This window comes from Polypterus senegalus, chromosome 1, assembly GCF_016835505.1.
Source record: "Polypterus senegalus isolate Bchr_013 chromosome 1, ASM1683550v1, whole genome shotgun sequence".
NCBI classification, from domain to species: Eukaryota; Metazoa; Chordata; class Cladistia; order Polypteriformes; family Polypteridae; genus Polypterus; species Polypterus senegalus.
The window spans coordinates 149,726,533-149,870,711 of NC_053154.1; the positions used below are offsets into that span (position 1 = coordinate 149,726,533).

The following is a 144,179-nucleotide window of genomic DNA, read 5'->3' on the forward strand; positions in this document are numbered from 1 at the left end:
TCGAGATTTTGTCTGAAAATACCATTTTTGGAATTATTTCTATGTCTGTGTGTGTGTGTATGTAAACACAATAACTTGAATGTGCTTTAACTTACGTCAACCAAATTTTGCATACAAGTATTAGGTACAAAATGTAAATTTATATCAACTTTTGGTCTATTTCCATTAACCAGAAATGGCTGCAGAGTCCGATTTATTCAACTTTAGTTTTAGAATAATTGTTCAATATATTATTAATTTGATTTTTTTTCTTGTTTTAAACAGGGTGAATCTGGAAGTACGGGTAGTCTTCTGTGGTACTGTTTTTTCATTGAACTCCACTGAAGTCTATAGAAAGTCCATCATAGCCTTCCACTTCCAAAATATTGGAATATCATAAATAATAATAATAATAGTAATAATAGTTTATTTTAATCCAATTGGTAAGTACAGTATATTTAATGACCTATTCAGAGTTTAATTAGGAAACATTGTGGATTAAGTGGCATCTCATGGCAATGACAACCTTACCAGTTTCCTGACCTGAATGCAAGAAGTAATCTTCCCTAAAATACCTCACAAAGCTCATTAATATAGGCTTTTTTATTTATGAAAAGTCAACAATTAACTTGAAATTAGCTCTTCAAGTTAACCGTAAAGGACATTTAAAAGAATATTGATATTGTTACTGTGTGTGGAAGAAGGGAGAGTATTTTAAGTGTAAGCCTAACATTTAATGCCCTTTTAAAGGAAACATTGATTTCTTATTGTGTAGCCCACTTAGCTGGTTGATAATTAGAGCTGCTGCCCTCAGTAGAAAAAGGTTGAGAACCCTTGGCTTAGTAGAGGCACTAAAAGAAAAAAAGTCTAGAAATGTGATCTCATCACATACTGTGCTGCAAATAATTACCTTTACCTGAAGAAGAGGGAAACATTATGGTAATCTCCAGTGGAAACAACACAACTATCCAAAAGCAAAAAGCTATTTTTTTTTTTTAGTCTGATGATAAGAATGATGATGTTGGAGTCCAGGCCCCATCTGATGATCACCTACACAAACCTTACAGCATTACAATGCACCCTGTGTTATGGGGAACAGGAACAGAACAATTAAGGGAAGTGGCTCTTCTGCAAGGATCTTCATTTTGTAAAGAAGTTATGTTTCTATTTCCTACTTCTGAATTCAGATTTTTGCACTGTGTTACCCAGCTTTATTACAGATAGCTAAAAGATATTGTGTACATGTGATTTGCCTTATTCAGTTGACTTCCTATATTGTGGACTTGAAGAATTGTATACTGTAGTAATTACAATTATTTTCCATTTAATGTCCACATTTCATGCTGTGCACTTTGTTCAGACCTTAATAAACAGATTTAAATATCAATAACAATCAAACTACCTATGCCTTATTTGGTTGTGTAAACAGTATAAAGTTACTTATTTTTTTAAGACAAAGATAAACATTTGAAAGAAAGTAAACATAAGCTGCGTTTTGCCCATTTTCTAAATGTAGTGTATTTTGGAAAGAAGGGCAAAACTGTGATTTAGAAATAATTAACAATTATGATTGACTGTACATATTCTAATAGCAAAATATGGGCCTTCGTTTGGAATTTAATAAAATACCTTTAAGTCCCAATTGTCTGTCTTATGGAAGTTTGGTTGCCTTTAATACTGTGTATTGAATTATTTTTGGTGTATTTTAAATTGCATTGATTTATCTCTGTGTATATACCAGAGGTGATGCTACCCAAGGACACCTATAAGAGCTTAAATCCGCTCCCAGTTAGTAGGCATTATTAGTTTGACCACAATCAGTACATTTGTCCAAGGGAATAAAATTAGAGAATATAGTTGTAGGTTTGGCTGATTGAAATGTAAGAGAGACTAGAAGAGGGCTGTAAGCGTTATTTGCAGGTAACCGCCGAGAGAGCTTCACGGACACATCGACGGAGAGCGATGCGAAAAGCAGGCGCCACAACGAGTCCTGTCCGCGATCTGCGCAGATCGAGTCTTCAGAATGTGAGAAGGCTGGCGTCGGAGGACCTAAGGAGTCTGTCAGGTTGGTATGATTCCGTTAGTAGTCAACTGTCTTTGACAAATTGGAGTACTGATGTGAACAGTTTTGTACTGGACTATAAATCAGAAGTACAGATTATACGTTTTATCATATCGTGCACTCAGACACTTAAGGGTGATGTGTTCATAACGCTCATTCCGTGCTTGTACTCTGGTAATAGCTTGTAGTCGAAACTGTTGAAATTCTGTGTATTATAACTATCGACTCACTGATAATAAACTGAGTTTGAAGTAGCGAACGTCAAGCTAAGTTACCCTCCCTTCAAGTCACAGTTCAAAACATGTTTGGATGGATACGTAACTAAACTTGGCGTCTTGTCACTAAAGAATTAAGACTCCGTATTATCAAAAAGAAAGCAGTTGATAAAAGCGTCAAGATTTAACTGCATTTCCAACACTTGTCTGCGACTAAAGGTAGTGCGCCGCACTTTTTTCTCTGTCCTCATGCTGCAGAAAATCTCCATTTAAGAGACCAAAAGCTTCAGAGTATATCAGCTGCATGAAAATCAATTCATGCAAGGAACAACAATCTCAAAAAGGTCTTTTTTATGGGGTCTAACTGTAATTTATTGGCCATTAAGTTAATTAGTTCTGCAGCGGAGATGATCACTTGAAAGTTACAAGGAGATGAAAAAAGGTAAAAATGATAAAGTGCGCTCAGTAGAGGTCTAATGATTTTTTTTAGCCTTAAACGTCTTCGTAAAAAATAAGGGGACAGTAAGTACATTGTGTACATTGTATCATTGTGAAGGATTTAACTTAAAAATAATAATTAAGCAATTCCAAATTTTACTTTTGGTTACTTTAGTGACAGTCTCCAGTACCAGGTACTTATTTAAATAATCATATGTGCAACAAACTTTTTTTTCAATCAAATTCCTTTGATATATTTGTAGAAGTAAACTGAATTTAATTCATTGTGTCATTAGACCTTGCACTGCAGTGAAATTTACTTTTTGTTAATCTGGTAAGGAACATTTACTATTGAAATATACAGTAGACACAAACACCTAGGCAAAGAAATGTAAGTAAATAATACCAATAAATATTATAAATATACAACGCTATAAAAGTAAAAGTAAGTATATTAATAAATACTGGATATAAACATGCAACGGGTATCAGACAGAACATTTTGCTAATGTTTACATGAAGAAAGAAAGAAATAAAGAAAAAAAGAAAAAGAAAGACGTACAAATTATTCCTTCTACCGTCGCTAGGAGTCCCCACATACATCTGAAATCGCTCATTTTCAGAATTCTCGTATTAACGTAGACTTCGGCTCTATTTACCTTCTTCTGGCTTTATTTTAACAGGATCGCCTTGCTCAGCTGACAAAGTCAAGCCTAGTTAACCCCTTAATCAGAAATAGTGAATTATATGTAAGTACAGAATCGGAATAGTTTATAAAAAATATGTAAATATTAATAGTTTTCTATTTGTGTGTCTCGCAAGTATGCAGTACATACACTACAATCATACATACATATAACAGAACACTACACCCACACAAACACTCACAGGGATACGGGGAGAAGGTGCACACCTATTCATCTGACAAAGATAGATAGATAGATAGATAGATAGATAGATAGATAGATAGATAGATAGATAGATAGATAGATAGATAGATAGATAGATAGATAGATAGATAGATAGATAGATAGAGTTTCTGTTTCATTTTTCTCTAATACAGTATGTCAAACATGCATTTTGCTCTTTTTGCAGGTGTTGTGCTTTAAGACCTACAAAAGGTTAAAAAAAGGATCCAGTCTCGGTATCTAGTTACTATTTTAAAATTAACTTGCAGGCTATTGATTGGCTGACATAATATAAAAATCTTCAGGAGAAGTGGCCTTTGAGAGTCTACTGCTGGATAAGGGCCATGATAAAGCTATCTAAATACAGTACTGAAAATAAAACTGGTGTCAATATGGGGCTAAAATAAAGAATTTTTTTATGTCCCCAATTTTCAAGATTACAATAAAAAGAGCATCAATTACTGCAGTTTAAAAGAAGATATAAATAAAAGAAACTGATGTGGTGAATGAATTTCTTTCAGAGAAACTATGGCAGACTGCCCAGTTTTTCTGCTTGGAAGTGGGGATCATTAACTGATTTGTGATTGCTTATTTATTTATTAGGCATCACAAACACTATTCGCAAAACATTTATAAAGAGCTTGAGTGCACACATCTGTGAGACTGCGTCAGTGTCACAATGGAGCAATTTTAATTATGGAAATAGAGCAACTTTCATTCCTTCGTATATGGAAATATGATTATAGGGAACTGAAAAGTAAGAGGTAAGTCTTAAACAGGCATTTGAAAAATATAACAGTATAATAAATGAGTGACAGTATCTGGATTAAAATGTGCATGGCTTCTTCTTAAAATATGTCTAATAGAGAAAAAGCCAGAACCTGTAAAGCACCCACTGCAAAATTGCTAGGAATCTGATTACTGTATTACAGAAGACTGACTCCTTTAAACTTTGAAATACTTTATAAAGAAAGCTATGTTAAGGTTTTAGCTGTGAAATTCATTGTATATGGAATAATGATACTTCAATAAAATTATTTATGTAACATAAGATTAATTAAAAAAATGTTTTGTTATAGTGCTCACTATAAATGCAATTTTAATTTAAAATATTAATGGATTCTTTGATTTGTAAAATATTTTGACATAGAGCTCATTAGATTAATTAATTAATTAATTGCTTTGTAATAGGGCTCACTGTTAAAGGAACTATACATATAATTAAACTGTTTTACTTGTTTTGTAAAGTGCTTTGTTGTAGAGATCATCATGAAAGCAGCTGTATAAAATAATAATAGATTCAATGTCTCAACCTGGTCAGCCCAGCTCAGCATGTTGTTACTGCAACCTTCACCAGCAAAAACAGAACAAACATGATGATGAGAAAAATATCATATTATACTGTATTTTATCATTTTCATTCTTTAAACTATAGGAGGGGGATGGAAATGGACTAAACTATTTGTACACTACATAAACTTAGTGGTTACTACCAGGAGTATATTTTAAAAAATGAATGTTTAATTTGTACGATGGTCTTTTTCAATCCATTCAAGGTACATAGAGAACAGATTAATCAAATTCTAAATTCATGTGTGATATTCAATATAAAGGACATCCAAAGATATATTTAATCTACACTTGTTATCACTATATCTCTCTCTACATAAATATTTACAAATTTCTCCGACTCAAAGAGATAACAGGTGGGCAGAAATTAATATCTGGTTACTCTATTAAACTTGTACTCCTATATTTACATATCATGGAAAAGGGGAGACTTAGGACTGTGTGTAGAATACACATATTAAATATCTAATTCTTAAGACTTTTCTCAGACCATTATTAAAAAACAATCAAACTGCATTGCAGTTGAAGATAAAAGTATGTGCACAATATAAACTTCTTACATAAACACCAAAGAACACTTTACATCAAAGAGGTCAAAACATACAGTCTAAAAAGTGTTTATTTAACCCAAAGGTTGGGTAACACAGGGGGCAGCACAATATATGAAACAATAGAAAACTAAAAGAGAGTTCTGTGGATTTTCTGGGTTGGCTTCCACATGCCCCTCTCTATCAGATGCCCCTTGTTCCTGCAATTCCCCGACAGACTACACCACCCTTTATGATATGAACACAATCTGGTGGATGTGCAAAGCTGCCTACACTTGATGAAGGCTAAAAGGATTATTCATTATGCAGCCATTGAGCAACTGAACATTTATCTGCACCTTCCATGTTTTTATTGTGAATCAGGTATATGATTTTTCTCCAATAGATTTTTTTAATGAGGCATATGGAAATTGCTTTTCAAAATGGAACTCTATGTAGCCTGTTTTCTTCATTGTTTCATAGAACTGGAAAAAATAATTATAGCAAAATATTAGCAAGAGGTCATCTGTAGTGGGTAATTATCCCTAACCAATTTCCAGAAAAACTGTATTTCACTTTAATATCTGTCATTAAATTATAGATTACAAAATTGTACATTCGTACAAACACCGTGTGTGCTTATTGTTTGTCCATCAACTGAAAGTTGTTCACACAGAAGATCAAAAATAGACAGTAGCATGCTGAGATGTCCCCTTAAACTTATGTTGCAACACATAACAAAGGACTTACTGTATGTTGACAGTTAACAACACATGACACATTGTTTATGCCAAGAAACCGGAAAATCTGGTGTTCATGTGAAAGGGAGTGCTAACAGATAGGTGCAAATAAAGAGTGCAGCACATCTCACATTCAGAGCGAGAGAGGGAAAGGAGAGTCTTGTCCTGTTCCCACCCTCATCTTGCAATAAACAGAAAATATTGCACAAATATGAAACGTGTGAGTCATTCCACGAGCAGCCGAATATTTACACAAACCATGTTACTTTTGCCTGCCTGCAAAAATAACTTAAAGCAGACATAGTTGCAGTGGGTTTTTCAGGAGTGCAAAATAAAAACCTGTCCTGTGACACTCATCTCTCAGTCTGCTATCTGACACTTAAGTGAAATTTTATCTGTTTGGTGCCATTAGCCACCGCAGTGTCTCACCAGTCATCTTGTTCTCAAAGTATTTTCTAGAGATGAGTGGTGTTTGCAAGTGAGACCTCATAATGCCTTTCACAGGTAATCACTTCTGCTGTTTAAAGCAAATTTTCATGTTTTTGGGAAAATGTCTATTTTTTGTTTTTGAATCATGGCCAAATACTAGGCTTTTGGGGGAGAGACCACCTTTCAAATAATGAATTATGACTTAGTTTTGCCTTAAAAGATGACTAGGACATGAGGCTAAACATTTACATGGTAAGGCCACAGATTAGGCTACAAATGAACTCCAGTATCACATGTAGATTACTCTGACATTTGACTTTACTCACTGACAAGGTAGTCAGCTTTAACTGCTTTATTAAGTGAACTGCCACTTGGGTCATTAAAGGGAAAGGGGTCACTGCTCTTTGATGAACTGCTGAGATAAGCACATTGTCCTCTTCATACAACAAAATGGAATTCAGCATTTAATTTGTGTCCTCATAACTTACTGTTTACACATCTGAAAGCAGACCAATCATGTATTGATATAAATAATCGCATTTTATAGAAACTGTGTAAATAATGAATGCATATAGAGCAAAAATAAAGAAAATAAGGCATGTTTACTTTTGTAAACATGAATTTGTTTATGAACCTGATATAATTATTTGAAACACATTAATTTATACCTCAAAATGAAACCCACGGGATGCTCAAAAATTAGTTTTCTCATTGTGCATGAACTTGGATCCCAATAAAATGAAGTGGAGTGCTTGATATTTTAACTTGTGATACCAAAAATGGATGATGAAATAGGAGAATAAGCAAGTAAAAATTAATCTAGTATGCCAAACAATATTTTATTAACACTATATTTCATTTCAATGGTACCCCATCAAGGTTTGTTTCCCGCTTTGCACCCATTGCTTTCTGGATAGGTTCTGGCCACTGCAACTATGAACTGGAACATTCAGCTTTGATATAGGGTGGATAAATATGTTCTCTTTCAATTCCTGCTTCGCTCGTTTCTTGTTGGCTGAGAGTATTGTAATATTTATATCCCTGACTGCACTTACTTTACAGATTTATTTCTTAGATGAATTAATTCTTCAATTCTTACCTTTTGTCATCTGTAAACTATAGTGATAACCACATAAGACATATTGATTGACTGTCGATGACTTAAGATGATTTATTAATTCATATGATGCTTATTAAATTGTTTTTTTTTAAATAATACAGGTAATATCAATAATTTTGCTGTCAGTAAGAGTTAACAGTGGATCTGGTTATGTAAGGAAATTAGCTGATAAGAAATAAACAAAATAACAACAGCACTTCTTGTATTATTATTATTGTTATTATTATTACATATATGAATTACATTAAAAGAACTTGATACTATGTTTTGCAAATTTTATGTTATTAACAACTCTTATGTTTCCCTGATTCAATAACAGTGTGTGTGTGTGTGAATGTGTAACTCCATCCAGGGTTGCTTCCTGCATTCTTAAAAAAAATAAAATTAAATAAAAAGGTGTCCAAGTAATTCTTCAGAGCCATGCCATAGAGGAACCATTTTATGTTCCCAAAAAATTACCCACATTACGTTTTCAGAAAGAATCTCTTTTAGCCACAAATTGATGACAACAGATTTGTAAAATCCCAAAGGAATCCTGATTTTTAAAAGACTCTTGCAGCATTCAATAACACAAGCACAGTCCATGTTTTCTTGATCTGTTGCATCCTGTTAGGTAGCCTACTATATATTAAAGATTTCTGTCCACAAATTACCAGCCTTTTTAGAGACCTAAGAAACTATTTCATATACAAAAAAACATTCCCAGAAGGAAATGCATCTTTGTCAAGTAATGATTCAACAAGGAACCACATAACCCAGTAAACTGCCATTGCAGAACCTTTTTTTAGGAGTGTATGCTGCAGTGGGAAGATCAACTATGAAACTAATGAATCTTAAGCTTCATGGATCCTAATCCTGGAGGGGACCCAGAAGTGACTTTGTTTCACATTGCTTACAAATTTTGGCTGTCTACTATATGATAATGGGGTTTTAAAACCCCTACATGTAATGGTTAAATTAAAAACAATTCTGGTGATATGTTTCAGAGCAACCCACACTGAAGAAGATAACAGTGGTTACTCAGACCTCGATGCTGTTTGCGATTGGGCCCTCGTAACAGTTCAAGCTTCAGGGCCTCATAAATGTTGGTCAGTCACTGGTGTGTTGTACTCAAATCTGCCAGGAAAGACTTTGACTTCCTGTGACCCTGAACTAGAATAAGCTGGTTTGAAAATAGAGAGATGGATGGCCCTCTTGTATTGTTGGTGACTAAGAATTGCATTGCTCTGAGTTAATGAAGAAGTATGAACGATGGCACTCTATGATGGACTAGTAACCTATCTATAAAGGATTCTTTTTTTGTATTTTTCATGTTAACCTCAATACTATAATGTAACACTTAGGTCTAAAAGAAAAGAATGTCTGTTTACATTTGTAATTGCCCTCCTAGGCTTTAACATTAATGTAGGGTTGGGCTCCAGCATTTACTCACATAACTGGAATAACCTGGCAAAATTAAGATACGAAAATAACTGAAGAAGGGGTAGTTTTTCAATGGTATAGAAATAAACACATAATATCAATAATAAGGAAAAGTGTTGGTGTAGCGTTTAGTGTTGTTGTCTCAAAAATCTGGAAGTCTCAGTTAAATTTGCATATTTTGCTTACAAAAGTGTAAACTTTCCTTGGATCCTTATTTCCTGCCTGGTCCTGCAGGATATGTGCATTACATTGCCGTTGTATGATTGTACACTGCAACAGACAGATGTCATCCAGTTTACCTTTCTTTGGAAAAAAATTAAACTAAATTTTGATTAAATAATATAATAATAACAATAATAATAATAATATCCATCCACTTAAAATATTGAAATATTTATAATAGGTAATTCTGAAAAATATATGTGCATTTTGGATTTATCCGAAAGCAGATTTCCTTGGAATGAATTAGCCTAACTCCAGTCAGAGTTTCCTCAGCTCAAAGCACAGTTTAGATGCATATCTAGTGTTAAAGAAATAGTTTTGCCTCGCGCTGCTTTTTCCTTTTTTTTCTTTTCTTTTCTTTTGGGGCTCAAGGGAGTCGTTTTTATGCTTGCGTGCGCTGGTCATATTAACTTCACGGACATTAAAAGAAAATCTCGATGAGGTATTGCAAAGAGGGTTAATCCTTAAGAAGCTTTTCAGAGGCAGCTTCGCCACCAATAGCAAGCCAATTTAATAGAGTAGGGCGGAGTCCCGTTCCTAGCGACGGACTAAGAAAAAAATATCACTTGGCAACCAAAGGCACCAATAACGTAAAGCAACCGCGTGTGTCGCAAAGTCTAATCCTATACTGTTGAAAAAGTCAGACTCGGATCCATTGTGGTGCTTGAGAGCCGGAGTATGGTATGGTCGGAGAGGGATAAGGAATTGAAGCAACGTATAAATGCTCAGTCTGCAAAGGGAGCCGAACCTAAAATAGTAAAACAGAAACTTTAACGAGAAAGGACATACGATAAATAAATTATCCGGACATAGTCAAGAAAAAGAGGGGCAGTGCGTTGACTGGAAGGACGCGACAACAGCGGCGGTGGGTTTAGCGGAGCGGCGCGGAGAAATGCTCTTGTCAGAAATGATGCCCACATACATGATTCCTGCTTATTTATTGTTTTCATGCAACATTCGAAGATCGGATTCAGTTTTGTGACTCTCTTGTGTTTTCACGTCGTGAGTATACTGGATACAGAACTACGACCACCCCCCCTGCCCCTTGCCCCTCAACCCAGCCCCCAATTCTAAGTTGTACGAAATAAGAGGAGCCAAATCGAAGAACGGACTGTTCGTGCATCAAGTCCGAGGAGGCAACTGGCATGGATAATTCATGTACACAAAAACTAAAGTGAAAAGGGAATTAAAAAAGCCTTCCAGAGACGGTTATGCGAGGGTATCTCCGAGGGGAGAGACCGTTCCAGAAGGCAACTTCATGAGTTGTGAAAGGTATTTCGTGCTTTTTTATGTTTTATTATACCCCCAATATATACCGGGTCCTGCAATGTATTAGAGAAATGATAAAAAATAAGTTATCGTACAAACAGACACAGTAATTAAATGGAAGGTGCAGGCAACCGTTGATATGTGTGAATGACTCTCGCACCCGCTGCACCGCTCAGCTGCACGCTTGCCTGGGGCGAGGGCAATAACCAAGCAAAATTAGGTCGCTGTAAGTAGTGCAGTTTTTGTTCACGGACTTGTCCACTAGTTCCTGTAAAGATTTAGAAAGATGAAAAAAAAGTGAAGGGGAAGTTTATGATCGGTCGCATTTAAAAAGGGTTCCGACCGGCGAGATTTTAACTTTGTTTAACCTCCTTTCACAGAGCATGTAAGGTGATATCCTACATGACTTGTTTTTTTTTTACCTGAATCAAGTATCTTTGTTTCCCACATAGTTAAAGTAATTAGGCATTGACAAAAGAATGGTTTATGTAGCGACTTTTAAAGTTTTATCGCTTGTGTTTATCATTAAAAATCGTACACTTATCCTGCAAAACTACATTTGGTACTAATACAGTACAGATGAAGACGCTGCTGGCTGTGTTTTCACAGGTGACACATTTCCTTTGCTGCTTTTGTTGCGTTTTTATGGATAGTGATCGTATTGTATTTGACTAGTCTTGAACTTAAATGTTAGCTATTTTATCAAGTATTGTGTGGCGACGAGCAGCATGAAAAGATTAACTTTCAGCTGACACTACTATAGTTCGTTTCCTCATTTATCTAACATATCCTCCTTGTTAACGGTTATCCAATATTTCTTACGTCCATCATCCTTTTCCATATCCTTATGTTTGTACTGGTTTGTTCCTGACTCTGTGACACTTAATGCGCATTTTATTTTTTGTCCAACATGCTATCGCTGCATGCACATTCTTTCCGAACTTTGTCAAAGTAGATTCTCTTTAGTCGGCAAAAACCGTGCCGAAGCAGATCGACTGAAAGTAGATACCCGATGGTCTGCATCGTTTAACAGTTGATTGTTTAGTGAGTGCAAAAATCGGAAGGTGCCGCCTTTTGTTAATTGTAAAACGCTGGTTTTAAAGGCGCACACGTTTGAAAGACGACGTGACTTTGTGTTCATTGCACATCCAGTTTTATGGGGGGGATAATTCAACATTAATTTGAAATTATACATCGGCGAAGTTTTCTTTTCGGAGCAGGATGTTTTGGTTTTACTTTGCTGGTCAGTGTGAGGCAGGGAACAAACAGATCAGATCAAAGCCCACATTTGTCATTTAAGCATATAATAGTGATGGGAATTTGATTTAAAATGAAGACATTACTTGATCCCTCTAAACAACAAAGTTTTTACAGTGGAGATCGCGAAGAACAGGGAAGCCATTCATATTCAGTGAGCAGATGAAAGAAAGAAATGTTTTTACTTGGCACTTAACCAGGATAATTAGTCACTTGTAAGCAGCTCTTTACTCGTATGTTCAACAGTGTACTTTTAAATGCATTTTTTTTACTCCTCAGCATTAGAGATATTTTTGGTTGTTTTACAATGTGACATGTGCTGATGTTGCTGTTTTTAATTTAGGCTGTTGACTTTAACAGAATTTAAATACAAAGCACAATTTGGTCAAAATTAAAGGTATGTTGTAAATGGTTTGTTACTAGCCTAAAGTAATTATTATGGTTGACACTGCTCCAGAGCATTGTAGATTGCCTTTTCAACTAATGAGTTATTATTATTATTATTTATTTTATTACTAATTATTAACATTATAACGTGTGCATTTGTTGAAGTTTTGTTGTGTTTCAGCCAGGTTTATCTTGAAGAAGTGGTGCAAATTACAACTGGACAAATTTGTTAATTGATAAACACATGAACTTTTGTCTGATAATAAGTAAATGTTACTGTGAAGTCTCTATTTTTTCAAACTTGTGGAATATAATTTTATTTTGGTAAATTACATGCTCCTTCCTGAGAAGTTTGTTTACATAAATTTAATGAACCATGCTGATAGTTCTGATGTTCAGAGTTTCATATATTGTAGGAAATATTTCTTCATTAGTTGTTTGAGTGTGCAGTACGGATAACGAATAAACTTTGTGTAGTGCATTTTCAACTGAGGTTTGCTAGGAAAGCCAAAGGAAGAAGTAAAGCTCAAGTTTGTGTGACATTCATTATAATGGGCTCTAGTCTCTGTCATGGTTATTTATCAGTATGCTTAAAAATAGAGTTGTAATTTAGTAGTAGAAAATTCCCTTTTAGTAATGAGGACATTTGTCAATATTTGAATGCTACAGAGAAAGGTTTGGCTTTCAGTTTGCATTTTAATATTGAGATGGAAGAGCATCAGAGCCTTGCCGGTACCAGATAGCTACATGGGTGTACCTTTTTAGCTAGCTCATGGCTTTTATAGGTTGCAGAGGTTTTGTTAAACTTTATCCTATTTTGTAAGCTGTAGTTTTTTTCCCCCCCTCACTTCTAAGCCTGTTTTTGACCACATTTATTCCAATAAAAAGGTTAACATTGATTTGTGCACCTTTATAAGAAAAAATGACAGTGCAACCCTTTGCAAGAAAATGTTGAGTAGGCTTTGTTAAATAGTTTCCATGGAGCCTTGTAAAAAAAAGATTTCACATAAACCTGAAACATCATGTGGTCTTTGTGTCACAAACTTGGAACTAGTCTTTCAGAGGAGTAGTTTATAATACACATTTGACATCTTTGACTAGCATTGTGTCAGCATAGCCATGCAGCATTCTCTTAATAGATTTGTTTAAATAAATTTCTTATTTACTCAGAGAACACATTTTTGGGTAATATCTGATAAGCTTTTCTAAACATCTTGGAAGATTCGTAAAAAAAAAAAAAAAGCAAACTCTTGCTGTAAACTGGCTAAGCATAAAGGCTTGAAAGTCATTATTGATTTTTTTTTTCTGTCTCTGTAGTGTGGCGGCAGCTGGTACAGGTTTTTATGGACTGTACTTGCAGAGAAATTGAATGAATTTGACATGGTTTTCTTTGGCAACGCCGTTCTGTCACTCATCAGCAGCAAACTTAATTATAGCAGGTTCATATTATTGGATGTGATTGTATGCTGCTTATCCTGTGAAAGAATTGATCTCTCTTTTATTCTTTTGGTTACAAAGTGAATACATTTGACAGCTGAGACCATGAGCTTAATTTAATATTTAAAAATGGCTGTTTTACTGTTCCAATCTAATTCTAAAAATGTGCCCTTTCTTAGTTGTTTTTGATCAGCTCCAAAATTTGAGCTAAATGCTTTTTAGCCAAGAGGTTGCTGCAGTTGCAGTTCAGTGATAACCTTGGTGAATGGTTTTCCAGTTATGCTTATCTGCTGATACAGCCCTGCACTGTCAGCCAGAGCTCAGCGAATTATTTAAATGTGATAAATGTTGGTGTGCAGCAGTTTTTATGGTAGGCATTTTTGGAAAGCTAGGTGGCGTTCTTTTGTGATCATTGGACAGGTTCTTTAGGATATCGTTTTTAGAACTGAGTGTCTGAATCAAATGATTAGAGAGGCAGTTTACAACTTGTAGTGTATATTTATTTAGGGTTGTAGGATTGCTGACTTGGAGAGCTTCCTCGTTGATATTGCACTAAAACAAATCCATTACTTTGTCAATAACCCTATCTATATTTTATCTTTTTTTTTTTTTTTTTTTCCATGATTGCTAATGTTTTATTTAGTTAGATCTGATCCTTTGCTAGGCTGTATTCTGCACCAAGTGAACATTAAACTGTATTTTAGTTTTACTTTAACAAAAAAAAAACTACATATCAGATCCTAGTGGGTGCAAACATTAGCACAACTGCTAGCGTTTGCCCGAAATAAAATCAGGTGTGGTATTATTTTCATGCTGCTTATTTTAAAATTGCTTTCATATTCTTTTTACATTTGAAAAACTGTTGTAAATAAAAGTTATTTTATACATGCAGGTTGCATGAGTATATGGACATAAATTTGTAACTAATGAAAATACATCTAACATGCAGTCATGTTTTTGAAATCGTCTTTAAAAAATGCTTCCTTATTTTTGGGAAGAAGCATCTCCCCTTCAACAAATGCATACTTGCAGAAACCAAGGCAACTCTTCCTTTGCATTTGTTTTGTTTTTTTTTTAACTAGTTTGACTTTTTAAAAGTGAAACATCATTTAAGACTTGTAGTCTGTTACTGAACAGTGGACACTATGGAACTTTTTTTTTATTAATTACATAAATATATGTATACTAGGCTGACCCGCCTTTTAAGGCGACCGACTTTTAAGTTGACCACTTCTTAAGGCAATTCAATATGTAGATAAATTTGATATTTTATACAAACTCATTAATTTGGTTATATTGCATTTGAGCGGTATTACTTTAATACTCATAGTTTCTGTTATTTTTATGATGAAATTGAAACTTTTTTTCTATATTGAGGTCGCCCTTTTGAATCCCCCTGATATTTACTACGCGATGAGGCATTTGTACTCCATCAACATTAATTATTTCCAGAGACATAATTTTGTGTATTTTTCCAGCGCATTGCGCACAAAAGCAAGGGAACGATGAGAGCACCAGAACTCTGCTCACATCATGTCGCTTCGTGCTGCAAGTAGTAAGTCTGTGATAAGCGGATTACCGCTACGTTTTCCACTCACGGGACGGAAGGACAATCCCGACCGATTTTATTTAGTAAGAAAGAAGATATCGCACAGTCTGTAGTAGAAAATCATCTTTTACCTGGAAAAACGAAACTACAAATCCCATCGTGCATTCCAAAATGGACGGGGCGTGTGTGAAACTCCGCGCCTGCGTAGCACTCACGGGACGGATGGACAATCCCGACCGCTTTTATATAGAAGGATGTATCTTGTGGCGAGTCGCTGGGGCTGAGACCCGGCCGGGACGCCTGGAAGGACTGGAAGGTGGCATATACGTCCTCCGGGCCACGAGGGGGGCAACCGCCCTGGATCAGAGGAGGACCACGGGAGAAGAACAAGGAGGCTTACGCCTATTGGGATCCATGACCACCGCCAGGGGGCGCTTCGAGTCTCAGAGGGCCTGGGACTGATGTACTTCTGCCACACCCGGGAAGATGGAGGTGGATCCCTCCAGGGACGCCCAGAGTGCTTCCGGTGCTCTTCTGCCACACCAGAAAGTGACATCGGAGGGAGCACCTGGAGCACATCTGGGTGAGAATAAAAGGGCCCACCTTCCTACAGTCTGGGAGCTGGAGTCGGGAGTGAGAGCGGGACAAGGCTCCCGTGGAGAGAGGAAAAGGCGGCCCAGGGACAGTGAGAGAAAGGCCCAGGAGAAAGGTGATTGGGGCAGGAAGCACAGTGTGGTGTGCGGGACTGAGTTGTGTGTATTGAGAAGAAAATAAACAAGACTTTTGTAAAGATGCGGTGTTTGTCTGATGGTGTCCAGGCAAGTCTCACAATCTATATTACTAAATGAAGGTTTTATATATGCACAGATGCCAGACGCAAGCCGTGCACTATACAAACGGCGCACAAACGCGAACATGCACAATACAGCCACTGCCCGAACGCGCACGCGCACACCACCGCATATACAACCTTCGTTTCGTGCACAATACAACTGCCACCTGAATGTGAACGCGCATACCACCGCATATACAACCTCCGTTTAGTAATGTAGATCTCCAAGCCAGGATCCACCGCCATGGTCACTTCAGCACACTATTACGCCGCCGTCACCATCAGGGAACTAGGTGGTGCCAAAAGTGCATGCGCACAGCGCCTCAGCGCCCCAGAGTCAAACCCAGCAGCTTCCCAGAGTCAGTAGGTGGCGCCGAAACAAAACAACACAACCTGTAAAGTAAACTTGAGGTAAAGCGTGCACGCCAGCAAGTTGCCACGGTGACATATTTAAACTTGAGGTAGTAGTGACTACTGACAGTGCCAGCAGTCAGCTACTCTACAGTGCCAGCAGTCAGTGTTCACTAATCCACTGTTCCAGCAGTCAGTGTGGCAGCTGTCAGTGTGCCTTATTTGAATCACATTAGGGTAATTCAGTGTTAAAAGTAAGTTCGATTATGATTCCTAACAGCAAACGACTTCTAGCTAACAACACAGTCACAGAAAAACAAAAACGAGACCGCATGGCTAAAAACAATGAACGAAGGCGCCTACGATGTGCTTCTGAAACAACAGAAGCAAAGGAGTCAGCTCCAAAAAGTAAGAGCTCCGGTATTGGATAGGCGTGCAAACGAGACAACAGAACAATGAGAGAGAAGTGTTTGGAAGGCTTGCGCAATTGTTCATCACATAGAATATCAGAGGAAACTCCAAGGACAAACCATGGACAAAGTAGGGATTTACCTATCTGAGCCTGTATTTGGACATGGACAACTTTATGTTGCCTTTTCAAGAGTCCTGAGTTTGTGTGACTTTGAAGTGAAGGTTTTAACTACTCCATACCAGGCAGAGTTGATTCAAGGCCAGGAAACCTTTAACAAAAATGTTGTTTATAAGGAAATTTTTGATTAACTATTTTGAATTTACCATTATATGAATTTTGTTTCCAATTTACTTCATTTAAACCTTTTAACTCTGATATTTTTGTACTTATGAGTGCAGCAACTCAAAGACATTTTGGACTTAAATGATATAACAATTAAATTTCAATTTTAGTTTTAATAAATTGGTTAATTTAAGTAAAAATATATTTATTTAATTAAATGAAAACTTTCCCAGGAAGCTCCCACCCTCCATGATTATTCATCCCTCCAAAGATCGGAGGGAGCAGAAAGTGATTGTCATTCCTGGATTTGCGATTCTTTACAGAATCGGGGGTTTATTGGTTTATATATAATATACATTTTTTTGAACAGTTATATATTTTTTGCTTTGAGGGATAACTTGCCATTGTGAGATTTGAGTCTGAAGGTCAGTCAGTCATTTTACAACCTGCTATATCCTAACACAGGGTCACGGTGGTCTGCTGGAGCCAATCCCAGCCAACATATGTTGCAAGGCAGGAACAAATCCCGGGCAGGGCGCCAGCACACCGCAAGAGTATGAAAGTGGTTTAGAATACATGATTTAAATTTTACAAATTTTTCATTACCGCAATTTTGAGAAAATAGAAGTTTATTGATGTGTAAGATGTGTGCTTGTATTGCATCACTGCTCAAATTATATAGATTTCTAAGTAGACTGAGACTAGGACTTTGATACCTGGTGTTACCAAACTGATTTGAAAATATAATAGTTGTGTTAGCCACAGTTAAATGTGTCAACTAAATAGATATTCCAAATTTAGTAGTTAAGAATATATTTGTTTTATAAAACAAGCAACACTATTTCTTTGTGAAATATATATATTTTCTTATATTCTCCATCCTTTCTATAGTTGCCAACAAGAAAAGCACTGATTACAAAGGTTGTGTTTATAATACAGTGGAACCTCGGGTCACATTTTTTTCATAATTTGTTCCAGAACTCTGGTCGTAACTCGATTTGGTCGTGACCCGAAGTAATTTCCCTCATAGGATTGTCTGTAAATACAATTAATCCATTCCAGACTGTACGAACTGTATGTAAGTATTTTTAAGCACAAAAATAGTTAATTATACCATAGAATGCACAGTGTAATAATAGTAAACTAAATGTAAAAACATTGAATAACACTGAGACAAACACCCAGGCTTCCTGCTCAGCAGCTTGCTCGCTCTCAGCTGCACGCGCTCTCTCTCTCTCTCTGGCGCTCGCTCACTTTCTCTCTCCTGCACCGGCTTTCTCCTGCTACATCCTGCCTTCTCCTGCAACCTCCCGTTCTTTCCTGTTCTCTTCTTTTTCCCTTTAGCCGACTCGCGCTTCTATTTATGAAGAGGCGTGGTAGTCATTGCAATCAGCAGCTCCTGGGAACAATTACGGATGTGGACCGCTTCTCACCTGTGCACTTAGGTGAGAAACGCCCACATCACGAACTCCTCAGGAACCTCTTCAGCCATACACCACCATGCCCCCTCTCTAAGCCGCTGAGTAGGGTGATTATTTATTAAAAGTAGCCGTTTTGACAGGAGCTGTGGACCCACTATAACACAGGAGGAAACTGGGTTGAGAGGAGGTTACAGTTTTGAGGGAGTCAGTCTGTGTGATGCACCGAGAACAATGTACAGTACAGGGAGAGACTGAACACGTGCAGAAATCATCGGCGTGTACGAACCGGAAGGGAAACTGGCTTGTTTGTCAAACGAGTGTGTGGTCATGAACAGATGCAAAAGTTTGGCGAAATTTTTGGTCGTAACACCGGCTGTTACAGACTCCAATCAAATGTATGTTTTTATTCTATAATAGTAACAATAAAAGCAGCTCTGTACTCAATACAGTAATTCTGGGAAGCGGCCAGAATCGAACCCACGACGTCTAGATTATGAGTCAGCAGTTCTTACCGCTGACCACCCAAGTGGTCAAGTCAGCATCGTACCCTAACCCGATTTCTTTTTCTTTGGATAAAAGCGCACCTGTTTTGTTATACGTGTACCTTTTTGTGAAAGTGTTCATTTGATATTTGGACTTCAGTCTTCACAGATTATATGCTTCATGTCATAATTGTGTCGTTAGTACTGTAACATGGAAAAAGTTTCTGTTTTAGTTATGTGTTCAACATTTCTCGCATTTCCTGTCATCCTGCGTTTACATAGATCGTTGTAGACACGAAACACACATGAAATGCTTGTATTCCAAATAATATAAACTGCTCAAAAAAATTAAATGAACATTTTGAAAACACATCAAATCTCAATTGTGAAAAAAATCATGCTGGATATCTATACTGATATGGACTGGGTAATGTGTTAGGAATGAAAGAATGCCACATCGTTTGATGGAAATGAAAGTTACCAGCCTACAGAGGGCTGAATTCAAAGACACCTCAAAAATCAAAGTGAAAAAATGATGCGGCAGGCTTATCCATTTTGCCAAAATTTAATTTCAGCAACTCAGAATTGTATCAGTAGTTTGTATGGCCCCCACATGTTTGTATGCATGTCTGACAACGTCGGGGCATGCTCCTAATGAGACAGATGGTTTCCAGGGGGATCTCCTCCTAGATCTGGACCAGGGCATCACTGAGCTCCTGGACAGTCTGAGGTGCAACCTGGTGGCGTCTAAAATATAATGCACTGGAGGTGTTCTATTGGATTTAGGTCAGGTGAGCCTTTGGGCCAGTCAGTGGTATCAATTCCTTCAACCTCCAGGAACTGCCTACATACCCTCACCACATGAGGCCGGGCTTTGTCGTGCACCAGGAGGAACCCAGGACCCACTGCACCAGCATAGGATCTGACAATGGGTCCAAGGATTTCATCCTGACACCTAATGGCAGTCAAGGTGCCATCCTCTAGCCTGTAGAGGTCTGTGCATCCCTCCATGGATATGCCTCCCCAGACCATCACTGACCCACCACCAAACTGGTCATGCTGAGCGATGTTATTGGCAGCATAACGTTCTCCACGGCTTCTCCAGACCCTTTCACGTCTGTCACGTGCTCAGGGTAAGCCCGCTCTTATCTGTGAAAAGCACAAGGCGCCAGTGGTGGACCTGCCAATTCTGGTATTCTATGGCAAATGCCAATCGAGCTCCATAGTTCCGGGCAGTAAACACAGGGCCCACAGGACATCGGGTCCTCAGGCCACCCTCATGAAGTCTGTTTATAATTGTTTGGTCGGAGACATTCACTCCAATGGCCTGCTGGAGGTAATTTTGTAGGGCTATGGCAGTGCTCATCCTGTTCCTCCTTGCCCAAAGGAGCAGATACTGGTCATGCTGATGGGTTAAGGACCGTCTACTGCCCTGTCCATCTCTCCTAGAGTAACTGCCTGTCTCCTGGAATCTCCTCCATGCCCTTGAGACTGTGCTGGGAGACACGGCAAACCTTCTGGCAATGGCACGTATTGATATGCCATCCTGGAAAGTTGGACTACCTGTGCAACCTCTGTAGGGCCCAGGTATCGCCTCATGCTGCCAGTAATGACACTGACCATAGCCAAATACAAAACTAGTGAAAAAAACAGAAAAGATGAGGAGGGAAAAATGTTAGTGGCCTCCACCTGTTAAGACAACCCCATCCCAAACAGAAATGGTTTATTGTTGCCCCTCTAGTGTACCTGTTGTTAATTTCATTAACACCAAAGCAGTTGAAACTGATTAACAACCTCCTCTGCTACTTAACTGACTAGATCAATGTCCCAGAAGTTCCATTGACTTGATGCTATACTCTGATTAGCAGAGCAGTTTATTATTTACCCTATACAACTCCAGGCACCTCACACCCAAATGAAGATGACTTGATGTGGGAGAATTAACCGGAATTTTTTTTTTTTTTAAAAAAGTGCAAATATGACTGGAGTGCCAATAGAATAGTGACATCACATATGAACAAAACCGATTTGGCCAGTGATGTAAAATGTAAGGCGGAGTACACTTATAGTAGACATCAGTGTTCTCCCCAGAAATTTTTTCCAGCCGGATGGGGAAATTTGGTGGTGGGGAAAATTAAATGTGCACTATTTTTATTTGTTAATTATTATTAATTATTTTCTAATGCTCAATATGACTTCTTTTTTTAAGGTTTGACACTTATGCCAGAATATTTTTATAAAATTTTAGAAGTATCAAACTCGGGATCCGGCAACCCTAACAAAAATTTTAAATCACAATTGTTATGACAAACCAAGAGGTACAAGTATTGTCGCTGTCAGGAAGAAAAGTGAAAACAATGAAAAAAGTATAGAAAATCTAATGAAGAAAAATTTAAAAATATTATTCAAAGCCAACTTGCATATGCAGAAGGTGTCTTCAGTTAAATATTTATTCTTCTTTTCTTCCTAGAATCCCAGTTGTCTGCAGCTTTCCCATAATCAAAGTCTCCAGGATCTGGGCATTTCAAGGAGATCAGCATGAGAATATTTAGCATGCTTTGATTCATGCGATTTCTCAAACATGTCTTGATCCTTTTAAGGGCAGAAAACCCCCTTTCACATTCAGCTGTGCTCACCGGGATCACTAGCCCAATATTAGTTAGTCTGGCTAAATTGTTAAGTCTTTGTATGATTGACTTCTGATCATTTTTGACACAACTGTCCATTCTTGCCTGCTGCTTTCAAATTTTAATATTGGAGGGCTACCACTTTGGAGTAATGATTGAAAAGAATTTCAGCAGCCTTACTTGAATCGTGAGTTTCTGCATTGAAAACTTGTGAAAAGCTGGAAATAATTGGCATGTAAGGGAATCTTGCATCTAGAGGCTTGACAACTGTCTCTAGGTATTTATCATATATTACAGTTTTGAATGACATTACATCACTCTGTGTATAAACAATGCAGAGATTTGACCATTCCTCTGCCAAATAATGATGAAGGCTTTGAAAAGATCTCCCAGGAGTGTCTTTCAACTCCATGATGGACAATTTTGTGGGGAGCAAAATTGGCTCAATTTCGGTAAGATTGACATCTTGCCTTTGCCAAGCCTTAAATAAGTTGGCTAGCAAAGGTAATACGTCTGAAAGCATCATCAGCGAGGAAACAAAATTATATGTTTTAATACATCTGCTTAATCCTTCAGCTGTAATGTCATTTGTTCAGTGGCTTCAGCTATGACACTCCTCATACACTGTTGTGGTGACTGTACTGCAGAGTCATGAGACAGCCATCTAGTGTCACTGGCCATTTTCAGCTCAATCTGGGGAATGTTCAGTGTATTTTAGATTTCTGTTAAACCAGACATACTAGCTGAAGAGTTTTGGAAGAAATAGAACAGCTGCCTTAAGATGTCATTCAGTTTTGTTAAATAAGGTACGGCATCTGCTGCTTGGGCACTTGCAAGGGCCAATCGGTGGTTTACACAGTGGCAGTTGACCAAGAGTCCAGCTGTTTTATCTCTAAGCAGTTTTGCCACACCTTTCTGTTTCCCAATCATAACAGCCGCTCCATCTGACCCTAGTCTAACCAGATTAGCAGTTTTCAAGCCTAGAGTGTCCATAATCTCACTCAGTGTGTTGGTTATAGTCTCCACTTTGCCGTCAATCATATTGCAGGTTGATACAAAACTAACTCTGACCTCTTTAGTGACCTGGCAAACATATTTAATGTAAATAATGAATTGTTTTACATCTGAGATATCTGTTGTTTCATCACACAGAATACTAAAAAACTTTTATTTGTGTATATTTTCAGTATATTAGATTTTATTTCTGATGCTAAGACATCCAGCAGCTCTTGCATTATTCTTTTAGAGGTGTAATGTGCATTTTTACCAACATTGAGATGTTGTTAAAAGGAACAACCTATTTTTTTTACAGTGTTCCAACAGCTTTTCAAACAATGTTGTATGTGACAACTCATTTTTTGCCAAACAATGCATGGATCTTAATGCTCTCACAAAGGCATCTCTCTGTAAGTTATTTAACATAGATACAGATCTTTCAATTTGACCGATTCCAGTTTGATCTAGTACACGCTTTCCTAAAAGGTCAGCAGAAGACTCAATGTGCGTTTTACTTTTTTCATGGTCCAGCAAGCTTTCTTTTTGAATTCTTGTTCGTGGCACATATACCCAAAGTAACCCCTCCTTGAAGGGTGTTTAAGTATTTCATGCACAATGAGCACCACATACCATTTTCTTTAACCATTAGCCAATCAAAATCTTTAAAACATTGTTTGTTTATGCCAGATAAGTGGTGCTTAGATTTATCAATTGGCAGAGTGTGTTCTGAAGAGACTTCCCCAATGGACCAGCCTCTGCAATGTCCTTGTCTGAAATTGCCACATGAGGAGTTTACGCCGCACTTTCATTAGTTTGCGGCGTCTCTTTTCTGAAATAACTGAGCATTGTTGTTTTCTGAACTCTTTTTTTACTCATATTGGTAAAATGTTTGGAAAAAATTAAAAAGTGCCAGTGAATAAGACTTTTGAGTGTGAAAGACAGCCTGTTGGATATTCAATGCACACTTGCACTACGACTGGGCAAGATATAAACAAAAAAAGGAATGGCAGATGGGCCACTTTAACAAAACCCTCAGCAATTCATTGTGACAAAACCTTTGCTCAGGACACAGTGTGTGCTGCAAGGGTTTCTGCACACTTTATGCAATATGGATGCAGGTCCAAATATGGGCAAATATAATAACGGCAGACGGGGTCACTTTAACAAAACCCTCAGTATGAGCAAATATAAAAACGGTTTCTCTGTCCCGCTCTGCACCTGAGGGTGAATGGGGCGGCAGGGGGTAGCATTGTAGTGTGCCACGGATGGCTGCGTGTTGAATGGAGGTGGTGGTGTGGCAGACACTGCAGGCAGCATGCTGTAGTGAAGGTGACTGTGAGGAGGGCTGGGGATGAACCGCCCCTTGCTGCCCCCATTCATTCTCAATAGCAAGCCTGTTTGTACTGTTGCGCACATAGCAGGAAGGTGTCTCTTGTCAGTACAGGGTGGCCCAGATCTAATTATGCAGATCCAGATTGTCTGGATGACTTTGATTTATGCAGGGACGATTCCAGTTCGGCGCGAAGACGATTCTTCATGTCGTCAGTTCGCACACTTCTCGATGGTTCGGGGTTTTTCGGGTGATTTTTCTATGTAATAAACTGAATAAGTTATAGCGTAATGAATATTGCATGATTAGATCTGGACCACCCTATACATCAGACGTGTTGATGTCTGGTGCCTTCCTGCTGTGATAACGTGTACAGTGCTGTGCAGAAGAGCTCATCTTAACCTTTTTTCTTCACCCTTCAAGAATGTCTCTGAAACACAAATCTGATGCAAGTGCTGGTGATACAGTAAAGAAGAGAAAAACCATCACCATTGAAAATAAAGTAGAAATAATAAAGTCAGAAAGAGGTGAAACTCCTTCATTCATTGGCAGAGCACTTGGTTACAGTGGGTCAACAATAGCATTTATTAAAATAATATACCTGTTCTGACTTGCATACAAATTTAACTTAAGTACAAACCTACAGTCCCTATCTCGTACGTAACCCGGGGACTGCTTGTAGTCGCATGCTGACTTCTCCCATAATTTTTAATATAAATAGCCCCTTCTGTTCATTTTTTTGTTAAAAGACAATGGTAAAAGCACATGGGGGTGGGCGGGGAAAGAAGAATTTCAAAAAGGAAGTCGTATGTCAATGTCAATGTGAAAAGGCGAGTGTCTGAGTGTCATACAGAAACATATTAGGGCCACAATGAAGGAAATAAAAAGTTATATATCTAGATTAAAATCAAAATGTCAACTTTAATCTCATTTTATTTTGTCATTAAAGTAGAACGTCATAAACTTCATTTTAAAATCAGTGTTTCTCAAATCCCATTGTACCTGAAGCAGAACGTTAAATGCTTTACATTCTAAGTGTTCCCAAACCGAGTTGTTAATCACTATGTGATTCTTAAACGGGCTTTCTCTTACGCTGACAGGAGCGTGCAGGCAGTGATCACCACACAGAATGCATTACTTTCATGATATTACAGCTCTCTGAATATTTTATAATACTAAGATGCGTACATGATATTTTCATGAAATGCATTAAAGCATGTATTAAACATGTAGGGGTATGGTGACGCAATGGTGCTGATTGACACATTTGCAAAACAAAAGACACTGATGTAGAGGTGCAAAGGAATTTAAAGTGGCCCAGGATTACAACTTTTTTCGTAGGGTTCAGGGATTCTAGTGATAATGGTTTTTCGTAAGAAACACCTCTCATCAGCAATGATAACAAGGTGAATCTGTCTTCAGGCAGTGAAACTGAAACAGTCTGTAAAACCTAAAGTGATTCTGGTGAGTCCGAAAGTGATGCTCGTACCACTCACACATGTGCTGTTCATATTATTATTATTTTTTTTTTGTTTTATTTTGTTGCATTATTATTATTTTTTTAGCCTTATTTATATTTTTTACACCTCTCACTTTGCTCTGATGATGCACTGATATGGGAATTTTGGGCCAATACCGATATCCGATAATGTCTATGTACTTATCTGCCAATGCCGATACCGATGCTGATATACATATTTATAAGATACAGAGAAAAATGAGACTTGATCTATCTGGACAAGAATTACAGACAAAGCAAAATTTGTATAACAGTTTTGCACACCACATTCAATCATTAAAAATAAATATCTGCCACATTTGGCTGGCTACCTGTTGGTTATATGGGAAACAGTTTTGCAGGTTGTTGCTTTAAATAACACTTTTCTCTTTCTTTTTGATGGAACAAATACAACAAATTCAACAATAATCAAAAAAATGAAAACCGAAAAAAATGTACAATGAAGTAACCAATACCACTTAAGAATAACAACTTTTGCAGATTATTTACAATCATTAAAATGGCTTCTGCTCAAACACATTTCACTGGCTATCTGATCCTTTGTTTTACAGTCTGCAGTATTAAATACTACTTAATACTTTTTTCGTTTTGATGGAATAAATCTAACCAATCTATAATTTTAAAAAACAGAAAAGTGTACAATGGTAAAGAAAGAAATAACTTTTTTTCTGGAGGCTTATCATTCTTTTCTTTTTTTTTTAAGCATGATAGGGAGGTTTTTCTTAATGAACAAGAGCATCTTTGCCTTGTTGCAGGAAATTCTGTTTCTCTTCATTGATTACACTAGAAGCCAAACTGAATAATCTCTCACTGTCCACGCTAGTATGTGGGAAATCCCTGCACCTGCCGAGTAGCGTGCATACATATACAGCATTATATTCTGTGTCATCTTTCATATCTAAAAGATAGATCTTCATTTTGGCTTTTACCAGGGCTGTCAGATTCAGATTAGAATCCTTACAATAAAAATAAGTATATGCCATTTGAATTGAATGCATGTCTGTATTGTATTTGCTGTTTTTTTAAACATTTTATTATTATTTTTGCTTTTCACTGTAGATCATGATCTGTTTACAAGTTGCTCATTATTACTTAAGAGCAACGTAAAGAGAAATAAGAAACACACCGCACTGGCACTTTCTAACAACAATGTTCAAAAGAAAAACAAACAAAATTGTCAGTGATTGCTCAAACAAAGTAAATGCAGTCATTTTTTTCTTTTTTTCCTAGCGGCCAGAGGACCTTATATCCCTGTGTCTATTTTATACAGTAAATAAACTGAAGCATTGTGACCCTTTAAGTGTTTTACAAATGAAACAAGTGTATTAAATGTTACTTTGTGGAGGTCTTAAGTATTTTGTGTATTATAATTGATTATTTAGCAGACAGCATTTTTCAAAGTCACAAAAAAATATAAAATGAGTTTAAGTGTTTATTTATGAAACAATTTAGTTAACACACACCGAACAAAAATATGAAGCAAAGAAGCATAGGCTATAGTTGGCTCAGTCGCCTTATGAAAACTAGCGACCTTTAAAATGGGCGTGTTTAACACAGAAGATGTCGACTGTTTAACTAATGACTAATAACAATATGGGTTAACAATTCAGAAACACTTATAGGCTTATCCTAAAAAGTTTCGTGCAAAAACAGATCTGTAAAATCCGACAATAGTGTCCAGCACATCTTAAGTAACATGAAGCCAAAGTTAGTGCGAGGTAAAACCAACAACCGCTCTTTTAAATTCGATTGCCGTTTTTCTTTCTTGCCTTCCAAGATCTTTTTATCCATTCAAATTATGTTAGAATAGTGATATTTGACCTGACAGCACTAGTTATTTACTTAAAACTTTTTAAAACAAAAAACAAAAAACTCACCTCTGGCTGTTTTCCCAAGGCATCAATGTGTTCTCTTCAAGAATTTCGTTGTATATTTTGAAGAGCGTGCATGCCACCTCGTCATTTATCTTGACGTTTTTCTGTTGTGGACAATCTATCTGTGACTCACTCGTTTGCATTTCGTTTGATGCAGGTTCCATCTGAGCTTACAACATTTTGAGTTCCAGTGATTTTTTTTTTTTACATCTGTATCGAAATAGCGGTCTTTGTATCTCGGGTCTGCAGTACTGGCAACACAGTACATGGGTTCTGTGTAAATCTCAATGAAATGATTGTTTACAGATTCCAAGAGAGCGCTTTTACTGGTTTTGACTCCGAAGTCAGTATGAGCGTTTTTAGTCAACAGTCATTTTAAAGCGGTAACTGAGGGAATAACATTAGAAGCCAAGGCTTCAGACTGGCAAATTTCTTTTGTCAGTTGTTCAAATGGAGCATAGAGTGTGATTTATGTTCTCGATCATACCCCACTGATTGGGCATTAGAGTTGCAGGTAACTCAAAATCGGAGGCATAAGCTTCAAGGGCTCTTTTCTGCTCTAGCAGGCTTTGCAGCATATACTGTAGAATGTGCTGTTCCATCTAGTCAAAACGTCTTGTTGAAACATTTTCGGTTTCATACCAAGTTCAGTTTGTATAGTTTTGAGATGTGAGCTGGCTAATTGGGAATGCTTAAAGTGACCGACTATTTTTCTGCCGATCGCTATTGTATTCGAGACGCTGCGCTGGGATAGTACGTCGTCGTTCACGGCAAGCTATAAAGTATGAGACATACATAGCAAACTTGGTACCCCGTATTCCTCCATAGCCTTTGCCACGTTGTGTGCATTGTCTCGTAATACTACATGAATATCCTCTTTGGGTATTTTCCATGTTTCAAACATTCTTTTAAACACCACAGAGAGTGCAGCACCCGTGTGTGATCCAGAGCATTCTTGGGCGTGCAAGATTGCTTTCTGCAATTCAAACTTGCGGTCGATCCACTGAGCAGTTAAACTAAGCATACTAATAGCACTCATATCAGATGTTCATATATCATTGGGAAAGCTTATGGCTGTGATCTTCAGCAAGGAGTTTGTGCACATGACTTTCCACAGTCTTATGTAACTCTGGAATTGCGATGTCAGAAAAATAATGGTGACTGGGTATCTGGTAACGGGGCTCGAGATGCTCAAGCAGCCTTCGAAATCCCGTATCTTCTACAACGGAAAATGGCTGATCATCCACAGCAATAAATTCCATCACCTTTGCAGTAATTGTTTGAGCTGTATGGTTATCTTTATCAAATTTCTTTGATTTTTCAAGTAACTGATCAACACTTTGAACAACTGCAGTTTTTGATTTTGTGCACAGTGGCACAGGATTCTCCTCTTTTGCTCTGAGGAATTCTGTATATTTGTCAGGATGGCACATCTTCAAGTCTGTAATTAAGTTGGTGGTATTGAAATTTTGCACTTTGGTCCCTCCGCGCAAAACATTAGTCGAACAAGTGTTGCAAATGGCATATTTTATGTCACTCTCACTCACTTTGAAAAACTTCCACATCGCAGACATTTTCGTACAGTAGCCCAGCGTCGCCTAAACGTCTGGCACATGCGGAACACAGTGAACGCGTCATCAATATCGGTTCGAATTGTCGGTCCAATTTAGTTATCAGCCCGATGCCCATAAAATTATTTTAACTCATTATCTGCCGATACACATATAAATCTGATATTATCATGCATGCCTACTTTGCTCCTTTAGTGTTTTGCATGATTTACAGTCTAAAGATAAGATTTAACAAAAATGTAATTTTTCAAGCCAAAAATGTAACTCTTTTTACGTTTTTTGAGGAAAAAATGTAATGCTATGGAAGTTAAGCTGCATTTAGTTAACCCATGAGTTGCAGTCAATCCTTTTCCTCGTCTTTAATTCATTTTTATGGCTATATATATATATATATATATATATATATATATATATATATATATATATATATATATATATAGTAATAAAGTATAGTTTATATATTACCTAAAAATTCAATAGCATCAAAATCAAGCTTATGAAAATAACATTTTAAAAACCTGTTATAATGTAATGAGTCACTTGGTGCCCATTACTGCACTTGTGAGAAAATAGGCATAAATAAAAAAAAATACAGTATTCTTATTTTAGCAGTACATGCTTCTCCTGTCTATGCTGCACCTCTGGTATTTGATAGTTTTTCTACAAGTTGCACCTCTGGTATACGATAGCTTTGCTGCTGTTTAAGTGCACATCAACATTGCTACAGCAAGTGAGTCAAAAGTTGTTCTTCATGATGCTAGTTTGTAGGACAGGGTGGCATAGCTTTCATTTACAGATGTGTATCTGTGTATGCTGTAGTTACTCTATTTAGATATTCCTATACTGAGTGATAACATTCCATATTACACATAGTTTAAACATTGGGGTTCTAATTATATGTTTAGCTTTTAGAACAGGTTATTCTTTTCTTGTTTGGAATGCTCATTTCTTTATTTTGTCATAAACCCACTTTAAACACAAAATAAGATGGAAGATTGGAAAGAAGAATAAGTGGGTAAACATGAAAAAACAGGAAAAAAAAAACTACGACGGCTCAGGTACTCCTATTCACTCATTTACTATAGCTCCAATCAAATTAGCAAATATAACTTAAATTATATTCACTTAACCCTTAAACCGACGCAACCGGTTAGAGTTGGTTTCTAGTGCAATTTGGAAGTACGCCAAGGCCGAGTTTATGCGGCGGCATAAATTCGGCGACAGCCGGTTGCGGGGTTCAATGAATGTATTTGCTTCACAGAGCAATTTGGCAGCACACTGGAGCTGATCAGTCAGTGCCGTACATTTGTTGAGCAGCCAGCTCATAAGCACTGCTGGCCCCGGCAGAACTGCAGCCTCACTGTCTCAGGGATTCAACCGCTGTACTAGACAAGCCTGCAATCATCAGCGTTTACCCTTGTGTGTTTACTTGCAGCCAGTTCAAGCGCAGTTGGCTCGGTGATTTACTGAATTTCTTCAATTGGCTTCAGTTGCACCTTGAACATATAATACTAGATTGTTGCAGTAGTTTTTTCTTTTTATAGTTTTTACAGTTCATTTGCAGTGTGTAAAATGATGTGTTGCAGTAATTGTGATGCTCTCTGCATGAGAAAAAATAAGTGTTCCATTAAAATTTCACATTTTCTTTGTGAATTGTGACGTTTACTTAAAAACTGCAGGTAAAAAGTATTTGGCGTCCAGGAGTTCATTAACCCCCAAGTATGCGTCGGTTTAAGGGTTAACTATCATTGTCGAAACCTTGATATACACATTATAGTACAAACATCAACGTTAACACATGACACTAACTTTCCTTGCTAAAATTTACCTCTCAAGAGACGGCGGCATCACAGCTCCAGGATGCTTGCGCTTCAGATGCTCGTGCGTTGCAGTGGTGCTGCCATGAAAAGAAAACTCCGCTTTGCATAATCTGCATATAACTTTTTTTTTTTTTTTTTCCTTTTTCGGTGAAATGCTCCCACACTTTAGAAAGTTTGTGTCTCAATTTTTTTCCATCTCCATCCCTCTCCTCTATCTGACTCTCCATTGCAACCATGTTTATTTTCCTCTACATTCTTCTCCTCAGACGTTCTTCTTCGTTGGTAGGACTGTGTGCAGTCTTGACAAACAATAACAAACGATACTGCCCCCAGACATTCATGTAGTGCATTGCAGTTACAAAAACCAATGTGGTTCTTTGTGACTGGAGCCTCTATTGAAGGTTCTGTTTATGACGCGTCAACGTCATCGATTACTAATTGTTGCAGTTACTAATTGTTGCAGCCCTAATTTTGATATTGTTATTAAAAATAGCCTGAAACTGAAAAGAGAATAGTAGCTCTGGAAATTTAGCTTATCTATAAATGGTTAGTTTCATCAGTAACAAAGTTTGAACCAGTTTTGGAGTGTTGGGTATGGAAGTAGACATGCACAGTTAGTTGATTAGCTTTTTGTATTCAAAATTTGAGCATTAAAGCATGATTTGAGTAGTTAATGTCAGCTCTTTTTGGATGTACATGCTGTCCTCGCCAGAAAGAACTGCAATAAGTTTTACTTGTAAGTTGTGTGTGTTTGATGAAAAGATCCATTTCTTTATTGTCACAATATTAAAACTTAACCCACTAGTTGGTAATCTCTCTAAAGTCTGTATATCGTGCAAGCACACACTTGGAATCATTTTGTGCATTTTTGTGCATTCTTCTTAAACTGCAGCAAGGCACATTCTCCTGGACTCAAACCATACCAGAATCTGTTTTGTTTTTCCGCTGAGTTTTGAAACCTTTAGTCAAGACAACTCGTGAGTACTAAGCAGTCACCAGACCAGTGACAATGTACTTGCATTTGGAAACCTAAATGAAAATGTAAGGGGACCCCAAAAAAAAAGATGTCAACCTGCGAAGATGTTTATACCATACCATTTTTATTGTCAAAAGCTTCACTAGTGTTTAAATTTGCATTTTAGGCTTAGTAAAAATGTAAATGATGATGAAACCGACTACAAAAATAGTTTTCCAGGTACATCTAATTTCAATAATGCATTAACCCTTTCGTATATGATATACTCCCTATTATGGTAAATTTCCTGTAATGGTGAATTTCATTCATTATGGGCAAAGTGTTAAGCTTAATTTAAAATCTTAAATAGCAATATTTAACAACTTGCTGAAATACCTTTACTATTCAGTTCTGTCAGAAGACATACAGTTTACCACCAGAATTCCCATCTTTCATACTTTTAAAAGAACTAATGAATTATAATAAATGAACAGGAAACATTGTAAAGTGATACTATGTCTGTATAAAATAAGTGAGAATTTTATATAATGCAGAAAAAATGTACTAAATATTGACATATCATAGATTCTTAGATGTCCTTAAAAAATGCAAGTCTAAAAAAGGTAAGTTGAAAACCTCAAAAATACTGATTTTTATCAGTTATTATCCCAGTGTGAAGTATATACAGTGTAATGAATGAATGAGTGCCAGGATGCATTGCCCTCTGTAACACTCAACAAACCTCTCTTTTTCTTTCTCAGGCTGCTGCAGTGTTTCTTATTATGGAATTGTTGACATCCTGAGAAAATGGGGCATTTTACTGTCAGAATTCTACCAGATGAATTTACCACATCTGCAGGATAAAAAGAAGAGCATGAGTGAGAATAAAGTGATTTTGCTGATCTCCCTGACAATGGAGCTCTGAGGCACATCCAGATATTTCCTTTTTTTTTTTTTTTTTTTATTAAAATATATATATATATATATACTACGATGCTTTGTGAGACCATGCTACGCTTTATTTCCCTCAAGTTTGGTCGTCTGTATCGATGTTTAAAATTCCTCTTTGTTGTTAGCTTGTTTGTCATATTGGTAATGAACACTCACAACCTGTTTGCCTCATTCCAGAAGAATGAACTCACGGACCGCCGCTTTGTAAACCTCAACAAGTGCCCAGCTTGCTTTGGTACAAGTTGGTGCCGTAAGTTTATGAATGGGCAGATCTCCTTTGAGACATGGGGACGTTTGAGATTTCTTGACTTTTTCAATGTGAAGAATGTTTATTTTGCACAGTATGGTGAGCCAAGGGAAGGTACCAGACGCATTGTCCTTAAACGTTTGGGTTCAAATCAGGAGCTAATGGACATTGACCAAAAGATTTGTAAAAGAGCCACAGGACGGCCTCGCTGTGACTTAATACAAGCAATGTACAAGACAGAATTTGCCCGTTTAAATGGTGATGTGCGATTACTGACACCAGAGGTAGTTGAAGGGTGGTCAGATCTAGTGCATTGTCCTTCTCAGAGGCTGCTTGACAGAATTGTAAGAAGATATGCAGAAACCAAGGATTCTGGAAGCTTTCTTCTTAAAAATTTAAAAGACACTGAACGCATGCAGCTCTTAATGACTCTTGCTTTTAATCCGGAACCCCTAGTGCTTCAGGTAGGTGGCTTCTAATTTTAGATCTTTTGATGAAAACAGCAGTGTTGTGTCTGTCTCTATTTAAATTATGCATTTCAAATTTGAGATGTACATGTTTTTGTTTTAAGCATTATCCTAAACTGTTTTTGCACATTCCTGTAACATACCCTCCAAGAGAGTGGAAAAATAGAAATTTAGTATGCCAGATAATCTTTTATCATTCACTCTGTTTTCTGAATGTGTCTTTTTTTTTTTTTGTTTGGTGATTTCACCAACCCATACAATCCACCAATATTCCAAGCCATGGTTAACAAATACAGTAAATATCTATAATTAGCCTTGAAATTTTATGAACTAATGTCAAAAGCTCTGCTCTAAACATTTTTATTAATTGACTTTCAGCAGCTTTGTACTCCAGAAAGGGGGTTTCTGCTGTTCATATCCTATATAAAGTGTGCATAATTAGCTTCTTCCAGCTAAGAGAACTGGAGCCAAATATTAAATGGAGAATGTGACAAGATGTTTTCACATTTTGTATGCTGCTGCATGCTGTGGTCGAGAAATCTTATGATAATATCAGAAATCTAATGATGACATGGCCACAGAAAATGTGGTGAGGCCATCATAACAAAATAAAGTATCTATCTATCTAATCTATCCTTATCTATTACATTAAATATTTCTTTATTTAATAAAATTAATGTCAACATGACTTTTAATTATCTACCAAATGTTTTTATAGGATAGTGACTTAAAAAATTATTTTGAAATTAGTCATTCCCTGATAAACAAACTGTTAACAGACAGTACTCAGTAAAATTTTTAAACAAAAAAAATTCTAGCAGTATAGATGAGAGATGCTTTGAAGTGTGAGATATCAATTGAGTGCACCAGTGGGAACAGGTGGGCAAAGCTGCATCAGAAATATACTGTTTATACAGGTTGAACCCTGTTGTAACAAAATTAATGGGATCATAATAATATTATGTTATAACAGAAATTTCATTATAATGAATGAGGAGAATACGTGTAATATTGTGACTGGGGTTGCCAGCGATTTGCCATCTCTAACGGCAGTGGCGCTAGGATAGCTTTGTAGCTGTTCTGCCACGTCTTGCCGTGTAATTGCCTTGGTCTTACCAAATGTAGTAGAATTGGTTTCTGTTTAAAATGTAGCTTTTGAAATTACTAAGTATCTGCTTATTTTAAATATTACTAATAAAATCATTGATTATTAGCTCTAAAGATAAAACAATACTTTTGCTTTTGTAAATATATTAGAAAGACAATTACACAAAATTCCACAAACTCTTTTGATGATATAATCAGCCTGAACTCTTGTATCTATCATGCATTATTATTAATCCATACAGATACTAGACATGTATAGAACTGCATCTGCACCTTTTGTATGTTAAGGTTATTGGTAGTTGTGTTTTTTTGTCTGTTTATAATAAAGAAACAAGTGCAAGGCCAGTTACTTCTCTTATGCAATCCAATTATGATCTTATTGGAGAAGAAGAAAAGTTGTCAGATAAGGATTTTTGTGTTAGGGCTCATTTATACTTCACGCTCAGAACGCGTACGCGCCCGCATCATGGCTGCCACGCGTTCCCAGTGTTCATCTCTTTTCCATGTATTTCATTGTAGTTTGATGTATGTTGTTTTTACTTTATCAGTGTCAGAATCAAGTTCCACAAAGAGTGTTTTTCTATTTATTTATCTCAGCCTTTCTTCTTGTAACATGAAGTTAAGTCTTGCAATAACGGTAATCGTGATGCTAGATGTTTATTAATTAAAGTTTTTTTTTTTTTAAACAAATTGAAGATTAGAAGTTAAAAACCAGACCTAATGCGTAATATGAAACAGAAGATTTGTGATTGAAGTTTGGGTCTAAGACGAGGTTCTTAAAGCATGGAGTTAATTTGTGTCATTTCTGCAAGGATAATTTGAATGTTTTTGTCATGTTGATTCTGTGAGTTATACAGTACATTAAGTCCATGTTGTCTTTTCTGTGTGCATGAGCATATACACTCTCTTTTAATGTTCCTGTTTAATCCTACACACACGCACACACATATACGTATATACAGTGTATGTAATATATACAGTGGTGTGAAAAACTATTTGCCTCCTTCCTGATTTCTTATTCTTTTGCATGTTTGTCACACAAAATGTTTCTGATCATCAAACACATTTAACCATTAGTCAAATATAACACAAGTAAACACAAAATGCAGTTTTTAAATGATGTTTTTATTATTTAGGGAGAAAAAAATCCAAACCTACATGGCCCTGTGTGAAAAAGTAATTACCCCCTGAACCTAATAACTGGTTGGGCCACCCTTAGCAGCAATAACTGCAATCAAGCGTTTGCGATAACTTGCAATGAGTCTTTACAGCTCTGGAGGAATTTTGGCCCACTCATCTTTGCAGAATTGTTGTAATTCAGCTTTATCTGAGGGTTTTCTAGCATGAACCGCTTTTTTAAGGTCATGCCATATCATCTCAATTGGATTCAGGTCAGGACTTTGACTAGGCCACTCCAAAGTCTTCATTTTGTTTTTCTTCAGCCATTCAGAGGTGGATTTGCTGATGTGTTTTGGGTCATTGTACTGTTGCAGCATCCAAGATCGCTTCAGCTTGAGTTGACGAACAGATGGCCGGACATTCTCCTTCAGGATTTTTTGGTGGACAGTAGAATTCATGGTTCCATCTATCACAGCAAGCCTTCCAGGTCCTGAAGCAGAAAAACAACCCCAGACCATCACACTACCACCACCATATTTTACTGTTGGTATGATGTTCTTTTTCTGAAATGCTGTGTTCCTTTTACGCCAGATGTAACGGGACATTTGCCTTCCAAAAAGTTAAACTTTTGTCTTATCAGTCCACAAGGTATTTTCCCAAAAGTTTCGGCAATCATTGAGATGTTTCTGAGCAAAATTGAGATGAGCCCTAATGTTGTTTTTGCTTAACAGTGGTTTGCGTCTTGGAAATCTGCCATGCAGGCCGTTTTTACCCAGTCTCTTTCTTATGGTGGAGTCGTGAACACTGGCCTTAATTGAGCAAAGTGAGGCCTGCAGTTCTTTAGACGTTGTCCTGGGGTCTTTTGTGACCTCTCGGATGAGTCGTCTCTGCGCTCTTGGGGTAATTTTGGTCGCCGCCACTCCTGGGAAGGTTCACCACTGCTCCATGTTTTTGCCATTTGTGGATAATGGCTCTCACTGTGGAGTCCAAAAGCTTTAGAAATGGCTTTAAAACCTTTACCAGACTGATAGATCTCAATTACTTCTGTTCTCATTTGTTCCTGAATTTCTTTGGATCTTGGCATGATGTCTAGCTTTTGAGGTGCTTTTAGTCTACTTCTCTGTGTCAGGCAGCTCCTATTTAAGTGATTTCTTGATTGAAACTGGAGTGGCAGTAATCAGGCCTGGGGGTGGCTACGGAAATTGAACTCAGGTGTGATACACCACAGTTAGGTTATTTTTTTACAAGGGGCAATTACTTTTCACACAGGGCCATGTAGGTTTGGATTTTTTTTTTCCCTAAATAATAAAACCATCATTTAAAAACTGCATTTTGTGTTTACTTGTGTTATATTTGACTAATGGTTAAATGTGTTTGATGATCAGAAACATTTTGTGTGACAAACATGCAAAAGAATAAGAAATCAGGAAGGGGGCAAATAGTTTTTCACACCACTGTATGTGTGTGTGTGTGTGTGTGTGTGTGTATATATATATATATATATATATATATATATATATATATATATATATATATATATATATATATATATATACTATATATATATATATATATATATATATATATATATATATATATATATATATATTTTACACAAACATATCCTATATATGTGTTTAGTATGTGAAATTACACCCAGTGCTTGAAATCATATACAAATGTATTTCCTTGTAAAGAGGACAGACTTAAAGATGCTGGAATTGTTACACAGCAATAAAGGATAAATTTGCAAAGAAATGCAGGTTGAGCAACTCTAATATGAAATGCTTGGGACCAGAAGTGTTTTGGATTTCAGGTATTTTTAGATTTGGGAATATTTGCATATATATAATGAGATAACTTGGTATGGGACCCAAGTGTAAACACTATGTTTCTTATACACAGTCTGAATGTAATTTTATACAATATTTTTAATAATTTGAGCATAAAACAAAGTTATTTGCACAGTAGCATTAGCAGAATAAGTGTTTCAGCATAAACAATTATAGTCTGTCAGTATATATCTGTGATGCTCTGCTTTTGTTAAAAGGGTACTGTACACATAGAATAAGCAAAAAACGGTGAGTAATGCACTCTTGGCTTCTTAAACTCCATGGGTCTTCCTTTGACCAAAACCTCCAGTTCGTTTTTTATTTTGAGAGTGCTTTGTAGTGCTCAGTCTTTCAGGGAGCCTGACCCCCTTCAAACACACCCAAGGCTAATGTAGTAGTGTTTTGTGATGCTCACAATTCAAATGGGGATTGAGGAAATGGGTTGTAAACAGTAAGAAACAGTACATGGGTTATTCACCGCTTATTGGTTTAAAAAAATAAAACCAAATAAAAAAAAATAAGGGAACATTGGTCAGATCCCAATGTGGGCAAGTAAGGTCTGGAGTTAAATTTTTCACATGTGGATTCATGTCAGTTTCAGAGTTTGGACCATTAGTTTTGAATTGGGGATGCTCAACCTGAATGCTTACCTGAAGTAATTATTATGCAATATCCAGCTATAGACTGTTCTGGTGTTTTTCTTTTTTCTTTCTTCACGGTTCCATCAGTAGTGTTGTCAATTTTATTTTGGAAAGTGTGTATGGTTTTAGTCTGCAGTAAAGTAATATTTTCAACTTTTTGTCTTCATGCATTTGTATAGTATTTTTACCTATTAGCGTGTTTTCACACCTTTTCACTAGAAGTGTGCACAGGTAGTTGAATAGACAAATAACTGTTTTGGGTGTCCAAATGTAAAATCACAGGTACTCTATATGGTGAGATTAGACAGAAAATATGTCAATTAGAAAATGTGAGGTCTGACAATATTTTGACGACTGACACTCACACAGCACTACAGTGATCCCTCTCTATATCGCGCTTCGACTTTCGTGGCTTCACTCCACCGCGGATTTTAAATGTAAGCATATCTAAATATATATCACGGATTTTTCGCTGGTTTGCGGATTTCTGCAGACAATGTGTCTTTTAATTTATGGTATATGCTTCCTCAGTTTGTTTGCCCAGTTGATTTCATACAAGGCACGCTATTGGCGGATGGCTTAGAAGCTACCCAATCAGAGCATTTATTACATATTAAATAAAACTCCTCAATGATATACGATATGCTTCCCGCGCGGTGCTTGATTGTTTGCTTTTCTCTGTCTCTCTCACTCTCTTTGCCTGATGGAGGGGGTGTGAGCAGAGGTGCTGTTTGCCTAGAGGATACGGACGCTCCTCTCAAAAATGTCGCTTTATCGCGGTGCTTCGGCATACTTAAAAGCCCAAAAGCACGTATTGATTTTTTGATTGTTTGCTTTTCACTCGCTCTCTCTTTCTGACATTCTCTGCTCCTGACACGCATTCTTTGAAGAGGAAGTTATGTTTGCATTCTTTTAATTGTGAGAAAGAACTGTCATCTCTGTCTTGTCATGGAGGACAGTTTAAACTTTTGACTAAAGGGGTGTTATTTCATGTCTAGAGGGCTCTAATAATGTTAACAGTGTGGGAGAGTTTATAAGGGCTTAAAATATATAAAAATAACCATACAAACATATGGTTTCTACTTCGTGGATTTTCATCTATCGTGGGGGGGTTCTGGAACGCAACCCCCGCAATCGAGGAGGGATTACTGTATTGTATAAAAAGCAACAGTTGTGTGCAACATCTATAGTTCCATATTTCATGCAACAGTACAACAGTTCAATCAGTGGAGTTCTGAACATAGGGGTTTACAATCTGACTTTCAAGGAATTAATTTGTCATAGATGATAAATCAATAAAGGACGAATACTTCATTTGAGAGATTGGTCAGTCGAATTGGAATTGGACGAGTTAATGATAATGTAGTTTATCACTAGATTAGTGCATCATTAACTTGGTCATTGTTTAGTGTTTTCTTCTCATTCTGAAAAAGCTGGGCTTTTGCAAGATACATTTTATGTTACTATACTGTCATAGTTTATCTAGTTTACTGATTTACTAATTTGAAGAGTAAAATGTATTTAAATAAAAGGAACCACCCAGGCATATTCTAGATACTTGGATGAGGTCCTTTCTATGTCAAAGAGCAGTTTATGCAATTTTTTATTCTTATATCACATTTATATAGTAGCTTTGTTTTCTTTAGACAAATGTCCTACTTTTAAAGGGTGATTTTTTTTTTTTTTGTATAATTTTATCTATGAACTTGTACTAAGATAATGTCAGTTCTTGATTGATCTAAATAAAAAGAGGGAGACAGATGAGTTTCAATTGCAGCAGTCACTTTTTTGTCTTGAATTTGAAGCTTTTATATAAAAGGGGGAAAAAAGAAAGCTGTCTTCATTTGCAGCAGTGGATGAAACAGACTTATTCATGTGCAGCACTGAAAGTGCCTATTGGAATGTCACAGCAGTAAGCAAATTCAGACCTCACTCAGTTGTTTTCTATGTACCCCCCATGATGTTTTTACCATCATTTAACAGGGAGTTCTTGAGAATGTTTATTGAAGAGCAGTAAGTATCGACTTTCACATGCTACCTTTGGCATTCATCGCCAGTTTAACGGCATACAGATGGACATCCTTTTCTGGACCAGTTAATATGATGTGTCATAATGAAGGCGCACGTTATTCAGAATTGTAAGCAAAATAAAATCCAAATCCAAAATGTGTATAATGTGCTTTATTGCCTAGGTGGGGGCTGAGTAAAACTTGGAAGTAAAATTTGCATTCAATTTTTGGCCTTAGTTAAACATTCACCCTTTTTTTTTTTTTTTTTTTTTTTTTTGAGTACTTCTAGTTTCTATTAAATTCAGTGTAACTGGCCAAGCACATGGTTTTTTTTATCATTTATTAAAATATTTAGCTTTTACTTCGCTATCTTCTTTTTTTAGTCAGTGGTAGAATTGTTCTTGGACTTTATTATAAACATCTTTTGAATTTAGCCTACTTGAGTAACATACCATTTTGATTAACAGATTTGTTTTGGCTATAGTACCAGGTGTCTAACATTTTACCTTTTTGAGTGGTGCAGAAGAGCCAAAAGAGTTTTTAAACTCTGCATTTTTAAGAGAGGAGGGCGTTAGTTAAACTTGTAGTATTTACACTTTGTGTACTGTTTTCCTTTTGATGGATTCATTTTGTCCTTTGTATTTGACATGCCACGGATTCCCCAGGCTTTTTGCAGTTCTGTTTGCATGGTGTTGTGCATAACATCCTTAACATGCTAAATGTAATTATTTGTGTTAATGCTGGCCAATGGACAGCACAGCAACTCTTGTGTAGCCATATTAAATTTACATGGACATTACAAGTTTCCACAGTTCCCTATGTGATTGCAATTATTTTTGCATTTTTTCCTATTTGGAAGTCCATTGATATAGTAGTAATGCTACATTGTAGTTGGTGAAGTCCACCAGTTTCCTGTGGTGTCTTTTTATTCTAGGTTGGTTGTTATGGCATTATTCATATAAATGATAAAGTATGAAATATAAAGTGTATTTTAAATGAGGACCCAGGTAAACCTAAGTGTATACCAAAATTTGAATATTGATAATTGATCTGAATACTTTCATTTAAGCTTTTACGTATGCTAGACAATTCTGTGCCATTTTATGTGATTTTTGAGAATTCCATATGATTTGTTTATTTTCTCATTACTTCCAAAAATGGCATGTTTGCTTTTGATTGTTATCAATTAAATTCCTAACCTCACATCTATTGAGAAAGAGAAGCATTTTTATTATGTATAAGTTGCTCTGTGAAGCTGCAGTGTGGCTTGGCTTTAGTCACTCATGGATTTTATTAATTGTTACAGTCATATGAAAAAGTTTAGGAATCCCTCTTAATTCTTTGGATTTTTGTTTATCATTAGCTGAGCTTTCAAAGTAGCAACTTCCTTTTAATATAAGACATGCCTTATGTAGTGCTGGGTGGTATACCAGTTCACACTGAAAACCGTTTTTTATTTTTGTTATGATATGGATTTTTCTTATACCGCAACACCGGTTTAAATTGCCTAAACAATGTTCGGAACGTGGTTCAGCAGGAAACTGTTTAAGGGTGACCTTATTCACTGCTACACCGCTAAACACATATATGACGGAGTATATGTGTTAGTGGAGGTATTGCACAGGGGTCCTGTTTCACTGCTACACCACTAAACATGTATGCAACAGAGTACAGTACATGTGGTAGTGGAGGTATTGCGTGGTGAAAATGGACAGAGAACATTCCGAAACTGAGGCTGTAGCAGACCATAAAGTTGAACATGATGACACAGAAGAACTTTTGCCGAAAAAAAGGAGTCGCATCTATTTCCTGGAGATACTTTGGTTTTTAAAAGGTGTACCCTTTGTTGAATTTACATGTTTTTCTGGTGGATTTACTCGGCATGTTTCAGTTTCCTTTCAAAGTCATGTAGGATATGGGGTTTTGTTATGCTATATTGACCCTGCTAGTGTATGTATTGCTCGCATTCACCCTGTGATGTGCTGACGTTCAGGATTTGCTCCTGCCTCACACACACAATGCTTGCTGGGATGGGCGCAACCCTGAGTGGATGACATAAACATGTATCACAAAGATTTTTTTTTAAAGTTCTGAACACTCCGTGGTCCAAGTTTATAACTAGTTTTAATTTCACAAAGACGTTTTATCGTGTGGTGATTGGATATGTGGAGAAAGAAAAAGGAAGGATAGGAACTGCTGGTTTGGTACGTCAGACAGAGACAGCACGCATGCAATAAAGAAAGCCCGCTCAGGAGAACATCCATTGAATTCTGTGTTTGTGTCTCTGACCACCAGGTCGCGTACCCAACATTTGCACAATATTTAAGTTAAACCTGTGCGATTACCTTTCATACATCCAGTTTTTTGGAGCCTCGTCACACCTGCCATAATTCTCTACACTGAACGTTCGCCACACCTACCGTGCATGTTTAATACCTGCTTTAATGCATTTCATCATGAAAATGATATCAAGTATATGTCTTAGCATTCTAAATTTTCAGAGAGCAGGAATATCATGAAGTGAATGTATTCTTTGCAGTGATCGCTGCCTGCGCCTCGTCTTAGTGTGGAGGAAGTCCATTTAAAAAGTGTGTAGTAATTAACAACTGGGTCAGGGAACACTTAACAGAAAGCATTTAATGTTCTACATTAACTTATGACGGGGTTTGAGAAAATCTAGTAAATTAAACATTGATTTTAGGATGAAGTTTAGTTTACAACATTCTACTTATAAAATAAATATGAGAATAAAGTGTAAATGTCTACTTTATACTAATAAAAGGCAAAGCCCTCACTGACTGACTGACTGACTGACTCACTCACTCACTGACTCATCCCTAATTCTCCAAGTTCCTGTGTAGGTAGAAGGCTGAAATTTGGCAGACTCATTCCTTACAGCTTACTTACAAAAGTTGGGCCGGTTTCATTTTGAAATTCTACGTGTAATGGTCATAACTGGAAGCTATTTTTCTCCATATACTGTAATGGAGTTGAGCTGGATGGCCGTGGGGGGCGGAGTTTTGTGTGACATCATCACGCCTCCCACGTAATCACGTGAACTGACGTACGTAGAAAACCAGGAAGAGCTCCAAAAAGCGCTGAAGAAAACATGCATTATATACAGTAATAGAGAAGGCAGCGAAACAATAAGAAGCGAGCAACTGACATTTACAACCATATTCATGTGTGCTGCTACTTCGGAAACAAAGCACGGTGTAAACTTAAACTTTAAATTAAGTTAGACAGGCTGCCGCTGGCGTTTGTCATGCCCATGGGTAATGCGGGATACAAGTTTAATGAGAGGACGCAGGATATAAACGAGAGTTTTGATCACTTTGTAACTAAGTTAAAATTGCAGGTGAAGGGCTGTGCTTATGCAAATTCCAAGAGACTGTGTTTGTGGGGGATTGACAGTTAAGGCGGGTGGGGGAGTCGCGTCATCATCTCCCCTCCCATTCACCTCATTTCGCTCTGAGCTGAGCTCCACGGCTAACGCCGTCTTCCGAAGCAACTTCGTCACACTGCTACCAAATACTCACAGAAAACTCCACAAGTTAATACACACCCTGTCTCTAGAGTTTCTCCACACTCCATGTATTCCTCACGTCCCATTTATACCCTCTGATCTCCCATTTCAATTCAGATGACTCCAATTTCAAGTAAGGCTCTGCTGCGCGATGACAAGTAATAAGTCTCAAGGACAGACCCTACAAAACGATGCCATTGATTTCAGGCAAGATTGCTTTTCTCCTGGACAACTATACTTGCATTCTCAAAAGTGACCTCGTGCAGCTTTGTCATATTACAACCGGAGTGCAGCCAGAAACTTTTAAGTGCCAGGTCTTACTTAACATTAAATTAAACCATGGACATCGCAACATCGCACGAGAGCAGCTCACGTGAACTTACTGAACGCAGTACGAGTGATAACTTCCATGCATCAAACCTGTTCAAAAAACGCATTACACAATTGTCAAGGTGATGGCTTTATATGACGTTTGTTTATAAAGCAGCAGAGAGGCTGTGTGAAGGCAACTACACAAAAAAACAGCAGAGCGCCACACTCTGAATGTATTCCTGGCATCACTGTTATACCCCCTGATCTCCCATTTCAATTGAAATGCCTCAAATTTCCATTAAGGCTCTGCTTCGCGATGACAATTAATAAGTCTCAGGGACACACCCTACAAAAGGTTGCCATTGATTTGAGGCAACATTGCTTTCCTCCTGGACAAAACTATACATTTCATTCTCAAAAGTTATTTATATATATATATATATATATATATATATATATATATACATATATATCTACATACTATCAAATAAACGAACCAAACACCCTAGCGCAACATGAGAGGCTTCGCCTTTAGCGCTGACGTCTGAGGTTTGATTCGCGAGAGTGGGTGCAGTGAGTGGATTTAGTGGATTTAGTCTTTAAATTTCTATGGTGAAGAAAAATTTATGCAATGATGATTAAATTTTACTTTCATTCCTACTAAACATATTTCTGTCGACCAAATAAAAATTACTTATATTTAAAATTTAAATAGAACTTGAACAAATACGATAGTTCATAATACCCACGCAGCACTAAGTGCACGTAAGATTAGGAGTCATCCGTTTTAACAAGCAGCGTATTGCACTGATACGAAATAGCCTGCCCATTTAATTATTTAGGAATGGATAGATAAATTAAGATTTTGTACAAATAATGTTTTTAATTTTTCTTCCTCAATGGATTCTGGCACCCCCAGCAACAGCTGTTCGCACCCCAAAGGAGAGATATATATATATATAGATATATACAGTGGTGTGAAAAACTATTTGCACCCTTCCTGATTTCTTATTCTTTTGCATGTTTGTCACACAAAATGTTTCTGATCATCAAACACATTTAACCATTAGTCAAATATAACACAAGTAAACACAAAATGCAGTTTTTAAATGATGGTTTTTATTATTTAGGGAGAGAAAATATATATACACACACACACACACGTGGACAAAATTGTTGGTACCCTTCAGTCAATCAAAGAAAAACTCAAAATGGTCACAGAAATAACTTTAATCTGACAAAAGTAATAATAAATAAAAATTCTATGAAATTTAACCAATGAAAGTCAGACATTGATTTTCACCCATACTTCAACAGAATTAATTAAAAAAATAATCTCTCTCTCTCTCTCTCTCTCTCTCTCTCTCTCTCATATATATATATATATATATATATATCCGCAATACTCATGAAAAAACAATTACATTGTCAATCATGTTACGTTATTATTAAAATGTTTCCTTTTCTTTTTCATTACTTCTTTAACACACTACTTCTCCGCTGCGAAGCGCAGGTATTCTGCTAGTCTTGACATAAACGGCAAGAATAAATTGTAAATGTCGAGAATAAAGTAAACATGTCGACTTTATTCTCAACGTATAGGTTTTTTTTTCTTCCCTGTGTCTGTATTTTTTTTTTTCTTCACCGTGGCCCTAATACGATTCCGTAGGGCTATACCACAAATAGCATTATAAATGCAAGTTGCGGTTTTATTATACCCCCTTGAAAACTATCAGTTTATGGGGCCATGCAAACCTGTATTAATACTTGTGTGCACATTAAAATGTTTTTTTGTACAATGTACAATTCTCATGACAGTGGAATAGGTTATTCTTAGCCAGTCTACTGCAGTAATTGCAGTGGAAAATGTGGTTAACACCCACTCATGTATGGGGGGAAAATATACTGTTGAATACCGTGAAACCAGTACAATTTTGAAAAAATACCATGATATAAAATTTTGGTCATACCGCCCAGCACTACTGTAACCATTCTCACAATCTTGTGCATATGCCGCTCCTGTATTTTTCTTGGCCTGCCAGACCTGGGTTTAACAGCAACTGTGCATGTGGCCTTCCATTTTCTGATTACATTCCTTACAGTTGAAACCGACAGTTTAAACCTCTGAGATAGCTTTTTGTAGCCTTCCCCTAAACCATGATACTGAACAATCTTTGTTTTCAGATCTTTTGAGAGTTGCTTTGAGGATCCCATGCTGTCACTCTTCAGAGGAGAGTCAAAGGGAAGCACAACTTGCAATTGACCACCTTAATTACATTTTCTCATGATTGGACACACCTGTCTATGAAGTTCAAGGCTTAACGAGCTAATCCAACCAATTTGGTGTTGCATGCAAGTAATCAGTATTGAGCAGTTACCTGCATTCAAATCAGCAAAATTATAAGGGTACTCACATTTTTGCACAGTCAGTTTTTCACATTTGATGTAATTTCGTAAAACTAAATACTGTTTCACTAAAATCTTTGTTTGGAAAACACCCCAGTACTCAGATGTACCTAGGAAATGAAAGACATACCACTGTTATCTTTTTTTTTTTTGAAGGTAGAGTAAATTATTATGCAGGCTAAGAGGGGTTCCCAAACTTTTTCATATGACTGTATTTGAGAAATGAGTATTGTTCAACACATTTTGCCTGGGTTTAAAGGTTTACCAATTTATTGTCGATTACCATGCTACTTTCACAATTTGATCCTTGTTGCAGTGCACATTTTAGCGCCCTACATGTTTCAAACTTATATTTCTATATTCAAACAATATTCTAAATATAAGATACTATATTTAGCAATGAGAGAAACTTGGAAGTTTGGATTTGCAAAACTGACGAAAAATTTTCTTCACTGGCAGTTTGATAAACGCACAGTGTGCAACTCACTAAGTAGAGTTTTTATATAGATAGAAGTTTATTTGTCCCCATGGGGAAATTAGGCATTGAACAGAAGCTGTTTAAATAAATAAATAAATAAATACATAGATAGATAAGTAACTAAATAAATAATTATTTATCACACCAGAGTGACTATAAAGCAAGAAAATTTAAAAAGAAAAGTTCTGGCTTGGCTGTCACAGTCACAATGAGGCATTATGCAGACGTATTGCTGTTGGTATAAAGGAGCTCTGTCAGTGTTTCTTGACACACTTCTGAGTAATTTGCTGGCTGAAAGTAGTCCATTTTAATATTTCAGAGAGAGGATGTGCAACATTATTTATAATGGCGGTCAGTTTTGTTTTAATTCTCCCTTTTGCTACCACTTCCACTGGGCCCAGAATGTGATCTATAACTGAGCCTGTGCTTTTAATTAGCTTGTTGATTCGGTGGGCCTCCCTTGACCACCGTCAAGTGATGTTACCAGCCTTGCTCACCGCAGCAAAGAAAATTGCACTGGACATTACAGAGATGCATGAAGGATGTTGTATTAAAGGAACACATTCTCCTATGGAAAAAGAGTCTTCTTTGCCCTTTGTTATACAGTCAACCCTCGTTTATCGCGGTTAATCCGTTCCAGACTCTGCTGCGATAAATGAATTTCCGCGAAGTAGGATTCTTTATTTATAAATCGAATATTTTCGCAGTTAGAGCATAGAAAACCTGTTTACGACCTTCTAAATACAGTAATCCCTCCTCGATCGCGGGGGTTGCGTTCCAGACCCCCCCGCGATAGGTGAAAATCCACGAAGTAGAAACCATATGTTTGTATAGAATGCAAACATATCTTATCTTCAAAGGAGCACCGTGAAGAGCAGATAATGTCAGAGAGAGCTTCGCTAAGAAAAGCAAACAATCAAAAAATCAATACGTGCTTTTAAGTATACAGAAGCACCGTGATAAAGCGGCATTTTGTAGAGGAGCGTCCTATCTTCTAGGCAAACAGCCACCTCTGCTCACACCCCCTCCGTCAGGCAGAGAGAGTGAGAGAGACAGAGAGAAGCAAACAAAACAAGCGCCACGCGGGAAGCATATCTTACAGCATTGAGGAGTTTTAGTTAATATGTAATACATGCTCTGATTGGGTAGCTTCTAAGCCATCCGCCAATAGCGTCCCTTGTATGAAATCAACTGGGCAATCAAACTGAGGAAGCATGTAACCTAAATTAAAAGACCCATTGTCCGCAGAAAGTGGCGAACCAGCGAAAAATCGTGATATATATTTAGATGTGCTTACATTTAAAATCCGCGATAGAGTGAAGCCGCGAAAGTCGAAGCGCGATATAGCGAGGGATTACTGTATAGTTCATCTGTGTTTTGAGACAACTCCAACTTATCATTAATGTGGACCAACTCTGTATCATCTCCTTGAATAGTGACTGGACATAGAGGTTGTTTGGTGAAGTGAAAGTTAATAAGTAGTTCCCTGGTTTTGCTGATGTTAAGATGCAGGTTATTCTTTTTGCACCAAGGTCTCTACCTGACTTCATGCTCTGTCTCATTCCCCTTATTATTACACTACACAAGTGCAGTCATCTGAGAATTTCTGCAAGTGACATGACCTGATTTTATATTTATAGACTAAGGTGCACAAAGTGAAGAGAAAATGAGACCGGACTATTTCTTGAGGAACTCCAGCATTGCTCATGTTTGTATCAGAGACACAGTCCTTGAGTCTCACACACTACAATCTGCCTGAAAGACAGTCCATTATCTGGAACACCATAGGCTCATCTAACTACATATCTCTGAGTTTACCCCTTATCAGGGATGGTTGGATAGTATTGAAGGCACTGGAGAAATCAAAAAACATAATCCTCAGAATGGTGACAGCTTTGTCCAGGTGAGAATAAACCTTGTGGTACAGATAATTGCATCCTCCACTCCAGTCTTTGTGTGATAGGCAAACTGCAGTGGGTCCTGGTGGTCTACCACAAGATGATGGGGATATTAAGTAAGGAATTGTGCTTCTGAAGGCTTGTTCACACTTAATACTTGCCTGTAGAAGAAGAGCATTTTTTTTTAAATTTGACAATGCTGCATATTTTGCCATGCAAATCAAAATGTACAGTTGTGTAAATTACTGTTTTCTCCACTGGAAAACTCACTAAAAAAGTTATCAAGCAACAGCCCTTTCCTGTATATTGGTTTCTGCAGAAAAGGGTTCACCTGTACCATGGACATTGGGATTTCATTTCTGTCTCCTACGCATTAAGATTGTCATCAGAATTTGCAATGTGGGTGTCCTCAAGCACTCTCAACACATGTGTGATGACTCAAGAAAATGTCTACTTGTGACTGCAAATGAGTCCGGTGATTTTTCTAACCCCCGTTGCCAGTAGAGATTTATAAACACTAAATGACACATGTAGAGTTAATGCATGAAAACACTGCCTGGCTGAAAAATAAACACCTCTTGTGTCAATGGCTTTTGCTGAAAGTGAAAAGCCATTTGTATTTCAACTATATTCATTCCTGGTGAAAAGCTCTACTTCAAACAAAGAGGTCATCTTGCAGGGGCTCACTTAAAGATAATTTTAGATGCTATAAGTACTATGACTAAGGCTATCTTCAGCTTGCAGGTAAAAATTATTTGGGCCTAATTTTTTGCTGATATCTATAATGATGCACTGGTCATTTAAGTATCCCTGAGTACTTAGGTAGTGTCCATCCAACTGTGCTGGACAAATTATTGTGAGCAAAAAATGTCACTTAGTTGTGAGCAGCAGTGCGAACTACTGCTCCACCACACATACTGTAACAAACAAAAGATGTAGATGGAATGATAACCACAACCACAATACAACAAATGGCCACAAATTAGCAGTAAGTAAAATGAATCATGGGTCTCTTGGGGCAGGGGGTATTTGTTAATATTTGTGCAAACTGGCCACACAACAAATTTCCAGGAAAATATTTGGCAAACAAGGTCACCGGGGAACACCGCATATTGCGTTTCACTGCGAGAAACGGTTTGGCAAATTTCCCCAATCAATGCTGAAGTTGACATACAATGTACTGTGTGCATTTTATTATTAAGTTACCATAGAGTCTTTTAAAAAAAAAAAAAAAAAGTGTCCCATGCATCCCATGAACTTTGACTTTGGACACCATGCTAATTTAACATGTGCCAGGTGCTGCCATAAGTAGAGACACATGTGTAACGCGTGTCTTCCTTGCTTCCGTGCACTTAAAATGTTTGGGATTTGTTTTTGTTAAGGAACTTCCTTTTAGTTCTAGCCTTTTCCTCAGTTTTGAAAGACAGGCATGAAAAACAGCTACCCCAGTTCAAGTATCTTAAATGCAGCTTTATACTATAGCTCATGTTTATCAGCTAGTAAATGGCAAGCAACTGTCAGTTGAACCTAGCTGTTTGATGCTATGTGAATAGTTTGACTATACTAGAAAAATGTTAAAATTGATATATCGCTATTGTCTGTATAACAAATTAATCCAATGTATCTCACTTCATCATGTGGTCATCTTTGTCATGTAGCAATTAACCTTGGCAGCGTTCAAAGCAGTCTGATTTTTTTTTCCCTCAAGCGGCCAAATGTATTGCTGAAGTGAAGCTTACAAAAGCAAATTAATACTTAAGGAGAACTTGAGCAAAGCCAACATAAAAAAAAAACACTTACAATAATCGAAAGTTACAGGGAATTTTTTCTGAGGGCATGCAGTCAAAATCATGAATAATGTACAGTCATTTGAAAAAGTTTGGGAACCCCTCTCAGCCTGCATAACAATTTATTATTCTTTCAACAAAAAAGATAACCGTGGTATGTCTGTCTTTTCTTAGGAACACCTGAGTACTGTGGTGTTTTCCGATCAAAGATTTTTAGTGAAACAGTATTTAATTGTATGAAATTAAATCAAATGTGAAAAACTGGCTGTGTAAAAATTTGGGTTCCCTTGTAATTTTACTGATTTGAATGCATGTAACTGCTCAATACTGATTACTTACAACACCAAATTGGTTGGATTAGCTCGTTAAGCCTTGAACTGCATATACAGGTATGTCCAATCATGAGAAAAGGTATTTAAGGTGGTCAATTGAAAGTTGTGCTTCCCTTTGACTCTCTTCTGAAGAGTGCCAGCATGGGATCCTCAAAGCAACTCTCAAAAGATCTGAAAACAAAGAGCTACAAAAAGCTATCTCAGAGGTTTAAACTGTCGGTTTCAACTGTAAGGAATGTAATCAGTAAATGGAAGGCCACAGGCACAGTAGCTGTTAAACCCAGGTCTGGCAGGCCAATAAAAATACAGGAGCGGCATATGCGCAGGATTGTGAGAATGGTTACAGAGAACACACAGATGACCTGCAAGAACATGTTGCTGTGGATGGTGTATCTGTACATCATTCTACAATTGTATAAGGTGAAGTAAAGAACCAAAGAAAAAAAAATTCAGTGCAATTTGAACAAAGAACATCTGTATGGCAGGGTGATGAGAAGTTCGCCTAAATAGCCATCACAAATTAGTCTACAACATATTTCTGGGCACAGACAAAGGCAGGCTGGAAGCGCAAGCCGATCTGAGCACACCTGCAAGTTCAAGTCCACATAAGACAGAATAGCCAACATTAACATCATGTTTGCAAAGGATAAAAGCTTGGGGAGCAAACCTGTAAAGAAGCACAAGTAAAGATGTTGAAACTGGTATGTCTGCAAAACTATGACATGCTGTTGTTCAGAAAGGTTTTTTTTTTCTCTCTCTGTTGACCCCAAATTTAATATGCTATGTGCTGCATGACAAATTGTGCTTATCACACATAAAATGAATACAGCAACACTGCATATCAAAGAAATGGTCAGTCAAGCACAGGAAGTAACCCCTTTGTGTAGACTGAAGAAGTAAAAAGTATCTGGCTACATTTTTGAGAATCTCAACATACTTTTACCACTAACCAACAAACCAAGTGCTTTAAGTTAACATGTTGAATGCCCACGGGAGAAGTTTTGGCAAATGCTGTCAACCATACTTTGATTGAATGGGACATACCAGAGGACAAGGCTATGACAATAGTGGTAGACAATGGAACAAACAGTGTAAAAGCTGTAGATCTGTTGCGGAAAGCACAGAGGCATGGAGACTATTTGAGATACATATATATGATATGTTACATTGATTTCTTTTTTTTTGATTCCTCTCTTTATGTCATGAGGATTGTGCCACATTAAAAATGCATACACAATAACGTCTATGTATGGAAGAGTCAATCCTAATAAGTTTCTAGAAAAAATCACATTGGTGTTTGGTTTTAAAGTATAAGAATATAATGTTAATTTTGTGCAACTATTTGAATAATGGAAGGTTTTATTTACTATAAATTGGCCTGCCAGTTAAATATTTTGAAAACTGTGGAAAAACTCCATAAGGTAGAAGTATAAGTAGTACTTCAATAATTTAAGGGAGTTTTAAGAAAAAAGCAATATAAAAAATTGTTTTGCATGAATTACTTGTCAGCCACAGATGTATTGAAATATTTGTCACTGTTTTGAATGGTTTAAATCCTGAGGTTAAACATTAAAGGGAGAAATATGCACATACCAGAACAAATATTTGTCATTGAAATACTGAAAATGGGAACATGCAGCCTTGGTGTTTTTGGTAATTTGAGTTTTTTTTTTTTTTCTTTCTCTAAATTTAAATCAAATTTTATTAGTCCATTAACTCTTAATTTGCCTGTATGGACTGGTCACCCCTTATCTTCAAAGAACAGTAAATATAGTAGAATTATTTATATTGACTGAGGAGGCAGAACACATAATCATATCATAGCAGCACAACAAGATGAGGCTACACAGATTCTAGCGGCTTCAGCAAACACTATCCTTCAGAAATAGAAGTTCTTAGCAATAAAAATGAGCTTAATCCCCAAAAACCAGCCTTCACAATCTGAAGTGCTCCACTTGAAATGCAGAAATATCTGAAGGAAATTAGGCAGGGTGTTTTAACTGGCACACCTGTTCAGGTCTGGCAAGACAGACTGGCTATGTAAAGCTTACCCCTGTGGCGTTGGATCCTGCCTGTGTACTTGTCTCTCAAGCATTTGTTGAACACATATTCTCAGCTTGTGGGCAGTTGCCATCTGGATTGCAAAACAGAATCGCCACTTCTCTGGAGCACAACGTTTTCTTGAAAATTAACAGAAAGATGTACAACTGAAGCATACAAACAGTGTATCAATGCTGTGCTCAGACTATAGTAAATTGTCCAATGGTTCAAGAAGTTGTTTGTTTGTTTTATGGAATTTCATTTTGGATTGATCATTTACATGCAAAAGTGCACATTGTTCCACTTAGATGATCACAGAATGTAAGCGCCTTTTTAAACTTATTCATATTCAGTATCAGTATGATTTTGTTTTTGCTTGGTTTTAACAGGAAATAACTGTGTATCTATTGACATTAAACAAATATTTCCAAACCTCTTCAGTCTACAGTTCTGTCTTTGTGATACAAAATTACGTTCCATACCATCCCTTTAACCATGCCATAATTACTAAAGCTAAAACTGAACCTAAAATTGTATATAAAAAAAAAGTGTAAAATTAAAACTAAAATATGACATGAAGGCTAAATAAAACTAACTTAAAACTAAAAGTTAAAATCAGAAGTAATATAAAAATAAAAAATACTACAAAAAGGCAAAACTATGGATGGTGCAGTATTTGCTTGGTTTGCTGGGTGGATCAGTGAAAAGCTGTACTTTTATCAGTTCAAGGGAAATTAATGCATGCTGTTGAGTCCATTTAAGTAGCAGAGTGTTAAAAAATAGCTTCAGTAGATTAAAGGAATGCTTGTGTGTACAATTAATCATTATTACCTTTGTTATTGCTTAACAAAAGCTTTCCATCTAAGAAGGAAATGCAAATGCATTATATTGGGAGCTACCAAAACCATCGGAATGTTTAATTGTATCATAATATCGCTGTGTTTTATTAAAAAAAAAAGTCAAATGACTTTTAGTGAGTCAGTATATTAATTTTTTAGGTAAATCCACTGTTATAAGCTGTATAACACAACAGCCCATCAGGATCCATATGCAGACAGCTGGAAATGTTCTTTTTAAGGCTGGAAGCTAAATTTTGATGAATGTGAAACGTTTTTTTTTTTTGGTTTTTTTTTTTTTAATCATTTTAAAAGAAGAATGAAACTGGACACAAGGCATTATTCTTTAGACATTATTTTTTAGTGTGACTAAGGAGACTGTCTTCTGTTTGCTTGCTATTTAACATGTTTTAGCTATGATTTAGGCATTTTAGTTTGGAGATGACACTTACACTCTGCTGTCATAGGATAAATTAAGCTGACATTCATAAATACAAGCGTGACAAGTGACCCAAAATTAAACCAGCCAAAAATATGTGAATTATACTTATATACTTATACTCAGCATATTTAACTATATGACACTGTGTCATGCAAAAATCATAATTTCAGTAAGCACAATTGGCAAATTCTGTTTCAGTACTATATACGACTGGACATTATGGGCTAAAATTGATATTGCGATTGTTCTCAAAGCACAATAAAGATTGAAGATCCGGATCGTTTAGAGAAGTATATATGTAATTTTCTATACAGAGTCTAAAACCTGGTATTTCCTCAAAATAATAATAATATGAAATATTATTAATGGAAACTGATTTTCTCTTCAAAATGTAACAATTTCATTGATAGCTGTCCTCAAAGAAACAGCTTAAATAACGTGTGTTTATTTTTCCAACCATTTTTGTTTTAAAGTCGTCCTGTACTTATTTTAAACTTTCAAACCAAGTATTGCCTGCCTTGCTGGTATCTCTTTCTGACAGTCAATGACTATTGCTCTCTCTCACTCTTTTTCTGTTTAACTGTTTATATAAAGAAAGACAAATCTCTTGATTCATTACAGTGCTCATCATATTATATCATTTGTATATGTATTGTGTTAACCAGGGGGCATACAGCTCCCCAAACCCCGGACACAACAGACACAGAGGCCAAGTCCAGCACACAACACTCCTTTATTCAGCTGTGGGAAACACTTTGTCTCTCTGCAAAGCACCAAATATTAAATACTCAGTCCTTTTTCTTCCTCCCTCTCTCTCTCTCAATTCTTCACTCCTCCTTCCACAAGCTTTATCCTCCTTATCTCGACTTGCATCCGTAAGTTGTTCCAGATTCTCCTTCTGGCTGCACTTCTGGGTGTGTTAGCAGCCTTGCAGAGGGAGGATTCAGCCATTATCCATGCGTCCTCTGACGGTGGCCACGTGCTCCAGCAATGTTGCGCTTCCATGCTCCAAACCTGTGGCACTGTAGCTCGCCAGAGGGGCTGCCCTCTGTCGTTCCGAGGGAGGTATTGCCCCATGAAAGCTCCTTCCCCAGGTCCTTCCATTATGGAGTTGTCCCGGCCAGGTAAAAATACCAGCTGTCTGTTACACTATATTATACATATATTGTTTTATGATTTACATTATTTGTATTGGTTCCAAATTAGCTATTTGCATGTACATTCTTTCCTTTGACTGTGAAAATTTGTATAATGCATGCAGGTATTTATTTTATTATATTCACCAGCATAAGAAATGCTGCGTTTGTGGTTGGACAACTTTTATTTTGTTTTCACTTTTCCCTCAGTACGTTATTGATTGGTACATTACATGTTCAGCAAAAAGGAAGAATTTGTAAGGGAAAACTTGAATTCCTGTGGAGGGCAGTGATATTTTGGTGGAAGCGGAGCAGTTTCAACTTCCCAAAGAAGCTTTACTTTCACTTTCAATCCAAATACACAGTAAAAAAAAAGTTTCCCTGTTAAATTCTGGTATAGTACAATCCCTCTTAACTGGCCTCACATTAACCGGCCTGTTAAAATAAAATATATATATATATATATATATATATATATATATATATATATATATATATATACACAGTGGAACCTCGGTTTGAGCATAATTCCTTCCGGAAAGCGTGCTCGCAATCCAAAACACTCAGTATATCAAAGCGAATTTCCCCATAAGAAATAATGGAAATTCAGATGATTCGTTCCACAACCCAAAACTATTCATATAAAAAGAAATAATACAAAATATAAAGTAAAATACATAATATAAATTAACCTGCAATTTACCTTTAAAAAGAATCATGGCTGGTGTGAGTTTCTAAACTCATGTGGAATTCCACCCAACGGGACGACACGCTGAAGAGTGTCCCAAAGCAATCGCAGTCTCCCAGCGCTGTAGCAGTTCGCCATATAAGCACATCCAAAAAGATCAAGGAACATTATAAAGATCCCGCTGCAATAAATAACAGCGCTGTTACTGTTTCAAACTGAATAAACTGGTGTTTATTCAGCTGGTGTTAAAGTACTGAGACTCAGCTTCGTGTTTTGGGGAGCAAGATGAGGACTTGCACTTCACAGCGCACACACACACAGTCACAATGCTGTAGTAAACAGAGAGAGGCGCTGGGCGAGCGAGATAAGAAGAGAGAGAGAAGCGCTGTAAATAGAGAGAAGCGCTGGGCGAGCAAGATAAGGAGAGAGAGAAAAAGACGCACTGGGCGAGCGAGCGAGATAAGGAGAGAGAGAGAGAGAACCACCATCAGCTCAGTTGTGATCACATGACGCTCAGCAGACAAAGTGTATCCATACTACTCGTATTGCAAGACATCGCTCGTTTATCAAGTCAAAATTTATTAAAAATTTTTGCTCGTCTTGCAAAACACTCGTAAACCAAGTTACTCGTAAACCGAGGTTCCATTGTATATATATATTTTTAAACCCGTAGTTCTTCTTTATATTATATTTATTCACTTCCTTCTTTCCTGGAAGGTGAGAGGTATTTTAAAACCAGCAAACAACAAAACAGTGTCAAATTAAATAAAGTGCTGTGTATCAAAAATCTTCTTTGAATAAATAATCCATTAAAACGAGTGAATTAGTGGAGGTTAAAATCCATTAGTAAAAAAACAAGTCCTTTGAAAGCAACGCAAACGAGGTTAAAGCAGTGGCTGGAAGTGGTCTCTTAAAATCCAAAGCACGGTGCATTCTTCTTTCTTCCTGGCAGCTCCCCTGCCTCTCCCATCAGGCTTCACAACAGGGGATTCGCCCTATCTGCAGGTGCAGCTGCCTTCCACACTGGTCTGGTAGCCCTCTGATTCCTGGCTACGTCGGGCTCCATACAGACTGAGACTTGCGTTCTTTCCCCACCGGCCAGGGTGCTCATGCTGGGGCTAAACCAGCCCAAAGCCTCCACGACTGTCACTGCCTTTCGACGTCCATTCGTCTTCAATACCTGAGCTGGAGTGACCGCTTTCTTCAGCATCACGAATTCCCCGGGAATGACCAGCCACTCATACTACGCCCCCTCGCTTTGCCACGAGTGCAGCAATTATTTATTTAAAAAGTGGCCTTTTTGACTTGAGCTGTGGACCCGCTACACCACACTGTCCAGTCATTGTACGAGAAAAAATACCTGTGGATGAAGCCTTGTGGAAATGGTTTCTTCAGGAATGTTGAAGAGGTACACTACATACCTTAGAAATATTTTTCTACATGAAAATAAGTATGCATGGGATTAACTGGCCATGGGTCCAGTCCAGAGGTGGCCGGTTAAGAGGGATTGTACTGTGTACAGTAATCCCTCCTCGATCACAGGGGTTGCGTTCCAGAACCCCCTGCGATAGGTGAAAATCCGCGAAGTAGAAACCATATGTTTGTATGGTTATTTTTGTATATTTTAAGCCCTTAGAAACTCTCACACTGTTTATAAATATTCTCCGCACAGTTATACAGTAAACCCTCGTTTATCGCAGTTAATCCGCTCCAGACAGATAAATGAATTTCCACGAAGTAGGATTCTTTATTTATAAATCTAATATTTTCGCAGTTAGAGCATAGAAAACCTGTTTACGACCTTCTAAATACGTTTTTTAACATTATTAGAGCCCTCTAGACATGAAATAACACCCTTTAGTCAAAAGTTTAAACTGTGCTCCATGACAAGACAGAGATGACAGTTCTTTCTCACAATTAAAAAAATGCAAACATATCTTCCACTTCAAAGGAGTGCCATCAGGAGCAGAGAATGTCAGAGAGTGAGAGAAAAGTAAACAATCAAAAATCAATAAGGCTGTTGGGCTTTTAAGTATATGAAGCACCGCGATAAAGCGGCCGCAATGAAGGGATCAATGTTAAGGTAGTCTTTCAGCATTTTTTAGAGAAGCTTCCGTATCTTCTAAGCAAACAGCCTCTGTGCAAATAGCCCCTTTGCTCACACCCCCTCCGTCAGGAGCAGAGAAAAAGCAAACAATCAAAAATCAATATGGGCTGTTAGAGCTTTGAAGTGTGAGAAGCATATCATATTTCATTGAGGAGTTTTATTTAATACGTAATACGTGTTCTGATTGGGTAGCTTCTCAGCCATTCGCCAATAGCGTCCCTTGTATGAAATCAACTGGGCAAACAAACTAAGGAGCATGTACCATAAATTAAGACCAATTGTCCGCAGAAATCCGCAAACCAGCAAAAAATCTGCGATATATATTTAGATATGCTTACATTTAAAATCCGCGATGAACTGAAGCCGCAAAAGTCGAAGCGTGATATAGCGAGGGATCACTGTATTCTAAAATCATGTAGATTTTTATTTTATTAATATGTTGTTCTATGACTAACCTCTGCTCACAAATTAATGTGGTTTTATATTTGACATCCTCCAATAATCTTATAAGATTTGAAGATCAACATACAATGTATTTATAAATGTTAATAGATATTTACCATTTAGCTCATTCATTTTGCATTATTGTAATTAGGAACTTCAATTCAGCTGCTAAACAAAAATACAAACTAAAAATGAAAGTAAAATGGCCAGTAAAGCAGTTTACCCCATACACAGATATTGAATAATTCGCACAAAAGAAACCCATGAAGGCTACTGTTTTTATTCCTCCTTGTAATGTTTCAGTTGTGGACAGCATGTAAAATGGATGGATAAGCACTTACAATGTGGAAGCCTGTGGTGTGATATAAATTACTAGCTGGTGTAGTTATTTAACCACTGATAAAGTATGAGTGTTCTTAGGATCCAAGTTTACAAAAGTGTGTCTTACAGTATGGCAAGTCACTTCAGTTCCTCACACAAACTGCATGCAAACAAATTTGAAACAGCCTGATCTTGGAGTCTGGCCAAGACCAGACTTATTTTCCTAGTAGGTGGTAACCTACTGGACCTAAACTGGATCCTAAGAGTAGCAACAACAAGTCTGTGATCAGAATTCACAAACTGGGCACTTATGTAGACCCTGCAGTTTTGCAAGAGCCTCCAGTGTGTGCCCAAGAGGATGTGATCGATCTCCTTCACCACACCACCAGTATTGGAAAACCAAGTCCAACGATGCGGTTCAGGGCACTGGAAGCAGAATCCAGCGATTTGCAGCCCCTGGAAGTCAAGGAACATGGAGCCACTTTCACTACGGTCACCAAACCCCATGGGAACCGAGGCAATCCTCATAGCCAGCCATGTCAGTGCCAGAGGTTGCATTGAAGTCACCCATGACCAGAGGAGCGTCTCCTCTTGGGCACCCATCAACCACTGAGTGAAGCTGCGAATAAAATGTCTCCCTCGCCGAGACATCACTCACTGTGGTCGGAGCATACACCGAGACAGCAGATAAGGCCCCCAGGAAGTGGTTGGTTGTGAAGGCTGCAGGGATATGTGGTGTCCAGGGGGAACTTCTCCAGACTGGTGGTAAGGCTGTCCTCCTGGTATTGCAAGCAATCTTTGCTTCCATTTGGGAGAATGGCATCATTCCAGCTGATTGGAAAAACAGGACTTGTCATCTCTATCTGGAAAGGGAAGGGCAATCGCCTGGATTGCAGCAACTACAGGGAGAGGGTAAGGCCCTTTTTAGGGTCGTCCTCAATAGGATCCGTGATCACTTGCTCATCTACAAGCGACCGGAACAGTCTGGTTTTACGCCTAAGAAGTCTACCATCGACAGCATTCTAGCACTGAGGGTTCTCATAGAACGCAAATGTGAATATCGGCAGAGTTTCTTTGTCGATTTTTGCAAATCGCTCAACTCAGTTGATTGAGCTGCCCTGTGGGACATCCTGTGGGTTCACGGGATCCCCTCGAGGTTGCTGAATATCATGGCCGTCCTATAAACTGGTACTGTGAGTGCTGTGCAGAGTGGAGGCAGGACCTCTGCGTTATTCCCAGTTGATTCTGGAGTTCGTCAGGGATATGTTCTTGCTCCTACTCCGTTCAATGCTTGTATGGATTGGGTGTTGGGCAAGGTCGTGGGGTCCAGCGGCTGTGGGGCATTTGTTGGTGAAGAAAGATTCATGAATCTTGACTTTGCTGATGACACTGTGATCTTCGTGGAGTCAATGCAGTCTCTGAGAGGCTAAGTGAAGAGTCAAAGTGTCTGGGCTTGCGAAAGACATGGATAAAAACCAAGATCCAGGCTTTTAATGACATCTTGGGCACAGCCATCAGCAGTGTGTCTGTTTGCAGAGAGAGTGTTGACCTTGTTGAGCAGTACCTTGGCAGTGACATTCATGTCTCTGGTGACTCTTCCTGTGTAGTCAGAAAGTAGATGGATTTGGGGGTCATTGGTGCATTGGTCATGAGGTTGCTGGAAAGGGGTGTGTAGCGCTCCCGATATATATGTTAATCGACGAAGGTCCAAGTCTTTAGAGTCCTGGTGCTTCCTGTCTTGCTATATGGTTGCAAGACATGGACGCTGTCCAGTGACCTGAGACGAAGACTGGACTCCTGTGGTACTGTGTCTCTCCGGAAAATCCTTTGGTACCGTTGGTTTGACTTGTGTCGAATGAGCAGTTGCTCATGGAGTTCCGAATGAGGCACTTTGCCTACATTGTGAGGGGAGCATCAGTTATGACACTACGACCATGTGGCGCATTCCCCTGAGGGTGATCCGGCTCGTAAGATCCTCATAGTTGGGGACCAGAGTGGCTAGGCCAGGCCAAGGGGTTGCCCATGTAACACCTGGCTGCAGCAGATAGAGGGTCATTTCCGGAGGGTGGGGACTGGACCGCGTGTCTGCCTAGGGGGTTGCAAACCAGGATCTCGAGTTGTTTCGCCGTGTAGTTGGTGCGGCAACGCACTGTACCAGTGCATGCTCCCTAATTTGACTTGACTTGTACTGCTTGAATTGTCATCCCAGGTAAAACCAAATAATTTCCTAATCCCACCTATTCTAAACTCTTCCTCTTCAGTCCACTTCTTTTCACATTAATCACTGCCAGGCGCAGGAATATATAACGTTCACAAGAAGTTGTAGAGAATCAAGTAAGTTTTTTATGATATTGGCTTTTGTGCATTGATTTTTCTTAAATATCTAATTGAATCGAAAACTCTGTATATTTACCAGCCCTAATACAGTATTTTCATATACTCCATAGTTTCCACAACATATGAGTAAAAATATGCAAAACCTAAAAGCAGCAATTATGGGGAAAAAACTGCAACAGATTTGTAAAACAGGTGCTCTGTAACTGCGCCTTGAACATAGATGACAACCTTTGGTCGTTACTGCTAAGAAACTCCTATTTTGGAGTTGATGTTTCACTGTTAGGCATCAAGATAAAGTTTGCCAGTAACTACATAGTAATTATAATTACCACCTTACAGGTGGTAGACTTAAATAAAATTCTCCCATAAGAAAAATGAAATTCTCAAATGCCGTTCTCTTCAGTGAAGATGGAAAGAGGACCTGAAGTTGCTCATTTCCTTACTGACTTGAAAATATTTGCCCTTTATTTCAAACCATTTGGCTAGCAGGGTAAGCTGAAAAATTACTTGTTTCCATCATTATGTGGTGAAGCGTATTAAGGGTTAATGGCGGACCACAGAAGGTACGATATATTTAAAGAATACTGCAACTCAGATGCATGAGTATAGATTTATGTGAGAGAGACATGCGACCATGAAGTGCCCACCCACCGGGCGCCGAAGGTTGGTTTTGTGAACCACATTCATTTGTATTTTGGCCGTGTGGGAGAGCAAGGGAGATGACATAGAGAGAGCACTGGAAACGAGAGGAAAAAGCCAGCTCTGACTTCAGTAATGTATTTATTTATTGTATTTTCTTTTCTCACTTCAATGTTTTATGGATTATTTATTTAAATTTGAATGCACTGCACATTTTTGGACACTGCTTGAGTGTTGTGAATAAACTTGCATTATTCTTTAATTTTTTTCACCATTAATTTATTGTTTCCTCACTTCCTTAAACTGTCCTTGGTTATGAATTTTGATGTCCTGGGAGATGGAAGATGCACATGGCTTACTGGCACCCAGGACATCACATGAATATGCAGTGATTTGGAACTTTTTGAAGTTTGTCGTCTTTTGCTGCAGTAATGCATAGTTTTAAACTTGGGACTACAAATACACTATACACAATTTTGAAGTCTGCTTATAGTATTAAATGTATGTACAATGGCTACCTATGATCAGGACATATGTAATGCACACTGCTTTAGAAATACAAGCAATATTATTGTTAGCTTCAACTATCCTTTACAGACACTTCTTCCTTAGTGTTTGTCCTCTGATCATAAGGTTACTCAGTTGACAACTGCATGCATGTTTCTTGTGTGCATTGTCTATAGGATGTAATGTACAGTATGTTTTAATTGTCTGTGGTTTACAGGGCGCTATTGGGTCAGTGGCTTTCCTTTTTTCTCTTATTGATGTCTGGGGCTTTTCTTGTGTGCTTATTTCCCCAATTTCTTTAATAATTAATAAATTGTTACTAAAAACAGTTGTATTTGCTGAATCTCATCACTTTGAAGGTGACTGATTACACAGCTTTAGCAACTTTTTGGCAGTTTCAGAATTACAGAGTATCACAAGCTTACCACAACTTTACAGCCAATTAATGGCCACCTGTCAGTGCTGGTGACTATATGAATAGTTTCCAGGTATGATGAATTTTACCACAATCTCGGCCTGATTTGTTTTCCTTTCCATAAGACAGACATGCCTATCTTCTCTTTATATTGTGGGGGTGTAGTAACTTTTTTTTGCAGTATGGTATGCATTGTACCTCCTTTTGAGCACACATTACCTGTTAACTATAATACGCATGATCCCACCCTCACAACTTAAAGACAAAACCAAATTTGTTTGACCTCGTCAAAGATTGTCATAGAACTCTGGGTCCACTGGGTATTGCACAGTACATGCCTGAGGTGATAAGATTATGTAAATGACGGCTATGATAAAAGCTTACTGAAAAATCCTCATTCTTAATTTGTTCATTTGAAATATTTCTTAACCTCTTGGCCATTTCAAATACTAAAAGAGGAATTAAATCACATATGGTTAAAATATTTTTTTAAATGGACTGCAGTTTCGAACACTGTTATAGGCCATCCCGTACTCATTTAAGAGTATGTTATTAGACATTATTAAACAAATAGCATACTTTGAAATTTAATCATTTTAAACTCTCAAAAATTAAAGTTTATTTTCCCTAATATAAATAATTTGTTTTTCATTGTCTGATTTAGAAAGTAAGCTTATTTTGCCAACATTATATATGAAGGCTTTAAAAATTCATGGTCTTAATATCTACGATTAATTAGTCATTACCACAGTATCCCTAAGTAAATAATACATAAAACATAGGCTCCTTGTCTGGTTCCTAACAAAACATATGCAGTTACCACAGTTGTTATCCTGCCTACTGTTAACAGCGTCCTTTGTGGCCCTTTAATTTCTTTTTGTGGATTGCAGTTTGGTAAATATTATACTAATGTTAGCCAGCTAATTTTTCATCTAGAATTTGTTTTTACTCGGCTCAATGGTATAGTGTTTTTCAAATGCAGCCTTTGTTTATATAGAACATCTATTCATTTATATATGCATTTATTTATTTTTACTTCAGTATGATCTGTTCACATAAATCTCACAGTGCCGTTTTATCTGTAATTTTTTTTTCTCTCTTTTGGCAGAGTTTTCCATCTGATGAAGGCTGGCCTTTTGCAAAATATCTCGGAGCCTGTGGGCGAATGGTTGCAGTAAACTATGTTGGAGAAGAGCTTTGGACCTTTTTCAATGCTCCATGGGAGAAGCGAGTAGATCTTGCCATGCAGCTAATGGAGATTGCAGAGCAGCTTACAAACAATGATTTTGAGTTTGCCCTCTACCTACTTGACGTTAGCTTTGACAATTTTGCAGTTGGATCTCGTGATGGCAAAGTGATTGTTGTGGATGCAGAGAATGTCTTGGTGGCAGACAAGAGATTAATCAAACAAAGTAAGTAGCTCTTCTGACACTATATATTTTATTACTAAACAAAATTTGCTGAAATTTAAATTCTTGCTCTGCAGCATCAAAGGTATTGTTAGGTATGTAATTTAATTTTATGTGAATGACACTTTTCCAGAGGTTGTTGAACAATATTACAGGTATATTTCTAAGCCTCATATCAAAAATAAAATATTTTCCTTCATCATAGGGTTCATTTAGAACTCTTAGCTAAATAGTTAAATAATCTCAAATCACTTTTTCCACAGTTTTGTGTGTGCGTGACTTTTTCTACAGATGGTTTTGGTGATTTTATGCTGTTATTTTTAATGTTGATTTAGGAAACCTGCTCTCATGTTAACAATTAAATGTACCTGTTGCGTAAAACAGCTCCCTGCTTTGCACAAAGTGGCTATAAATATTTTTCGGAAGTCCACTTTGAATGCTTATATTCATATATAAAATGTTGTCTGCTACTTGTCACTTCTGAAGCTCATTTTTTCATTAACACTAGAATTACCAGAGCCTACGAAAAAACTCGTAGATCCGTCCCACCTTAAATCGCTTCGCACCTCTCCATCAGCGTCTTTTGTCCTGTGAATGTGTCAATAAGCAGCCAGCAGCCTACTACCACACATCATTTTCTGCAGAAAAAGAAGAACCTGCGTTAGGGTGCGACATTGACACGCATTTGCTATGACCGCTTCGGTGGCGCAACGGTATCAACTGTTGACTGGTAATCAAAACTTCACGGGTTCAACCCCAGACAACTTGAGAAGTGAGCTGCTCTTATTCTTACTATTTTAGAATAAAAACTTTCATTTGTGCCTTTTATGAAAGTGTTTATTTGATATTTGGAATTCAGGCTTCACACATTATATACTTCATGTCTACATTTTGTCAATTATTACTAAAACATGAAAACCGTTTCTGTTTTAACGATGTGTTTACAAAGATCGTTGTAGACACGGAACACACATGAAATGGACATGTTCCAAATAACAATATAGTACTATTTATAAAAGGTGTCATTTTGCTTGACTTCTCACTCTATACAACTCTAAGCAACTGACACGCAGGTGTGACGATGTGGGTTCTGGATCCACACTCCCATTGCTATTGGAAGCACTTGAACCCAACACCGTCGATAATGTTTCCGAGTGAGCTAGTCAGTGGAGGCAAATAAACAATTGAGCAAGGGGTGGTGCAAAAAGTGCAATAGTGCTTTTATTAAAAATCAACAAAACAAAAACAGTGTTCATAAATAGTGCAGTACTCCAAGTTCTTCAATAAATAAATAAATAATCCATTAAATGAAAACGAGGAGGTTAAAATCAATAAATAGAAAAACAAACACATCCTTAAAACCAGAGGTTAAAATCTTCTTGTGGAAGCAGTCTTTAAAACAACAACAAACAAATCCGGTGCATCATTTGTTAGCGTTTGTTAGCGTCTCACCTGCTAATCCCGTTTGGGCCAAGCAGCAGGCAAGACGCTCTCTGCAGCTGCCCTCCTGAAACACACGCGCGAGACTGGAGACCTCCCGATCCCTGGCTTCGGTATGGCACTCATCCCAGTCCCGGAGAACTTGGTTTCCCACAACGGCCAGGTCGCTCACGTTGGGGATTCCCACCACCAAGTCTCCCGACTTCCGCTGCCTTCCCATGGCCTTCATGCGGCCAGTCGCCTTCCCTGGTCACTCCCGCTACCTGATCGCTCAGCGGGAGCGACATCAACACAAACGCCTGGGTGTCGGCCTAACACCCAGCTTCCACGCAGCTGTCCACGAAGCGCCATTCGCCGCACGTCCGCCGCTTCGCGCTCTCTCTCACCGACCTGCTTCCTCTACTGCTCCCGATAACCTCCGTCCTCTCCTTTCCTTTCACTCTCCGATCGTTTCTCCCCCCTTTAAAACCGACTCGCGCTTCTTTTTAAAATGACGAGGGCCACAGCAGCTGCAGCATTAGCCACGGGACAATCATGAATGTGGGCAGTTCCTCACCTGTGCACTAGGTGAGAAACGCCCACACCCTACGGATCGCCCCGCGGCTCACTATGGCCCAACGTCCCCTCGCTAAGCCGCGAGCACATCGATTATTTATTAAAAATGAATGGCCTTTTCTCAACGAGCTGTGGACCCATATCACCACAGCAGGTAAACAGACTTGAGCTACGAAAACTTGGCGGTGGGGGGATGTGATAGTAGGCTGCTGGCTGTTGCTGCTTATCGATACATTTACAGGACAAAAGACACTGATGGAGAGGTGTGAAGCGATTTAAAGTGGGACGGATCTACGAGTTTTTTCATAGGCTCTGGTAATTCTAGTGTTTTAAATGATATTCACATCACACCATACATCAGCATCACATTGAATTTTTCGATAACATTATTGGGAGTGTGGCACACAGCCTCACACACTTGCACCAGTCCTGTTAAAACCTGCAAATTAAGCTAAGAAATAGGGGAATAAATGGGAGAATTTTGGGAAACATTGCACATTCTTTCCATGTTCACCAGACTACACAAAGATGATCTTAACCTTCTAAACCAGTTGATTTAATTTGATAATTTGAAGCAGCTCAAAACATGTTTCATTAAATCTGACAATCCACTAAACATACAAATATCTGCAGTACCATCTGCACAACTGAAAAAGAAGCTTTAGAAGACAATGCGTTTTTTTTTACATTCAGATGTGCAGAAGAACCTCTATTATTTCAAAGATTTTTAAAAAGTGCAAGTTTTTATTCGGAAACAAATATATTGAAATCATGGGAATTTCTTCTGGATAAAGATTTTTATTTTAGGATAGAATATCTTCAAAGAATTATTGGCACCCTTCATATAGTTAAACAAAAGGCAACTGAAACTGAGTAAGACACAGATGAAGAGCTTTATTTATACTAGAAAGTTGGGTGAAGGAAGAAAGGCTATTATATCTTTATATTATAAAACAAAATCTTGGAAGGCGTGGAAGGAGACGATATGGGATTTTCTGCTGCTGTGCAGGCTTTTAATGATTGACGCACAGTGCAACAAGCAGAACACGCAGCTTGGCAGCAGCAGCAAGCCAGCAGCTGATCTGACCGCATCTTTAACGTGTCTTCTGCCCCCCCCTTTCCACAACGCGTGCGCCAGAAATGCGAAGTGGCTGACTTGTACTGCGCCCCCTAGTTCTTATACAATAATGTCAAAAAAATGTTCCTTTTTTGCAAAAAATTTTGTGTTAAAGTTGGAAAGCAGTAGTTTCCACATCCTTGTTTTCCTTTTGTCTTTGCTAATGGACTGCACTCTTCAATTCATACCTTGTATGACATAGTGGTTACAAGAAGTGAGAAAATTATATCTTGAGTGAACCATTTTATTTTTTTGATTTTGAGATTTGCTTCGTATTGTGGTTATGGTAGAAGATCCATTTGTGACCATCTCAGATTTTTGGCAGAGAAATGTATTTATTAAGTAAAATATGTGTACTTAGTAGAGTTCATGTTGTCACCTTCAAATTAGCCCTGGGGGCAGTGGTGGGGGAAAAAAATCCTTGCGGTATAAATGAGTCAGTACCATAATTCATTGTGTGTATTAAGGTTCTTTCCTTCATATGCATATCTATACTGACATCAAAAGCAGCGGTGGCATGAGTAAACCAAAAGTTTCTTTTTGGTCTCAGCTCATAAACTGGCTGCTTTGTGGTTATCCCATGTCAGTAAGAGATTTCCTCTGGCAGTCTTTGTGCATGGTCTGTTAGCATGAATGCCTAATTGCTGAGTTGGACACAAGACCAAACACTGCAGTTCTTCAAATAAGACTCTTGTTTATTTTTTGTCTCTCTCTTCCTCTCTCCACATCTTCTTTGAGCAGGGGGAAGATGTGCTTATATCCACTTCTTAGTAAGCTATCCAAAGTTTTAAATTATTGGTTATTGCCCTAATAGTATTACCTTTCTCCTCTTCATTTTTCTGTTCTTTTTTCATTGTAGTGCCTTTGTTCCACCCTTCTTAATCTAGTCAAACGGGAAATTCTGTTTAGCTGAACAGTATTTAAATAAGCAGACTTTCTTTGCAAATGTACTATTATTTGATTTTGAGTAAAAAAAATCACATTTTTATACATTCTTTTAACCACAAAATATTACTTTAAAACATCCATCCATCCATTATCCAACCTGCTATATCCTAATTACAGGGTCACGGTCACTGGGTCCCAGGGTCACTGGGAGCCAATCCCAGCCAACACAGGGCGCAAGGCAGGAAACAAACCCTGGGCAGGCCGCCAGCCCACCACAGGACACACGCACACACGAAGGACAATTTAGAATTGCCAGTGCACCTAATCTGCATGTCTTTGGACTGTGGGAGGAAACCAGAGCACTCGGAAGAAACCCACGCAGACACGGGGAGAACATGCAAACTCCATGCAGGAAGGACCTGGGAAGCGAACTCGGGTCTCCTAACTGTGAGGCAGCAGCGCTACCTCTGCGTTACCGTGCCACCCACTTTAAAACATTTGTTTTTAAATTGTATTAACATCACACTATTACCTATTACCTTACCCTTCACATTTTGACTAGTGAGTTGACACGGTCATTCCATTAGCAATGTTTGGGCTCAGTCTGACGTGACCATGTGGGACGCACCCAGCCACCAAAAACTTGCTGGTGTACACAGGCATATATCGGGATTCTTACAAACACCAGACTAGGTTTCTTTAAATTTGGAGTCTTAGGTTTTACTAACCATGAACAAGTACGTAGATGAAAAGGATTTTTTTCCCTCATGTGCTTGCAACCCAGTGGCATTATACAGTGACATTCGATTGAAGGGGTCAACCTCACATGAGACTTCGAGAGGTGCAGGTACAGCGTAACAGTAGTTCCTGGTATGCCAAGAAATGTTGCTGGTACTCTAAATTGAGATTTAAAGAGTACTGCTCAGAAAACTAATATAGGGAACTGAACACGTGAGGCATTAACTGTAAAACTCCACACCGCAATGCTTCAAAGTTATAGTATATGGACTACTTACAAATCCAGTGTAGTTTCAAGTCCTTCAGCAAATGTGTTGTTCTGAATATAGTCAAAATTGTGAAGTTTTTTTTTTTTTTTTTTTTTTGAAGGAGACGTTTTCTTAGTAAAAAACTTCTTAATCCACATCGACCAATATGTTCCCATGCACTCCCACAGACACTTGTGCATAACAATGCATAAACAAAAGCTATCACACACCCAATTTATTTCTTGACTTTTACTCACAGCTGTAACATGTAGTATAAATGACCAGTCATAGACCATTGCTTTTGATTGTTTTGTGGGTTTATTACAACATACACAAACAACTTTCTATATTATATATTGGAATAATTTGATTCCGTAACTTGGATAATACTTTTTCTTAAGCTTAAGAGCTTGAGAAGACAGTAGGAAAATATTATATTATAAAATATTATAATAGTCCTGCATCAATATCATTTAATGGGTGTTACGCAGATTTATCCATGTTAGCTGGGTGCCCTAAGGTCTTTTTCCTCTATTCTCCATGATAATTAATGTGCTTTTTAAATCAACTGACACCACTTTTCTCTATGTCTCCATCTTTGCTGATCTCTTCCACCTCCATCATGGTGCACCTCTTCACTCGGTTATCCTTGGCCTTTCACTCTTCATGCATCTGTTTGTCTTCAGCACAACACCTCTAACCTACCCACCAACTCTTTATAACTCACTATACATCTTCCCTTTCTAATTCCACTCTGTTCTTTCCAGCATGGTTTCAGGTTCCACTTTCAAATAGCCATATCTCACTTCCATAGAGCACACTATTTTTTACTAGCATTCATGAATATTGCCATTAAATGCCAAAAAGATGCCTTTTAAATCAGAATGTAGTACAGCTATCAGAATTTCTTCAATGCAGTTTTTAAGAACAAGAACTCTTTTGCTGATTTCTAAATTTATACTTACTGTTTCAGCATTCTGCAACGTCTCACATATTTTGAAAGAAAGAAAAAAGTGATCACTCTTGCAGTCTATTCTCTTCAAATCAGTACATTATTTTTATGCTTCCACTTCCATCAAACCATGCATTTCTCACAACACCTTTACCACACAACCATACACTCTCTTCTACATGCCTCATATCCCTACTGGAATCTTCCTTTCACACAAAATTATGTTGCACAAGTTTGTAAACCATTCAACTCCAGATCCTGCTGCTGCTTCAACATTTCCATCACCTATCTAGTTAGATCCACTGGTTTACCTAAATTTTCAGTGCTCTTGCAACCTCCACTTTCAAATACTTGAAGCTCAGTCCTATTGTCTTACAGGAAACCTCATTATCCCTTTCATTCTCCTCATTCAACAGTTTCTCCATATACATCTAGGTATCCTTAAATTCACTGTCGTTAATCAAAGTGTTCAGCATTTTTCTTGGAAGTCATGCCTACTAAATCCTGTTTTTTGCCATCTGCATCATGATTCTGGACACTTTCTTTCCTCATTAGCTGAACTCATAATGCATTAAGAAGGAAGTGCTGGCTTGGCATACATCCTTTATTCCAAGGAGGCAGTGGCAACATGGAAAGCACAACCAGAGTATATTTGAAGCTCACTTATGATGACAAACCTCTGAACTTTTTACAGTAAAGTTGTTTCCATCAATAAGACAGATGTTATTACCAGTAGAAGAGCCCCAGTCTTAACCAAGATTTCCAGTCTAAAACAGTTAAGTAATACCATGTTGATATTTTTATCCATGGGGAAATAACACATAAACAAGTTAAAGATTTGCTAAACCACACAACATTCATTTCTTGATCAGTACCATAACGTGCACCCACATCCCCCTAGTGATTAATGCCATAGCATACAGTACATGGTGTACATGTAGTGGCAACATGTTCTTGCATGCCTATTAATACCAATCTCTTGATGGTACTTTCATTTCTGCATCCTTTTACTCAGCAGGTTATTTCTCATGTCATCAAAACATTTTATTTTTGTATACATTTTTTTTAGTATGCAGAGTTTAATTTTTCTTGGCTTCAGCTAAGCAAAACATTTGGCAATAGGACAGAAGGGCCGTGTTCTGTGCGCTGCCAGTCTTAAACTGCCATCCTGACAAGGCTGACCACGTCCTAAAGTAAGGTATATTGGATTAGCTGGTCATATAGCAACAGGGATATGTCGCTTTTTAAGACCCTTAAGTTGCTTGAAGGGTTGGGTGGATTTTTATAGATATATCTTATTGATAATTACTGTAGGTTTGAATAGTACCTGTACATGAAATGCAGTGCTTTTTGAATTGGTGAGAATACTTTCTTCCTGTAATATATTCTGAAAACAGCAGGGGTAAAAGTTTTTGATATGTACATGATAAAGTTTCTTTTAGTAGCTACTGTAGGTGAGAAACATTTGTTGTTTTATCCTTTCAGCCTTTTAAATAATCAATCTTTTGTCTACTAAAACGTGGTCTTTTTTTTTTTTTTTTTTTGTATGGTGCTGTGTTTTTTTTCTTTGATTATATAAACAGCTTGAATGTTTTTTTTTTCCTTAAATAGCTGGACAAAATGGTGGAAGAAGAAAAAAATATATACATTCCTAAATACATAAAGCATGTCTGTCTGTATAAGTAGAGTGTGTGCATGTGTAGTATATGCACAAACACACATAATCTTTACATATATCAGTCATTTTTTAAGCCATTTTGTCCTGAACAGTGTTGTGGAGGCAGCTGGAGCCTATCCAAGCTAGCATATAATGCAAGGCAGGAACAAACTCTGGACAGGGTGCCTGCCCATCACAGGGCAAACATATACACACACACACACGGGCCCATTTAGGATCGCCAGTCTGCCTAACCTGCAGGTCTTTGGGAGGAAACCCATGCTTCCTTTCTTTATATGTGTATTTTTTAAAATATTCATATTGTGATTATATGGAATCAAATTTTTATTTTAAAATAATTGTATTAAAAACCTCGATACTGTGCCTAATAATTATTACGAGCACTGTAAATAGCTCTAGAAAATAGAATAGGTAGACCTGTATTTTCTGGCCAGATTGAATAGTCATTAAAATATTTAATTTTTGTTGTTTTCCTTCATTTAGTATGAGAAGGCATCCCTGTCTTTTTTAGACCCTATATCTAGAAGGATTTGGCAAAAAAAAACAAGTTTACCATAGAACAGGAGTACTTGGGTGGCCTTGTTGTTAATCTTATAAAGTGAGGAACGCTAGAGACAAGAAAGTAGTTTGCCAAGTGGAAATGATTTTCATAAGCATGCTTCATTTTCTTTGAGTACTTGTCTAAATGCTAACATGGTACACTAATAGTCTAGAATTGAAGAACTATAAACTGCAAGTACATAATTTAACAAGTATAACATGAAAGTGTGTTATCTTTCATTTTTATTGTCTCCCCATTTAATGTAAGTGTGGATGTAACTGGCACAAGCATGTTCTAATCTTGAGTTCTGTATTGGAGGCACAGGGCAGACATAAACTCCAATCATCAGGCTTATGCCAGATCTAAACATATAACAAATAGCAAGAAAATATTTTTATGAGCTGATAGTTTGTTTTTCTTTTCTTTTTGGCTCCATTTGAATTTTTCAGCATATGTAAATAGCTAATAGCTAGAGAGGCTCACTTTTTTTCTGAAAATCTTTTGCACAAAGTAGGCAATCTTATCCCCCCAGGAGAAATGCAATTATTTATTTTTCTCAATGGAGAAATGTTGTCAGCAGTTGGATACAGTGCACTCCAAATTTGTAGTAACTACTGCCTTTGGAGTCCCTTGTGTAAGATTAAGTATTTGCATTAAAAATTCAAAGCTTTTCAACCTTCAAAATGATTGCATAGCCTTTCTGATTTTTACTGGGTGCAAGTCAAGGATAGCTTCTAATTTACAGCTTATCTGTAATATTTTAATGCTGATTTAAAACAATTTAAAATAGTCAAACTAAGCAGTATTTAATTCTCCCCAAGAAGATTCATTGATATTGCATGTAAATCCTTGATGATTACAATCTAACAAAAATGATGAAATGTAAATTTTCTTTTAATCATTGCAAACAACTGCATTTAATATTTAATGTTTATGTAGTCTGGTGTACTTGTAGTAACACTTCCTATTTTAGCGTTTAACAAATAATAAACATAATAATAATTTTATTTAACGTAAAAAATAGTTTGTCTTTTACATCGTGCATTTAAAGTTCATCAGAGAAACATTACTGCTGTTGATGGGTGGTCAGGAGAATTTGGTTTGATTGTGTGGTATTAGAGTGTTACCACAGTAAATATCAGGAGTATGGTTTGAGTGATCCTGTGCGTCTTTCATTATTCCTGCTTTAAAGAAAATCTGCTTTCATACCAGATGAAAATTCGTTTATGGTATTAGTTGCTATAAAGAAAATTAAAAAGTAGACAAAACCGCATACCAACAAGAGCCAGATTGCTTTTGCATTAGGTGGTAAGAAAAATTCTAATAATCATGGTTAACTTCTTGTGTTCATCTGTTTTATCTTCACTGGTCTGAAGATAAAGGTAAGGCTGAAAGTTGTGCCTTTCTATGATCATAACCCAGTGAGCTTCAAGACCGTGCTGACAGAAGCCTTATACCTTTATTTCATTACCCTTTACAAATTAGTGTAAAATGACAAGGTCAGAAAAAAAGAGATTCAAAAATGAACTCCTATGATGTGTCAATATGAGAACAAAAGATAGGCTTGTCTACAGCTTAGACACAGAGACACATTTCTGGAGTAACAGCAAGTCACTAAGCTTTTTATTTTTTTTCCAAAGCAAGAAATCAATGGCTAAGAAGTAATGCTGGGCGGTATACCTGTTCATACCAAAAAAATGTTTTATTTTTGTTATGATATGGATTTTTCTTATACTGGAACACCGGTTTAAATAGCCTAAACAACGTTTGGAACGTGGCGCAACGGGAAACTGTTTAAGGGGGGACCTTTTTCACTGCTGCACCGCTCAACAGGCATGCGACGGAGTACATGCGTTAGTGGAGGTATTGAGCGGTGAAAATTGACTGAGAACATTCCTAAATGGAAGCTGTAGCAGACGATCAAGTTGAACATAATGGCACAGAACTTTTGATTAAAAAAAGGTGCCATGTCTCTTGTCTGAAGATACTTTGATTTTAAAAGGTCTGATGTGGACCATTATAGTATGTTCAAATGTGTGAATACTGTTTCTATACTACTAGGTAATACTGAAAGCCAAGTTGTACTTGTTTTATTATTATTATTATTTTAATACTGTGTAATGTACCTGGTTACTGTGTAATAGTGTGACGATGCTGGACCTCTACAGACTCCCTCTTCCCACATTGGCGTCTATTGAACAACACTGTCGATAGTTATGACCGAGATGAGCTAAGAAATCTCATTGAAGCCAGGGGATGGTGGAAGGAGCTCAAGTGCTTTGGTTAAAAACAGTCAAAAGTAAAACCAAAAGTGTCCATTGTGCAGTGTTCAGAAAAATACAGTAGCCAAATAAATAGCAAATCCATAAAACCAGTGAAACGTGGGGATAAATCCATAATAAATAAGTCCGTTAAAATAAGAGGTTAAAATGCAGTCTCTCTCCTCGCCCGATCGTAGCACACCACCTTCTGTCTCCACGACTCACCCTTCACTGGTGTTGCTGGTGGAGCCTTTGCAACATGAACTGCTTTCTGCCAACCCCTGTCTTAGCTGCTGCCACAATGCGCAGCCAGACTGTCCGAGATCGGCACACCTCCCGTCTTCCTTCGCGCTCACTTAGTCACTCCTCAGATCCAATAGGGAGGTCTTACATTTCACTTGCCCCACTCTACACGCTTAGTCAGTGGGGTGAACCAGCCCCTACATCGTCTCAGCCTGCCAGCCCCAGCTCACACTGCCTTCACCTTCCTGGTGTCTGGATCAACTCCCATGACTGCCTTTTCCCTTCTTTAACCTCGTTGTGTTCTCTGTTTTCTTTTTTCCTTCCCCCTATCCTGCTGGCCAATAAATATACGTCTCCATGGGCATAGTGCCTTATTCACGTGCCGCAGTAAGCCAATGAAGCAATTGAGAATGATTGGGTGCGACTCGCCCCAATCACCTCATCAACTCCCTGTGGCCATGCAATCGTGCCCACGGAGACGGACACGGCGAACTGGATTTAAAAACTGACCTTTATTTTTTTTTTTTTTTGGAAGCTGCGGACCCACTATACCACAAATATTATTATAAATGCAGGTTGCAGTTTTATTATTTATGTATATAGCTTAGCTTGAAGCAAGGTCCATATGCAATTTGCAATTTGCCTTAATGACGGTTCAGTTGGTAAAGATGTCATTACCAAGTTGCACTTGTTCTATTTTATTTTTCTGAATGCTGTGTAATGTACCTGGGCTTGACGTTTTGAAGTAATAGTATTATTACTGGAAGTTGCACTATTATTTATTTTATTATTATTAATTATTAGTTTAAATTTTATGCAGTTTAATGATGGTAAAATTGTTTAAAAAGTCACTTTAACATGTCAGTGGACAGAGAGTGTTAACATTAACAGAAAGTGTAGTTAGTTTACAAAAAATATTTACTATTTATTCCTTTTCTGAGACATGTTCAGTGCAATACAACTTTTGACAAGCACCTCTGGATATTTTACTAAGTCTAAATGCCTCTTTGTATGGTTGACAATATGTTGTCAAAGTTTTAGTTGAAGTTTTTTTGCAAAATTTGTTCAATAAAAAGGTTCTATATTTTGACTGCAACTGTCATGCAATGTGATTCCTTCTCTTAGTGCCTCATTAGTGCCCCCTCCTTGAAAACTATCACTTTATGGGGCCATGCAAACCAGTATTAATACTTGTGTGTACATCAAAATGTTTTTTTGTACAATGTACAGTTCTCATGACAGTGGAATAGGTTAGCCAGTCTACTGCAGTAATTGCAGTGGAAAATGTAGTTAACTCATGCATGGGGAAAAAAATACCATTGAATACCGTGAAACCGGTATAATTTTGAAAAATACCGTGATATAGAATTTTGGTCATACCACCCAGCACTACTAAGAAGTTAAAAGCCAGGCTGAGGTCTACATGGAGGGAAATGAGAAAACCAATCAAAAATTTCAAAACAGTATCTGGAAAGTAGTCCTTGGTTTAAATATTTCTTACATTAAATCTAATACAATTGAGTGTAAGAATGATCCAAAGCCAGGGTATTGAGCATTCCATGTTGCCATCTTAAATAGACATAGTGTGAAGATATCACTCTTCTCAGCACCCTTGATCACGTGACAAGCATCAGACATCATAACCACAAACAATATCATGGTGCCTGCAAAAAAAAAAAAAACACAAAATGGAGTTGCCTTTGAAAAAACCTTAATCAAAATGGTACCACAATATTGTAACCAAAATCATGTTGAAAATTTAAATAAATAAAATAATACAGAATAACCCTAAATTGCATGTGCAAAAACACACACATGACATTTTCCAGCTACTGTGTGAACATTGGAAGTATGTGCAAAGCCATTAAATAATGTTCATGAATAGCAATCTGGTCCTCTGTAATTGAAGTTGACTTTTGGAAAGTTGGAGTGAAATTTTATTTGCCATGAATAAGCAAAAGCTAATGTTGGAGGTTGGAAAGTATTGCTTTACTGATAATGTGTTTCTTATTGGGGTTCTGTTGATCTCTTTTAATTACCTTGCAGGAAAGGCTGTTGCAGCTATTGATAATACTTGCTTCAGAATTTTTTATTATACAGTTGGAGTTTTGCAATATCGTGCAAAATACATTTATATATTTGCATATATATACTTTTCAGATATTTAGACTGGGCACTGTTTTTAGAGTTTGTGAACTAAATGCTCAAGTGGGTTTCAGTCTATTACTTTTGTAGTTTTCCTGCAAGTCGCTAATACTTTGAATAGTGCCTTTCTAATTTAATTTGACATAGTCTTTGCATTTAAATGATCAAGTCACAGATTTCCTCCATAAAAGTGTTTGTTGTGAGTGAATGGATTTGTGCAACACACAGCTGCCTTAGGAGTTCATAAAACCCAGGCACCTGATCTTGAGTGAGAATAACTAAAAGAGTCATGTAGTGCTGTGGTACCAGTCTTCATCCTCATCTGTGATCATACGCTATGTATGAAAAAAAACAAAAAAAACAAACTTTTGACATCTTGAAGAGTCGGACCATCTTAGAAAGTATTGAAGTAGAGCACAATTAGCACAATTTCTGCATACGTGCATAGAATTAAAGGGCTACATTTCTCCCCTTGCTTAGAGCATGTTGAATTTCTCAGAGGAGCTATTGACTATTGCTGGGAATGGAGAAGAATCATCTTTCCTGTTGCCACTGCAAGCCCTGCTGTTATTTGTATTTATTTAATCCTGAACATACAGCACAGATTACTAATTGAAGATATTGCTGTCGTCCATGCGGTGTTGTACGTAGAACTTTCTTTAGCAAGAGATCTACAACCTAGCTGGAGGATTTTTTTGTTCCCATGTGACATACTCACTTGTACTCATTCTTACCATTCAAATACAACAACTTCCCTGTATCACTTATGCAGGGAAACATTTAAGATAGATAAATGAGGCCAAGTTATTGATGGAACATATTTACAATAGATAATTTGTGCTGTTTTTATTTCCTCATGTCTAAATCTACATAAGTGTGTGGGTTTGTGTTAGAACACTAATAGTTCCTGTTAGACCTATGATAAATTTCATGAAATATATATATATTATTTTTTATTAATTAAAATAGAAGTTATAGCCTTGTCACTGACCTTCAAAAAAAAAAAAAAAAAAGTTCACTATACCACTGGGACAAATAACCTGCCAAACAAGCAGGTCCCTAATAGTATAAGATTTGTCTTAGTAGTAATGACTGTCCATTTCTTTGATATCTGCTCTCTTCTAGACGAGGTCATGGGGAATTGTAAATAATTCCAATAGCTATTAGCACAAGAGAAGAATGTTCTAGATTACTTTATTCCTTGCTTCAAAATTATGAAAAAGCAACCCAAATAAATAAGCTGTGTGAAAATTGTTTAAAATATAACGGTGTCTATTAGGCTACAGAAAAACACCTTTTGAACACCATCAAATTAACTTACATGTAATCATTTTGATAAGCTATCATGATGAATACTCGTAAAGCTTATTTTCATCTTCTTTTAATACATTTATTTTTAGGTCATTGTTTACACTTTTGTTGGCAAATAAAATGTACATGTTAATTTGTTACATTCTTATGGGAGAAGGACACACTGTTGTATTACTCCCAGCTCTGCTCTTCTTTATTGATGCTATCACTTGCAAAAACTGTCGTCTTGATTGCATCTTGATCATTTGTGTGTAGTGATGCTTCAGTTGATATGCCCTATTACTAGGTATGACAAAAATAAGGAAAACAAATGAGATAATGTTGGCTGTCCAGAGCTAGAAAGAAAATAGTAAACAATTATTTTGGTTTTCTTTAATTGGCATAAAAATTTTTTCTAAATAAAAACAGCTAACATATATTCTCTCTGAAGAATCCGAAAACAGTGTATATAGCCAAGTGTGTTGTTGTTTTTAATATTGGTTATTAGATAGAAGGGTGCCTTTGAAAATACTGTATATTACACAGAACAAGACTAACAGACACAAATGAAAGCCCACTGTTCGTATGAAGTACAGTAGTTTTCGATGATTCCTAACAGATAGCTTAACCTGGAAAGGAGCACCCTCTTTATCAGACTAGTTTTTGTAAATTTAAAAGAGCATTATCCTCCTTCGTAGTGCTTGGCGATGAAACAATCTTTATTTATTTATTTATTTGTGAAAAGTATTTTTTCAGTAATGATAAAGAGCTTAGGGTATAGAATTTGATAAAACATTTTTCACCTGTCTAATGTATAAAGAAGTAGGCAGGGCTTGCTGCCTGTCATGCAGCACATAGGCTTGGTGAATCATCAGAACAGCACTGAGTCCTGTGTGATTTGAAGTGCTGTACATCCCCATGAATTACACATGCTGTAATTATTAATAACATGGTTGTGAGTATGATGAGAGCTGGTGTGAAAAGACCAACCGGCAAGTGAAGCTGAGAAGGTTTCCCTGCTTCTACCTTTGCCACAGACTGAAGAGATAATATCAAAGATAGATTACTCACAATTAAAAGTTTGGAAGTGGTTTGGTTATCACAAATCTGACCAAACACAGATTAACCCAGTATGCAAGATATGTCATCACCATGTATTTATAAAAACTGGTAATACAAAATCTATTCCATCACCTCAAAAGATACCATTCAGTCGAATATGAAGATTGTCAGAAAGAAATCTCTAGTGTTGTTGCTAGTAAAGCATTTGAGCAGTGGAGATGTACCTAGACAACAGTCTGTTGTGTTGACGTTTACAGCCATGACTCTATATAACAGAGAATCAAAAAGGCATCAAGACATCACAAAAGCAGTCACCCATTTCTTGGCAAAAGACATGATGCCAGTGTGTGTTCCCAAAAAACAAAGGCTTCTGGAAACTTAGTCCTCAACTCAAGGTTTCGACTTCCTAGCTGCAAAGATTTTTCTCACGCTTCTCTGCAGTAGCTTTATGATGAATATAAGGCAAAGTTGCCAGCTGCATTGAAAGACACAAGATTCTTTGCCATTACCTCAGATTTATGGTTGAGTCGGACATCTGAGCTATACATAACTCTTTCTATACACTACTTTGGTGTGGAATGGAATTTACGTAGGAAATGCTTGCAAACTGCTTACTTTCCAGAGAATCACATGGCAGAAACTAGGGTCCAAACCGGTATGAATAATAATATTGATATTTGGAAAGCAAAGATGACTGATATTGCTGACATGCTCAAGTATTGATAAAACTTTTATTTGTCCCCAGAAGGTACTGGGTTTTCTTGGACAAATTTTAAATTAAAAAAGTCTTTACTTAGTTTTGTGGGTTTTTTTTTTTTTTATTTTTTTTAAATAAATGAAGATCCTAAAGCACAAACATCTGAGCACAAGTGTGTACTTGTTGATGCTTATAAAGATAGTTTAGTTTATGTTGACATAAATATGAAGAATAAACTTCACTGACAACAAAACTGTTATGCACTCTCATCTGATAATTGTTCGAGCTAAGTTATATTTTAGGGGATTAACAAATTAATGAATGAACCAGTGATCATGTACTGTATATATATACCCTGAGAAATATATATTATTCAAATCTACAATATATATTATACAATCAGGAATGTGCTTGCCATAGAATAATTTTTTTTTTACTTTTTGTCATTTAGATGCTTTACCAGTTTCATTTCGAAAATGGTATTTTATATTCTGATTGCTGAAATAAAGCATACATGTTTGGTAAGCTGATTTAAATGTTCCAGTAGCCTATCTCCCAGACTCCCACATGCAAAGAAAGTAGGCTTAAAAAAAGAGATGAGTGACCATCGCAAAAAATTTAGTATTTGATTGATTGTATTTTAATAAAATAAGAAAAATATGGGCACGGATAATAAGTCATAATATTAGGAAATTTTATTGACACATAAAACGGCAATTGTCCTGAATAAAAACTACAGTGGTGTGAAAAACTATTTGCCCCTATCCTGATTTCTTATTGTTTTGCATGTTTGTCACACAAAATGTTTCTGATCATCAAACACATTTAACCATTAGTCAAATATAACACAAGTAAACACAAAATGCAGTTTTTAAATGATGGTTTTATTATTTAGGGAGAAAAAATCCAAACCTACATGGCCCTGTGTGAAAAAGTAATTGCCCCCTGAACCTAATAACTGGTTGGGCCACCCTTAGCAGCAATAACTGCAATCAAGCGTTTGCGATAACTTGCAATGAGTCTTTTACAGTGCTCTGGAGGAATTTTGGCCCACTCATCTTTGCAGAATTGTTGTAATTCAGCTTTATTTGAGGGTTTTCTAGCATGAACCGCCTTTTTAAGGTCATGCCATAGCATCTCAATTGGATTCAGGTCAGGACTTTGACTAGGCCACTCCAAAGTCTTCATTTTGTTTTTCTTCAGCCATTCAGAGGTGGATTTGGGAGCCAACAGATCTCACTTTTAATCATGAGCTGATCCAGATGTCTCAATACATTGTAAAACGGTCACCTGTCCTTCAAAGTGTAAGGTTTCTTTCTTGAATCTGCAGTTTCTTGACTAGTGTTGCAATTTGCGAAGTTATATATACGTTCTTATTTAATGGCATTTCTCACACATTATAAAGGGCCTGTAGTGACTATGTAATATATAAATAAAAATATACAATGCAAAAAGACATCTGCTTTGTAAGTATGTATAACATGATCTCTTTGATGGACACAAAGAAACGACTTTATCTGACAAGTCCAAGCAGGCATTTTGGGCTGCTTATTTGCATATGAAGTGTGATTTGTTCAAGAGCCAGAGTGACACATGCAGGCTGTTTGCAGTTAAGTTTTGGGTGAAGGAGGTGCCAGCTTAAGGACAAGCACAGCAGGTTGCTGTGTATTTATTTACAAATTCTTATCAAGCAGTCGCTGCAATATGGATGCAAATATCTATGTCTTAGAAAGCCAAAACTCTGTCCTGTTGAGAGATGGGGCATTTTAAAAATCCAACTGAATAACAATCTGAACTACACATCACTTTCAGAAGATGATAAGCACTGGAATAGTGGAGAATGCTTATCTGCAAACTCTCAAAGTGAAAGTATTCTCTGTAAAGCAATCACTGAGGCATACTGAGACAAATGTGTAACATTTTGAAACCAAAACATCTGCTCTTTTTCACTTGATAAACACCCAACACTTGAAACAAAGATGATCATAGTTACAGAGTGAAAACCTTGTTCACACTAGGATTAGACTGTGCAGCGACCATTTTGGCAGTGGGGAAAACTTGGAAAAACATGGAATGCAGAATTTTAACAGGAAAATTGTGAACTTCAAGTATAACAGTAAGAAAATGAATGACTCTATACATTCTCTGTATTTGTTTACCTTCATTGTTCATATTAGTGATTAGTCAAGGGGAGAGACATTTCAAACAGAGGTGTTTTACACTAGGAAAAAACAACAAAATAAACCTGTATTGCTTTAGAGTTTCAGGATCATAAGATCGATGCCAGTTCAACTGATACTGATGCATTTGTGGAGAGCAAATATTGTCCCAGTATATCTGTGAAGAAATATTATCGGTTGGGCCCTAGCAGAAACCATCTCAATGGTGCTCAAGGATGCCCTGTAATTATGGGGTCGTACAGAAGACCACTGTCCGTCATTATACACAGCTGGAGAAGTGAAGATTGTCATGGTGTGTCGCTGAAGAAATGGTCTCACCTGTAGTGCTTCCGAAACCTACTTCACCCTGTGATTAAGTAAATGACACAGTTTTAAAATGTGTCAGGTGTTCTGCCTGTACAACATGTAGCCCCTATTTGTGTAAATGGCTATGAGAATAGTAATTTTAATAAGTATAATGTTTATTAATATTTATTTGTTTGGGTGATGTGTTTATACAAGGCAGCTTACAACAATTGAGATGCAATTGGTTACATTTCTTTTTTTATTTCATATTGGAGCACAGTCATTTTAAATAAAGAAGATCTCATTGTGCCCCTGCTATGTGTCCCAGAAAATACTCATATTCTTGGTGTTATTATCTATTGCTTGCTATGCTTACCCCAGATTTTTACATGACAATTTAAAAGCATGCAGCTGGATATGTATTGAGACCAGTAATGCAACCTTTGCATTGTATCATATGTGTTGTTGCATACCTTGTTAATATGAGGTAAGTAAATGCTATTATTTCACTGAAGACTTTTCGGTGTTTACAGTATGTTAAAGAAATGTATTTGTATAGTTTCTATGTGGGTGTTTTTGTTGATAATAAATCATATTTTAAGCTGTAATAAGCATTTTGTTTTAGTTTGTAGTATTAAGATAGATACCCTTTAAAAACTTAAACATTACAGTGTTCCTCCCAGAAAGTTTACAGTGTTCCTCCCGGAAAGTTTTTCCAGCCGGGTGGCATGAAAAAGTAGCCAGGTGGGGCGGGATGGGGAAATTTGGCGGTGGGGAAAATTAAATGTGCACTATTTAGTTAATTATTATTAATTATTTTCCAATGCTCAATATGACTTCCTTTTTTAATGTTTGACACTTTTGCCAGAATATTTTTATTAAATTTAAGAAGTATCCAATTCAGGATCCTGCAACCCACCAACAATTTTAAATAACAATTGTTATGACATAAACCAAGAGGCACAAGTATTGTCGCTGTTGGGAAGAAAAGTGAAAACAATGAAAAAAAAGTATGGGAAACCTAATGAAGAAAATTTTTAAAACGTTCTTCAAAGCCAACTTGCATATGCAGAAGGTGTCTTCAGTTAAATACTTATTCTTCTTTTCTTCCTAGCGGCCCAGTTGTCTGCAGCTTTCCCATAATGTAAGTCCCCAGGATCTGGGCCCTCCAAGGATATCAGCATGAGATTATTTAGTGTGCTTTGATTCATGCGATTTCTTAAACATGTCTTGATTCCTTTAAGTGCAGAAAACCCTCTTTCACATTCAGGTGTGCTCACTGGGATCACTAGCCCAATATGAGCTAGTCTGGCTAAATTTAGAAACGACTCTTTGAACTCTGTCGTTGCCATTTTTAGTAAAATCTGTTTTGGACTGAAGTCTTTGTATGATTGACTTCTGATCATTTTTGACACAACTGTCCATTCTTGCCTGCTACTTTCATGTTTCAAAATTGGAGGGCAACCATTTTTGGAGTAATGATCGAAAAGAATTTCAGCAGACTCACTTGAATCATGAGTTTCTGCATTGAAAACTTTTGAAAAGCTGGAAATAATTGGCATGTCAGGGAATGTGCTTAACAACTGTAACCAGGTATTTATCATATAATGCAGTTTTAAATGACGTTACATCACTCCGTGTATAAACAATGTAGAGATCTGACCATTCTTCTGCCAGACAATGATGAAGGCTTTGAAAATATCTCCCAGGAGTGTCTTTCAACTCCATGATGGACAATTTTGTGGCGAGCAAAACTGGCTCAATTTCGGTAAGATTGACATCTTGCCTTTGCCAAGCCTTCGATAAATTGGACAACAAAGGTAATACGTCTGAAAGCATCATCAAAGAGGAAACAAAATTGTACGTTTTAATACATCTGTTTAATCCATCAGCTGTAATGTCATTTCGTTCAGTGGCCTCTCTTTCCAGCGCAGCTATGACACTCATTGTACACTGTTGGTAGTGATTGTACTGCAGAGTCATGAGACAGCCATCTAGTGTCACTGGCCATTTTCAACTTAATCTGGGGAATGTTCAGAATATTTTGAATTTCCGTTAAACCAGCCATCCTAACTGAAGAATTTTGGAAGAAATAGAATAGCTGCCTTAAGATGTCATTCAGTTTTGTTAAATGAGGTACAGCAGCTGCTGCTTGGGCTCTTGCAAGGGCCAACCGGTGGTTTACACAGTGGCCGTTGACCAAGAGTGCAGATGTTTTATCTTTAAGCAGTTTTGCCACACCTTTCTGTTTCCCAATCCTAACAGCCACTCCATCTGACCCTAGTCCAACCAGATTAGCAGTTTTCAAGCCTAGAGTGTCCATAGTCTCACTCAGTGTGTTGGTTATAGTCTCTGCTTTGCCATCAATTATATTGCGGGTTGATACAAAACTAATTCTGACGTCTTTAGTGACCTGGCAAACATATTTAATGTACTGTAAATAATTAATTGTTTTACGACGGAGATGTCTATGGTTTCATCACACAGAATACTGACGAAATTTTCAACGTGTATATTTTTCAGTATGTTGGATTTTATTTCTGATGCTAAGACATCCAGCAGCTCTTGCATTATTTTTTCAGAGGTGTAATGTGCATTTTTACCAATATTGAGATGTTGTATAAAGGAACAACCCATTTCTTACAGTGTTCCGACAGCTTTTTAAACAATGTATGTGACAACTCATTTTTTGCCAACCAATACATGGATCTTAAAGCTCCCACAAAGGCATCTCTCTATAAGTTATTTAACACAGATACAGATATTTCAATTTGACCAATTCCAGTTTGCTCTAGTACACGATTTCCTAAAAGGTCAGCAGAAGACTCCGTGTGCGTTTTACCTTTTTCATGGTCCAGCAAGCTTTCTTTTCGAATTCTTGTGCATGGCACGTTTACCCAAGGTAACTCCCCACTTCGGGGATGTTTTGAATATTTCATGCACAATGAGCACCACATACCATTTTCTTTGACCATTAGCCCATCAAAATCTTTAAACCATTGTTTGTTTATGCCGGATAAGCGGTGCTTAGATTTATCAATTGGCAGAGTGTGTGCTGTAGAGATTTCCCCTGATGGACCAGCCTCTGCAATGTCATTGTCTGAAATTGCCACATGAGGAGTTGAGACTGCACCTTCATTAGTTTGTGGCGTCTCTTTTCTGAAATAACTGAGCAGTGTTGTTTTCTGAATACTTTTTTTGCTCATGTTTGTAAAACGTTTGGAAAAAATTAAAAGTACCCATGAATAAGACTTTTGAGTGCGAAAGTGAGAGCCTGTTGGATATTCAATGCACACATGTACTACAGCAGGGCAAGCTATGAACAAAAAATGGCAGATGGGTCACTTTAACAAAATTACGGAAGCATATTAGGGCCACGGTGAAGAAAAAAAAACCTATGTCGAGAGTAAAGTCAACATGTTGACTTTATTGTCGTCATTTCCACTTTATTCTCGCCGTTTGTGTTGACATTTCCACTTTATTCTCATAGTTTACTTTATCATTAAAGTAGAATGTCATAAACTAACCTTTATCCTAAAATCAATGTTTAATTTACTAATTTTCTCAAACCCCGTCATAAGGTAATGTAGTACATTAAATGCTTTGTGTTAAATGTTCCCCGACCGATTTGTTAATCACTAGGCGCTTCTTAAATGGACTTCCTCTTGCACGGAGGAGGCACCAGCAGAGATCACTGCACAGAATGCATTCACTTAATGATATTCCTGCTCTCTGAACATTTACAAATGCTAAGATAAATACTTGATATCATTTTCATGATGAAATGCATTAAAGCGTGTATGCACACTTGCACTACGGCATACATGGTGGTGTGGCAGTAGTGCTGCTCCCTCGCAGTAAGGGGTCCTCAGGTGTATGTTCAGTGTAGAGAACTTTATGGCAGGTGTGACGAGGCTTAAAAAACTGGATGTTTGAATGGGTATCGCAAAGGTTTAACTGAAATATTGTGTAAGTGTTGGTTTTGTGATCTGGTGATCGGAGACACGAACACAGAATTCAATGGATGTTCTTCTGAGTGGGCTTTCTTTGTTGCATGTGTGCTGTCTGTATCTGATGTACCAAAACCCCAATTCCTATCCTTCCTTTTTCTTTCTCCACATAACCAATCACCACACGATAACACAAAGAATTTCATGCGCTACATAATTAATGACGGAGTTTGAGAAAATATAGTAAATTAAATATTCATTTTAAGATGGAGTTTAGTTTACGATGTTCTACTTTAATGACAAACTACGAGAATAAAGTCAACATGTCAAATTTAATCTATACTAATAAAAGGCAAAGCCCTCATTTACTCACTCACTCACTCATCACTAATTCTCCAACTTCCCGGGTAGGTAGAAGGCTGAAATTTGGCAGGCTCATTCCTTACAGCTTACTTACAAAAGTTGGGCAGGTTTCATTTCAAGATTCTACGCGTAATGGTCATAACTGGAATCTTTTTTTTCGTCCACATACTGTAATAGACTGCAGCTCGCTGGCTATGGGAGGCGGAGTTGCGTGCCTACCCACCCATATAAGTTAAATATTCGCGGGTGAAGAACTGTGCTTAGCATATTCATAAGTAAAAATACCTGAATCACAAACGGATGTTAATTATATTTTGTCCATGAATACCCTCTAGTACGGCCCTCTAGCAGGCGTACAGCGACGTCACCGTATTCAGACCCATTGATTGGATAGAAGCCGCAGGTTCGACTTTTAGCATTAGCTTCGATGGCAATAGAAAGGGACTTTTTGATGGAACTGAGGCGCACGGATAATCCATACGACAGAGTGATTGAACTGTTTTTGAGGAAAGAGAGGAGGATGAATTTTGTTTACAAATAATCAGAATTTTTGGTGAGTAAAATGTTGCGATTTTCCTAAATAATATTGCAAGTTTATGAGTTACTAGCAAAATACTCGCGCTTCGCAGCGGAGAAGTAGTGTGTTAAAGAAGTAATGAAAAAGAAAAGGAAACATTTTGAAAATAACGTAACATGATTGTCAATGTAATTGTTTTGTCACTGTTGTAAATGATGAGTGTTGCTGTCATATATATACAGTAATCCCTCCTCGATCGCGGGGGTTGCGTTCCAGAACCCCCACGATAGATGAAAATCCACGAAGTAGAAACCATATGTTTGTATGGTTATTTTTATATATTTTAAGCCCTTATAAACTCTCCCACACTGTTAACATTATTAGAGCCCTCTAGACATGAAATAACACCCTTTAGTCAAAAGTTTAAACTGTCCTCCATGACAAGACAGAGATGACAGTTCTTTCTCACAATTAAAAGAATGCAAATAGATCTTCTTCTCTTCAGGAGCAGAGAATTTTAGAGGGAGAGAGAGAGAGCTCGCAAAGAAAAGCAAACAATCAAAAATCAATACTTGTGCTTTTATGTTTGCGCGCATTTTAGAGGAGCGCTAGTATCTTCTAAGAAAACAGCCTCTGTGCAAACAGCCCCTCTGCTCACATCTCCTCCGTCAGGGCAGAGAACGTCAGAGAGAGAGAGCGAGATTAAAGCAACAATCAAAAAATCAATACGTGTGCTTTTGTGCTTTTAAATATGCCGAGCACCGCAATAAAGCGGCATTTTTTTAGAGGAGCGTCAGTATCTTTTAAGCAAACAGCACCTCTGCTCACAGCCCCTCCGTCTGGCGCAGAGAATGTCAGAGAGGGTGAAAGAGAGGCAGAGACAAGCAAACAATCAAGCTCCGCGCGGGATGCATATCTTATAGCATTGAGGAGTTTTAGTTAATATGTAATACATGCTCTGATTGGGTAGCTTCTAAGCCATCCGCCAATAGCGTCCCTTGTATGAAATCAGCAGGGCAAACAAACTGAGGAAGCGTGTAGCATAAATTAAAAGACCCACTGTCTGCAGAAATCCGCGAACCAGCAAAAATCTGTGATATATATTTAGATGTGCTTACATTTAAAATCCGCGATAGAGTGAAACCGCGAAAGTCAAAGCGCGATATAGCGAGGGATTACTATATATATATGTTGAACTTTCTTATTAATGGCCTCATCTTCATAAAATTTGGTAGGCGGCTTCCCTGCGCTAACCGAAACCAATGTACGTACTTATTTCGGTGGTATGACGCCACTGTCGGCCGCCATATTGAACTTTCCAACATCACTAATTCTCCAACTTCCCGTGAAGGTAGAAGGCTGACCCTATCTTCATGAAATTTGTATGCAGCTTCCCTGCGCTAACCGAAACCGATGTACATACTTATTTCAGTGGTATGATGCCACTGTCGGCTGCCATATTGAACTTTACGATGTCACTAATTCTCCAACGTCCCATGTAGGTAGAAGGCTGTAATTTGGCAGGCTCATTCCTTACAGCTTACTTACAAAAGTTAAGCAGGTTTCAATTAGAAATTCTACGTGTAATAGTCATAATGATCGACAACATCCGCCATGTTGAACTTTCTTATTTATGGCCCCATCTTCATGAAATTTGGTAGGCGGCTTCCCTGCACTAACCGAAACCAATGTATGTACTTATTTCGGTGGTATGATGCCACTGTCGGCCGCCATATTGAACTTTCCAACGGTCTTTGTTACTTATGGGCCCATCTTCAAGAAATTTGGCACGCGGGTTCCCAATGCTAACTGAATCCTACTTACGTACATATATACGTCCATAGCCTGCAGCTTGATCACTGTGTGAGGCGGCGTTGGGTCCCCCATCCCAATGCCTCCCACGTTGTTGGCTGCCTGCCTATATAAGGCCGTCCGTCGCTCCAGTCTCTACATTCCCTTCCTTGCTTCGCCATGGGATTCACGTCTCCCTGCTGATAACTACGGCCTTTTTATTTAATCCACGGCTTCTCCGCTGTTGTTCGTTTATTATGATTATAGTTATTGTGTAGGTATTTTAGACTTACTTTACATTGTTCAGGTACCCATTTCCTTTATCATTTTAACCATATCCCCATTAACATGTCTATCGAGGTGATCACCATCGATCAAAGAACTGTCACTTACCGAGTGGTTTCCATGCCCGGAGATGGCACCTGCCTTTTCCATTCTCTTTGTTACATATTGCACGGCCATATCAGGCTCACTCTTGATATCCGGAGAAACATTGTGTCTTATGTATTGAATGACTGTGACAGGTTCAAGGTGTGGACTGATGACGGTACAGGAGATAATTATACTACACAGAAGCACTATAAGAGTGAAATGCTCAAGCCCTTCACCTATGGTTCTGCATTTGAGTTAATGACTGCCACTGAATTGTTCAGTTGTCACTTTCAATTGTACCAAAATGGCCAAATATTCTACACCTTTCGACAACCGGCAATGCCTCTTAAACATCTTAGATTCACAGGTGACGATTTCAGTAGTGGACACTTTGATGAACTCTCAAAAGCTGGATGTGAAGTTATCGATGAAACCGGTTGTATGCTTACAACGCTTGCCGAACAATGCAGAATGTCACTTCAACACAAGTCCTGCAAATACTGTCGTAATTGAAACAAACCATGAAAGTCACACCAATTATGACAGCAGCAATCCAAGCTGTGAGATTTGAGACAAGATTACTTTTCACATGGCCAACTGTACAATGCATGCTCAAGAGTAAGCTCAGCACACAGCTTGGTCATATTACAACCAGAGGGCTGAACTGACAACGTGGTATACAAAGAGATTTAACAAATAATTATTGGTATATTTTCCCTCAGTTTAAAAAGGTTTAATTTTCTTCTTAATAAAAATTTTAAGGCAGTACTTCGCTGCTGCAAAGCACGGGTATTTTGCTAGTATTAAATAAAACTATTGTTCTCATGTGTTGGTTTTAGAAAATACAACATCATTCTTTGTAGTACTCATTCAGGTTTACAATATTCTATCAAGAAATGGTTATCGATGCATTCCTACTTTGAAGTACAGTAGACCCCCACAAAGTTGCAGTTCAGAGTTCGCAGTCTCAGTCATTCGCGAGATTTTTCCTTAGAACCGATCTAATAATTGTTTGCGGAAACCGCAAATCTCCAATTTTTCTGGCTTTTTTCATGGCAATACTGTACTACAGAGAGAACAGGAAGCAACTCTAGAGGAAAATGCGGCTTGGGATGGTGAAAGTATCTAATAGAATTTGAAACTGCAACTCCCAGCAGTCCCTGTAATGAGCTGTGATTGGTCTTCTGCTGAGGGTGCTGGTGCTGATGGTGTCAAATGATGTCAGTGCGGCTTTAAAAAAGGAGGCCGGTGACTAAAAGCAAAAAAAAGTTTTTGTAATTTGTGTTTTTTAATTTCCTGTCTGTCTGCCTTCTGTTGGGTTACCTGTACCTATTCGTTTTGTCCTGGATCGTTTCATGGTTGGTGTCTCAGTTGTCTGCTGTCTTCATGTGTACATGAGTGCTGTAAGTGGATTCATGGCCATCCTGCAAAGAAAGGAGCGCTCCTGAACCCGTCCACCCATCTTCACCATTTCAGGAACTAGCGGTAGGATTATCTTTAAATTCCCATTCATCTGCAGATCTCTGGACTATCTATTTTCATCATTACATTTCATCCATTGCCATTTTTCATGGTTTACTGTGTGTGTTTTGTTTGTGCTTTGTTGTATTTAATGTGTAATCGCCGTAAGGGGAACAGGGGTGGTATCGTTGTTTTCGTTTATTTCATTACATTCTTTATTTGCTGTTTGATTACCGGTTTGCTTTTTTTTTGTCTCTGTTTGTGAGTGCGTGCGGGTCAGGCCAAGGGTATCCCTGGAATATCCACCATAAAAATAAATAAATCACTGTCTTTTCAACAGTGTGAATCTTAGCGGCACCGGACCACTACAGCGTTATTCATTTCTCCTTGCTGCTGATTGACTGTGATGCATCTCCAGCTGAGTGTTCTTGTGTTTTCTATTTTGTTCCTCTTCACCCTTAAACCATCTCAACCGGCTGTAGTCATTTCCCAGTGCAAGCACATAGGAGCTGATCAGTCAGTGCCGTACATTCGTTGAGCAGCCAGCTCATGACCACTGCCAGCCCCTTGTGAGCAGGGGGGCTGAACGCACCCCTAGAAGACACGGACGCTCCTCAAAAAAACCCTCTTAAAACACGCTGATATACTACTTTCACATTGCTCCCTTACTTGCTGGGCTATCTTGCGGCTGCTCTGTCGCGTGATATGCTTCTCGCGTGACGTTGCGCTTACTTAAAAGCCTGGACAGCGCCTGTTCTTTTTGGCCGATTGCTTTGTTTCTCTCTCCTCCCCCAGATATCCTCTGCTCCTGTTGGGGGTCCCGCTCCCATTGTGCTCCCCAATGATTTTTGTCTATTCTTTAATCGAGAGCTAACTGCATACTGAGCTCATTTTACTTCTGAAAGAGACATGTTTGTTTGAATAAAGTTCCTGTCTCTACAATCTCCTGTGTTTCTGTGCAATTCTGTGACCCAAGCTTGACACCCTGTAGCACTGCAGCCTCACTGTCCCTGGGATTGAGCCACTGCACTAGACTAGCCTGCAAGCATCAGCGATTACCCCTGTGTGCTTGAGTGCAGCCAGTTCAAGCACAGTTGGCTCAGTGATTTACTTTTACTAATTTCTTCCATGGCGTCAGTTGCACCTTGTACATATTGTTCCAGTAGTTTTTAAAATAGGTTTTACAGTTCATTAGTGTAAAATGATCAGTGTTGCAGTAATTGTGATGCTCTTTGCATGAAAAAAAATGTGTTCCATTAAAATGTCACTTTTTATTTGTGAATTGTGACATTTATTTAAAGTGCAGCAAAAAAGCATTTGGCGTCCAGGGATGCATTAACTCCCAAGTATGTGGCAGTTTAAGGGTTAAAGCCCCAAGATGCCGTCGAAATGCCCTGCACTTTCTAAGGCTTCTGGCAATGAAAATGCGCTTGCAAGAATTACAGTATGTATAGCGGTAACATCGGTATTTTACATTCTAGCACTGCGGTAGAGATAGCAATATAGTATACAGGTTTACCTTTGCATTCTTTTTTGTTAGGTAATGTATTAAGCTCAGTTTGAAATTAAATTAAAGTGTTTTGGGGGCATATTTAGGGTTTAAACTATAAAAAATAAGCATTTTTTTAACCACATCCAAAATTTGCGGTTTTTCACAATTCACAGGTGCTCTAGGAACGTAACCTCCCGTGAATTTTGAGGGTGTACTGTATACTGTACTGTATGTTTTCATTTTAATAATTTCTTCTATATTTGGTTTTCCTCTGAGGAATGTTCAGCCATAAGACATTTGTTTTGTGAATACCATACTAACAGCTAATGGTTTTGATGCTGTTTCAGACACAAATACCAGCTTTAAATAGTTACACATTGTAAAACCCATTTAATCCAATGCACAATCATGGAGTACTGATGCCAGCATTGTCTCACCAATTATGTTTAACTGCACATCGCTCTGGGTAATATTCTTAAAGGGATCTGCTCACTGTAGCACATGATTCGCATACAGAGTAAACACAAAGACATGACCATCAAGACAATAATACACAACTGTAAAGTCACATTTTACATTATCACACACATGCACAGATTTGAACATATTGCAAAATGTTATGTTTTAAGTTTAAATGTGTTTGCAAGATTTTCAGTATAACATTTTTTTCTAAATCCATACTGCAAGATAAAGGTTTCATTCAGTGTTCCAAATCAATCTGTGTATGTCATCCTCTCCCTTCTCCTTCTGTGCTGAAACAAAATAAAAACACAAGGTAACAGACGACAGAGAATTTCACTAATTTTAGAGAAGGCTAGTGAACTAGAAGAGCATATCAACTGGGAATAAGCTCTAAGACTTTATAGAAATATTCTGCTGATAGATTAAATAATAAATATAGCTCTTGTTCTCGCCTGCATACAAATTGGCTTGCTTTGTTATGGGGATTGCCAGAGCTGAATGATAAAAGTATCAGAGGTGTTTTATGTGAAAAACTAACTAGTATTCCACTGAGACCAAAACTGATGATAAATTGAGGTTTCTTCTTCAGCTATTATGTTTTCCTTTTTCTGGTAAGATTGCTTAAAAACTACTGCTTCTGAACTGCATATGTTTTTGAAAACATTAGGTGCAAAAGATTTTCAAAGTAAAACCTTATACCTTTAAAACTGCCCCATTACTTTTCTGGTTTTCTTCCTTTGTCATCACCGTTCTTTGTACAGTTTTATACTGGAGTAAGTACTGGAGTAACGTGAATACATTCCCTTTTTTTTATCTGGCTTAGTTTTTCTTTTTCTTCCTTTCCCTTGACACTCTAAGATAAACACATACACACAATGTGTAGATTCAAATTTTTGTAGGAACCCCTTTAATGTGTAACTCATTAATATACATATATATAATATGCTTAAAGCCAGTAGCTTCTCTAATGGTTACTGTTAACACATATTTTTCACATTTTAAACACACAAGTACTGCAGTGTTTCTAACACAACTCCTGGGTTTAAAGGTAGGAATGTGAACAGGACTCTTTGCCTGTATGAAATTCTGTAAGTAAAGAGATAAGTGCATAAATTATTGATATCATACTGTAAGTAAAGAGATAAGTACATGAATTATTGGCACATGCTGTGTTGTAGTTCTCTGCTACCATACATTACAACTTATATATGATAGTGATGTATTTAATTTAAAATACAATAAAGTGAAAACTCATTTTATAGAAATGTAAAAGAACTAAGTCTGTAACTAACATTTAAATCTCTGTAAGTGCCCCGACCTCATCTTTATTGAATAGATTAAACTGAATAAGTTGTTTATGCTTCAGCCTCTAAGCTTCAGAAGACTCTGTTCAACCCCTGGTCTGTTCATTAGCTTATTTTGCACCATAAATTGGCTTGATATATGTAAGTGGATACATGAATATACCCTGTGATGGACTGACATACCTTTCAGAGTTGGTCTCTGCCTTGACATGGTGTAGGCTGTTGCTGCTTACAACTTGGAATTGCAAAAAAACATACTGGTGAATGGGTTGGTCTATGCCAAAATTACATAAGTTAGCCTTTTAGAGAACATAACTTCTATATTTGGATAAGGTGATGCTGCAGTTTTTGCCAGCTCTTTTAAAAAGTTAATCTAAATGCCTCCAGTTTATCAAGATCATTTATCAAACATTCTGAAGAGTGAACTGATATCTAGATTTTCCCTAGATCACAGAGGACATTGCAAATAGGTATTCCTTAGGCATTTTTATGTATGTGACAGTGTCCGTCGTTCATTCTAAGCTGAAGCTTTTTTTTTGGCACTGACATGGAAGAGAATTCAGTTTTTTGCTGCCATCACAGTAGAGATGCTGTTCTTCAGAAAATATCCTATACTCTTGTTGCACAGCTTAAGCAAAACTACTCCCAGCCACTTACCTTTTGTAATTCTTTTAAGTAGTAAATCTAAAGGTTTGGAGTGCTGCTGTTTATTAAGTTTACAAGTAAATACTCACACCAAAGCCTATTAAGATATGGATTTGTTGTTTTTCTCTTTGCATTGAATGGACATAACACTAGCTGAGCCTGCCCTTGTAATATCATTTTCCTGGGTTAGCAGAATGGGAAAAGAAGGGATTATTAAAAGTGGGAAAAAAAATTACGTAGATGGATGGATGGTTGGAGATCCTCTCCTTTTTGACTTAAAGTGTAACTCTAGTAGACTAAGGAGCTCAGACTGAAAATCTACTCCAACCTCATGAATAATGAATACTGCTGAATGATACTGACGAGAGGACCAGTGAATGAGTCCATTTACCCATCCTGGCTGATGTCGGCAATATAAACTGTAGGTTTCAGTGCAGTATGTGTTTTTATGGAATATATGGGATCCCTCGATATTATTGAAGCAATATTTAAACAAAGAATCTCTGAAAGTAGTCTTTCATGACAGCAGTGAATTTATCAGCAATTTTACTTTTTCACTAAGATACTGCTCTTTGCCAAGAGGTTATAAAAGAAATATGAGCAAATTCCTAGTACCCAGTTCTTAATCCAGTTGATGCTTCTAGGTTGGGAGAGAACATGCTGATGTGGATATCCACGACAAATTGTTTTGTAACAAGCTGTCATACCTTTTGTTTTCCCCCAGATACAGATCACCAATGACCAATAAGCCAATAACAGTCAAAAATAATGCACCTCTGTTGGAGTCAAATACCAGATATTGGGGGGCTGGAACAACTTGTTCTGATTAATTCTGGCATAAACTACCTCAAGCTTGTAGTTACTAAATCCAGCAACACATTAAATAACTTTTTGTCATAGGGGATGTCAAACTGCAGTGTGCATTTGATCGTGTCATCTTGTGGATGTCGGATTACACAACTAAGAATTGCAGCCATGACAAATTTCATAACTCTATGCAGGCTTTTCAGCAGATTTTCCATTTCTAAAATACTGTAAGCTTGCCACATCTTGACAGCTGATAACTTACAGCCTAACAGCACAGGTGCCTGTGCAAAGATTTTACAGGTTTGGAGAGTTCTGTCGCATTCTGGCCTTTTTATTTTGCTTTTTAGTTCTATCATAATACAACAAATATGACACCTTAGACAGACAAGCCACTCTTCTGTTTGTGTGGTCCATGACAACTACATGTGTTCTATCCTTGGGAACCACATTCTATGCATTCTACTAAGGGTGAGATCTTGAATACACATGAGCCCACCCTTATGGCTTAAGAAACATTTTATTTGGAATGTCAGACTACACAACTAAAAATCAAAAGAGGCCCCTGCAACTGCTTTGACTCATTGTGATTATATAAATGAAGACTAATAGTACTGAATATAGTTTAAAAAAAAAATAAATAAAAGTTCTGTAGTGTTTTGGGGCCATACTGACTTGGGTCATTAATACAGGCAAGTATAGTGTTGTGGGCTTTTGAAGGGTCGGCAAAAAGTCTTTTGATTTCAGCAGCACAGCATTTAAATGCCACAGGACATTTCAACATTGTTGCTGATTACGAAGTAAATATTGGGAAAATACTTTTTCATCCCAGTAATGCTTTGGAACAAAAAGGCAATAGGAAATCCTGAATTATTGTCAGGAGATGAGAATGAGTTTATCTTAAAGCAGTTGGGTCCAGTCATACAATCCTTTTGGGTGTCAGTGGAGTGAAATGTAATAAGCTATTTCTAGTACAATTGAAGCACAAGCTCATTTACAACAGCGTAAAACACAGAGGTTGACATCTGACATCCTCCTTATGATGTTCTTTGAAAATGTTGAGTCCACATAAGAGTAATATGAGGACAAATGGGAGATCAGCTTTTTTGCCTTTGGACATACCCTGCTGTCATTATCTGCATTGCGTTTTTTTTTTTTATTTCCATCTTACTCATCTTGCACTCTTCCCCCTCAGTGGATATCATCTATAACTAAAGAGAGAGATGGGTTATTGCTTATCGCTTGGTGCCCTGCTGTTGTGATTTGGCAACAGTGTTTTGGGGTTGTTGGAATTATCTTGTAAGGAAAGTAAAACTAGTCATACTAATTTATGCAAGTCTTGTATGTTTGAATTTCGTGAAACTCGTGGATATGATCAAAGATGGCAATACCCTACAAAAGCCTCCTCACGCATATGAAAAGACAGTGCCAGCAACTGCCTATCAAGATGTTTTTAGAATTTTACAAGGTTTGCATTGCTTCGTTGTTAAACAATGTTTTTAAAGCAAAAATGATTGGTCAGCAACAATATGCTGATCTTGTATTATGACCTTGTCAGTCTCTCGATCAATGCCGTTTTATTTTCAAATATCGGGAGTGCTCTTCCCTAGACTTTCTTGTGTACTCAGATATGGGGATGGATATTTGAGGAGTAAACCACAAGACAATGATTATATTATGTACAATAAATAACCATCAACAATAGAAGTAATGTTGAATAAATCGGACACTGCAGCAGCATGAATAAAAAAAAAATTGAGTATGTGTTCAGGTAAAGTACCACTTCCATTTGTTGGATTTGGCCCAAAAGTTAATACATATCTACAATTTTGGTGTAGCAAACACATGCTAAACTTCATCAGTCTAACTAGTTGCGTTTTTGAGTTATCATGTTTACACACACAATCCCAAAAAACAGTACTTTCGGACTCGGGATGTCTAAAACATCAGGATTCAGCAAAATCTCGAGGTCGAATGATTACCGTAGATACTCGTGTATAAGTCGAAAAATTTATGCCTTAAAATTCATTCAAAAAAACAGGGTCGACTTATTCACGGGGCTCACCCACTCGCACCGCCTCTCTCTCTCGTGCTTTATCCACCCCCCTCCGTCTTTCTTTCTCTTCCTTCCTTGTTTTTTTTTTTTAACTCCGTTTTGGCTTCCACACAGCTGCCTGCGAGCGCTCGCTCGCCTCTTGCACCATCTCTCTCTCTCTCTCTCCTGCGTTCTCCAGCCACCTCCGTCTTTCTTTCTCTTCCTTGTTTTTTTATATATATATACATTTTTTTTTTCACTTGGTTTTCCGTCCTCTCTAACTGACTGGCGCTTCTCTTTATATGCAGAGAGGACATAGCAGCTGCAGCACATTAGCCACAGGAACAATCACGGATGTGGACAGTCCCTCACCTGTGCACTAGGTGAGAAACACCCACACCGCAGATCACCCTGCAGCTCGCTAAGTCGCGAGCATGGTGATTATTTATTTAAAAACTAAAACGGCCTATGCTAAGAGAGCTGTGGACCCATAACACCACATAAGCCTTTGTTGGAATTTCAAGCATCAGCTGGCTGGTGTACGCGATTTATGAAGAGATATGGGCTGTGCCTTTACAAGCGAACAAAAATCGTGCAGAAGCTGCCGAAAGATCTTGAACAAAAGGTCAGTTCCTTTCATAAATTTATTATAAAGCAAAGACAAAGGCATGACTTTGATCTCAGTAACATGGATGAAACGCCAATGACATTTGATATGCCGGGGAACTGTAGAAGGTATTGGTGAGAAGACTGTACTTATTAAGACAACGGGCCATGAAAAAACCCAAGTTTTACCCTCGTCTTATACGCGGGTCATTACAAATTTCGTAATTTTCGGGTTAAAAATACACTCGACTTATCTGCGAGATTGACTAATACGCAAGTATCTACAGTACTATACTTTCTCTATGCTTCATATGTGAAGTGGCAGATGAATTATTGTCAAGAAAAGAAAGCAACTGAGAAATTAACTGAAACGTTACTCACTCATGATTTTTCTGTCCATATGGTAAAGTTTTTGTTGACCAGCACATTTCGATTTCAGGCATTTGAATTACATCTCATTATACAAGTGCAAACAAAGGTGGCTTTCTGTTCCTCATGCTTTATGCATATATTCAGCTCTCTCTGTCACCACAAATGCTGTGTGAACAGCCGCCATTCACTGGATGAATATGTGCGGGCCACTGGTCATGTATGGCTTTTAGTTTTAGAGTTAAAAGTAATAAGGGTTAAAAACTAACAGCAAGAATATTCATTCAAAAATGAACACTAAAATTATTTTAGTAAATTATTTTATTTCAGTTAGTCTTTCCAGCTACTTTAATAGTTTCATTTACTTTTAGTTTTCCATTTCGGTTTTGTTAATTATTTCATTTTACGAAAATATTTTTTTAATAATAGCTTCAGTTTTGATTTTAGTTTTCGTTAACTATAATAACCTTGGTGTGTGCGCGTGTATGTGTGCGCGTGTGTGTGTGTGTGTGTGTGTGTGTGTGTGTGTGTGTGTTTGGAGAGAGATGCATAACCATTTTAAAGCTGCATTAGGTTGGAGGGTGAGCGGAGTCAGGAAGAGAATTTGAGGTAAAGGCTCAATTACAGGAGGAAGAAGTTAAAGCTGTGAGTGAAGTGAGCAGCAAGTGGGTGTTGTGGAATTTACTTTAACAAATCACTCTTAAGGTTCTGTAAAGATTCCCATTTAAAATGCTTTACTACAGCAATGGGGGACAGTAGGTGATGCAGGACATCATCCTCAGACGCTCAAGCTAGACAGAAATTCCTGTGCCTGGATAAGAAACAACAGTTAAAAAGCAATTGATAATTTTATAGACTGTGGAAAGTTACTATGAAAGTTAGAAACTTAAAGTAAACATATCACATGATCATATCACCAATTTAGGGTGTATCTGGTAGCAGTTATTTGCTGTACAAAAATAATATTTAAATATACATATACATAGAAAAAATATATAATCAACATTAGGCCTTTTTTCAATTCTAGAAACTACTGTACATTATCAAAAATTGTCAGGTAGTTAAGCATAGGGGCAACATATTGTACACAGCCTTGGTTCATTATGGTTAAAATTATTTGTGTTTTGTGGTTTAAAGTATGCCAGTATCGACTCACTGTTATTTTATTAATAGCTTTGATACATTTCCTTGTAAAATGAGTTTTAAAGCATAATGTATTTTTGCTTGTACTTCCATTAACAGACATTTTAGTGCAAGTTTCAACATCGGATTGCAAACAAGTTTTGTTCCTGTTCTTGTTAAGAATTTGCGGCTGCCAGTTTCTACATTTTTTTTTCTTTCTTTCTTCCTTTTGTCCAGATCTGGGCAAAAGTGGTTTCAGAATATGGATGAATATTTGTAAGCATGGTATCATCACAAAAAATACTTAAGGCACAGAAGCTGTTTTGAAATAAGTAACACTAAATTGTTTTAATTATTAGGTTGACTCAAGATTGCACTTTAAACCCTGAGCAGTTTTTACAAACATGTATATAGTAGCCGTGTTTCAACCTTTAAGTTCTTCTTCAGTAAATAATTATTTAATCAGCAGAGTTGTTTTTGAGCTGTGATTGTATCTGTACTCATCCTGATCTGCATGCATGCCCTCTTTACTCTCTCAAACAGCCAATTGTGATCCAGTAGATCAAAAGGAATTCATAAATTAATTCTTCTGATCCCATGTGCTAATTTTCAAAAGACTTGCTGAATGTACAAGCTGAAGAAGTAATCGGCCACATGGGCAGACTGCCTTCGTTGCAATGAGCTGAGGAAGTGAAAGTACTCAAACTTTCAGCCGACATAGTTTCATGGCTGTTGGCTGATGTTATTTCTTTTCTTTACCTAAAGTGATTACAGATAAGTGTTATGCAATTTTGATATAATTCCAGAATTATTTCTATGTCATATAGTGTGCAAAAATTGTGTGACACACATTATATTCCACTGCAACAGTTTTATGTACCGTTTTTAAATATTCTTGTAATCTGTTCTTTCCTTTTTGCCCTGGCTTATAAACTTTTTTGCATTCCATATGAAATTACTGCTTACTATTTTTGAATATAAACGTCAACTTTTTTTTATTGAAAATGGTATTGCTTTTTTACCCTTGTGCCTTCATTTTTTTTTTATTAAAAAGTGTATGCTATTAATATTTAATTTACATTTGACATGTTTTTTCCTCTCGCTTTATAGATTATTATGAAACTTCTTAAATTAAGTTGTACCTAATGAGTAGATCAGAGATTGTCCTGAAACATCAGCTTAATCCATCATAGTGTTTTAAAGGGTACTGCAAAGGCCCTTTTGTCCACAACCATATAATGTCTTCTCTCATTTTGCCTGTCTTCACCCTAGTCAGCTCTAATAGACAATAGTGATGTTCTCAAATTAAATCTGAAAATTTGATTTGTGAGTTGACATTCATTTTCAGTGTCTGTGATGGTATGGCACCCTGTCCAGCATTTGTTCCTGCCTTGCACCCTGTGTTAGCTGGTAATAGGCTCCAGTAGACCCCCGCAAACCTGTTTCACACTAAGCTGGTTAGAAAACTACTGACTGACTGAATTTTCAGTGTGTTCTACATATACAGTATATGCTGAGAATTAGAACGTACTGCTAATTATTCTGTATTTTATGGTTGATACTTAATTTTTTGGAGGTGTGGTTTCAAATGTGCAGCATACTTTCTCCTGGCTGTAATTAAGATGCTCTTATCGTTTTCTTATTCTTACTCACTTTCTTACTTATACTGTGCCAGAAGGCAGGAGCACAGCAGACACAAATGGAAAAGCTTGTGACTTGCTTGCAGATTCTGCTGGTTTTTGTTTGCTTTGTAAGCCCTTCAGCTCCAGTTCAACTTGTTAGAAAGAGTTAAAAGTTAAAATAATTTGAACTGTATTTTTTATGAAACTAGAGAAGTCTTATTTACTCAATACAGAGTTAACAAGTTTTTAATTGTTATGTATACACGCACATGCTTTCATTTCCTATTAATGCAAAGTTCAAGGAATAAATGATCTATGTAAGAAAGGGCCACACAAATATTCATCACTCTAAAACTGATCAACACTGAGAATGACTGAATAGCTCCCAAATATAGGTTTGGTAATTATAATATATAAGTGAATATAAAAATACACATAAAAAGTAAATACTGTACTCAAAAATTGTGAAACCTTAAGAAAGGGGAACCATTTACCAAAATACAAGACACTAAATTAAACTTATAAAGCAAAACCAGTCACTTAATATACCTTTCTTAAATTACCACCCAAAATATAACACCATTTCATTTTTATTAAATGGGAAGAATGCAGATGTTTTTGTACTGATTTTTTTTTTTCCTCTGTCAAAGAAAATTTAAAATGCTTAAACAAAAACAAAAGATCAAATTGCCTTTTGGGTTCTTACAGTCAGAGAACCATGACTCTGTCACAGCTTTACTAGGAACAAAAAGAGAGAAAACCATAAGAGCACAAACACTTTGGTTTTAGATGCAATATTTTACTTCCAATTTTATCTGAAAAAGAGTAAAACACTGCTCATCATATTGCTTTGTGCACCACCCCGATCTACCGGCAAGCCAAGCCTTTAATGGTTTTAATTATTTAAACAGCAAGACACTGACTTTGACAACTGTTATATATGATGATAAACATTGCCTATTGTACCCACAATATTGTGTTCTGAATCTACAAAAATTCTAACAATTATTCACTCTCCAGTATCTGAGTCTCAGGCTTTCTCTCTACTTTGTTCTTTGCCTCTCTATAACTTCACTGTTGCTTCCATGCCTGTGTTATAATAAGTGCCAATGTGGGACCACTTACTAGATTTAGAAGTTCACATTGTATGCCCCATCAGAACACACAAAATGTATAATGCTTGATTCAGTTTTGCAATTTTGATTTGTAGTATCCATATGCAATTTGACAAAGAAACTATACTGAAACTATGTACATACCCCATGGATGTCTTCAGTTTGCATTTTTATAAAAATAAGTTACTCTTATATTTTAATTTATCATGATACTCTGTGTATTCTTAATATAACCTGTGCATTTATTTTTGTGTAATGCAAGCAAGTGAACACCTAATGTGTCTAATTTAATATTGCTATTGAGTAAGTTGTATGCATTGTAATTTGTATTGTTTCTTGTCTTCATACAGATAAGCCAGAGAACTGGGATGTGTGGTATGAGAGCAAGTTTGAGGAATGTGACAAGGAAGCTTGCTTATCTTTTTCAAAAGACATCCTCTGCTCCCGGGTCACTGTAGACCACAACTACTATGCCATCTGCCAAAACCTCCTCTCTCGGCATGCTACGTGGCGGGGCACCACTGGTGGCTTGCTGCACGACCCTCCAGTTGAAATTGCCAAAGAGGGCCTGCTTGAAGCATTACTCGATGAGTGCACCAACCCAAAAAAGAGATCTGGTCGATTTCAGGCGGCCAAAGAATTGCGGGAATATCTCACACAACTTAGCAATAATGTGAGGTAGTTAAAGTAGATGGCTGATTCAGCCCTTGTTTGTCCTATTTTAGGGACTTGGTTAACAGTCCCTCCATCTGCTGCTTTTGTGCTCCAATTAAAAACTTCGGTAAGCACATGAACAATTAAAAAGTGTGTAGTTTTTTTCCCCCCCTACAAAACTTTTGCTTGGATTTTGTTATTCAAGGAGAAAGGTCACACAAGGATTATGTTGCTGGTTTGAAGAACATACTGTATATGAAGAGTATGATTTATTTTTTTGTTAACAAGGAACAATCAGATTTGTGATGGTAATATTAAATATCCACAGTTAGCAGAAGATTTCATTAAAAAAAAATCAGTTGAATTCAAAAGAAGAATCGTCAGGATTTTTTTAAAGTGATATGTTAGACATTGTTCCTATAATGCAAAAAAGGAATATGATATTTTGCAATATTGTACAAATTGTACTGTAAATATGTTAAGTCTTTTGAAGTCTGCTTAAAATGGAAAAAATATAGTTTTCTGTTGTATTATTAACATGCATCACATGATAACAGACCAAGGAGAAAAGGTTTAAAAATAATTATCTTCCCATTATGATTTCAGTTGTACAACCCTGAATAAGTCATAGTACATAACACAGTGAAAATAGCTCATTTATAATGTTTACAGTTTGTGTGTTAAGTAGCTGATTTAATATTCTGGGAAGAATAAAAATGTATATATTAAAGCGGAGACAATTTCAATATCTGTGCAAAGGTATGGGAAGTGTTTTGTAAGAAAAAGGAGCGATAAAGGTTTGTCTGCTCCCACTTTTGCACATGTACCAAAGACTCTGATTCTTTTAATATCCTAGTTTTGTTTAAAATGCCTTCCTTGTGTAGTCTTCATCATCAGAGAACAATGGGAATGGGAACAGTCCTCTGCCCAGAGGTTATGTAATGGAAGCTCCACACTACCACATCACTATCTAAAAAAAACTGATTCACTTAATAAATGGCTTGTTGAAGTGGCACTTGCTTAAGAAATTGACTTTGTGGTTTAACGGTTGTGCGGGTCAAAAATATTGCAGTTCTAGTGCAATTTGAAATTCATTACACTTTAAACGGCGGTGATGAACAATTTGATTATAGCTCCAAATTGATACATAGTTTAGCAGCATAGGAGCAAGATTGCCTTAAAATGGAGAGGAATTAATTAATCTTCTGAACACTTATATTTTTTTTGTCCCCTCTTTATCATAATAGTAGACTACTAAGTTTATGGTTGTATCTCTTGCACTTCGTTAATAAAGTCATGACTTCCACAAAACTTTTGCCTGCTTTTGTAAAGCACAGAGCTAAAACAAAAGGTGCTTTTAAGCGTACTTGTTCTGGCCTAATGGAAAAAAATGGAGGTGTGTGTTAAGTTTGTAGATAATAACTTACTATTAAATGATCTGGGTGTTGTCTTTTCTCCCTCTCTTAGTGCAGAGAAAATTTAATCATGCTTCAGCAGAAAGCAATAAACCATATTTTCAAGTCACTTTGAAAATAAATCTATCCTTTGGTGTTGCGTATGTCTTTTTATATTGTTTGTTCTTCATTGGATTTCATTTTTCTTTATCATAAAACTGTCACAGACAATTTTCCAATGTGAATGGATATTGAAGGGGAATTTGTATTTGCATTGATGACTGTCTGCTTTTGTACTGTAATTTTTCATTTGAGTATTATATCAGAATTGTCTGATTTTTACTGTGCCTTTCATTAAAGTTGTGCTTACAACTTTTAGTGAGTTTAACTATTAAAAAAATATATATCTACATATTTGATGTCTGAATGCTTCTTTAACTTTCTTTTCTATGTTTTAAAATTTCTAGCAGTTATTTTTCTTGAATTAACTCTGCTGCTCACTTGTTCAGATCCATGCCTATTTATATAACCACCTTAGAAGGTCCAACTGAGTTTGAAAGGGTAAGATGATGTCATTGAAGTCTTTCACTTATCAAGTTAAAGAACTTGTATGCATCTTTCCTGCACTTGAAAATGTATTAGAAAAGTTTTAATATAAGGTCAATACCAGATACTGATATGTTTATTTTTTAGCACAATAATGGTATTGATAAATGGGAAACCGATAACGGATTAGTAATACACATTGTGCTAACAGTGTTTTTATTTATATATCTTTTTTTTTTTTTTATTAATAAACCCAAACCACATGGGCAAGTGGTGTTTGTTACTCTCTCTTAAGTGTTCACAAAAGGAGAGCAAAAGTAAAAAAAAAAAAGTAAGCAAAAGCATCCAGTTGTTAAACTGAGTCTTATAAAGATAATGTAACCATTGTGGAGGACTGCCGGCTTCTCATGCCGGTCCTCGCCCCCAGGCTGCCAGGAGGAGCTCTCCCGATAGCAGGATAGTGCCTCGAGGTCCAGCAGGGCCTTATGGACTTTGTAGTATTTATACACAGCCCTGCTGGATACCTTGGGGACCACGAGGAGTCGCTGTGGGGGGGCTTATGGGCTCTTTTATGCCTTATGACCCGGGAGTACGTCACGGTCACGTGACGGGAAGAAACGACGTGCTCCCGGGTTGAAATGAAGAACTGATTGCCCTGACCCGGAAGGAATAAGGAACTGTGGACTGTTGGGACAGGAACACCTCTGGGTCAGGGGCTATAAAAGGACGATGGCTCAGTCCAGACACTGAGCTGAGCTGGGAGGTAGAGGAGCAAGTGTCTGGGCGAGGAGGAGAGTTTATGGTGATTTATTGTGAGTTTATGAGTAGTGTGGAAGGTGCTTGGTGCACTGTAAAAAATAATAAAGAGTCTTGGACTTTTATCCGGTGTCTGGAGTTGTACCTGAGGGTTCAAGGGAGCACTAGCGCCCCCTACTGCCACACCATCTTGACATAACCATGAAGAATAAACATCATTGACCTTAAAATTGTTATGCTATATGCTGTTATCTGATATAATGTAAGAAACTTATCAAGGCATTAATGAAAAAATAAATGAATCAAGGCACACATGTACCCTGAGATGTGTGTTGTATGTGTACATTGATTAAACAAAAATTTGAATTAAAATAGATTTATCTGCATGTAATTCATGTTATTTAAGTAGCATTGTTATTGTTCTAGATCCAGGAGCTTGCTTACCACATGAGTGTTCAGCTTTCTCTTTCTTTTTGTCTCTCCTTCTCTTTCTTTCTCTCTTTTGCTTTACCAGTCATATTTGCATATATTACAATTGCTGAAAGAAAATGTCTGTTTATTAGACCTGATTGATCTATAGGAACACAGTATTTTTCACATTAACAAAAATTAAAGTGAAACATGTTAACAAAAAGATAATCTTGCTAACTAAAATTAAAATGAAAAAAATGCCTTAAACTAAAAGCAAATGGGAAAATAAAAGTAAAAGAGAAACTAATTTTGGTAATTTTGATTTTCTTGCACAATTGCTGGCATACTCATTTAAAACTGCACTGTCTGGATTTTACTTTTGAAAAGAACATTAGAGTTTTGTGTGTGAAAGTATCCCTAACTTCAGTGTAGGAAAGGAAAATGAATTTTAACTTGCCCCAACCAGAGATAGTCATTGTAATATGGGAAGCAGGACAGATTTAACTTGGTTAATCAAATATTGATTTTGCCTTTGGCAGTGCTGGTAATTAATTAAAAAATTTAGCAAGGCTGTTACTTTACTTACCTTTTTGTGTTGTCGGAAGTCAGTCCCCTGCCTTTACGTTTGCATCAAGGTACCTGAAATCACTCTAAGTAACAGAATAATACAATGTATTGATAAATACAAGGATTATAGAACTATAACTGTGTGTATATATTCTCTATACTTAAAATATAGAGAAAGAGAGATAGATAAAGGTCGCCTACAGACTGGATAGACAAGCATATAACACAAACAGGCTGGCTGTTATTTGAAGTTTTCATTTATCTTGGCATGCATAAATAGTTTTATGATATCAAAGTCTCTAAAGATGATGTCCAATGTGTGAAGTTGTTCCAGGTTCAATTAGAGGATTCTTGTTGTAAGTGCATTTTAGTGTATGATCCTTTATCTGTGGTGTTCTGTGCTTTCTTCATGTATGTCTTTTGCTGTGTCATCTGCAACTTCATACTGAAAGGCATTATTCTTTCTGGAACAATAGTTTGAGTGCTGAAGTTCCTTTCTTGAAGTTCTCGCTAATTGTTGACCTTTTAAGACTACAAGCACACTGCCTTGGCTTGTCAAACTGGATCTCATCATTCTGGGTCCATAAAGAGTAGAGAAATATCAGTTTCAGCTGTCCCAGAGAGGGAATGGCTCATCAGCTTTTTTATAGTTTCAGAGAGCAGGTTTCAGAAGGTCATTTTACAGATTTTCACATCCATGAGAGAATCCCAAGGGAGTACAGTGAGTGTGTCCAGGGAATATACAAAGAGGATCAGTGTAACTAGTTTATGAAGAATAATGGAATCTCTCATGATTTGATTAAAGTTACTTCTAGTTTCAAAACCAGAGTCTTCTCATAGGTAAGTAGATCTCTTCATCATAGTTGCCATTCATTGATTTAGTTATTTGTTCATGCTTTGGTTATTTTAAGCCTTGTGACTCAAGAAGTCTGCAGCCTGGGCCTCTGCAAAGGTGTCACTTCATCTCTTATTTACACCTTTGTTATTAGATGAAGTATAGGCAGATACTGGAACAAAGAGTTCAGTCACTTACTTTTCAATGCAAGTTAGAGGTTTGGGACACCTGGATTTCTGTTAAATCTGCTGCCTTACAGGCCTGGTGTGCCACTAAAGCCTATCACGATGGGAAATGCCCACTTTGTCATAATGCAGCCATAACACTCTTGTTGATCACATGATGTGTTCTGGTAATTTCATTGGTTACTTTCAGGTATCAGAACTTTGGTATTTGCTCTAAGCCTCATCACTTGCCAGTGACTTCTGAGAATTTCATTGGCCATAATTGACCATAAGTTGAGTGTCAGCTTTTACTAGACATCAGGGAGAAGTCCCTAAAACATGCAACCTGTCCCTTTGTGGGATTTATCAAGCTTACATGGCCATCCCAGGTTTCAAATTCGGTCAGTATTTAAGCTAGGGATAAAAATATGGTGTTATCTTTGTACACCAAAAGAGGTACCAAATTTAGGAACTGATATCAAAGACCTGCGCTTTAGTTTATGAAAATGTATGGCTGTGAGTATTTGCTTACTAGCTGTACTGTTTGCAAAAACATAAGTTTTGAAGCCAGATTCTGATGTCTTAAATTCAGTTATTACAGAGTAATATCTAGTAATTGAATTAGTGTAACAAAAACTATCCCTTAATTTCTTATTGTGTGGATCACAGGGCAGCAGCTAGCTACAGGTGTTTATTCATACTATTTGATGGGGTAGAGGGGAATTAATTGCCTCTTTTTCCAAAAACACTGTCTACATGCTGCAGTTTCAGATTAGGCAGACATGTGGCATGCATTCAATGCTATCAACCAAGCTGATGTTGCATGTAGTCATTTTTTAAATAATAATAATACATTTTATTTATATAGCGCTTTTCCCATGCTTAAAAGATTATTTACCACTGATGTTTTAACACTCCTCCTTGAACCGTCACCTTATCATGGTGGAGGGGTTTGCGTGTCCCAATGATCCTAGGAGCTATATTGTCCGGGGCTTTATGCCCCTGGTAGGGCCACCCAAGGCAAACTGGTCCTAGGTGAGAGATGAGGCAAAGAGCGGTTTAATAAACCTCCAATGAAGAATAAAACTGTGGACAACGTTTTCCCTTGCCCGACGCTGGTCACGGGCCCCCTCTGGAGCCAGGCCTGGAGGTGGGGCTCGATGGCGAGCGCCTGGTGGCCGGGCCTGCACCCATGGGGCTCAGCTGGGCACAGCCCGAAGAGGTAACGTGGGTCCTCCTCCCCATGGGCTCACCACCTATGGGAGAGGCCAAGGAGGTTGGGTGCAGTGTGAGTTGGGTGGTGGCCGAAGGCGGGACCTTGGCGGTCTGATCCTCGGCTACAGAAACTGGCTCTTGGGACGTGGAATGTCACCTCTCTGAAGGGGAAGGAGCCTGAGCTAGTGCGCGAGGTCGAGAGGTTCCGCTAGATATAGTCGGACTCACCTCGACGCACAGCTTGGACTCTGGAACCAATCTCCTTGAGAGGGGCTGGACTCTCTACCACTCTGGAGTTGCCCCCGGTGAGAGGTGCCGAGCAGATGTGGGCATACTTATTGCCCCCACTGGAGCCTGTGCATTGGGGTTTACCCCGTGGACGAGAGGGTGGCCTCCCTCCGCTTCGGGTGGGGAAGGGTCCTGACTGTTGTTTGTGCGTATGCGCCAACAGCAGTTTGGAGTATCCACCCTTTTGGAGTCTCTGAGGGGTTGCTAGAGGGCATACCTTCTGGGATTCCCCGTTTTGCTGGGAGACTTCAATGCTCACGGGCAATGACAGTGAGACCTGGAAGGGCGTGATTGGGAGGAATGGCCCCGATCTGAACCCGAGCGTGTTTTGTTATTGGACTTCTGTGCTCGCCACGGATTGTCCATAACGAACACCATGTTCAAGCATAAGGGTGTTCATATGTGCACTTGGCACCAGGACACCCTAGGCCTCAGGTCGATGATCGACTTTGTGGTCGGTCGCCGGACTTGCGCCATATGTCTTGGACACTCGGGTGAAGAGAGGGGCGGAGCTGTCAACTGATCACCACCTGGTGGTGAGTTGGCTTCGATGGTGGGGGAAGATGCCGGTCAGACCTGGTAGGCCCAAACGTGTTGTGAGGGTCTGCTGGGAACGGCTGGCAGAGTCCCCTGTCAGAAGTAGCTTCAACTCCCACCTCCGCAGAACTTCAACCACGCCCCGAGGGAGGTGGGGACATTGAGTCCGAATGGGCCATGTTCCGTGCCTCTAGTGTTGAGGCGGCTGACCGGAGCTGTGGCCGCAAGGTGGTCGGTGCCTGTCGTGGCGGCAATCCCCAACCCGCTGGTGGACACCGCGTGAGGGATGCCGTCAAGCTGAAGAAGGAGTCCTATAGGACTTTTTGTCCTGTGGGTCTCTGGAGGCAGCTGATAGGTACCGCAGGCCAAGCGAACGCTTCGGTTGTTGCTGAGGCAAAACTCGGGCATGGGAGGAGTTTGGAGAGGCCATGGAGAACACTTTCGGACGGCTTTGAGGAGATTCTGGTCCACCGTCCGGCGCCTCAGGAGGGGAAGCAGTGCAGTGTCAACACCGTGATATGGTGGGATGGTGCGCTGCTGACCTCACTGACGTTAGGGTCGGTGGGAGGAGTACTTCAAGACCTCCTCAATCCCACTAACATGCCTTCCACGAGGAAGCAGAGCCTGGGGACTCTGAGGTGGGCTCTCCCATCTCTGGGACTGAAGTCACCGAGGTGGTCAAAAACTCCTTGGTGGCAGGGCCCCGGGTGGATGAGATACCGAGTTCCTTAAGGCTCTGGATGTTGTAGGACTGTCTTGGTTGACACGCCTCTGCAACATCGCATGGACATCGGGACAGTGCCTCTGGATTGGCAGACGGGGTGGTGGTCCCCTCTTTAAAAGGGGACCGGAGGGTGTGTTCCAACTATAGAGGGATCACACTCCTCAGCCTCCCTGGAAAAGTCTATTCGGGGTTCTGGAGAGGAGGGTCCGCCGGATAGTCAACCTCGGATTCAGGAGGAACAGTGTGGTTTTCGCCCTGGTCGCGAACAGTGGACCAGCTCTTCACCCTTAGCAGAGTCCTGAGGGTGCATGGGAGTTTGCCCGACCGGTCTACATGTGTTTTGTGGACTTGGAAAAGGCATTCGACCGTGTCCCTCGGGAATCCTGTGGGGTGCTCCGGGAGTATGGGGTACCGGACCCCTGATAAGAGCTGTTCGGTCTCTGTACAACCGTGTCAGAGCTTGGTCCGCATTGCCGCAGTAAGTCGAGCCCGCTTCCAGTGAGAGTTGGACTCGCCAGGGCTGCCCTTTGTCACCATTCTGTTCATAACTTTTATGGACAGAATTTCTAGGCGCAGCCAGGGTGTTGAAGGGGTCCGTTTGGTGGACTCAGGATTGGGTCACTGCTTTTGCAGATGATGTTGTCCTGTTTGCTTCATCAGGCCGTGATCTTCAGCTCTCTGGATCGGTTCGCAGCTGAGTGTGAAGCGGCTGGGATGAGAATCAGCACCTCCAAATCCGAGCATGGTCCTCAGCCGAAAAGGGTGGAGTGCCCTCTCAGGGTTGGGGAGAGATCCTGCCCCAAGTGGAGGAGTTTAAGTATCTCGGGGTCTTGTTCACGAGTGAGGGAAGAATGGAGCGTGAGATCGACAGGCGGATCGGTGCGGCATCCGCAGTGATGCGGCTCTGCATCGGTCTGTCGTGGTGAAAAAGGAGCTGAGCCGTAAGGCAAAGCTCTCAATTTACCAGTCTATCTACGCTCCTACCCTCACCTATGGTCATGAGCTATGGGTAGTGACCGAAAGAACGAGATCGCGAATACAAGCAGCTGAAATGAGTTTCCTCCGCAGGGTGTCTGGGCTTTCCCTTAAAGATAGGGTGAGAAGCTCAGTCATCCGGGAGGGGCTCAGAGTAGAGCCGCTGCTCCTCCGCATTGAGAGGAGTCAGATGAGGTGGCTCGGGCATCTGATCAGGATGCCTCCTGGACGCCTCCCTGGTGAGGGGTTCTGGGCACGTCCCAACCGGGAGGAGGCCCCGGGGAAGACCCAGGACACGCTGGAGGGGCTATGTCTCCCGGCTGGCCTGGGAACGCCTTTGGGATTCTCCCGAAGAGCTGGAAGAAGTGGCCGGGAGAGGGAAGTCTGGGCCTCTCTGCTTAAGCTGCTGCCCCGCGACCAGACCTCGGATAAGCGGAAGAGGATGGATGGATGGATGGATGGATGGATGTTTTAACATGGGCAGAGTGGTGCAGCATATCTAATGTTCCTGTCACACAGCAGCTTGAGCTAGTTTGATTTCTAGCCCAGTCAGTCGGTCTGGTCTCCCTGTGTGTAAGTGGACTGATTCTTCATAACTGCAAATATTGTTTTACAACTGGATATGCTCACGGGAAGCTACCAATGGTTTGCATGTTGCTTATTAAGTAAAAGGTCTGAGGTGCTGCAATAACAGATGTTTAGTATTTGTAAATATGCACTATAAACATGGAAAATCTTTCATCTATATTTATGTTATGACTGTTATTAACACAGTTCAAGTGGTGACTAAAACATTATTTAAAAAAATAACCTAGGTAAGAATTCCCTGAAAAAAATACACTTTCAAAATCTGGAAAAGGGTAGATGACATTGTCAGCATCAGGAAATGGCAAAAATAAATTTTAAAATGTGGTTATCTCACTTCAGCAATGGGAGTCACACAGATAAAAACGAAAGTGTTTTTGAAATTAAATAACCAATTGCTTAAACTTATTGTAGGTTAAAGTAACTAATGATATCAAGAGCATACTACCTACCTGTACGTTAAAGTTCCCTCTGGCAACAAATAAAGTTTTATCTATCTATCTACTTGACTATTGCTTTTTTATATATTGTAAATATATTATATTATATTGGAAGCCTTGAACTGTCACAGTTTAGAACAGATCCTCCAAGTGAAAGTTTAATTTATCTCAATTTCAAGTAGTATAAAACATCAGTTACCCACTGACTTAAGAGTGGTGGGGTGGGATTCTTTCAGTTGACCCGGATAAGCCCATGTGCTAGTAGTGTAGTAAAGGCAATTACAGTTTGTCGTTCTCCACTTTAATCCTATCTGGTAGTACACCAAACACAGCTGTTAATGGGTTAGGAGTGATTGTAACACAGAGGATGTCTGATAGGCATTCAAAGATTTTTGTCCAAATTATGCTAATTTGGCACATCCCCAGAACACATGGCGTGAGGCTGGAGGTGGTTTATAACGTTCACAGGTTGAGTCTAATTCTGGAAACATTTTGGACACTTTTGAATGAGATAAATGCGCTTTATGTTAAGTTGAATGATTGAATGCTTTGCACATATGGAGCTCAAATGTATTTTGTGCATGGCTGCCTTCCACTCTTTTTCTGAAATATTAAGTGACAGATCCTTTCCCCAATGTCCTCTGGGTTTTTTCAAAGGAAGGGACTTTAAAATATTTGTATAAATTGTAGAGATGCTATCTGAGTCTTTAAGACTGATTAATACTTCTTCTGGAGTAGAACAAGGTGGAAGGTGAGAAAAGTTGGGCAGGTTCTGTTTAGCAAAGTTTCTGGCTTGAAAGTAGTGGAAGAATTGTGTTGATGAGAAGTTGTATTTGAAGCTTATCTGTTCATAGGATGTCAAAGACATTATCTATTTACAAGTCTCTTAAGTGTATTGATCCCAGACAATAAATAGTGTATTTGTTTGAGAGGGTGAAAAAAAGTGGTTGTAATGTAGAGATGCAACAGACAAAAGCTTCTCTGTCTTAAAGTGCTTCCTACATTGGTTCCATATTCTGAGAGGAAGGACAATTGGATTATTAGTGTAATGATGGTAGTTTGTTTAACTGGGGCACAGAGCAGGGAATATAAAGAAGTACTGCAAGATTGTATTTCTATTGCAGACCAGGCTTGTGTATATTCATCAATTTGTGTCGATATCCTGGGGCCTCATGCATAACACCGTGTGTAGAATTCGCACTATAATATGACGTAAGCACAAAAGAGGAAATGTGCTTACGTACAAAAAAATCCAGATGCATAAATCTGTGCGTTCACCAACTTCCATGTTCTTCCGCTACATAAATCCCGGTCAGCGTGAAAAGTAACGCACGTGCACGCATCTGCTGTCCTGCCCTATCTCCTCCCAGAATTACGCCTCTTTAAATATGTAAATCAATATAAATAATCCTTTTAAAAAAAAAAAAAAAAAAAGTAAATTTCCGGCCCGCGCGAGTGGCAGCCATTCCAGCAGCTCCATGTATGACTTTATCTTTTTCCTTTTTTTCTATTTTTCTCTATTTCACTGATCACTTCTACCACTTTCTTTTATGTAGAATCGCTCCCTGGACACTTTTTACTATTTTTACTACTTGACATGGATTTTTGCACTCCGAGTAAAAGTAGTCAACTTAGAGCACTGAAAAGAAATGCCCACACCGGTGTGGTTCCCTGTTTACCTGACGAGGTAAGAAGACGATATCGGGGCAGCCGAGCCGGCACAAAAATAAAAGATAAGATAAAAGCCAAGCAGCTTGCGAGAAAACGACATTATAAACCGTCGGTGCCTTATGTGATCCTTGGAAATGTGAACTCACTACCAAATAAGATCGCCGAACTGGCTGTGCTGGTGAAAAATGTCAGAACCTACAGAGAATGCAGCTTGCTGTGTTTTAGTGAAACGTGGCTAACTACTACCATCCCAGATGCTAACATGGAGCTACCCGGGTTTAGCACAGTTAGAGCGGACAGAGACGCAAATACCTGTGGAAGAAGAAAGGAGGAGGACTCGCTCTCTATGTCAATACAAAGTGGTGCAACTCAGGAGTCCCTATTACTTGCCCAGAGAGTTTGGACACGTGATTGTTGTTATTGTTTACATGCACACCAGGTTTCCCCTCGCTATAAATCACATCCCTCTATTAACGACCAGAGATAGCATAGAGTGACATCATCCATTCTGCAGTTGCTAAGTTACAAACACAGCACCCTGAGGCTCTTGTGCTAATCGCTGGAGACTTTAACCCTGTAACGCTGGATAAAACATTACCTGCCTTCTTCCAGTATGTGGACTGTAACACCCTGGGAAATAGGACTATTGACCTACTGTATGCAAACGTTAAAGACGCATACAGCGCCACCCCGCTGCCTGCGCTTGGGAAAGCAGATCATAACCTGGTTCTGCTTCAGCCTCACTACAAACCAAGAGTGAAGGGCCACCTACAACCACACGATCATTCAGGAAGTGGTCCCCTGAGGCAGAGCAGGCTCTAAGAGACTGCTTGGGAACTACAGACTGGGATATACTGCTGGGGTCACATAGTGAGAACATTGAAGAGGCTGTTGACTGCACAACTGATTACATCAACTTCTGTATGGACATTGTAGTTCCAGTAAGAACAGTATGCTGCTATGCTAACAACAAGCCATGGATTGCAAGTGACATCAAGGGCCTTTTGAACCAGAAGAAAAGGGCTTTTAAAGGTGGTGATCAGCATGAGCTCATGCGCGTTCAGAAGGAACTCCGAGTCCAGCTCAGGGCAGCAAAGGAGCAGTACAGGAAAAAAGCTGGAGCAGAAATTGCAGAATAACAGCATGAAGGAAGTGTGGGATGGGATGAAGATCATCACTGGCTGCAGCTCGAAGCAGGGTGCCACCATTGAGAGAGAAGTGGAGAGAGCAAACCAATTGAACAACTTCTTTAACAGGTTTGACCACCCTAACCCACTCTCACCTCGGAGTACTTCATCCTCCAACCATCCTTCTGCTGATACCAGCATAGGTGAGACATCCCCACCCACAATTACAGCAGCACAGGTGAGCAGAGAGCTGAGGAGACTTCGTGCCAGCAAAGCAGCGGGTCCAGATGGTGTATCACCATGACTGTTGAAGGCCTGTGCGTTGGAACTGGGAAGTCCTCTACAGCGCATCTTCAACCTAAGCCTGGAACAGGGGAGAGTCCCGAGGCTTTGAAAAACATCTTGTATCACCCCAGTCCCAAAGATATCACGTCCTAGTGAGCTGAATGACTTCTGGCCTGTTGCTCTGATGTCACATGTGATGAAGACCATGGAGCGGCTGCTGCTTCACCACCTAAAGGCCACAGGTCCGCCACGCCCTCGACCCTCTGCAGTTCGCATACCAGGAGAAGGTGGGAGCGGAGGATTCCATCATCTATATGCTACACCGATCCCTCTCCCACCTGGACAGAGGCAGTGGTGCTGTAAGAATTATGTTTTTGGACTTCTCTAGCGCCTTCAAAACCATCCAACCTCTGCTCCTTAGGGACAAGCTGACTGAGATGGGAGTAGACTTGCACCTGGTGGCATGGATCGTGGACTATCTTACAGACAGACCTCAGTATGTGCGTCTTGGGAACTGCAGGTCTGACATTGTGTTCAGCAATACAGGGGCACCGCAGGGGACTGAACTTTCTCCAGTCCTGTTCAGCCTATATACATCAGACTTCCAATACGATTCGGAGTCCTGCCACATGCAAAAGTTCGCTGATGACACTGCTATTGTGGGCTGCATCAGGAGTGGGCAGGAGGAGGAGTACAGGAAGCTAATCAAAGACTTTGTTAAATGGTGTGACTCAAACCACTTACACCTGAACACCAGCAAGACCAAAGAACTGGTGGTGGATTTTAGGAGGCCCAGGCCCCTCATGGACCCCGTGATCATCAGAGGAGACTGTGTGCAGAGGGTACAGACCTATAAATACCTGGGAGTGCAGCTGGATAATAAATTGGACTGGACTGCCAATACTGATGCTCCTTGTAAGAAAGGTTATAGCCGACTATACTTTCTTAGAAGGTTGACATCCTTCAACATCTGCAATAAGATGCTGCAGATGTTCTACCAGACATTTGTGGTGAGTGCCCTCTTCTACATGGTGGTGTGCTAGGGAGGCAGCATAAAGAAGGATGTCTCGCGCCTGGACAAACTTGTTAAGAAGGCAGGCTCTATTGTAGGAATAAAGCTGGACAGTTTAACATCTGTAGCAGAGCGACGGGCACTAAGCAAACTCCTGTCAATCATGAAGAATCCACTGCATCCACTTAACAGTGTCATCTTCAGGCAGAGGAGTAGCTTCAGTGACAGACTTTTGTCACTGTCTTGCTCCACTGACAGACTGAGGAGATCGTTCCTCCCCCACACTATGCGACTCTTCAATTCCACCTGGGGGAGTAAATGTTAACATTATTCAAAGTTATTGTCTGTTTTTTACATGCATTTTTTATTACTCTTTAATATTGTTTTTTTTCTTAGTTTTTTGTATCAGTATGATGCTGCTGGATTGTATGAATTTCCCCTTGGGGTTAATACAATATCTATCTATCTTAAGATCAGCCTTCTGTGAAAAGACAATGGCAAAAGTACAAGGAAAAATAGAAGAATTTCAGCGAATACCAAGTGGAGGCAACGAAAAGCTTACTATTTGTTGGTATAAACAATGAAAGGAAGTTGATCGAGTGACATAGCGTGTCGGAGAAACTCGAAAACTCAAGTTCACAAAGTTGCACAGTGCCCGAAATAAAAAAGAAGTTGTCAGATATCAAAGTCACCGTGAAAAGGCAAGTCGTAGCCCACCGTCTGAGTGTCACATGAAGGCTTATTAGAGTACAGAGAAAAAAAGGCACACAGTATGGGAAAAAGCATGAAATGTCAACTTTAATCTCGAAATTTCCACTTTAAACACGTAGTTTATTTTGTCATTAAAGTAGAACATCATAAACTTCATCTTAAAATTGTTTAATTTACTAGTTTATCAAATCCCATCGTAACTAAAGTAGCACGTTAAATGCTTTGTTTTGTATTTGATCTTCTATGTATGTGAATCACTACGTGTTTCCGAGCTTTCTCTTCCTCCGACAGGACACAGAATCCATTACATTCGTAATATTACAGCTCTCTGAATAATTAAAATACTGAGAAGTATACGTGATATCATTTTCATGATGATAGGAGTTAAAGCATATTATTAAACACGGTGGCACAGTGATTGTTCATGTCTCATGAAAGATGCTTGCTGCGCCATGCGTGACCTTCAATGAAATACTTTATTACAGAAGTACTGTCTCTTTCAAACGTACTAACCCCCAATTCCAGTCCTTACTTTTCTTTCTCTAAATACTCAATCGCCACACAATCAGCTCTGTAATAGATATTAAGCCATCTGTAAGCTTACAACGCAGATTCTGTGAAACGTTTAAGGAACATTGAAATATCTTCGTAATGTTTAATTATTCTATCCATCTATCCTTACAGTGTTGTGCCAGCCACAGCAAGAATACAGCGCGAGAAAGGAACAATCCATGAACGAAGTTCCAGCTCCTGGCTAGCACTGCGGCACCGTGTAGTTAAAGTTAAAGTTTTATCTGTATATTATAATAAACATATTTTTCTACATTTCATCTTAAAAATTATATCGTTATCATATGTAAATACACTTTATAAAGTGGCTCGGGCTGTGCAATATTATAACTGTATTGCAAGTTTACAGTGAGGTGGTTGTACTAATAAGTACAAACAGTTCTACAAGGAGCACTTGATAGACTGATGGAGTGTGTTTAGAGTTCTTGTGATGAAACTGTTTCTAAACCGCGAGGTCAGTGCAGCAAAGATTCTGAAGCGTTTGTCGGATGAGAGCAGTTCAAATAGCGAATGGCTAAGACACCGTGTGCTTGATGTTGTATACCGATAATTCTGTTTCCGATCAGCTGTACAGCTGTGATTCACACTCAGATACAGTGATATAAATTCTCTGAGTGGTGCAGTGAGAGTAATATGAAACAAGATGATCCAATGTGGTAACCCCTAACGGGAGCAGCTGAAAGAAGAAGAAGGTGCAGTGAGAGTAACAACGCTAAAGCAGCTATGGTATTTAGAATAGTTTGACCATTCTGTGGACCATTATATTATTACAGGTTAATTGCAATCGGATGCATTAAACTAATAAGCAATATGCGGTTAATTTCAGTGTATTTATAAAGCTGCATGTTTCGAATTCTAAATAAATGAAGTTATGATTGAGTGTAAGTTCTTAAAAAATGATTTGTTAATGTAAATGAGGATGCTTTGAAATAAGTAGAGTAGCTTGGGAAGGATGGTCATCTTAATAATGTTGATTCTCCCTTGTTTAATTTTTTCCATGCCGACAGCACAATTTTGTTAAAAAAGAGCTATATGTTTACTTGTACTATTGACTTGTAATATTAACCCCTAGATGTTTAAACTGATCTGCTAAGATAAATGGGTGTCCTGTCCAATATTACATGCTAGAGAAATCACTGGAAAAAGCATGCTTTTATTCAAATTGATTTTAAGTCCAGATATCTTTTGAAAATCTGCTAATGCTTTTAGGACTGCTGGCACAGTATTATGTGGGTCAGATATATACAGTACCATTTCATCTGTATATAGTGATATTTTCTGTTCAAGTCCTTCTCTGATAATCCCCTTTATCTGTGATGCATTTTGAAAATATAAAGCCAGCGGTTCAATGGCAATTGCAGAGAGCAAACCTGATAAGGGGTGTCCTTGTCGAGTACCATGTTCTAGTTTGAAGTTGTCTGAAATAATGTTAATATGAACTGAGGCTTCTGGACTAGTTAGTATAGAGTAGTTTTATGCATGCACATATGGTTAGGCCGAACCCAAATTTATGCAGTGTGGTGAATAGGTAGTCTTATTCAACCATGTCATATGTTTTATTCTACATCTAAAGATAATAAGATATCTGGGGTGTTAGATATAATGGGTGAATATATTATATTAAACAAGTGTTGAAGGTTAGAAGTTAAGTGTCTGCATTTAATAAATCCAGTGTGGTCTTGTGATATTACAGAAAGAAGCATTTTCTCAATCATGCTGGCTAGAACTTTAGAGAGTATTTTAACATGGTTATTCAGAAGAGAGATTGGTCTGTATGATACACATTATAGAAGGTCCTTGTTTTTCTTAGGAAAGATGGTAATGCTTGGCAAAAAATATGAGGTAGTATTTTTTTTGTCTTTAGCTTCTATAAATGTTGCTAATATAATAATGGAGCTAACTTATTTGAAATTTTTACAGTGAAATTTCCACTGGGTAGCCATCAGGTCTGGCTGTTTTTCCACTTTGTAGTGAGTTTATAGCATCTAGTAATTCTGAAACTATAAGAGCTTTATCCATTTCTGCAGCACTAAGAGCATTTAACTGTGGAATCTATATTGAATCAAATAATTCATTAAATGATGTCTTCTTTAAACTAAGTAGAATATATGTACTTTTAGTACTCTCTAAATGTGGAAGTAATATTTTTTATGGTCAAATATTTGATCTCAGTCTGCGTTTTAAATTGTTGTTTTAGCATTATGAACTTCTTGCTTGTGGATTTGTTGGGCTAAGATCTTACTGGCTTTCTCTTCATATTCATCGTAATGTTGTTGCGATTTAAAGATAAGCTGTTCCATTTCTTTAGTAATCAAGAGGTTAAATTGTGATTGTAAAACCTGTCTTTTCCTATTTAATGGCTTATTTAGAGACCTCATGTATTCTTGATCTATTCTGGTAATTTCACAGATTAACTCGGACACCTTCTTGGTTTCCAATTTGTTTGTCAGAAAGATCTAAAATTATCTGTCCTCTTAAAAATGCCTTTGGAGTTTCCCAGAGTATTGTATACCTGCTGAGACCCCTAAGGGTGCATTTGTCTCAAGAAAAGCTAATGACAGGGGGTTAAGACGCCAGCTATTAGTTGAGAGTTTGGCAACTTTTCTTAACAGCTTATTCAGATACAGTAAAGAATGTGCAATATGTTAAAGAAGTAACTAAAAAAAACTATTTTATTACACCTCTGTGTAAAACTTAAGTATATCTGCTTTATAAGGATTTGTAACATTTTGTAAATTTTTTGATGCACACTAAGAAATGCTCCTGAATTTGCCAAGTCCAACTAAATTCACATCCAGCAAGGCAGCTTAGGAAAGCTTATTTGCATAAAAAGTGATTGACTTTCTCTACAGTAATGCAAGAAAGTTGATCAAGCACATTGACCCTATATAGAAGTGCAAAAAGATGAAGACGGAAGAAGTGCTTTAAATTTCAAGACATGCTCAAAAAGAAAAATCATCCCACCAATAAATTAGCAGATATAATCTTCAAGGTACTACCTGCCTGGAGCAATTTGTTGACAGAACTGGAAATCTATACTAATAAAAGGCAAAGCCCTCACTGACTGACTGACTGACTGACTGACTGACTCATCACTAATTCTCCAACTTTCCATGGAGGTGGAAGGCTGAAATTTGGCAGGCTCATTCCTTACAGCTTACTTACAAGTTAGACAGGTTTAATTTTGAAATTCTACGCGTAACGGTCATAACTGTAACCTACTTACGTCCATATATACGGCCATAGCCTGCCGCTTGGTCGCCGCGTGAGGCGAAGTTGCGTCCCGCATCATCACGCCCCCCCACGTAATTGAGTGCCTGCCTATATATGGCCGTCCGTCAACAGCAATCCAATAGACATGCTGCCGCTAAATTTTCGCGGGTGAAGGACTGTGCTTATGGAAACAAAGATGAGATTTGGTCAGGGAGACATGCTGCCGCTAAATATTCGCGGGTGAAGGACTGTGCTTATGCAAACGAAGACGCTGCCCTTGGTGTTTGTCATGCCTACAACGAATACGATATTCACGAGATACAAGTTTAATGAGAAGACTCAGGGTATAAATGAGACTTTTGATCACTTTGTAACTGAATTAAAATTGCTGGTGAAGGACTGTGCTTATGCAAACGAATAGGAAAGCAAGGTGTAACTTTAAATTAAGTTCATAGACATGCTGCCGCTGGCGTTTGTCATACTGAGAGACTGTGTTTGTGGAGGGATGGTCAGTTAAGGCGGGTAGGGGAGTCACGTCATCATCTCCCCTCCCATTCATGTCATTTCATTCACTTCATTTCGCTCCGAGCTCAGCTCCACAACTGACGCGGTCTTGCCGTTCTTTTTCCTTATTGTTTAGTCCTCTCTCCTTTACTGATTTATATAAAGAAGAGTTGAGATCCGAGAGACTGTCTTTGTGTGTTTGTGGAGGGATTGACAGTTAAGGCGGATGGGGGAGTCACGTCATCATATCCCCTCTCATTCACCTTATTTCATTCACTTCATTTCGCTCCGAGCTGAGCTCCACAGCTAACGCGGTCTTGCGGAAACAACTTTGTGACGCTGGCGCCAAATACTCACAGAAAAATCCACAAGTTAATAGACACGCTGTCGCTAGAGTTTCTCCACACTCTGAGTCCTCCAGGCACTCCTGAACATTATCTATTTTTGAGGTTTGGGACACCAATAATGTTACTGAAAAACTTACAACCACCGAAACTTTGTAACGGCACAAGACTACAGGTCACGTGTCTGCAAAAGAACCTAATTGAGGCAACTATTTTTACTAGCAGTTGCTCAAAGGAGAGAGCTTTTATTCCTCGCATCCCCGTTATACCCTCTGATCTCCCATTTCAATTCAAATGCCTCCAATTTCCAGTAAGACTCTGCTTTGCGATGACAATTAATAAGTCTCAGGGACAGACCCTACAAAAGGTTGGCATTGATTTGAGGCAAGATTGCTTTTCACATGGCCAACTATACGTTGCATGCTCGAGAGTGAGCTCGCACAGCTTGGTCATATTACAACCGGAGTACCGAACTGACAAAGAGTGGTATACAAAGAGATCCTTAACAAATAATTATTTGTATATTTTCCCTCAGTTTAAAAAGGCTTACTTTTCTTCTTAATAAAAATTTAAAAGCATTACTTCGCCGCTGCTAAGCGCGGGTATTTTGCTAGTGCTCCATAATTTTAAAATAGTAGCATGAAAAAACACCAGTACTCTTTTGAAATGTACTCATGCTGGATATAAGTCATTGGGGGGGAGGAAATCATGGCTGCTGAGGTGTATATGCTATCAGTCCACAGGTTGAGAGCTTGGCTGGAGCAGGAAATATGAAAAAGTTTGGGAACCCCTCTTAATTCTTTGGATTTTTGTTCATCATTGGCTGAGCTTTCAAAGTAGCAACGTCCTTTTAATATATGACATGCCTTATGGAAACAGTAGTATTTCAGTAGTAACATTAAGTTTATTGGATTAACATAAAATATGCAATATGCATCATAACAAAATTAGACAGATGCATAAATTTGGGCACCCCAACAGAGATATTACATCAATACTTAGTTGAGCCTCCTTTTGCAAATACAACAACCTCTAGATGCCTCCTACAGCCTTTGACGAGTGGATGGAGGTATTTAGACCATTCTTTCAAACAAAATCTCTCTAGTTCAGTTAAATTTGATGGCTGCCGAGCATGAACAGCCTGCTTCGAATCATTTCTTAGATTTTCAATGATATTCAAGTCAGGGGACTGTGACGGCCATTGCAGAACATTGTACTTCTCCCTCTGCATGAATGCCTTTGTAGATTTTGAACTGTGTTTTGGAGTCATTGTCTTGTTGGAATATCCAACCCTTGCTTAACTTCAACTTTGTGACTGATGCTTGAACATTATCTTGAAGAATTTGTTGAATTTGTTGATATTGGGTTGAATTCCTCCGACCCTCGACTTTAACAAGGGCCCCAGTCCTTGAACTAGCCACACAGCCCCACAGCATGTTGTAACCTCCACCAAATTTGACGGTAGGTAGCAGGTGTTTTTCTTGTAATGCGGTGTTCTTCTCCAGCCATGCAAATCGCTTTTTCTTAAGACCAAATAACAAAATTTTTGTCTCATCAGTCCAAAGCACTTTGTTCCAAAATGAATCTGGCGTGTCTAAATGGGCATTTGCATACAACAAGCGACATTGTTTGTGGTGTGAGTACAGAAAGGGCTGCTTTCTTACCACCCTGCCATACAGATGTTCTTTGTGCAAATTGCGCTGAATTGTAGAACAATGCACAGATACACCATCTGCAGCAAGATGTTCTTCAAGGTCTTTGGAGGTGATCTCTGGGTTGTCTGTAACCATTCTCACAATCCTGCGCATATACCGCTCCTGTATTTTTCTTGGGAGAAAAAACAGTTTACGTGTGCAAAAGCCCATGCAATTACAACAACTTGTCATCTTTATCCTGACTGCAAGCAGGATTTAAGCCTAGGATTCTGAATCCAGAGCATGGAAAAGGCGCTATATAAATAAAATATATTATTATTATTATGGCTGAAGAGCCACTGTTCTATAATATTTTTGTATCTACCGAAATGAATTTCTTTAAGTTTATGTCCATTCTAAAGGCATTTTGTCGTGATAATGGGGTGATTAAAGTCAATGTGATTTGACTTATTAAAGCTTCTTTCTGGATTGATGCACTCCGCTGCTTAGGGGGAAACAATGAGATTAAATGGAATACTAGTTTTCAGCAGGCTAAATTTTCAGAAAATTAAAAAATAAAAATTAACTTCATTTTATTGCATCATTCATGTGTATATAGATAATAGTAAAATGTTTATAGATGTGAATGTATGAAAGCGCTATAAATTACTTCAGGTTTTTAATGCACTTGTGAAGAATACCTCCTAGTTCCAAGACATGTAAAATGTCTCTGTTGCAGGAATGCATTCATTCATTCAACTTCAGTACCACAAGTGTGTAATTTGCCACACCAACAGCAAAACATGGTTTGATCTTTCTTTGATACTGTGGACAGTGTGATAATGGAAATAAGAAAAACAGAAAAACAAATTAAAAAATAGAAAAACAATCATCTTTGCTAATTTGACTTGGAAAACTTTTTTTTACCTTATATTTGTGTTGTTAAATGTAGTTGTTTGCTTTTTTTGTTTGGTAATTAATTTATTAATTGAGAATGAAGCCGATATACATTTTATTGTTTTCATATTTTTATTTTATGGGAGTATTAAATGTTTAGTATTGTAAAACATTTTATTGACAGAGTAATGGAGAGTAATTACCATATAGATTCATTTTTTTAATTGTTGTCTAACTATATAAGTTTTTAAAGTAATTGTCTAACTATGTAATTTTAAAATGTAGCGACTCTTTATGAGCCAGTCCTTTCTCTGGGATATTTTATGACTTACCAGATCAGATAATATCTTTTGTTCAGGTGAGAGATGACCTGGTGTGCAAGAGACACTTAACATTTTATGATCCATTCTCCCACAAAGAGAGCAGACCAGATGATGACTAGAGATGAACTGACCAAAAAGAATTGAGGGTAACTACAAGTTTATGTGCCACCTGAAGCTACACAGCTAACACTATTAGGTTGTATGGTTTAACAAGTTTCATTCTATTTGCTTTTGTGTATGGGTCGAGTCATAGAATTTGAAGATTAAAACTCAACCTCAAATCAGAAAAAGTTGGGACAGTATGGAAAATGCAAAAAAAAGCAGTGATTCTTAAATTTACCTTGACTTTTATTTCATTGCAGACTGTACGAACCCATAATATTTCATGTTTTTTCTGGGCAACTTCATTTCATTTGTTAATATACATCCATTCCAACATTTCAGGCCTGTAACACATTCCAAAAAAAAGTTGGAACGGTGGAAAATTAGGTCCAGTAATGAGGTGAAGTATTTAACGAAAGAAAAGTCCAAAGGCATTTTAAGAATCACAGCGTGTTGCACTTTTTCTGATTTGGGGTTGTATAATATATGTGTAACTTTTTCACTGGTCTGTTCTGGTATTCCGTCCAATTCCTGGGGTTATAGATGGAAATACTGAACTGCAGTAGCAGTCCGCCCTAACAGTGTGGTAAGAGTGTGGGATTTGGGCCATTCTGTTAAGGTCAATATAATCATGAGTATAAAAAGGAAGAGGGTCACTCTAGGACCCTATCACGACAAAATATGCAGCAAAAAAATGTGTTTCTTTTTTTTTTGCCTTCTTATGATAATAAGGTGTTATCATACCAGCACCTGTTTGTTCTTTAAATAAAAGCTTCCTCCCAGTTGCAGTAAAGAAAGCCAATGTGGGCACCTAGTAACACACATTTTGAAGATTTGGGGCATCAACCAGTAATACCCATTTAATTTGAAGGGAAAAAAACAGTTGTTAGTTGCAAAAGAAGCAAAAGATTTGCGAGATGTCTTTGCAGACACAAGTCCATTCATCAGATTACTGGGTAGAGGTATTTGTGACTTTTACAGTATATGGATTGAACTTCAGAAGAGGTGAGGCTACAAGCTTTAGCAGAAATGACTTCAGGGATCCTCACCTTTTGGAGCTTCTGGTTTACAGATGAAAGAGGAGAACATGTGAATGACAGTGTCCCACACAATTTGAGGGTGGAATTACAATCGCTACACCAGCCCAGAGAATGTTTCAGCACCCTATTGGCTCTACTGGTTTCAGTTAGTTCCACTGACTGCTCTCTTTTAACTTTAAATTATGTCAAGGAAATTAGATTTTCAGATTCTCTACTTAGTCATTCAGTGGCTCTAATATTGCATAAATCATTTTCCTAATTCTTCTTGTTTATTTTCTGCTCCAAGTTAAATTTTCCTTGTTACCATATAAAATGAACCTTCAGTTTTGTTTCATGTTGTCTATGTATTACACCAAACATTACTGTATAGCTAAACTGAGCAAAAGCTACATTATCTGAAGTGTTGATGACTCTCAACTGATCATGCAGATCAGTAAAAACTAGAAGTGTGCATTTACTGTAGTAATAAAATGGGAAATATCACAAAATCATTTAACTACAGTAGTCTGGCCTGGAATGATACAATGTCATTTTAGGCTTGCATTTTGTCTTAATGATTGTGCACCAAAGAGCCTGTGAAGTGATATTAATTGGTTGGTATATTTCATTATGTTTAATGTTTAGTGTGTATTTAGTGTGTTCAGTTAGTAATAAATAAGTGCCATTTATACTTTTTTATTGCCTTAAACAAAGCACTGTTGTAAGATAACAAGTGACTGTGAATGTCTTCTTGAACTAGAAAATAAGAGTAACATCACAAGTGAGGGTGTAGATTTTATTAGCACAGTATTCCACTAAGAAGGGTTTTAAAAAATATGAAGTAAATTATTGAAATTATGGCATTTATTTGACATTTTTGGAAATGTAAGTTCTGTCCATCCATCCATTATCCAACCCACTACAGTGCATCCGGAAAGTATTCACAGCGCATCACTTTTTCCACATTTTGTTATATTACAGCCTTACTCCAAAATGGATTAAATTAATTTTTTTCCTCAGAATTCTACACACAACACCCCATAATGACAATGTGAAAAAAGTTTACTTGAGGTTTTTGCAAATTTATTAAAAATAAAAAAACTGAGAAATCACATGTACATAAGTATTTACAGTCTTTGCTCAATACTTTGTCGATGCACCTTTGGCAGCAATTACAGCCTCAAGTCTTTTTGAATATGATGCCACAAGCTTGGCACACCTATCCTTGGCCAGTTTCGCCCATTCCTCTTTGCAGCACCTCTCAAGCTCCATCAGGTTGGATGGGAAGCATCGGTGCACAGCCATTTTAAGATCTCTCCAGAGATGTTCAATCATATTCAAGTCTGGACTCTGGCTGGGCCATTCAAGGACATTCACAGAGTTGTCCTGAAGCCACTCCTTTGATATCTTGGCTGTGTGCTTAGGGTCATTGTCCTGCTGAAAGATGAACCGTCGCCCCAGTCTGAGGTCAAGAGCACTCTGGAGCAGGTTTTCATCCAGGATGTCTCTGTACATTGCTGCAGTCATCTTTCCCTTTATCCTGACTAGTCTCCCAGTTCCTGCCACTGAAAAACATCCCCACAGCATGATGCTGCCACCACCATACTTCACTGTAGGGATGGTATTGGCCTGGTTATGAGCAGTGCCTGGTTTCCACCAAACATGACGCCTGGCATTCACACCAAAGAGTTGAATCTTTGTCTTGTCAGACCAGAGAATTTTGTTTCTCATGCTCTGAGAGTCCTTCAGCTGCCTTTTGGCAAACTCCAGGCGGGCTGCCATATGCCGTTTACTAAGGAGTGGCTTCCGTCTGGCCACTGTACCATATAGGCCTGATTGTTGGATTGCTGTAGAGATGCTTGTCCTTCTGGAAGGTTCTCCTCTCTCCACAGAGGACCTCTGGAGCTCTGACAGAGTGACCATCGGGTTCTTGGTCACCTCCCTGACTAAGGCCCTTCTCCCCCGATCGCTCAGTTTAGATGGCCGGCCAGCTCTAGAAAGAGTCCTGGTGGTTTCTAACTTCTTCCACTTACGGATGATGAAGGCCACTGTGCTCATTGGGACCTTCAAAACAGCAGAAATTATTCCGTAACCATCCCCAGATTTGTGCCTTGAGACAATCCTGTCTCGGAGGTCTACAGACAATTCCTTTGACTTCATGCTTGGTTTGTGCTCTGACATGAACTTCCAACTGTGGGACCTTATATAGACAGGTGTGTGCCTTTTCAAATCATGTCCAATCAACTAAATTTACCACAGGTGGACTCCAATTAAGCTGCAGAAACATCTCACATGATCAAAAGGATGATCAGGGGAAACAGGCTGCACCTGAGCTCAATTTTGAGCTTCATGGCAAAGGCTGTGAATACTTATGTACGTGTGCTTTCTCATTTTTTTTTAATTTTAATAAATTTGCAAAAATCTCAAGTAAACTTTTTTAATGTTGTCATTATGGGATGTTGTGTGTAGAATTCTGAGGTAAAAAATGAATTAAATCCATTTTGAATAAGGCTGTAACATAACAAAATGTGGAAAAAGTGATGTGCTGTGGATACTTTCTGGATGCACTGTATATCCTAACTACAGGGTCACGGGGGTGTGCTGGAGCCAATACCAGCCAACACGGGGCACAAGGCAGGAAACAAACCCCACACACACACACACACATAGGGACAATTTTGAATCGCAATGCACCTAACCTGCATGTCTTTGGTCTGTGGGAGGAAACCGTAGCACCCGGAGGAAACCCACAAAGACACGGGGAAAACATGTAAACTCCACGCAGAGAGAACCTAGGAAGCGAACCCGGGTCTCCTAACTGCAAGGCAGCAGTGCTACCACTGCACCACTGTGCCGCCCCTGTAAGTTCTACCAACATTAAATATAAAACTCACAGTAGAATTACTTTTTGAATAGTAAATTTCTGAAGGTACATTAAGTGCATTATGTTATCTTAAATTTAGCAACCACAAGTCAGCTACTGTATCGTGCGTGTTGTACTGTAATGTTGATGATTTTTTTTATTCTTTGCCTGTCACTTCATTAAACTCTTCCTGAATTTCTTTTACCTACTTGTATTTGATTTCTACAGTATCTGTTCATTTTGAGCTTCTCACATGACAAAGCTGAAATCATGTTAGACATTCCATATCTATGGCTTTTAATGGAGAGTTACCAGCTATTAAAATGTCCAATCTTCAAAAATGATTTAAGTGGCAATTAAAAGAGTTTGATTGTTGTGAATTTATAATAATGCATTACCTCTTAATTAGATTATCTATCCATCTTCTTCCGCTTATCCGAGGTCGGGTCATGGGGGCAGCAGCTTGAGCAGAGAGGCCCAGACTTCCCTCTCCCCAGTCACTTCTTCTAGCTCTTCTGGGAGAATCCCAAGGTGTTCCCAGGCCAGCCGGGAGACATAGTCCCCCCATCATGTCCTGGGTCTTCCCCAGGGCCTTCTCCCAGTTGAATGTGCCCGGAACACCTCACCACTACTCGACTACTCTCAATGCGGAGGAGCAGCGGCTCTACACTGAGCTCCCCCCGGATGACTGAGCTTTTCACCCTATCTTTAAAGGAAAGCCCAGACACCCTGCTGAGGAAATCTCATTTCAGCCTCTTGTATTCGTGATCTCGTTCTTTCGGTCACTACCCATAGCTCATGACCATAGGTGAGGGTAGGAGCGTAGATCGACTGGTAAATTGAGAGCTTTGCCTTACGGCTCAGCTCCTTTTTCACCACGACATACCGATGCAGAGCCCGCATCACTGCAGATGCCGCACCGATTCGTCTGTTGATCTCGCGCTCCATTCTTCCCTCACTCGTGAACAAGACCCCGAGATACTTGAACTCCTCCACTTGGGGCAGGATATCGCCTCCAACCCTGAGAGAGCACTCCACCCTTTTCCAGCTGAGGACGATGGTCTTGAATTTGGAGGTGCGGATTCCCATCCCAGGCACTTCACACTCAGTTGCGAACCGATTCAGTGAGAGCTGAAGGTCACAGCCTGATGAAGCAAACAGGACAACATCATCAGCAAAAAGCAGAGACCCAATCCTGAGTCCACCAAACCAGACCCCCTCAACACCCTGGCTTGCCTAGAAATTCTGTCCATAAAAGTTATGAACAGAATCGGTGACAAAGGGCAGCCCTGGCGGAGTCCAACTCTTACTGGAAACAGGTTCGACTTACTGCCGGTAATGCGGACCAAGCTCTGACACCGGTTGTACAGGGACCGAACAGCCCTTATCAGGGGGTCCAGTACCCCATACTCCCGGAGCACCCCCCACAGGATTCCCCGAGGGACAAGGTCGAATGCCTTTTTCAAGTCCACAAATCACATGTAGACTGGTTGGCCAAACTCCCATGCACCCTCCAAGACTCTGCTAAGGGTGTAGAGCTGGTCCACTGTTCCGCGACCCGGACGAAAACCACACTGTTCCTCCTGAATCTGAGGTTCGACTACCTGACAGACCCTCCTCTCCAGAACCCCTGAATAGACTTTTCCAGGGAGGCTGAGGAGTGTGATCCTTCTGTAGTTGGAACACATCCTCCGGACCCCGTTCTTAAAGAGGGGGACCACCATCCAGTCTGCCAATCCAGAGCACTGTCCCTGATGTCCATGTGATGTTGCAGAGACGTGTCAACCAAGGCAGTCCTACAACATCCAGAGCCTTGAGGAACTCCGGGTGTATCTCATCCACACCCAGGGCCCTGCCACCAAGGAGTTTTTTGACCACCTCGGTGACCTCAGTCCCAAAGATGGGGGAGCCCACCTCCGAGTCCCTAGGCTCTGCTTCCTCATTGGAAGGCATGTTGGTGGGATTGAGGCGTTCTTCGAAGTACTCCCCCCACTGAGCCACAACGTCCCGAGTCGAAGTCAACAGCGCACCATCCCCACCATATACGGTGTTGACACTGCACTGCTTCCCCCTCCTGAGACATCGGAGGGTGGACCAGAATCTCCTTGAAGCCGTCTGAAAGTCGTTCTCCATGGCCTCCCCAAACTCCTCCCATGCCCAAGTTTTTGCCTCAGCAACCACCGAAGCCACATTCTGCTTGGCCTGTCGGTACCTATTAGCTGCTTCCAGAGTCCCACAGGACAAAAGGGTCCGGTAAGACTCCTCCTTCAGCTTGACGGCATCCCTCACCGCCGGTGTCCACCAACAGGTTCGGGGATTGCTGCCACGACAGACACCGACCACCTTACAGCCACAGCTCCGGTCAGCCGCCTCAACAATAGAGACACAGAACATGGCCCATTCTAATTAGTTTAAAAATGCAAAAGAATATAACATGCTTCTAATTCTTTTTCTAAACTTGATGACTCTGTTTAAAGTTGCTTGCAAGTTCCCAGTTCTTTATGTATTTTGTTTTTATTTAGACAAGTGTTTTATTTTGTAGAGCCATAAAATGAAAAGAATTTTAGTAAACAATGCAAAAGGCAATTACATCTGTCCTTCCACTGTTCATAGCCACTTCACCCAATTCTTTGACACAGGTCTCAGAGTGCATAAAAGCAACCTTTGTCAACAATTCAATGATCCATCCATTTTTAGATGTGCTCACGTGTAAAGCAAAAAAAAAAAGCACCTACCATCATCATCATGCCTGTCTGTTGGTTGACATGAAACAAATCAGTGGACTTATTTGATTGAAATTTAGCACACTAATTCTTCAAATACATTTGTTGGGAAAGTTCAATTTCCACTGAGATCTCTTGGATACAGCACACTGTATAATTTCTTTAAAAATATCAAAAGCTCCCACTGAAAAGCATTTGTGAATTTCAGTCTTGTCTGTATTTAAACAGAAAAACATTCTGTGTAGCTTCTGTTGTGGGTAAATCTGCTGTTTCAAATTTACCTTCAGAGAGCTTACTTTAACTTGTATATCTGGTATGTGTTCCTCTGTAAAGCCAACAGGAGATGTTATTAAATGAGTACACAGATCAGAAACAGATCAGCAGTGTTATGTAGTTCATATAGAAATTAATGAAATAACAGAGTAGGCATGGTCTTGCGTGCATGGACCGAGTAAACATACTCAATTTTTACATTACACTAAAAACCTCTTCACTTTCACTGTCACTATAATTTATCGTCAAGGCGCCACACTGACCTGCTATCCTTCAATCTATCTCCAATAGTTGGGGTACTTTCAGAAATTGTATACATAAGAAATACAAACTATATTTACCCATAAACCATCCACAACCCACAATTAATACGTGAATCGATACAATTTTTTTTACATCAGTTGAATTGGAATCTTCTATGAAAGATACACTAATTCAGCCACCATATGCCTATCTGGGCTCTGTGTTTAACTAAATGACACTGTAAAATGCTGTTAACACATAAATTCTGTATTCTTCTTATAAATGCAACTGCTTTCCTTTTTATAAGACATATTTACGGAAGATTGTTTGAATTTAATCCAATATGTTAACTAGATTAAAATGTAATGCATGTGCATATGAGGCATTTTATTTTGGCACAGTTTTATTTAGCTGAATTTTGAATTCTTCCTTTCAATTAGAATAATGCATGTCTGGCAGACTTGCAGCTTATACAGGTATGTTGTAATGCAATCATTAAAATAAAATAAAAAAATACTGTTACCACCATTTTCAAAAAGACTTTTAATAAGTTTCATTTTAATGGACTTATTTTCTATTCTGCCCATATTAAGATTTATTTCATTTTCAATAGGACAAAAAAAAAGTATTATCCCATTTCTGTGAATCTTCAGAGCCTGAAGACATCATTTGTTGTGTAATTACAGGTTATCTGTTCACTTTAAATCCAGTTTATCAGGATCCAGACCCGACCATGGTAACATTGTGTGTAGAGAAGAAGCTAGCTGTTGTTTTTGAAATATTGGGTGATTTAATACCTCTGTTTGAAGCACAGTTTTGTTGTCAGTTTATTCTTTCATTTCCTTAAAAAATGTATTTTTTTTTCTCTTCCTCTAAATATGTAACCACATATCAAGATTTTGAGAAATTAGTTCACAGTTCTGTTTTTAGTCAGCTAGAAATATAACACATTCCTAACTGGTCCACCTAAGAAAGACACATCAGTTAGTTCAAAATGTAGCAGCAAGAATCTTAACTGGTAATATAATCATATAATATATTTAAGGATGCTATTTTCTCTTTTGTATACTATTTATGCATTGTTTTTCTTACCTAATTTTAATTTCTTTTGCTTTGCATGCAGTTACTTCTTTGACATCATGTAAAGCTTTCTGAGCTACAATCACTTGTTTGAAAAGTTGCTGGAAAAAGAAAATCTCAGCACTCCACTCCAGTTTTAGCATCGTTACATTGGTTACCTGTGTCCTTGAGAACTGACTTCAAAATACTGCTAATGGTTTGTAAATAATCTTGTTCCGCCCTTTACTTTGGAATGCCTGCCCCCCTACATTTCAAGTCAAAACCTTAGATCTTCTAATTGTGGTCTGCTTATTATTACCAAGGGCTAAGAATAGAAAGTTGTTGCTATTATGCAACAAAAACCTGGAATACTTCACCAATATAGGTGGGCCAGGCTAACACTGTGGATCATTTTAAAAAAAGTCCTAAAAGCCCGCTTTTTAAATTTGGCCTTCTAGTCAGTACAATTTAGTTCTCCCCCTAAATAAATTAGATATACATAAAATGACCTTACTCTTCACTGAATCCTCAATCTTTAATAATATTTACTTTTCCAGTTTTTCTGCGGTGGCATTCTGTGCTTTCACCACCTGAACAAAGTCTTGCGCAGCAACCTGTAATATCTGAATGAAAGCCGATACCGAAACCTGCCATGAGAGCCACTGCCTCAAGATGAAACCTTGAAGAAAAAACTGATAAAGAATGACTTGAGAATATCTGTTTTAGGCAGAATGCCCATTGGGGGCTGGTTGGTCTGTTGACCTGGAACCGCCTGCAGTTTTGTTTTTTTTCTATCCAGTGTGGCAGTAGGGGGCACTAGTGCTCCCTTGAACCCTCAGGTACAACTCCAGACACCAGGTAAAAGTCCAAGACTTTTTATTATGGTTCACAATGCACCAAGCACCTTCCACACTACTCATAAATCTACCAATAACTACAATAAACACAATAATCTCTCTCCTCCTCGCCCAGACACTTTGCTCCTCTCCCTCCCAGCACAGCTAAGTGTCTGGACTGAGGCTTTGTCCTTTTATAGCCCCTGACCCAGAGGTGTTCCTGTCCCAACAGTCCACAGTTCCTTATTCATTCCGGGTCAGGGCAATCAGTCCTTTACTTCACCCCGGGAGCACGCCATTCCTTTCCGACGTACTCCCGGGTTATAGGGCACACAAGAGCCCATGAGCCCCCCCTACAGTGACTCCCGGTGGTCCCCAAGGTATCCAGCAGGGCTGTGTAAAAACACTACATAGTCCATGAGGCCCTGCTGGAACTCGGGGCACGATCCTGCTGTCGGGAGAGCTCCTCCTGGTGGCCTGGGGGTGAGGGCCAGAGCACGAAGCCGGCAGTCCTCCACACCAGCTTAACAAGTTTTTTTTCTGTCTAGCCCATCATTTAAAGATTAAAAAATAACATATTTAAGGACTCTATTTCTCTTTTGTATACTGTTTATACATTATCTTTCTTATCTAATTTTAATTTCTTTTGCTTTGCATGCAATTACTTCTTTGACATCATGTAAAGCTTTCTGAGCTACAGTCACTTATTTGAAATGTTGCTATAGAATTAAACATTGTCATTGTTGTTCAAGCAGAACAATATGTCTTTAGCTCTTTAATAATTTTTAAGGTAAAAAGCAAATATGTTTATCATTCTTCTGGATCTGCTGTAGGCAGTACACTCTTAAAAAAATAACGGTTCCTTAGTGGCACTTTACTGGGTTATGTGGTTCCTCATTTTCAGAAGAACTCTTTGTATATGAACTTGGTTCTTTGTGATTTTAAAGGGTTCCCGACATGTGGAAAAACAGAAATCTTTAATGTTCTTCTTACCAGTATATTAACAGATCAAGAAAGGAAAATCTAAGCCTGTGTTATTCTGTGAAGTAAGAGGCCTTTAAAAATCAAGAATGCATTGATATTTCACAAATCTGTAATCATCTATAAATGGCTATGATTTAAATAAATAAAGGTTCTTTCCGGATACTTCATGTGGGTGATTCTTTTGAGAATCAAAGCTGGTTCCCCTATGGCATCGCTCTAAGAATGGCACGTTTTAATTTTTGAGAATGTAGGTACAGACTAAGTTGTGTTAGATGCGGCTATGATCTTCTTTATGTAGTAGTGTTAACTTGTGAAGGCAAAACTCCTGTGAAGAGTGTGGTGTCCCCTATATCCATTTTAAATGCTGTGTGTGAATAAGCACATTTTTCAATGCACCTATAAGACTGAATATTTTATGTATGGCTGATTACCTATATGGGCATGCATAGTACCTGAACAGTGTGCTAGTCTTTGCACCGAACATTCTGAAAACGGTTTTGCGGAAATATATAAATAAACCCTCACGTTCACTGAGAAGATAGAACCGTAACAGTTAATTAGTCACTCCTTTTGCCCCCACCATTTACTGTATTCTCCTCATAAGACCTTTAAATTAAAAATACATCCTCAGTCAATAACATACGTTTACTGTGAAATCTCCTGCAACAGCAGTTCGTCTAGTTGATGAATGGATTTGGTTCTGCTTTCTTATTTGGTGGTAATGAATGTTGTTTGAAGCTTAAGAATGTGACAGCAAAGCCTTCTAGTGTGTCACTTCATGTGGAGTTTGTAATTCTTCCTTCTGCAGCATCTTTTTGGCTTACACACTTCAAAGTGATTTATTTACATATATATATAGTTTTGTCAATCCCTATACCCACGTGCCCTTTGACTTGCATTTGTGGACTATAATTTCGTCGCGTCCCTTTACAAGCAGAAAAGAATTCTTTTGATTTAAATAAGTTTGTGCAGTCTTTCAATATTCCTTGTCTGTGAAATAATAGATCACTGCCCTGCTGTTTCATTTTACTGGCCTAAGCTGCCAGTGGGTTTGTGTCAAATGTATATAAGAAACAGTCAATAGTAGCAGGCATAAGAAAAAAATTACTTAGAAAATAATACTCGTAACATACTTTGCTTTAGACAACTGGGAACAGTGCTACCCTGTTGAGGGCCACTTCTTGTACCACATGCAATGCTGCAGGGATAGGCTCCCCTAAAAATTGAATTAAACATATTCAACATTAAAGATTGATTTACTTTCTTGCAAGATTGATGTACTCTGTGTTCAGCCTAAAATAATCTACTGGAAGTTTAAGGCTTTTTTTATTATTTTAACATTTACAAGTATATTTATTATACCAGTTGACAGATCAGCGAGAACATGCCAGCCTTGTCCTGCATTGTGTAATGCATTTTTACATCACTATCAAGCAAAGTAATTTCCTTTATGTGTCTTTAGTTGATTGATGTCATTCAGATGAAACAAATGCTACAGTTACAAGTGGTGGGTTTTGGAGAAAGGAATTGTATTCTGCTAAGCCCCCTTCTCACTGTGCTGTCCAGGAGGTGCTTTATGTTTGCATGAACACTTTTCCTAATTTTTACCGCGCATAAAGCACTGAATTAAATGTGGAATACGGCACGGTGAGTCGTTTAATGTTCAGACTGGCAGTTGATTAATTGGAGAGCAGTAATTGAAGAGTGCAGGTCAATTTGTTATCAGCTTTTATAAATACTGGCTTGTCAGTACGATTTTATTCTGAGGATAAATAATCCCAGCCATGCCGTCTAGTGCCTGTCACTTAATATTACTCACACATTATAAGCGCAAAGAAAAGCAAAGAGCAATACAGGGGAAGTGGCGATGTGAAAGTCTTGGGTGTCATTTACAGAAGGACCCAATAGAGAGCTGCAGACTGCTAAAGTGAACCATGTCATTCTGTAGGCCGGCCATTTTGTCGTATGTGTGATCAATCCAGAGGCATCAAAATTTAGGTTAAGTCAGGCCAGTTTTATAAACTTGTGAAAAAAGCTCTTTATCTTTTTAAAAGAACTTAGATATCATGTGAATATGAACATATTTAATTTGTTTATTTCGAAATTCTCACACAGTTTGCTTTTAATATCAACAGCAGGTCCATCCATTATTCAACCCACTTAATCCAATACTAGTAGCCTGACAAGTTTGGACAGAGGGAAGAAGCCATCCAAAGATCCATCCATATTAGAGCACATTCATGCACATATGCACAATCAATCCTAAGAGAGTCAATTGCAATGTGAGAGTCCTAGAAAAATCAATCTATTCAAAGTAAATGCCAGAATATGACCTGGAGTTTTGAGGCAACGGTGCTAACACCACCTGGTCATCCACACTGCCTACCAATGGGTTATTCCATATAAAATAGGACATGCGTATTCCAAAAGCAGTGTTGCATTTGTTTAAAATCAGAATTTCTAATCAAATCATTTGATTAAATTGAATCAAATTAAATTCTATCGAATTAAATTAAACCATCAAATTATCTGATTTGAATCTAGTTTTGTAAAATTTGACTTGACTGTATGGAATGTTATTTTATTTTAATAAATCCAATAAAATGTTAAAAAAAAAATCAGGATTTCTGTGAGGTTCCATTTAGCACAAAATACAAACACCCTACTGAAAAGTACCGTGGCTAAACCACTGCACATTAACACACATGTATTTTATGGTGTGCTTTTGTCAAAACAGCTGTGTTGTGCCTAATAGTCCCTTAATTTGACACATAGTGGCTATTAGTTAACAGCTGAAATATTACGGAAGTTGTGGCTTGGGTGTATTGTATGTGAGACTTTTCAGGGAACATCCTAGATACGTGTAAGTACACTCTTGAAAGTAAAGGTACCAGAGTGGTCCTTCAAAGCGATGCCATGGGGGAACTATTTTTGGTTCCCAAAAAACCCATCCATATGAAGGTTCCAGAGAAAATCTTTAATTATTTAGATTTGTAACAGGCTCCATACAGTAAGTACTCATGAATAGATGCTAACAGATCTGTAAAATGTCAACGGCTCACGCTTTTAAAAGGACTCCATTGGACTCCATTGTGGGCTGTTTATATTTAGCATGAACTGTTTACCATTAACATCAAATCAAATCTATACTAATAAAAGGCAAAGCCCTCACTGACTGACTCATCACTAATTCCCCAACTTCCCGTGTAGGTAGAAGGCTGAAATTTGGCAGGCTCATTCCTTACAGGTTACTTACCAACGTTAAGCAGGTTTCATTTCGAAATTCTACGCGAAACGGTCATAATGGTCGACAACGTCCGCCATGTTTAACTTTCTTAAATATGGCCCCATCTTCATGAAATTTGGTAGGCGGCTTCTCTGAGGTAACTGGAACCGATGTACGTACTTATTTTGGTGGTATGACACCACTGTCGGCCGCCATATTGAACTTTCCAACGGTCTTTGTTACCTATGGGCCCATCTTCAAGAAATTTGGTATGCGGGTTCCCAATGCTAACTGAATCCTACTTACGTACATATATACGTCCATAGCCTGCAGCTTGGTCACCATGTGAGGCGGTGTTGGGTCCCCCATCCCCACGCCTCCCACGTTGTTGGCTGCCTGCCTATATAAGGCTGTCCTTCGCTCCGGTCTCTTCATTTTCTTCCTTGCTTCACCACGGTATTCACATCTCCCTGCTGATAACTGCAGCCTTTTTATTTAATCCACCGCTTCTCCGCTGTTCGTTTATTACGATTATAGTTATTGTATAGGTATTTTAGACTTAGATTACATTGTTCAGGTACCCATTTCCTTTATCATTCCAACCGTACCCCCATTATCATGTCTATCGAGGTGATCACCATTGATCAAAGAACTGTCACTTACTGAGTGGTTTCCATGCCCAGAGATGGCACCTACCTTTTCCATTCTTTGTGTTACATATTGCACTGCCATATCAGGCTCATTCTTGATATCTGGAGGAACATTGTGTCTTATGTATTGAATGACTGGGACAGGTTTAAGGTGTGGACTGATGACGGTACAGGAGATAATTATACTACACAGGAGCACTAGAAGAGTGAAATGCTTAAGCCCTTCACCTATGGTTCTGCATGTGAGTTGATGGCTGCCACTGAATTGTTCGGTTGTCGCTTTCAAGTGTACCGAAATGGCCAAATATTTTACACCTTTCGACAACCGCCAATGCCTCTTAAACATCTTAGATTCACAGGTGACGATTTCAGTAGTGGATACTTTGATGTTTATGAATGTTTAAACTCTCAAAAGCTGGATGTGAAGTTATCGATGAAACCGGTTGTATGCTTACAACGCTTGACAGATGCCGAATGTCACTTCAACACAACAAGTCCTGCAAATACTGTCGTGATTGAAACAAACCATGAAACTCAAACCGATTATGACAGCAGCAATCCAAGCTGTGAGATTTGAGGCAAGTTTGCTTTTCACATGGCCAACTGTATGTTGCATGCTCAAGAGAAAGCTTAGCGCACAGATTGGTCATATTATAACCGGAGGGCCGAACTGACAACGTGGCATACAAATAGATCCTTAACAAATAATTATTGGTATATTTTCCCTCCTGCGGTGGGTTGGCACCCTGCCCAGGATTGGTTCCTGCCTTGTGCCCTGTGTTGGCTGGGATTGGCTCCAACAGACCCCCGTGACCCTGTGTTCGGATTCAGTGGGTTGGAAAATGGATGGATGGATATTTTCCCTCAGTTTAAAAAGGTTTACAGTAATCCCTCCTCGATCGCGGGGGTTGCGTTCCAGAACCCCGCGATAGATGAAAATCCGCGAAGTAGAAACCATATGTTTGTGTAGTTATTTTTATATATTTTAAGCCCTTATAAACTCTCCCACACTGTTAACATTATTAGAGCCCTCTAGACATGAAATAACACCCTTTGGTCAAACGTTTAAACTGTGCTCCATGACAAGACAGAGATGACAGTTCTTTCTCACAATTAAAAGAATGCAAATAGATCTTCATCTCTTCAGGAGCAGAGAATTTCAGAGAGAGAGAAAGAGAGCTCGCGCTCGCAATGAAAAGCAAACAATCAAAAAATCAATACGTGTGCTTTTAAGTTTGCCGAAGCACCACAATAAAGCGGCATTTTTTAGAGGAGCGTCAGTATCTTCTATGCAAACAGCCCCTCTGCTCACATCTCCTTCGTCAGGCGCAGAGAACGTCAGAGAGAGAGAGAGAGCGAGATTAAAGCAAACCATCAAAAAATCAAAAAGTGTGCTTTTGGAAGCACAGAGATAAAGCGGCATTTCTTAGAGGTGCGTCCGTATCCACTAGGCAAACAGCACCTCTGCTCACAACCCTCCAGACCAACCCCCACCGTCAAGGGGCAGAGAATGTCAGAGAGGGTGAGAGAGAGGCAGAGACAAGCAAACAATCGAGCACCGCACGGGAAGCATATCTTATAGCATTGAGGATTTTTAGTTAATATGTAATACATGCTCTGATTGGGTAGCTTCTAAGCCATCCGCCAATAGCGTTCCTTGTATGAAATCAACTGGGCAATCAAACTGAGGAAGTATGTAACCTAAATTAAAAGACCCACTGTCTGCAGAAATCCGCGAACCAGCGAAAAATCCGTGATATATATTTAGATGTGCTTACATTTAAAATCCGCGATAGAGTGAAGCCGCGAAAGTCGAAGCGCGATATAGCGAGGGATTACTGTACTTTTCTTCTTAATAAAAATTTTAAGGCAGTACTTCACTGCTGCGAAGCGCAGGTATTTTGCTAGTTAATAATATATTGAGCAATTATTATAAAAGTAAAGCTGAATAAATCGGACTCTACGGCTGCATGAAGAAAAGGTAAATTACCACTTCTTGTTAACAGAAATAGCCCAAAAGTTGATAGAAATCTACATTTTGTACCTAATACTTGTATGCAAAATTTTGTTGACCTAAGTGAAAGCATACTCAAGTTATCATGTATACATACACACACAGACAGACACACAGACATAATTCCAAAAATGGTATTTTCAGACTTGGGGAGGTCTAAAACGTCAAGATTCATCAAAATGGAATTTTTAGAGGATTTCAATACTTTCCCTATACTTTGTATACAAGAAAGTCAGGGAGGCCTAAAACATTGAGATTCATCAAAATCTCGAAATTGCTTCTTTGGATGATTACAATACTTTCCATGTACTTTGTATACGAGAAACTAAAAAGTATCAAATATGGCTGTTATTTGCAGGACAGAACTGTCCTCAAGAAGGTGAGACAAAAGTGGTAAGTGTTGCACAAAACTTAGAAAACATTATTTGTTCTTTACATTGATGCTTATTGATGATGTACAAATGTGAAAGGAAGAAAATGTTTAAGTGTTAGACTGTTTACATTCAAATTTTACTTTTGACTAGAGTAGACTATCTGAAGTAAAAGTTGCTTCCCGCTCATTTATGAGATTTGCACAGAGCTAATTAGCGGTACCAAATGGTGTAAAGGTTTGATTATTTATTATATGAAGAGGTGTTCAATGGGCTGTTTAAATAACAATTTCACTATCAATGCAATGCTCCATGTACAAATCTAGTCATTTTCAAAGTTGCTTCCCGCTCTTTTCTGAGACTTTCTCAAAGCTAATTGGTAGTCCCCGATAGAGTAATGTTAGCTTGCTAGTTAATGTTTATAAGCAATGTGCATAATATGGTGGTCACAGGGGTATGGTGCCCAATAATAAATTTCACTAACACCCTGAAAGTTTGAAAAAGTAAAATTATAGGGATTTTGGGGGATGTTAAAAATGTATGATATGATGATAGACTCAGGGCAGCACGGTGGTAGCGCTGCTGCCTTGCAGTAAGGAGACCTGGGTTCGCTTACTGGATCCTCCCTGCATGGAGTTTGCATGTTCTTCCCGTGTCTGTGTGGGTTTCCTCCCACAGTCCAAAGACATACAGGTGAGGTGCATTGGTGTTCCTAAGTTGTCCCTAATGTGTGCTTGGTGTGTGGCTGTGTGTGCGCCCTGCAGTGAGCTGGCACCCTGCCCGGGATTTGTTCCTGCCTTGCGCCCTTTTGTTGGCTGGGATTGGCTCCAGCAGACCACCGTGACCCTGTGTTAGGATATAGTGGGTTTGACAATGACTGACTGACTGATTGATTCAGTGCCTTTTACTGAGTTTGTGAGTAAATATTCTAGCAATATGAGAAAGCTTTATATAAGCTGAACTGAAAGGCAGTGCTCAGCTAGCGAGGGTGGCGTCACATACTGGACATGAAGAGATAAACATGTGGTACCTTTATTGATAATAATATATTGCTAAGTTTTTCTATTTCTTTTAGAAATGTTATTTTTGGTTGTTACAAGTACATATAAACATAATGCCTTCTTCCTTATAAATTAAATTTTACTTTAAGGAAATTTTCAAAATTATACATGCAAATTCACAGAGAGAAAACCTCATTTTATATTTGTGTGAAGGAAATAAAACATTAGTTTCTTTATCTTTAAATACAAAAACAGTTAAAACATTGGAAGTGTGTTTAACCTATAGAGTATTAACTAGAGTATTTTTTATCCCCTCGTGATTTTTCCATTTTTCTTTCTGTCTTATTTTTGTGTTTTAATATCCTAGAATGACAAATATATAGTAATTTACTGCTATGTATAAATGTAATTTAGCATATTTCATTTCTTAACTTAAGTATTGTATGTGAATGATTATTCTTTAAATAAATCAATAAAATTTGGTGTGGTAGCAGGATGGGTGGAACTAGATGTTTGAATAGGAGCAACGTGATTGTAATTAAAGAGACCACAAACTTTCAGTCAGGATGGTTTAAGAAAGAGGGCAGAGATTTTCTTAGGAAACAAATAAACTGAAGCCCCCACATGTCATTAGTGTTTGCCTATACAGGATATCATCTCAATGATGGGGAAGAGGGTAACAGGTGATGCTGGTACTGTAATGCAGCTTAGGCCAATTGTATTGTGTTCTAAATTGGTATCAATTTGCAGGCATTCCTGGGACCCTTAGAAATGAGAATGTCAAACCATATGTCTCAATAGGCTCTTATAAAGCAATGTTTCTGTTATTGTATTTTGTTATTTCCGTTATTTTGAAATAAACAAGCTTAATATTAGTATAAACCTTTGGCAGTGCAACTGAGAGGACTTCATTCCAAGCAGCCAGAAGCAGTGTGCAGGGACTGATAGGTGGATGCACAACTTGACATAATTGTTGCCAGGTCTGCCATTTTCCCCACTTAGTTGGGTTATTTTTGATTGGCATCTGTAGGGGAAAAAAGGCTTTTGTAGGTTGTGGCTTTTTGGGCTACTTTTTTTCTTTAAAACAATGCAGTATTTAGGCTATTTTTCAAACCTCAATTCTCCATGTTACTACCATATTTTTCATGCATCCAGCACCTGTTCCCCTGCTAGTATACAATACATACATACTAAAACCTCTAAAAGTGACAAGGCATGAAGTAGTATATGTCCATTCTATCACTGTCAAATCTCCTAGGGCAGGGGTCCTCAATCACGGTCCTGGAGAGCCGCAGTGGCTGCAGGTTTTTGCTCCAACCCAGTTGCTTAATAAAAAGCACTTATTGCTAAAGTAACACTTCTGCTTCACTTTAGTGATTTTGAGCTCTTATTGCTTAATTTTGTCTTAAACAACTATTTTAATTGCTCCTTATTATCAATAACATGCAAATGACAAGAGAGAGCAGCATTTCTCCATTTAGCTTATTTACATTTACACCCGTGTGTATTTATCTGCACTACTGGGTTTAATTAAATACTTGGAAGAAAAATGAAGAGAAAAAAGTGAAGGACTGAGAATTACTCGTCCATTTTAGCCTTCAAATCATTTGCATGATAGAAAGGGAAAGAAAATCTAGGATATGAGAATGACCTGACATAGCAGAGTTAATTTAATTTCATAGCTTGTTAGTGCTTTATTGGCAAGAATTTCTTTCTAATTAAGCAACCAGGTCAGAACAAAAACCTGCAGCCACTGCGGCTCTCCAGGACTGGGATTGAGGACCCCTGTCCTAGGGGCTTCAATGATATGTACATAATCCATTGCTCTTAATGCTTAAGTTTGTCCTACTGTTTCTGAAGCATTCTG

General features: G+C 38.3%; 1 protein-coding gene across 3 annotated transcripts; it reads left to right on the top strand.

Moving 5' to 3' along the window:
• The first annotated feature begins 1,942 nt into the window (after positions 1-1,942).
• On the top strand, positions 1,943-105,026 carry dipk2ab (divergent protein kinase domain 2Ab). 3 transcript variants are annotated; one of them, XM_039760529.1, is made up of 4 exons: positions 1,943-2,044; positions 32,545-33,445; positions 63,916-64,219; positions 102,917-105,026. In XM_039760529.1, the coding sequence occupies exons 2-4, from the start codon at positions 32,777-32,779 to the stop codon at positions 103,246-103,248; spliced, it is 1,305 nt and encodes a 434-aa protein (XP_039616463.1). In that variant the 5' UTR covers positions 1,943-2,044; positions 32,545-32,776; the 3' UTR covers positions 103,249-105,026. The 3 variants fall into 3 exon arrangements, with proteins under 3 accessions (XP_039616463.1, XP_039616459.1, XP_039616454.1); XM_039760525.1 differs by lacking the exon at positions 1,943-2,044 and adding an exon at positions 3,935-4,366; XM_039760520.1 differs by lacking the exon at positions 1,943-2,044 and adding an exon at positions 10,025-10,684.
• Positions 105,027-144,179: the final 39,153 nt, after the last annotated feature.

Coding starts and splice junctions, on each gene's coding strand:
- dipk2ab (XM_039760529.1), top strand. CDS start 32,777: ATGCTTTGTGAGACCATGCTACGCTTTATTTCCCTCAAGTTTGGTCGT. Junction 33,446..63,915: donor CGGAACCCCTAGTGCTTCAG/GTAGGTGGCTTC, acceptor CTCTTTTGGCAG/AGTTTTCCATCTGATGAAGG. Junction 64,220..102,916: donor CAAGAGATTAATCAAACAAA/GTAAGTAGCTCT, acceptor GTCTTCATACAG/ATAAGCCAGAGAACTGGGAT.